At 41.7% G+C, this 121,896-nt stretch overlaps 2 protein-coding genes across 3 annotated transcripts; both read left to right on the top strand.

The window, feature by feature from the left end:
• Positions 1-940: 940 nt before the first annotated feature.
• Positions 941-48,537, top strand: RBM25 (RNA binding motif protein 25). 2 transcript variants are annotated; one of them, XM_066631477.1, is made up of 19 exons: positions 941-1,089; positions 15,272-15,387; positions 15,576-15,625; positions 17,253-17,423; positions 19,052-19,109; positions 24,329-24,489; positions 28,739-28,921; positions 30,834-30,887; positions 31,146-31,229; positions 34,979-35,259; positions 35,752-35,962; positions 36,455-36,544; positions 38,197-38,270; positions 40,457-40,607; positions 41,330-41,654; positions 42,041-42,315; positions 44,654-44,752; positions 45,948-45,995; positions 46,452-48,537. In XM_066631477.1, exons 2-19 carry the CDS (start codon positions 15,282-15,284, stop codon positions 46,542-46,544), a joined length of 2,514 nt encoding a protein of 837 aa, XP_066487574.1. In that variant the 5' UTR covers positions 941-1,089; positions 15,272-15,281; the 3' UTR covers positions 46,545-48,537. The 2 variants fall into 2 exon arrangements, with proteins under 2 accessions (XP_066487574.1, XP_066487576.1); XM_066631479.1 differs by lacking the exon at positions 30,834-30,887 and having other exon boundaries at positions 46,452-48,536.
• A 3,273-nt stretch (positions 48,538-51,810) lies between these two features.
• On the top strand, positions 51,811-84,770 carry PSEN1 (presenilin 1). Its single transcript, XM_066639131.1, has 11 exons — positions 51,811-51,882; positions 62,543-62,671; positions 64,682-64,938; positions 65,943-66,084; positions 68,129-68,196; positions 68,386-68,606; positions 72,392-72,490; positions 75,197-75,283; positions 76,945-77,112; positions 79,167-79,285; positions 80,850-84,770. The coding sequence occupies exons 2-11, from the start codon at positions 62,588-62,590 to the stop codon at positions 81,003-81,005; spliced, it is 1,401 nt and encodes a 466-aa protein (XP_066495228.1). The 5' UTR covers positions 51,811-51,882; positions 62,543-62,587; the 3' UTR covers positions 81,006-84,770.
• Positions 84,771-121,896: the final 37,126 nt, after the last annotated feature.

Here is a 121,896-nt window from a genome sequence, read left to right as displayed (position 1 = left end):
CATGGTCCGGCATAGTTCCACCAAAGACAAGATAGCTGATATGATGTGGTGGCAGCGAGGCTTATGGCTGTGGTGCTGGTGATGGTAGGGCACCCACAAAGCTTATTGGGGCTGTTCTATGAGTTTGTCGGAGCCTAATTGCAAGTTAAGAGAAGAGTCTCTGGTAACTGGTGTTGGCCAGGAGCTGGGGATGTGTGTTGTGGTGGGGAGGCAGGTGAGACAGAGCCTCTCCACCGGAGCCCCTTGAAAATCGCCACCGCCGTGTGAGGTGCCCAAGCACCCACAACACATGCGCAAAGCACAGAGTGCCTGGGTTGTGGGTGCTTGGGCACCTCACAAGGTGGCGGTGCTTTTCAAAAGAATCAGGTGGAGAGGCTCTGCCTCAGGTGGGGAGGCTCTGCTGGTGCTTTTCAAAAGGCTCTGGTGGGGAAGCCCTGCCTCCCCAGCCACCGCACATCCCTGCTATGAGCAAAGACTCTGAGAACCCTGGTGTTGACCCCAAGAAGGCCACCCTTTGCCCACAACAAAGATGGTGCTGGAGCCTTCACACCCAGTTCCGACGCGCGCGCTCTCTCTCTCTATGGCAAGTGCGTCACTCTAGGATTGAACTCTATGGTTGGCACTAGAACGAGAGGAAAACAGAACTCCGGCGGACTATTCCCCTCCCCCCCTTTCAAAAGACACAGTGGAGAAAAGTCGTCGGAGGGGAGACAGCACCTCACGGTTCTTCGACCCGAGGCCTTATTTTGTGTGGAGAAACCGAGGCGCCATTTTAAAACACAACTTCCAGTGCACGCCGGAAGCGCGTGAGTAACCGCCTCAGAAGAAACCGCCATAAAGACGTGTAGAGAGGCTGTGCGTGGGCGGCGACGCTCTAGCCCGGCGTACTCTGTGGTGAGGCGCGCAGGCCGCCCGAGACGGCGCTGAGGGACGCGGTCACGTGGCCGGGAGCGTCACGCGGCGTCGGCGGCGACGGAGTCTTCTGTGTGGCGCGTTCGCGGCCTAGTGACTGTGCCGGCTCGGAGGCGTCGGAGGGACCAGGCCTCGCTTTCCGGCCTCTGCGCCGCTGCTCGGGAGGGGACGGGAGAGGTAGGAGCGGGGCGCCGGCCGGGTCTGCGCGGTGGGCGAGGCGGGGCCCCTCAGCGCTGTCGTGGGGCGGCGGTTGGCGGGGGGGGGGTCTCGGGGCCTGTGGCGGAGGAGGCGGCGCTGGGGCTGGTGGCTGCGTGGGGCGGCGAGGAGGAGCGTCCGCCCCCTGCGTGGGGGCTCCTGGCGCCTGTTCCGAGGGGTTCGGAGTCCTTGCTTCAACCTTTTCCTGCCACGACCCCAGGATTTACATGTGTGTGGGGGGTGTATCTATCCATCCACACGTGTGTATATCTATCTATCTATCTATCTATCTATCTATCTATCTATCTATCTGTGGATGTATATATATCTCTGTACGTGTGTATATATACACACAGATATATATATATATATATATATATACACACACACACACACACACACAGTGTACACGTACACACACTCAAAATACATGTTTGTTATAAATACTCATAAAGTACCTGTGTGTGTGTGTTTGTGTGTGTATACATACATATATATACACACACTCATAAAATACATGTTTGTGTGTGTATACACATATATACACACTTTTGCACTCATAAAATACATATGTGTGTGCACGCACATATATACATACACACACTCATAAAATGCATATGTGTTTGTGTCTGTATGTATACATACATACATACATATATACACACCCATAAAATACATAGGTGTCCACCCACCCCCATCAATCCCATACCTTCTTCCAGGCTCCTATCCACCTACTCATTGATACCACCCCCCTTCCCAGGACCAATTCACCCCACACCCATTGATCCTGCACCCCATCCCATACCCTTTCCATCCACCCCACCCTCATGAATCCCACACGCCTACCAGGACCCTATCGACCCCATCAATCTAGCACCCCCTCCCAGGGTCCTGTCTGCCCACCCCCATCACCTCATAATGCTCTGCTAGTACTGTTCCAGTACCCAAATATGCTTATTGGAGAAAGCAGAAACAACTATAATGAAGCCTGGCACTAGTGAAAGCTATTTTAGTGCAGTGCTAAGAACCTGAGCAGGCCTGGGACACAATCTCCTGGTACCTGAAGGGGTACAAGAGATGCCTCCCACTTTTCCTGGTGGTGCTGTGGTCCAGTGGTCTTCAGTCTATTTCGTTCATGTAAGTTGCCATAACTGAGGCTTCCCAACCCTTTTGGGGTCTTGACTCCAAGGTTGAAGAACACTGCATTATTGTATCATTAAGCAGTGATTGCTGATCACTTTTTGCTTTCAGTATTTCCAAAAGCAGTGGGTTCTGATCTTGTATTTAAGATATGTAAATAACATGTAACTACAGTAAATAGTAGTCCAGGTGTAGGGGGTCACTGGATTATGGGATGTTTGACACTTTCTCCCTATTCTTAGTAAATTATCCATTAAGTATTCTTTTATTTATTTTTCACATTTTTATACCACCCTTTCTCCAAAGAGCTCAGGGCAGTGTACACAGCTGCTCCCCTCCTTTTGTCCTCACAACAACCCTGTGAGGTAGGTGAGGCTGAGAGAAAGTGACTGGCCCAAGGTCACCCAGGAAGCTTTGTGGCTGAAGGGAGATTTGAACCTGGATCTTCAAGGTCTAAGTTTACCTCCCAAACCACTACACCACACTGGCTCTCTCTTTTAATGGATCTGTTTTAAATTCTAATAGCATTAACTTGAAATGAAGTCCCAAATGGAACTTCTTGTTGAGATTTGCTTTTACTGATGCTCAGTGTGAAATTTTAATTGGAATCATTCATGATAAATTGATATTGGAAATGTTTTGGGGGTGTGTGGGTATACCCTAAATTGACTGTACTGCAAAACATGACAGTTTCCCCTGTGAATCACATCCCTCTGATTTCAGCTCTCTGGGGCACCTAAGGCATTTTGTTCACTTGTACTTATAGACTAAGATTTTATAAGAAAGTGAAAGAAGAAATGAGATGTGTAGCATCTGAATTCTGAGGGTGCAATCCAATACATGCTTATTCAGAAGTAAGCCCAAGTTTGTTCAATAGAGCTTACTTCTAGGTAAATATCCATAGGATTGCAGTAAAAATGTGTTGCATCTGTTACTTGTGTCTCATTTCAGCAAAGGAGACATCAGTCACACATTCTCTTATACCAGTGATTTTCAACCTTTTTCAATCTCACGGCACACTGACAAGGCACTAAAATGGTCAAGGCAAACCACCAGGTTTTTGGCAATTGACAAGGCACTCCATGCTGCCAGTGGGGACTCACATCTTCCATTGGCCCTATTAATAAATGATTTTCCCATGAGCTTCCCCCAAATTCCTGTGGCACACCTGTGGACCACTCATGGCACACCAGTTGAAAATGGCTGTTTTATGCAAACTCACCAGATTCCAGGTATTTTGTAGAGGCATTTTGTAGAGGCAAAGATATTTATGATCAGATGAGGAGGGTACATTAGACATGGTGATGTTAAACAATAGTGATGCATATAGCAAAATTTATATTGTTACTTATTGTTACAAACAATAACAAAACTTATTGTTACTTAAATTAATATAACTTGCTGTTCTGTCTTGGCATTCTTTGCTATGGGTGATGCTATTGAAAATATTTTTAGTACAGCCTGTGTTCACTATTATGGGATTGCTGGTTGAAATGTACTATCCGATTGTGGTTTTCTGAATTCTGTTGATGTCTTAAAGTTGTTCTGATAAGGTCTGAAGATTATTATTTCAACTTGGCAAATAAGAAATAGAAAATATTACGGGTGTTTTTGGAATTTTCCAATGAGTTTTCCTGAATGCATCAATGCTTCTCTAGCCTTATCAGTTGCCTTCTCTTTTGCACCTTGTAGAAGCTCCACAAAATTTGTTTTTTACCTATTTTTTACACCTTTGAGCAGTCTCATTTTAATTAATTTACTTTTTGTGATGATGAATCCCACGTTTATTGTTTATACAACAAACCATGCACACGCTTGACCTTTTGTCTTCTGCTGGGTCAAGTATCTAGCTGTTTTGTTAACATCTAACCTGGACATGATGGCATTATATTGATCCATCTCTAACCTTCTCCTTTGGCCGCTTAACTCTGTCATGAAATCCAACAGAAACCGTTCCTTCTTTTTCAGGGCATCATTCTGGCTGCATTTCCCCTTCCATGTGCAGGTTTTTGCCAAATCTACAAAACCTTGTACTTCCAATATCTCCAGAATCATCCCTGTCCCCCATCTTTCTGCTGCTAAAGTGCATATACATGTTATTTCTGCAGCCTTCTCCTTGCTGACCTTTGCTACAGTCCTCTTTTTATTTATTTCAAAAGATATTTCTTACAATCTTCAGTCCCAGCATTGTGATCATGTTGTTCCTCAAGCGATTGGCTCTCTGTTGTTTTCTACTTCAACTGAAAACTATTTTCATGTAATGGTTCTTATCTTTGTCCTTGAATTTACTAAAAATCTTGACAATAATATGACACTGTTTTCATCACCAAGAACTAGTCCAAGAACTTGGAAACATAAATAGACTATTTTCAGGGTGACACAGTGGTTAGGGTTAAAGCTTGGTGGTGTCCCTTAGGCTTAGAAATTTAGATGTAAAATATATTTGTAGTGGTGATGCAGAAATTTTTAAGCTTCACATTTGTAAAGAAGCATTTAGGAAACACCTATATTTAGTTTTATTTATTTTTTTGCTACTGGGGAGAGAAAAGGAAGAGAAACCTATCTCACAAGCTCAGGGTTGTTTATAATACATCCCTTTGGAATCTTATCAAGATCTGAGGAGTTGAATTTTCTGGATAAACTCCATGATAAACTATTTATTTATTTATTCACATTTTTATACCGCTCTTCCTCCAAAGAGTTCAGAGCAGTTTACACAGCTGCTCCTCCCCTCCTTCTTGTCCTCACAACAACCCTGTGAGGTAGGTGAGACTGAGAGAAAGTGACTGGCCCAAGGTCACCCAGGAAGCCTTGTGGCTGAGGGGAGATTTGAACCTGGATCATCCAGGTCTAAGTCCACCTCCCAAACCACTACACCATCCTGGCTCTATAAAGTTCACTGGAGACTATAAACTATAAAGTTCACTGGATAGCCTTATAGCATAGTTGTATCCAGATTTACCTGAGAGTAAGCCCCATGGAACTGCATAGGCATGTTTATTGTTGCGCTGTAAATCAGTGAGCTTCATGAGTGAAGTATTTTGAATATTATTACTATATTATGGTAGTACTATAGTACCCTGAAGCTAAGTGCTACATGAAATAGTGGTAAATGAGATGCCATTAAAGGTAATGGGGCTGAGTAGCCCTGACCTCCCAGAATTAACTGCACCTATTGGCTATAATGGCTGTTAGTCAATCCAGGGTGGAGCACTATAATGAAACAGCACTAAAGAGGGAAGTGTAATGGGAGGTATTGCTGTATTTTATTCTTCATTGGTGGAAAAGTGTTTGGTTTTCTCCAGTGTTTCACTTTTCTTCCATGTAAAGATAGAGGAACGGCTCCCCTCCACACGTAAACATTCTGGATGCTGTCTTTCTTTCTCCCACCCTCAGAATATCCTACCTATGACTGTCTCTTTGCTCTTAGCCTTTTTTCCCCTCTCCACTTTGTTCATAATCATTTGCTGTTGAGTCAGGCTATTTGTCCATCCTACTCAGGATCTACTTTGAGTGATAGCAGCTCCTTAGCCTTGTCTACCGAGATGCTATGAGTTGCTTTCTGCATGGGAGTACCCTCTACAGCCAAACTAGCCTGTGGGGCCAGAAGCTAGTGTAGTGATAGGGAATCTTTTTATATTGGAAGACCACATGTTTTATTTATTTGGCTTTTGGGTATAGTTCACTATTTCCTTGACCAAAAAGGCATATTGTATGTTTTAATTAACATGTTCTTTCTGTAAGCAGATCTCAGGCCTATGACATAAATCATTGGCCAGTTTGTCGATTACTGAGTTGCTACTGGCAGGAAATAATAAATAGAGGTTAATAAAAAAATACCCTGAGTTGGACAAATATGCAAAAGGCTGCAACTGATAACCCCAAAGTCTGCATGCAGCCTTAAGGCCACAGGTGGGGAACCTGCCACAGGCTAGTTAGTGAGGCTAACAGTGAGCTAGTGCTCTGCATCAGTGGTTGTCAAACTTTTTACTCCCATGACCTACCTTGTCGGCCACAGTGGCTGTGTCGCACTCCAGAATGCTTTGTAGCTTCCGGGTGGTGACCTAGAATGCAACGCAGTGTGCAGTGTGACCCAGAATGCTTTGTGTTTACCAGAGCAGGCCATCCCTGCGACCCACCAAAAATTGGGTCATGACCCACAGTTTTACTACTCTACATTGTTCCTAGCATACCGGTGCCAAGTGTTATGGTAGTAGTGTCAGTTATTAATGAGCTAACCTGCATGAACAGGCAAACCTAGTTGCAGTTTTTAATACATCTGAATGTTATGAGTGATTCTAAATTGACAGAATTTATCCTAAGAAGTCCCTGACAGACACATGCTCCCATTCAGCTCAAAACAAAATACTTTTTGAATCATACAATTTCTGAAATTTTTAAAAAAAATTTACTGTATATAGCACCATCAACCTGCATGGTACTTTAGATAAACTAACAATGTACTTCTATGCAGGTTTATCTGGAAGTAAATTCCATTGTGCCCAAGGCTGCAATCCTATTCATACTTTACTAAGACTAAGCTCCATTGAATATAACTGAATTTACTTCTGAGTAAATGTGTAGGATTGCAGTGTAAAAAGAGAGGTCCCTGCCCTGAGGAGTTTAAAATCTAGATAGCAACACAGGGGAAATGATGGAGTTGGAAGCAGGGTAGACTAGGGAAGGATATGTGTCTATTTCCATCACATGAATATAGCTTAGTTACAGAGAGGAAGAACTTCCTACTCTTGGGTAGTGATGTGTGTATAGGTTGCAAGTAGTAGCCCTGTATGTATGAAGGACTGTTCTGGCAAGACCTTCTATTCTAGCTGTGCTGCTATGCCAAGTTATCAGAAAGCTTTCTAAAGGGTTCTGTAGATTCCATTTTTCCTTGTTATTTTGCTTACTTAAAATGGCACCTTTGTATTGTTGAGCGTTTGGTTGTTGATGGTTTTTGCACATTGGATTCAAATTCAGAAGGCAAATTCAGTGCTCAAATCATTAGAGATTGAAAATAAAACTTGCTAATTTGCTAATGCCCATATACAAATCTATGATGTGGCTGCATCTAGAATACTGCATACTGCTCTGGTTGCATCTCAAAAAGGATATTATAGAACTGGAAAAAGTGGTGAAGAGAGCAAACAAAATGATCAGGAACCTGAAGCTTATATTCCTTGCAAGGCAAGGCTGCAACATTTGGAACTTTTTTAATTTAGAAAAAAAGATTACTAAGCTGTATCATGGTTGAAGCTTGTAAAATTATGCATGGTGTGAACAGATAGACATTCTCCTTCCTCAGTGCTAGAACCTGAGGTCGCCCAGTAAAACTGGTTGGTGGGAGATTTAGAACACGCAAAGGGAAGTACTACTTAACACAATGCATTACCTACGGAATTCACTGCCATAAGACGTGACGGTGGCTTAAAAAAATTATTGGATGCATTCATGGAGGACAAGTCCACCATTAATTTACTAGTCATGATGGCTGTATGCTGCTTCCAGGATCAGTGTGCATCTCAGTACTATTGGCTAGGGAGCAAGAGTGAAAGAAGAATGTACAGGTCCAATGTTGACTCAACAGGAATGGCCACTGCAAATGAGAAGCAATGTGCTGATCCCTGGAGAAGGGGAAAAATGCACCCCTTTAAAATCACAGTTTAAAAAACTGCTTTTTACTGTTGTAGGGAGGCAGTCGTGCAAGGGATTGCATGTATAATTTAATCCTAATTATTATAAACTGCTCAGAACAATAAAGGGAACACTTAAACAACACATCCAAGATCTGAATGAACGAAATATGGCTATTAAATACTTTGTTCCTGACATAGTTGAATGTGCTGACAACAAAATCACACAACAATCATCAATGGAAATCACATTTATTAACCCATGGAGGTCTGGGTTTGGTGTCATACTCCAAATTGAAGTGGAAAAACACACAACAGGCTGATCCAACTTCGATGTAATGTCCATAAAGCAAGTCAAAATGAGGCTCAGTAGTGGCCTCCACGTGCCTGTATGACGTCTCTACAACGCCTGGGCATGCTCCTGATGAGGTGGCGGATAGTCTCCTGAGGGATCGCCTCCCAGACCTGGACTAAAGCATCTGCCAACTCCTGGACAGTCTGTGGTGCAACGTGGTGCTGGTGGATGGAGCGAGACATGATGTCCCAGATGTGCTCAATTGGATTCAGGTCTGGGGAACGGGCGGGCCAGTCCATAGCATCAATGCCTTCATCTTGCAGGAACTGCTGACACACTCCAGCCACATGAGGTCTAGCATTGTCCTGCATTAGGAGGAACCCAGGGCCAACCGCGCCAGCATATGGTCTCTCAAGGGGTCTGAGGATCTCCTCTCGGTACCTAATGGCAGTCAGGCTACCTCTGGCGAGCACATGGAGGGCTGTGCGGCCCCCCAAAGAAATGCCACCCCACACCATTACTGACCCACTGCCAAACCGGTCATGCTGGAGGATGTTGCAGGCAGCAGAACGTTCTCCCTGCCGTTTCCAGACTCTGTCACGTCTGTCACATGTGCTCAGTGTGAACCTGCTTTCATCTGTGAAGAGCACAGGGCGAGGTTGCCAATCTTGGTGTTCTCTGGCAAATGCCAAACGTCCTGCACGGTGTCGGGCTGTCAGCACAACCCCCACCTGTGGACGTCGGGCCCTCATACCACCCTCATGGAGTCTGTTTCTGACCGTTTGAGCAGACACATGCACATTTGTGGCCTGCTGGAGGTCATTTTGCAGGGCTCTGGCAGTGCTTCTCCTGGCACGAAGGCGGAGGTAGCGGTCCTGATGCTGGGTTGTTGCCCTCCTATGGCCTCCTCCACGTCTCCTGGTGTACTGGCCTGTCTCCTGGTAGCGCCTCCATGCTCTGGACACTACACTGACAGACACAGCAAACCTTCTTGCCACAGCTCACATTGATGTGCCATCCTGGATGAGCTGCACTACCTGAGCCACTTGTGTGGGTTGCAGACTCCACCTCATGCTGCCACTAGAGTGACAGCTCCGCCAGCATTCAAAGGTCACCCAAACATCAGCTAGAAAGCATAGGGACTGCGAAGTGGTCTGTGGTCACCACCTGCAGAACCACTCCTTTATTGGGGGTGTCTTGTTACTTGCCTATGATTTCCACCTGTTGTCTACTCCATTTGTACAACAGCATGTGAACTTGATTGTCAATCGGTGTGGCTTCCTAGGTGGACAGTTTGATTTCACAGAAGTGTGATTGACTTGGAGTGACATTGTGTTGTTTAAGTGTTCCCTTTATTGTTTTGAGCAGTGTATTTTTTAGGGGGGGACCCACAGATTTTTCTTTCTCAATGCTGATGAGAGATACCCTTTAAATTAAAGGAACACAGTCCTTCAACAGTAGCCTCCTTAATGGGAGAAAGGGCAGCAGGCTGACAATCCATCAAACATTCTCTCACTGCTCCCTTCCCCCTGAGCACATAAAAGAAGGCTAAATGGCAGTGATTCTTTCCCCCTTGCTGGGCTCCTGGTGAAGGGTGGGGTTCCTTGCCTCCTAGTGAAGCCTAAGCACCTGGGGAGAGAGACTTATTGCCTCTGTGTGCAATTCAAAACGTCAGCAAGGCTGTTTTTAAATCACCAGAGAAAAGGGACTTTGTTTTTTAAATTGATTTGCTTTAGTGTGGTTTTTTTGCCATCCATTTGAGTTCTGGAAATGGAACCCTCCCAAATAATGAGACTCAGCCTGTATCTTCACCTTCTGCCTGTGGGATATGCAGAGGCAGCTGCTGGGTCACTGTAAAAAATGGGTTGCTGGACTAGAGGATCCTTTAGCTACACTGCACCATATCTCAGTTTTCTAACATGTTCACTACCTCTTGAATGCCATCCTAATTTCATTTACTTGAGAGCCTTGCTGTCAGGAAAAACGTAGAGAATTGCAGCCTTAGGTCCCAATCCTGTCCAATTTTCCATTGCCAGTGCAGTCATGCCAATGGGGCATGCACTGCATCTTGTGGTGGGGAGTCAGTCATAGATGCTTCCTCAAGATATGCATAGATGCTTCCTCAAGATATGGGAAAGTTGGGTAGGATTGGGCCCTTAGGCTGCAATCCTGTGCATACTTACTTGGAAGCTCATTAGTAGAGCTTACTTCTGAGTAGTCATGGATAGGATAGTCATGGATAGGATTGTGCTGTTAGCCTGTCTGCTTAACTCATTCTCCCCCTCCGACTTGTGAAACTTCATTATTTTCAACCTGTTTTAAACCATCATAGTAGATTAAAATGCATACAATAGTGTGTTTTCCTTTTTCATTAATGAATTAAAAACAGAGAAAAGAGAGAAGAGAAAATATGTAATGCTAGTGAAATGCACAAAATCAATGAAGAATATTTATAAGCAGTCTATACATGAATGTCTAGAAAAGTCTTCCAGATGTCCAAATATGTACTCATACATAGTTGTTGTCTATAAGCCATATGTTCAAATGTTGATAGAGGGCTTCAATCCATTGAATAATGGGGGAGGGGCTTATTTTCTTTTATTTAAAGAATTTATACCCTGCCTTTCTCTTGCCAAAGGAAATGCCCAAGGCAGCTTACAAAACGTTCACAAAATACAACAGCAAAATTCTCAGGCCAGTGCTGGACACCATGGGAGCCGGTGTTGAAGGCTCCTTCTGGCCTGGACACCTCTTCTTTCCTCCCCCAGGGCACAATGTTTTAGTACAGAGGTCTCCAACTGGAAACCACTGTGTCACAAAAAAACCCTCCCAACCACAAGCCGCGCTTACCATTCTGCTATGGCGATGCATTTCTTTCAAGCTGATCTGGACACAAGGATGCAGAACAGTAAGTGCCATTCATGGGGGGGGGGGGGGAGGACTTTTTCCAAACCCTGGATCTGGGGTTTGGAGAGCCCTGTTTTAGTAGAAGCCTTTTAGCTATGGTAAGGACACAAGTGTTAATTGTGTTCAATATCTATGTTGCTTGGCTGATCAGGAGCATTATTTGAATCAGTTAAAAGGTTATTTAGTTGATGTACCAACTAAACCTTGTCACCCTGGGTTGCCTTGATAATAAATATTTTCCACATTTTTATACCACACTTCTTCCAAGGACCTCAGGGTGGTGTACATGGTTCTTTTCCTCATTTTATCTTTGCAACACCTCTGTGAGGTAGACCAGGCTGAGTGTGTGACTGGCCTAAGGTAACCCAGGAAGCTTCCTAGCTCAGTGGTATTTGAATCTGGATCTTCTAGGTCTTAGTCCATCTCCTAAACCAGGGGTGTCACAAGTTTTTGGCAGGAGGGCCACATCATCTCTCTGACACTGTGTCAGGGGCCAGAGGAAAAAAGAATTAATTTACATTTAAAATTTGAATAAATTTACATAAATGAATTTATTAGAGATGGAACTTATATGAATGAATGAAGGTCTTGTATTAGCTCAAGGTCTATAAAAGGCACAAAGCAAGGCTGGCCTTTCCTTTGCTGCTGCTGCTGCATCACAGATGTGAAACAGCAAGCAGTGGAGGAAGCCTTCATCCCACAGCTCACGCAAGAAGTCAAACAGTCGCCCTCACGCTGAGAGCAGTTGCATCGGGCCAGTGCCGGCTCCAGCAAGTCTCTAGAGGGCCAGAGGCTTATTGGAGACTGGGGGCTCCCTGAGGGCCGCATTGAGAGGCCTCGAGGGCTGCATGTGGCCGCAGGGCCGGGGTTTGGGCACCCCTGTCCTAAACGACTGTACTATCCTGGCTCTTAACAAGTGTGTATATAGATGTATGTTTCTGTTATTTTGGGAAAAGCTAATGTGGTTTACATAGTTGTTTGGTAGCCAAGGTTTGAGGAAAGCATCAAGTTACCTAAAGGAAAAAAAAATGCATCCATGAGCCATATAAGGAGTGCACTTGATGTTTTGGTCTGTGCTTTCACTGTGCACTGGTACCTACTCATATGGGATTTTTAAAAAATGCATTTACTGCATGTAGGGGCTATTGGTATAATCAGTGTTTGCCTGTGTTTGTCTTCCTCTAATAACCAGCACCACAGTATTTTGGAATAGTGTGCTGTAGAGATGAGTGATGTGATACAGTATATAGTCCCCCTAGAACAGGGGTCGGCAACCTTAAACACTCAGTGAGCCATTTGGACCCATTTTCCGGAGGAAAAAAAACCTCAGGAGCCACAAAACCCTTTTGACATCTAAAATGAAGATAATACTGCATATATAGTTTTTTCCCCCCACCTTTATGCTCTTATAGGTCCCATTTTTATAATGTAGCCCCCTCTTGTAGCTTTTAGTTAGTTTTGTCATACATTCTTGTCCTGTGTTTTCAGATGCCTGGTCCTCTATGGTGTTTTGCCTGATTCCAAGGCCATTCTCTGCCTGGAGAATTAGGCCCACTTTAAGCAAATTAGCTCCCCTTCTTTCCCACAACAAATGATCCTGGTTCTGCCCTGCAGTCCTGCTGGACCCCACCTCCAGGGTAGCTCGCCTGTTCAACCTGCAGAGGTCCTCTCTCCTGCTAGCAGCTTTTCACCACTACAGCAGACCCTGGGTCCTCAGCAGGTCTTGGGCACAGCAGCCACACACGAAACTCCAGTGTCTCCAGCAGTCCATTAGTCACAAAGTCAGTCAGAGCATCCAGGGCAGAGTCCAAAGTCAATAAGCCAAGTCACAGTCCAAGGTCAGATTCCAAAGTAAGTCAGTCAAATCAGTCAGAGTATCCAAGTCAAAGTCAATAAGGCCAGCCAGCCAGTCTCCTCTCCAACCTGCACTCCTTCTCCAACTCACATCCCCTTCCTCAGGTGCCTGTTGTATCCCTGAGGGCCCTATTGCCTTCAAGTGGCTGCAGCTGTGCAGCACACTCTGCTGGATGGCCAGGCCTTACCCTTAAAGGGGCCACTGCTGACACCACATCTACCACCTCACCAGATCTTCCAGGATTCCAATACATATGGCAGTTATGACATCTGCTTATCTTACATGGATACTAAAGAACTCCCCCCACCTTCCAGAAGCACCCTGCTGGAAGGAAAAAAGGACACAGACTCCAGAGGTGGGGAAGAGAAGAAGCCAGAGCTGGAGGGGGGGGAAGGTGGGGGGGCAACCACAGGCCAGCTTCTGCCCTGCCTGCCTGCCCTTCCTCACTCAGGCTGCAACCCTCTCCACACTATCCTGGGAGTAAGCCCCATTGGCTACGATGGGACTTATGAGCAGACAAGTTGGTTGGAGCTCTCAGGCTGCAGTCCTCTCCACACTTTCCTGGGAGGAAGCCTCACTAACTACTTGTGAGTAGACCTACATAGGAGGGGGCTGAGGCTGCAGCCCTCCACACCTTCCTGGGAGGAAGCCCCACTGACTACAGTGGGGCTTACTTGTGAGTAGACCTGCACAGGAGGAGGCTGAGGATACAGCCCTCCACACCTTCCTGGGAGTAGCCCAGGGACTACATCAGGGCTTATTCTGGAACAGGGGCTTATTCTGGAACAGACCTGCGCAGGCTCCCACTCACCCGTCCTTGCACTTGGCCTTGAGCAGGCTCCAAGGTTGCCATCCCAGGCACCCTTTCCTGGGAGTAAGCTTCATCCTCTGTAATGGGGCTTACAACTGAGTAGACACACAGGATGTCTCTCCTCTGCTGTGGAGGAAAAGCCTCTCCTTGCACTGAGTGGGGACCTACTCAGGGAAAGGCTGGCTGCAAGGGCTCACAATGGCTGAGGAGGAGGGCGGCTCAGGATTGGCTGGTGGTCAGCCAGTGAAGGGCCCTGAGCCATTCCAACAGAAAAAGTCAGGAGCCTGCTGGATGCTGATTGGCTGAGCCTGCTGGAGAGTTGGGGAAGGGAAAAACAGGGACCTTAAGTCTGCAGAGCGGGCAAAATTGAAAAGGGAAACCAATGTGGGGCAGGTGGGGGTGAAGGGAGAGGAGGGCAGTGAGCTCAGGGGGCGGAGGGAAGCAGCCTGCAATCCCAATACAGGTGCCTCCTGTCACACTCTTTGCCACTTTCACCTGGAGGAGCCACAGCAGACAGCTGAAAGAGCCACATGCGGCTCTAGAGCTGCAGGTTGCCGACCCCTGCCCTAGAAGGAAGCTAAGGACCATACAGGAAGACTTGAATAATTTTATTGGCATGTAAATACAAAACTGTGAAATATAGTAGAGTTTTCTTTTTATTCAAAATGGCAGTCTGAATTTGAATAAATATCTGATGATAATAAATATAAATAAATAGTTCCTAATATAAATAGTTTTAAAACCACTAAAATAAATAAATAAATGGAATTCTCTTGTATGGATTGCACTGCATGTGTGTGAAAAGTCATCTGGGCATGACTAGATAGGGGGATGCACATATTTATCTGCCTCTTGCATCGTCCAGAATGGATACAGTTCTGGCTCATTTATCAGCACCCCTCATGTTTGTTGATACTATACTTTTTGAATCAATTTTTGCATCAAAGTGCCTCTGGCATGTGCAAATGTACACCAGCATGTGGTACCTTATGACATTGCTGCCACTGTACCACAGAATTCCACATCTGTCTTCCTATTTGGATTATTTTATTTCTAGTTGTATTAAATGCACTGCTCCAATAGCAACTATCTTAAAGAATCATATTGTTGGTTTTAACCTCACATCCTGAATAACCTGTGGCTTTTAAATTTGATAGTTTTTGTGAAGTTTACAGAAATTGAATAAACCCTTCTGAAATGCCTTGTGATTATTGGGATCATACACTCCAGCTTTGCTGGATCTTAAAACTTGCTACCCAATAATAAGTTACAGAAACATCCTACACTAAAAGCCTCATCTAATCCACTTCTGAGTATTGAGGGATATTCTCTGTGCTTTGTGCATGGAGTTCTTTTCTCTTGAGGATTCACTAAAGTGAGTTGTTTAAGATATTTTGTCTAGGCTAGCATTTGGTACCCAAGATTAAGCTAACTAGTTTAACTTGTTACTTGTTTTAAGCAAAAGGGCATCATTTAAACAGACAGTACAAGTTTTAAAACTGAGTAGTTCTGTTTGTTTTTTCTAGGTACTAAAAAATGTCTTTTCCACCTCACTTGAATCGCCCTCCTATGGGTATCCCAACACTTCCTCCGGGAATTCCACCTCCACAATTCCCAGGTTTTCCTCCGCCTGTACCTCCTGGTAAGCTATATCAGAACCCAGTGGGGTCAACCAAATTATTGCTGAACTGATCAGTAATTCTTGTAATTCAGGGTTTAAATTCCCTTTTTGTGACATATCTTTCCTGCTTGCTTAATATTGGTTTTGAACAAAAATGTCATTTTTTCAAGTGTCTGAAACTGTTAATACAGCCTTTTTTTCCCCCTCAGGGACTCCCATGATTCCTGTGCCAATGGGTATTATGGCTCCTGCGCCAACTGTAAGTATAGCATAAGATAAAAGTGACTTTAAATGTAACTGTATCCCTTTCCTCCTTGTTGCATGTGTAATACTGACTCTGCAAATTTTGCTTTGCACACTGGGAGTTATCTTTGGGGAGCGGAGTTCCTCAGTCTGGCCTGGGCACCTGTGTTCCTTGTAGGCTTTAATAGTTACTTATTATAGCTGTGTAAGTGCTAACCATGGTTAACTACTGTCCTCAACTTTAGTAAGGTTTTGCAAATTAGTCCGTTTCAGATCCTGACTAATTTTGAAACCCTGGTTATCCCTAACCGTAAGTAGTAGTGGTGCATTTTCAGTGATGCACCGTGCTCAATCTCGTATGGGTAGGGAGGTGGAATTTTAGATCGAAGAGAAGGGCACACAGCAAGTATACTTCGGATACTTGCTCACAGATTACAAGGTATCATTTTCCAGAGCCAGGGTTACATTTGCACCAGATATCTGTGATCCCTTACATTAGTCAGTCTTCATTAATAAAAAGTTGCCTAAATTGGGGGAACCTGATAGTTCTCAGGATGGCCTCTTTGAAGGTGCTGAGAATGGATGTGAAGTTGCAGGCTGTAGTAATGTAGTGTGTTCAAATACAAGGTTTCTTTCTTGCATTTGAGTTTCATTTTAATAATCAAAATGAGGTTTTATGTAGGCATCTTATCTGATGAGGCTTCAGACATGCTTATGCAACAGCGCTCATTGTAAGTGGAATGGCCTTTTAAAACATTGTGTGTGTGTGTTCAAATACTTTTGCCTTCATAATTTTATTACTGCAGCGCTAGTGCATATGGTTCCTTAAACAGAATATAGCACAAATCCGTGCCCCGAGGATTTGCATAATTCTATACTATTTATATTGATTTAAAATCCTGACTTCCGCTGGCACTGTTTTGTAGCTGCATAGGGATGTGTGTACGTTTCATGGATTCCCCTTTCTTCTCCATTCCCTGCACCTGCAAAAATCTGCTCCTGATGGTTAAGAACATAAGAACAACCCCACTGGATCAGGCCATAGGCCCATCTGGTCCAGCTTCCTGTATCTCACAGCGGCCCACCAAATGCCTCAGGGAGCACACCAGATAACAAGAGACTTCATCCTGGTGCCCTGCCTTGCTAGGGTAACCCTCAGAAATAGGGATGATATGCGGCATGGGGGGCTGGAGAGGAAAGGAAAAATTTGCTTGAAAATCACTTTCCTGCCCTTGCACAAGCAAATGACAGCACAAACAAATGACAATTTGAATAATAAACCATTATTTCCTGTTTGAATTTCTTTTGAAAGCATCCATTTTTCAGTTTGTAATCTTTACATAAGGTACAGTCAGCTCAGGAAAGAATTGTGTAAAATTAACTTCCTTGTTGAGAAATTTGTCTAGAGAAAAAATATTTAGTAGTAAGTTATTGTAAATGAGCATATTACTTGGTGTCTAAGATATAGTTCTTTTAACTCAGAAAAGAATTGATGTGTTGAATATAATGTTCTGTTTCTGTTTTTTGACCACTGTAAGTATGTTGATTTGCTTGCATGTTTCCAGGTGATTTTCTTAAAGTGCTTCTAAAGCACTTTTTTTCTCCTGAAATGTCATAGTAGGTATCTTTTCCTCTGCTTTCAGGTGCTGGTTCCAACCACTGTATCAATGGTTGGAAAGCACATGGGAATTAGAAAGGAGCATCCAGGTCTAAAGAACAAGGAAAATGATGAAAATAGTGGTCCTACTACTACAGTTTTTGTCGGCAACATATCGGAGAAGGCTTCGGACATGCTTATACGACAGCTTCTTGCTGTGAGTAGAATGACTTTTTAGAACATTCTGTCAGTGTATGTGTGTTCAGATTTTTGTTGCTTCTTAATTATTTTATATTATATAAGCAGTGTACATGGTTCTTTACATATAGCATAGCACGGGTCCCTGCCCTGAGGGTTTACTGTGTTTCTCTTTATATATTTTATATTAATTTAAAATGTAAACTTGATCCAAGATCCAAAGTGCTAAAGAAAAAAAATCTTTGTCCATTATGGTAGATTTTTTAGCTCAGCAGTTGAAGCAAAAATTCCCCCCTAAGATTTTCCCCTGAGCAGCACTGTGCTGCTTAATCTTAGGAGCATAAAGGGCTGCTGCTGGAAGAAAATATCAATTTAACCTTGTATGTGCACAAAAACATGTGCAGACACCTATCTGGAACTGAGACTTTGGTTGCATATTGTAGGTTAACAGACTAGAACTGTTAATGGACAGTTTGATCCCAGTTTATTTTAGCAAACTGCCATTAAAATGAATGATTTCCATAGTTTGGACATGGAACTATGCTTTATTTTATTTAAAAGTGACGCTTTCACTTTTTCTGCTCTGTATGGAGGAAGTTGGAAGGAAGACCACACAACCCAAGGCACAGCTGGCTAGTTCAGTCATTACATTAGTGGTCTTCAGCTTGTCAAATGAAAAACTTGCAACATGGGGCCCACCTTCTAGAACCCAGTGGGTGAGAGATGAGCAGTTGTAGTTGATCTCTTTCCACCCAGTGGCTGCCAGTGAGCATGCATTGCATCATTTAACCCTTTCCTTCTAGGACAGTTGGAAGGAGAAAAGGGACAGAGAGTGGCATAGCAAGAGCATGCACTCCAGTTTCCAAGACATGAACAGAAAGGCAAGGCAATGTAGAGAGCACTGGGAGTGATGCAGCAAGGGAGAGCAGGTGGGCCCCTGAAAATAACCTGTTTGATCAAAACAACCTGTCCAAACTCAAATCTCTAGTGATATTTACCTTATTTAGGGACCCCAGCATTCACCTGCTATTTGCACTGTGCAGGCCTCAATTTCAAAATAAAATGGCAGTGGCAGCATTACCACAACCCACCTGAGGTCAGATCCTGACTTACTTGCTGAAGACCTGTGGTTTAGAACATTTTCTGAATCGCCTAATATAACTGAAATGTAAAAAGACAGAAATTTAAACTTGGAGTCTCAAGCTTTAAAAAAAAAAAAGACAAAGATAATTACAAAAATTTTTATTCATCTTCTGTTGGCAGAAAATGGAACACGAGCTTTAAATGAAATTTCTATATACGTAGACTAGTTAGAAAGTAGAAATGGGCAATGGAGGATATAGAGCAGATTAAGATTATATCAGTGGCAGAGTTGCAAAAAACCCCTACTTGCTAGAATGCCACAATAAATTAAATACTATCTCCTTTTTAACATGGAATACATTGGGTTATAGCCTAATTTAGCACAGAGTAGAGCTTTGTTTTAAAAAACCTCTTCTGTGAGTGGAATGAGCTTTGGCAGAGCTGTGCTTCATGATTCATTAGGATACAACCCACTAACAGCTTTCAGGAATAAGAGCTCATTTCATCTTCTCTCCTGATATGTATTCACATAAATATGAATTAACTTTGAAAACTATTTTACAGAAATGTGGTTTGGTTTTGAGTTGGAAGAGAGTTCAAGGAGCATCTGGAAAACTTCAAGGTACTATATATGCTTTTCTCTATAATGTATGTGGAGATACATATAAGCTTTATTTCTGAAAAGCTCGCACTTCAGCAATAAGGGTATAATTGTTTTAACCTTTGAATCAGCACACTTGCTGTCCAGTACTGCAAGCTACTCTGTCAGCCAGTAGGTGTTTTTGATGGAATGCACACTATGTTTGTTAGTGCAGTATGGTAATGTAGGAATTGGAATTGATCCTTAAAGTACTGTGTCAGTACAGTGTTGTATGTTGATGCTGCTGCCTTAACAGTACCATCCTAGTACCATCATCTGTGGGTAGCAGGATTCAGAAAGGCTTATTGCTATCCTGTGCTGCCAAACCATCTAGCACAGTGGTTCTCAACCAGTGGTATGGGTATCACCAGTACTTGAGGTGGTGTCTGGTGGTACTTGTGGGACCCCGAACACCTGCTGCCCAGCAGCGAGACCAGGAAAGTGATGCAACAAGCAACTGCAGGAGGCTTGTCTCAGTGGGCAGAGCTCTAAAGGTGGGTCTCCAAACTTCAGTTTGGGGGCCAAATTCAGCCTTCGGGAGACTTTATCTAGCCCCAAGATTCCCCAGCCTCTCAGGGCTAAAAATAACTCAAAAGATGTGCTCCTGGATGTATTCCTCGTTCAGCCACTGGAAGTACTGAATACAATGTAATGGAAAGTTGTTTCATTACATTACGTTCAGCACCTCTGGTGGCTGATTGAGGTATATACCAATGCTGGGAGACCTGGAATATAAATATAGTAGAACCTCTTTAAGTTGACCACCCAAGGGATTGGAGGAAATTGGTTGACATAGGGAGGTGGTCAACATATGTGGAAAAAGTGCATTTAAATATCGTGTTTAGCTCCCAGGACAACAAATGCAAGGCCAAGTTATTACTTAGATTAGATTTTTAAAAAGTTTTATTGCAAATATCAATGAGAATTGATCCCCTTGTGATGCTTACTATTTATATCATCTATATCAAGAGACAGAGAATAAACAGCCCACAGTGTTTAAAAAACCGCTAAAAATTCATAAGCTTGAAAAAAATTAAGTTTTAAAAAAATACTTGGTTTCATAGCAGACAGGCAGACCAATGTTATCCCTTGCCTGCCCATAGCATGTAGCATGTTACGTAGCCCCAACAGCTTAAAAAAAACACACCACTTTTTTATTTAGGCTGCCTGGCCTCCACTGGGTCTCCTCAGATTCACTAAATGCCAGAAGGTGTTTGATACGGTCCCTCACTAAAAGCTGTTGAGAGCTCCACAGTCAGGGAATAAGAAGACAGGTCCTCTCATGGATTGGGAACTGGTTGAGGACCAGGAAACAGAGAGTGGGTGTCAATGGGCAATTGACAAAAAACATGGAGAGAGGTGGAAAGTGGAGTGCCTCAAGGATCTGTCCTGGGACTGGTGCTTTTCAACATTTTCATAAATGACCTGGAAACAAGGATAAGCAGGGAGGTGGACAAGTTTGTGGATGACACTAAACTTTTCTGAGAGGTGAAGACCAGAAGGGATTGTGAAGTGCTCCAGAAGGATCTCTCTAAACCGGGAGAATAGACAGCAAAATAGCAGTTGTGTTTCAATATAAGTGTAAAGTAATGCACTGGTGATGGGAACCAAAGTGAAAGGACAGTGGCTTCACTATGCACAAGCAACCTCATGTCCCTCACAACTTGGTACTTGTCCAGGTACAATCGGCAGCTGGCACAGGCCTGTCGGCTATGTGCAGTGTGCCCACCTCTAAAAACCCTTTCGCACATGTGCTAGCATGTGTAGGGGAGGGATTGTCACATGGCTTCTTGCTTTTCCAAAATGGGACAAACCAGACAAAACACAGGCCCACAGTATCGCGTTCAGTGGGCAACTTACAAAGGGTAAATTAATACCCCGTGCAATGGTCGAAGTGGTCAAGATACAACTTATGGAGGTGGTCAATATAGAGAGGTTGGTCTTCCATAGTGTATATGCAGTGTCTGTTCATACTGTGAAAATTAGGTTAACTTAAGGAGGTGGTCAACTTTTGGAGGTTCTACTGTACAAATTAAAGTTCATTAAGCTTAAAGTGGAGCAGAAACTGAGACAAAAAAGTTTGTGATTTGCGTTGTAGGTTGCTTGATGGTTTTCAAAATCCATTACCACCTCTTACTGTGCAAGTTAATTTTGTCCTTTGCTCCTCCTTTCACCCCCACCCACATACTGTATTCAGTAACACAGGCCAACACACATTTTGCTTCCTTAAACATTAAACCAATTCCTGGGTATATTTGGAGACATACAAAATTATGCAGGGGATGGACAGAGTGGATAGGGAGATGCTCTTTACACTCTCACATAATACCAGAACCAGGGGACATCCACTCAAATTGAGTGTTGGGCGGGTTAGGACAGACAAAAGAAAATATTTCTTTACTCAGCGCGTGGTCGGTCTGTGGAACTCCCTGCCACAGGATGTGGTGCTGGCGTCTAGCCTAGACGCCTTTAAAAGGGGATTGGACGAGTTTCTGGAGGAAAAATCCATTATGGGGTACAAGCCATGATGTGTATGCGCAACCTCCTGATTTTAGGAATGGGTTAAGTCAGAATGCCAGATGTAGGGGAGAGCACCAGGATGAGGTCTCTTGTTATCTGGTGTGCTCCCTGGGGCATTTGGTGGGCCGCTGTGAGATACAGGAAGCTGGACTAGATGGGCCTATGGCCTGATCCAGTGGGGCTGTTCTTATGGAGTGCCGATTCCAAAAATGGCATCCGTTTTAAGAACATAAGAACATAAGAACAGCCCCACTGGATCAGGCCATAGGCCCATCTAGTCCAGCTTCCTGTATCTCACAGCGGCCCACCAAATGCCCCAGGGAGCACACCAGATAACAAGAGACCTCATCCTGGTGCTCTCCCCTACATCTGGCATTCTGACTTAACCCATTCCTAAAATCAGGAGGTTGCGCATACACATCATGGCTTGTACCCCATAATGGATTTTTCCTCCAGAAACTCGTCCAATCCCCTTTTAAAGGCGTCTAGGCTAGACGCCAGCACCACATCCTGTGGCAGGGAGTTCCACAGACCGACCACGCGCTGAGTAAAGAAATATTTTCTTTTGTCTGTCCTAACCCGCCCAACACTCAATTTGAGTGGATGTCCCCTGGTTCTGGTATTATGTGAGAGTGTAAAGAGCATCTCCCTATCCACTCTGTCCATCCCCTGCATAATTTTGTATGTCTCAATCATGTCCCCCCTCAAGCGTCTCTTTTCTAGGCTGAAGAGGCCCAAATGCCGTAGCCTTTCCTCATAAGGAAGGTGCCCCAGCCCCGTAATCATCTTAGTCGCTCTCTTTTGCACCTTTTCCATTTCCACTATGTCTTTTTTGAGATGCGGCGACCAGAACTGGACACAATACTCCAGGTGTGGCCTTACCATCGATTTGTACAACGGCATTATAATACTAACCGTTTTGTTCTCAATACCCTTCCTAATGATCCCAAGCATAGAATTGGCCTTCTTCACTGCTGCCGCACATTGGGTCGACACTTTCATCGACCTGTCCACCACCACCCCAAGATCTCTCTCCTGATCTGTCACAGACAGCTCAGAACCCATCAGCCTATATCTAAAGTTTTGATTTTTTGCCCCAATGTGCATGACTTTACACTTACTGACATTGAAGCGCATCTGCCATTTTGCTGCCCATTCTGCCAGTCTGGAGAGATCCTTCTGGAGCTCCTCACAATCACTTCTGGTCTTTACCACTCGGAAAAGTTTGGTGTCATCTGCAAACTTAGCCACTTCACTGCTCAACCCTGTCTCCAGGTCATTTATGAAGAGGTTGAAAAGCACCGGTCCCAGGACAGATCCCTGCGGCACACCGCTTTTCACCTCTCTCCATTGTGAAAATTGCCCATTGACACCCACTCTCTGCTTCCTGGCCTCCAACCAGTTCTCAATCCAGGAGAGGACCTGTCCTCTAATTCCCTGACTGTGGAGTTTTTTCAGTAGCCTTTGGTGAGGGACCGTGTCAAACGCCTTCTGAAAGTCCAGATATATAATGTCCACGGGTTCTCCCGCATCCACATGCCTGTTGACCTGTTTTGCCCTATCACGTCTAGTTTTGGAGACACACCATAGCCTCATTAGTGAATGGTTCAAGCAGCTTCCTCATGAGGAAGCCTACTCCATGGCTTCCTTGTGAGGAAGCTGCTTGAACCATTCACTAATGAGGCTATACTACAGGGGTGCTCAATAGGTGGATCGCGATCTACTGGTAGATCGTGAGGCAAAATGAGTAGATCGCGGAGCCCTGTCTCTCCAAACTGTTAATATGTCAGTTTGGTGACTAGACGAAACTGACATATTTAGCTGACACTAAACTGAAACTGACACTTTAGCTGCTCTTCAGGCATGCAGCAATAAAACTGACTAGACTCCAGCAGGGGCTCCATACATTAAAGGGGGTGTCTGTCAGATGCTTCCTTCCCCCCTGGTAGATCTCCGGGCCTTTCTGGGTTTCAAAGTAGCTCTCGAGCCAAAAAAGTATGAGCACCTCTGCTATACTATATCTCCAAAACTAGATATGATAGGGCAAAACGGATGTCATTTTTGGAATCGGCACCCCAAATACATATCAAACCACCATATAGTTTGGGAAAAACTTTTCTGACCCTCAATTTTGTAGGCCTGTGCAATCAGTTCTGAATGTATTTATTATTTATTTTCCGGCCGCCAACACCATGTCAGATACATGATGTGGCCCACATGCCGAAAAGTTTGGAGACCTCTGGTTCAAAGCATGCTTTTCCATGCTTGAAAAAACCCTACCATTCACCCTCAGCCTCTTACTGGTGTTTGTCACGTCGCATCTGGCCTCTAAACTCAAAAGTAACTGGTGATTGTGTCATTGAGAGTTATTTCCAGTGGTACTTCGAATAGGTAGACCATGTAAAGTGGTTTGGTGGAGGTCAAATGTTGAGAAACACTGAGCTAGCAGTAATGGAATTTCTGCTGAAAGGAAGCCTCACAAAATGGATGTGACCTACATATTCTGTAACAATTGATGGTATTCAATTGTAGCTACATAGACATACAAGATTGGGGTGAAGTTTTACAAATAGTTGGAAGTTCATAAAACTGCTGAGATGCCAGTCATTTAAGATGCACGTTTGTGTGTACTCTCTTGTATGCACATATAATTTTGAAAACCTCAATTTTTTTACTTCTAGCCTTTGGATTTTGTGAGTATAAAGAGCCAGAATCTACACTGCGTGCCCTCAGATTACTACATGATCTCCAAATTGGAGAGAAGAAACTCCTAGTAAAAGTTGATGCTAAGACAAAGGCTCAGCTAGATGAATGGAAGGCAAAAAAGAGAGCTTCTAATGGGGTATGTATGCTGCATGTGTACTAAAATGTAGAGGGATAACTGTTGAATTATAAATAAATTGGGCTACAGTTATGCATCGTTAAGCCTTGCATTTGTGGTGCTCATTCTCTGCTGCTGTTTTTTCTGCTGTGCTGACTATATGGTACTTCTGAAGATGAGCACCACATAGTTTCTTTGTTTCTGATTTTCATTATCAGCTTTGAATGAAAACATCTAAATTTCCCACTAGTCAGCAAACTGCATTTTCTACTTAAGTTCATAATAAACAAGGTTCTCTACTGATTTGACTGTTTGGCTGGGATTGGCATTTTGAGGTCTTTAGACTAATCTGACCATCTGCAAAAACAAAGGTGTTTGTCATCTCGGTTCCCAAAATATTCTGGCCCAGGTGCCAACTCTTGAAATACAAAATCCTGCCACCTAGTTGGAGTTGTAGAAAAAGTGTTGGAGGATGGAACCCACGGAAAATACTCTGTTCACTTAAGGAGTCCAGCTGTGAATAGGTTTACAAGTCCCCTGCCATCAAACAGTATATCCATATGTGATACCACGTCACAGGAGAACAATCTAAGCTGTAACAATGCCATAAGTGCAAAGCAAGAGAATGAATACAGAGTAAATTAACTAGTAAAGTGAGCCCAGCCACAGACTACATGACAAGTTAGGTGATTGCACATTAAGGAATTAAGTATTTAGAACAGGGGTGTCCAAAGGTTTTGGCAGGAGGGCCACAACATCTCTCAGACACTGTGTTGGGGGCCCGGGGGGGGGAAAGAATTAATTTTCATTTAAAATTTGAATAAATTTACATAAGTTTACATAAATGAATATGCTCAAGATGATCTTGTATGAATGAAGGCCTTGCAATAGCTCAAGGCCTATAAAAGGACTTGCACTTCGCTGCTGCTGCTGCATCACAGACATGAAACAGCAAGCAGTGTAAGGGGGCCCTCATCCCATAGCTCACACGAGAGGTCAAACAATTGCCCTCACGCCGAAAGCAGTTGCGTTGGGCCAATGTGGGCTCCAGCAAGTCTCCAGAGGGCCAGAGGCTCATTGGAGACTGGGAGCTCCCTAAGGGCCGCATTGAGAGTCCTCAAGGGCTGTAAGTCGCCCCAGGGCCAGGGTTTGGGCACCCCTGATTTAGAAGATATAGCCATTTACTGATGGGAATGCTGGCGCTGAAACTAGTTCCAAGGGCAATCGGTGACCTCTTGGTAGAGAACATGAAATCATACGAAGAGCAGCTCAATCAAGAGAATGTCCATATAAGTTTTGGCCAAAAACATCCACAGAAGTGCTTATTAGCCTGCCTGCAGGCACACCTGTGTTTTACAACCTATTTTTTCTAAATACTATATCAAAATATCATTTCTCAAGAAAAAAAGAACCAAAGTGAGAGGAAATACTTTGAGGACTTTCAGTTTTGCTATGTTATAACTCTAAGATATTTAAAAGAAGTACCCTGGGTAGACTTGAGTAGGAACTTTTAATTGCTGGTTTCCCTTAAGATTCTAACTTGCCAAAGGCAAAGCAGAAACTATATCTATCCAAAGTGGAACCTACTTAAAATAAAACAGCTATACAAGCACCTAGAATTCACTTCAAACTTTCTCAGGGCAAGGAAAAAGTAAAGATCATATTCCTGAAGGTAGACAATCCACTTACTAGAGACATCATAAATTTACTGGGTTTTAGTGATTTACAAAAGGAATACAAATTTGTTTTTCTGGCAAAATAAGCCAGTGGCTTCTGGTGCCAAAAGTAGTGAACTAATGGATTAGTCACCATTGGACTGCCTAATGTTTAATATTAGGCTAATTCATTTACTACAGTGAAAGGGCAGAGTTTGGGAGCTAAGCCTTTTGACTTAGGTATTGGTGAATCAAATGAACTGTGAAGGAGTATTGTTTATAGTATTTTTATGTGAGTCCAGAAGAAAGTCTACATGAAGTATTTGTTGTCTTTCTGCAAGAAAGAATAATTTCATCCAGCCCCAAACAGATGGCAAGTTCTAATGTTGGAGCCAGGATTTGAAAACCTTCATGTTATTATGAAGTACAAAATGCAACTTTGTAGTAATGTTAACTTATGGAGTGGATAAACCAGGCAAACATTTGGACTGAGTTAACTCACCTGTGTGACTAGCACTTCTGCTTCCCTAATCCTTCTAATATTACCTAGTCACCACCACCACCTTCTAGGTCTTTTCAGCCTGTTCCTCCTTGATATGACAGCTTCTGCTCCAGCTGAAATCCCCTCCCTCCTTCTGCCCCTCCTCCTTAACTGCTACTGCTGCTGCTCAATGAGTTCCTTTCCCTTTCCTGTACTTCTGCCTGGCATTCAATGGGACACCCTGCTTTGATCCTCAGGTGAGATCCATTTTTAAACAAGAATTTAAATTTAGCAAAAATTTAATTTGTCTTTTAAAAGGTGAAGTAAATAAACCACCCTACCTCTTATGTTGCAGCTTTTTGAAGAAATAGAAGTAACTTTAACAATGAATATTATCTGATACAGTGATTTTTTAAAAAAGTTATATTATAGGCATTCTTGCTTTTGTATTAATTCAGGTTTTTCTTGCAGCCCAATCATGGACTGAGAATGGCCTTGAACAAGTTGGCCAACTGTGCAGAAGAACCAGAAAAGAAATTATTGCTTTTTCAAGAGTTGCTTCCTATATTATTGTATTCTTGTGTGTTTGTGTGTTCTATGATTTTTAGTTTTATAGTTGTAAACTACCTTGAGGATGTGGGGAAGCAAGCTAAAAATGTAAATAATTAATAATTCAACTAGCCTGCATTCTGGTGGATTTTTTCGTTTTTCAATAATTACCTAAAAGCTGCTTCAAATACCACATACTGCCATGGAAATCTTTTGGAATATCAAAATTAAGTGTCTCTTATCTGTGGATCATAATGTAAAATGGTTTGTAGCAGTGCTTGTCAGCCCCTGGTACTTTAATCTGTGGCAGAAGGTACCTGACCCTGCTGCCATGGTAACTGTGTAGCACTGTTCAGTGTAGCCTGGTCCAATCAGAAGTAGAGATGGCTGGAGTACCAGTAGCAAGGCATAGCTGTGCACCAGCCTGATTCTTGAAAAGAAGTGGAAGTTGAGCTCAGAGTGCAGAGTTCAAAAGGCAGCACAAACTGGAAAAGTCTTTTCCTCTTCAAGGATAACTTTGCAACTAATCACTCAGGCCAATGCACAGCAGCCTTCTCTGGTTGCAGCGGTATCCACAAAAGTGATACTTGCCAAAAAGCATGGAAACGTCTTGGTCTATAAACATGTACAGAGCAGTCGTTTGCATTCATGTGGGGTCACTGTACAGCATGACCTACATGCTGAAATTCATTTTCTACATTTGATCATCTGTGGAGAGGAGCTGTGGTAGAGCAATGCTGTGAATGCAGAAAGCCATAAATTCAGTCTTCCATCTCCAGTTTAAAAGAATTTGATAGCATGTGATGGGAAATACCTCAACCTGAGAATCCTGGAGAGTCAATTGGAGAAGAGAAAAAAAGCCCTGAGCTAAGTTGTCTGACTTGGTATTGGGCAGCTTCATATTGTAGAAACTTGTTAACGTGTGAAGTGGCTAATAGTGTGTTTGTACAGTGTGGCCACATGTGCTTTTCTCACTGAAGAATACTGCTTGACCATACTGCATAGACACTTCCATGATTGCTGACTCACAGTAGAATTGTCAAATTGCTTCACTATCTTTGTGCATTTACTGCATTTAAAAATGCACTTTGAATCCACCGTAAGTTATTTATATTTCTAAAGAGATTGTATGTTATAGGACAGGTATTCTTTAGCTAGGAATTTATATTGTATGAAATGTTTTCTGTTTTAGTCTTATGGCTTAAGACTTCTATACTTAGTTTCGTTGCTTGTTAGGTTTGTGAGCTTCCAATGACAAAGTCTGAAGTGAGCTGCTGGAATTAACTTACTGAATTAACATCTTCTTCTAGTCTTAACCAGTCTCTCCTGCCCTACTATAACTTCAACTTCTGTTCACTAATGAAGTTTGTAAAATTTCTACCTCAATTCCAGTGTATCATCCCCGTGTGAAAGAACAAAATTTGCCGTTACAAATTAGTTGAGAGGGCATTAAGTACGCAACATTTTCAGGATCTATTCGTTTATAACCAATAACCAGTGAATGTAGATTTTGGATACTATTCTAGATACTGTTACATATACCATGTGCTGACTTCAAAAATTTGTTGTTGTTGTTGATTCCTAGAACTCCAGGCCAGAACCTACAACAGATGATGATGAAGCCCTTGATGAAGAAGCTAAGAGAAGGGACCAGCTAATTAAAGGGGCCATTGAAGTATTAATACGGGAATATTCCAGCGAGCTCAATGCCCCCTCCCAAGAATCTGACTCTCATCCCAGGAAGAAGAAGAAGGAAAAGAAGGAGGACGTATGTGTTTTGATTTTGGACACAAACAGATTTACTTCATCTCTCCCTACATAAGGGCCAAACCCTCTGCCAATACATTAGCTCAAAGCATCTGATGAGAATACAAATCAACAAGCCTTGATGTTAGCTGCAGTTTTCATGTTCCATACTGAAATTAAATCAGTTCTAGATGCCAAACCCTGTGGATGTTGTAGGTGTGTATACCAGGGTCGCAGTGCCTAGACTACTTGGAGCTACAGGTTTGAATCTCAGCAGGTTTGATTCAACCTTTCATCCCTTCTAAAACACATGTACTGAAGTTACTGCAGGTTGTTTTCTGAGATGGGTAGATGCTTTTGAGGCCCTAAAAATAGGGCATGTGATGTTTGACACTTTATTTGACCTGAGTCACCTGATCATAAGGGGTTTGCACTGATGTTATGGCCACAGTTTGACTCGTTGCTTGCACCTGGAACCTTCATCACTGTCCTATTTTAATGTTTGTGCAAGTAGCTAAGACGCATTGTTATCCTTGAGGGATGAAAGCCATGCTGTCTTTTAAAATGGTTTAATAATATTGGCTGTTAAACCAGTTATTGTCCATTTTTAAAAAATGTAATATTTTGCAGAAGATTCTGTAATCCATTTTTTTATGGATGACTCTGCTAATGATTGTGCTAAAGAAATATTTCTGCATGGGGGGAGAATCTAGTAATAACAATATGACTAAGATTTGGAAACAAATTGTGATTTCCGTTATTCAATTGCAGAGGTGAATTTTGGTTTGGGTTTTCAGTCATACTAAGCTGCCTTTTTGCCTCTATACTATATTGTTAACAGCAGTAAAGCAGCTGTGGCTGCAGGCGTAGTGCTGAAAGACTTGTGCAAGAAAAGCACACCTGTATATTTAGCCTCCAGCTACAATGAGGATTAAGTCTTGCACTGAAGTTTTTGCATTCCCTACCTCTTTTTAAACAAATTCTCTCTCTCTTAATTTTACCCATGCTACAGATTGTGTTTCTGTATATAAACAAGCAATGCAATGGTCTTGAGAGGCATGGGTGCTGGTAGGGTTTCTCTTTGCAAATCAAGTTTACAAGAACTGAATGTTCAACTTTCTCTTCTGATATTGTTAGTGTAGAGTGATCTACAATCAGACCTAACTCAGCTGAACTTTAAATTAGTGTGGTTTATCAGAACAGAGAACCATAGAACTGTGCCCTTATCTTTCCACTCCTTGGGAAAGGGGAAAGTGTACCTTTAATTTCTAGGGATACAGATGAGAGATGAGTGTGTTCTCGCCCCTTATCGTTGACTCTCAGCATGGTGCATGTTGGGGGAGAGTACCAAATTGGGGTGGGTGCTGTGAAACTCTGGGTTTGAGACACTGTTGCCCTATTTATTGAATGTTATAATTACAGTTGGTTCCCTTGCCCATTCTGTTGGTTGAAAAGATGAGGAATGGTGTGGGAGATTCAGGATTGTGGGGAAAGAAATGGCAAGTGGAATCTTCCCCTTGATTTTAGATGTAGGGGAACCTCGCTAATTTGCAGTAACTATTGGGAATCCCCTTTTGAGATTTGTTGAATTTTGCGAATTAGCGAGTAAGAAACAACCAGACTTAAAATACCACCAAAAGTACTGGCCACTTATTAACAAGCACAGTTTAGCTTGCAACATTTCTAGTACATTAATGTCCTGCAATTTAAATGAAGACTTGCCCATGTGAGGTGGCACCCATTAAACCTTTGCTGAGAAGCAGATCAGTAAAAGGAGAATTAGCGAGGTTCTTCTGTAATTTTGTTGAGTCAAAGACCAGTGGTCACAGCAATACAATATTGCTTATTCTACAAACATACAGAACATTGTTTTTTTTCAGAGTAGTGTGCAATCTATTTTTAAACAAAAAAAATCTCCGTGGATTTTTCCGCAGATTTTCCGCAGATTTCCAGTGGCCCCACTGATACCTTATCCACTCATCACCAAGGTTCGTTTACATTGTAGGCTTTAACAATGACTATGTTTACTGCTAGTTACCAGATTTGTGACTCGTGTCCATCTGATTTTTTTTTCATTCATTTAACATCAGACTGTGAGGTTTGGTACTGCAGAAGGCCTTTGTTTATCTCTTACAAGACTGGTACAAAACATCTAACCTTCAGCTTTTCTTTTGGTTCTCCTGTGTCTGTACAGATGGGTTTTAATATTTTATCTCCTGTTCCCCCTTCCCTCCTTTTTTTTGTAGGAAGATATAAATGCTATAGAGATGGAAGAAGACAAAAGGGACCTGATATCACGAGAGATCAGTAAATTCAGAGATACACACAAGGTAGTAGTCTTTTTTTTTTTGCAATTTGTACAGTATTAGCTTTACAAAGTCAAGTGTCCCTTCCCTTGCCCTCTTTAGAAAATTTACCAGCACATGGCCTTATCACTTAAACTTTTTTTATAATAGGCACAATGTGTATCTAAAACCAGCAGACAATTTCCCACTGAAGTGATCTAATAGTTTGTACTTTAAAAAAATTTATAACAATTACATTGCAGTCTACTGTTAACGTGGACACATTTTTTAAAAAGCAACAACTTTCTACCCTGTTTTTTGTAAAATTAATCCAAAGCAGTTAAAATCATTGCCGTAGGACCAAACAATTAAACTGGGCTATTTGTATAAAACAGTTGCTGCAATATCCAGGCAACTGTAAAACATAATTCAAAATCATTGCTTTACTGAGCTCTAATGCTTAACTGAGCTCTAGTGCTTAACTTAAATTTAAAGATTTCATGTAGCAGATCTGAGATGAGAATGGGGGTAAAATAAATTAGGTTAGTGGTTACCAGACTATACCACAATTTAGATGCATGGAAGAACTGTAAATTCCCATAAAGCTAATCTATTCATTGACCCCCACCATTATGATAGAGATCATATGGTGACTAATTCAAGATGAAACACACAGCTTGGAAAGTAACATGGAATAGGATGTAAGTATGAGCTTCTGTTTTTTTTTATTATTTATGGATGCCCCCTCAGAAAAATATGCAAAGGGGTAACTGGCTTGGAAATGTGTTTGCAAATTGTACCTCAGGGTTCCCACTTGCAGACGTTTCTGTAATGTGAATTTATGAATGCATTCTGGTTGGGATGGGTGGTAAGGGTGATGAAATACAAACAATGCATGCACTGTATCTTGGTGTTTAGCTTCTAAGGAAATAATTTAGCCCACAGAGGCCGGAGTACTTCATTCCCAGTGAAGTGTTCACCCCTGAAATGAGTGCTTTTTGTTTGTTTAATATTGATGCAATGGTTTGAAGGTACAAAATGGTGAAATGTACTCTGGTTACAGGGCCATGCTTATTTGCATATATAACTTTAAAACAAAAATGGATGTACATTGCTGGCAGTGCAAAATATTCCAGTATAACATGGGAATGAGAACCTGAGGATATCTGTTCCAGAAGATGTGTAGAACTGGTCAGTGGTGAAACATAATCTTATTTCCAAGCCCCATCAAGTCTAAAACATTTAAAAAAATAATGTGGTTTAAAAAACAAAAACAAAAAATGCTTCACTTTTTCAGAAGCAATTGGGCATTTTATTGCCTTTGATCTGTCTTATTGGGGGATATTTCGAATTAAAAAATAGATGGGACTAATTCTAATATAAAATGGCCATCATATATTGGGTGGGTTTTTAAAAAGGGGCTGGCTAGTGAGCGCAGTGAACCTTTGCATGTTTTTTGGTTAGAATTTACAAAACAATAATCAGACTGTTAGGGTACAGCATTGCAGGGGGCGTCCATTTACAGCACAGATGAGTCTGAAGAGAATCTCAGGTAAGAGTTTATGATTTTTCCATGTATCCTCTCTTCCCATTACATGAGCATATCTTTCATCCTTTTCCCATCTCATTTCCAACTTCATCTCCTTATTTACATTTAAGCAGCCTTTTACTTAAATTTTCAATTATTCCCGTGATTGGCTTTTAAAGAAGAGAAGCTTAAAACAAAGCCTTCAAGGCAATCCCAGCAAAGGAAAAAGATTATGATTTTTTTTTTACTTCAAAAGAAATTTTAAAGGGGGGGGGAATCTAGGAACTTAACCAAAGACCCTTTTATTGGAACAACTAATATAATTGTAAGTATCAACCATTTCAGGATATAAGCTTTTCTATAAAAGTATACAATTTGAGGTAAGTTCTGTTTGAAAGTTGAGATAGCATATAGTAATATGCCATGTTAGATGAAATTATACAATATTTAGATATTTATAGCATATTTATACAATACTCCATTTAGAATTGGGTTGCCATATTCCCGCATCTGTGTACTTCCACCTTTTCCTCAAAATAGCTGTATTCTTGAGTACCCCTTTTCTTTTGTGAGTTCAGTGTATCTAACACCATCTTGCCTATATTTCAGTACCATTTAATAAGGTGGTTAGATATATTGACCTCTTGTTTTTTGCTGTGACCCTGTTTTGGTTCTCTGGCCCATGAGTGCATACCAGAAGACTGTCAGACAGGTAAGATTTTTTAAACATTGTCTTAATTCTTTGCTTTAAGAGAAAAATATATGCACACTTTATTGTTCCAGTTTAATTTAGTGCAGTGATGGTAAAAATGGTGCCAAGTGGGGTGAACCTGTGTGGTTTGATTTTGTTCTTTTCCCCTTGCTCAACTGCATAAAATGGGGCATGAACTTTCCCTCATGCTGGTGCTGTGCCCATGCACAAAGATCTCCCTATAAGGCAAAGCAGAGCTGAGTTCCCTTCCTTCTAGTGCATGGGAACACTGCACCAGGCCATTGCAGGGAATGGGAGGTTCCTGTGTGCCTCCATGAGCCCTCCAGCCTGTACCTTCCACTCAATCAAGAAATGCAATCTGTTCACATTTCATGAGGGAGTGGGCTAGGCAGGGACTTGAGAGGCATGCGCAAGCCCCCTATTCCCTGTAACTTCTGATACACTGATTGCATGCACCAAGAAGGGAGAGAGGAGGAAAAACAAGGCTCTGATATGCATTATGTGGCTTTCTCTTGGCAGAGTACCTGCATGCAGAGGTATCATACCCATAGTATTTTGGCATCCATCAGGGTGATATTTGGCATATGTTTCCTTTTTTTTATTTGTGAACCATGTACTTGCTCTTCCTCCCAGAAATATAGCTTGTAGGCAAGGTTAATCCAGTGTTGGCGGTCCATGTCCTAGCACAGCATCTGTAAGTTAACACTCACCAATTGCTTCCAAGGATAGATTTATGTATCATTTTAGTAGTATTTTTCTATTGTCATTATAGGAACTTTGGTTATAGGGCATGTATTTTTCAATTAAAAGTGCACTCATACAAATTCCATAAAACTCTACTGGATAGTTTTTTAATCTGTCTCCTATATGTGATTTCCAACCTTTTCCCTTCTTTATGAAGAGTAAATTGAGGCTCCCATTCTTTGTGCCTGATACTTCAGCAATGTCTGTTTCAACAACAATAACAAACATCTGGGGAGAGGGGAAAGAAGTTATAGTGGTTGGGGAAAATGTACCCCTCTAAACAATTCTAGATATATATGCCACTGCAGCTGAGATAACTTACTTCCAATGCTTATATAAGATGAATTTGGTTTAGCTGCATTTTGTATGCAGTCTTTGGCTGTTTTGTCCCTGTTAGCGTGGTCCTAAATTATCTGCATAGATGAACAGGATAAACACTTGTCAGCTAAAATTTCAGCTTGCTTGTGCTGAAGTTTCCTTCTGTCTTTTAGGGGTCAGTAGTTCTGTGAACTGTTACAGGCAATGCTCTACGTTAAGTATATAAAAAGCAAGCATTGCTCTTAGGGCCGAGGTTGGAGGTTGCTGGTTTGTGTGAGAAACTATATATGCTTTTTGCACGAAATCTAGCCTTATTATTGAAATCAGAATTTTGCATTCTTATGAGATGAAAGCAAACTACTTAATATTTAAATGTTAAAGTATTGGTGACTTTGACATGCTCACTACCAGCCTTGGGTGTTGTGAATGGTGGTGGGGTGGGGCCTCCAACTATAACTTCCAATTAATTTTCAAAATCCTCTTGGTTTCTAGAAATTGGAGGAGGAAAAAGGCAAAAAAGAGAAAGAGAGACAAGAAATTGAAAAAGAACGGCGTGAAAGAGAGAGGGAACGGGAGCGTGAAAGAGAGAGAAGGGAGCGTGAACGAGAGAGGGAGAGGGAGCGTGAACGGGAGAAGGAGAAAGAACGGGAGCGTGAACGAGAACGGGATAGAGATCGGGACCGTACTAAAGACAGAGACCGGGACAGGGAAAGAGATCGGGACAGAGACCGTGAAAGAAGTTCGGATCGCAATAAAGATCGTAGCAGATCTAGGTAAATATTACTACACTATGATGAGTGCTTGTTAATAACTTTGCTATATTTGTTTTCCAAGGGATATAATCCTTGACTATAATCCGTCTTTCAAAAGATCAACATACAATGAATCATGGGTGTTGGTGTATCAGATATTATTTTGCACCAATGCCTTGTTCCACAGCCCGATTCATATGGATTGTCAGTCAGTAAAGTCACACTCATACTAATCGTTCTGTAGTAATGTGAAGCCAGCAGATGTATTGTGTACTGCCAGAAGGAAATTTGTCTACTGACAACACACACGCAAGAGTGTGGCTAACATGAAAAAATAACAGAAGTTTGAGCTTTACTCAGTGAGTTGGCTGTAAATCAGTTTTTTTTTTTAAAGTGTCATTTGATGTGAGAGCTTCTTGTAAGTTAAATTTAATTGGATATTATCATCGGCAGTACATTCTTAAATGTTGAAAATTATGTCTGTTAGTAATTTGTTGTGATATTTGTCCACAGAGAGAAAAGCAGAGACAGAGAGAGGGAACGGGAAAGAGAACGAGAGAGGGAACGGGAAAGAGAGCGGGAACGAGAGCGGGAAAGGGAAAGAGAACGAGAGCGGGAACGAGAAAAGGACAAGAAAAGGGATAGAGAAGAGGATGAAGAAGATGCCTATGAGCGGCGCAAACTGGAAAGGAAGCTGCGTGAAAAGGAAGCTGCTTATCAAGAGGTATCTGTGGAGGCATTTCTAATTTATGGGTTGGATTCAAAGGGACCCTAGCACCAAAGGAAGGTACTTCTACTCATGTGGGGGAGAGGTGCCTGCTGCTTCAATGAATTCCTGTTTCAGGTGTAGACCCACATGCCATGAGTTTCCAACAGTTACTCATACTTGAATGACTTCAGTGGAAGGATAGAGGGGGCAGAAAATCCCTGACTTGCTAAAAGAACTTTTTCAAGACCAATAGGATCAAACCCCTTAACTCTTTAATTAGAGTGAGTTTTAGGGTATGTATTTTATGATAGAAGTCTTGAGCGCTGTCTGCATTCTAATACTTTGTTAAATTTTTCAACAAGTTTCAAAACATTCTACAGAATTGGTGTTCAATGGAGCAGAATTCTACGTTGACATAATTAAAGGCTTTCGATTGTGAGTAAATTTGCTGTTCTCAAATGTAAAGCTAGACTTTACATGAAAAGTAAATAGATTATTTTGTTTCAGCGTCTTAAAAACTGGGAGATCAGAGAACGGAAGAAAGCTAGAGAATATGAAAAAGAAGCTGAGAGGGAAGAAGAAAGAAGAAGGGAAATGGTAAGGGTTTCAAGACACTTGCAGTTCTTTCATGAAATGCCTCAGTGGCAGAATCTCTGTGCAGGCAGACAATACCAGCATTGTGAAGTATGTTCTATTCCTATGTGTTAGTATCCTAAAATGGAATGTCAGCAAATAACACTGTCCACAAAATTAGTCATTCCTTATTGTTTTTAGAGGTGCTGGATATGAATATGACAGTGAAAATGCAAAATTGCCTACGGTTTGTGAGAAATTCACAGTAGACAGTTCCTGGTAAATGTCCTTGTTATTCCCACCACCTATGTATGCCATGCATTTAGTTTCTCCTAAACTATAGCCAATTGACAGATTTCATTGTCGTTTCTGTGTTCAGGATATTGAAATTACTAAAGATTAGCAATTTTCATTTCAGAGGCAAATTATGCATTGTCCAGTGTAATGATTAGGGCCAAAATCTATGCTTGAGAGTAAGCATATATCTGAGTAGTTATACAGCTGCAAGAAAATTGGAAAGTTGTAGTGCATACAAAAGTGCTCACCACTTTTATTGTATTGCTGCAATCTACCTACTTCTCAGCTGTTTGTTTTTAAAGTGAAAATTCAGAAATGCTTTGTATTGGAATCAAACTTTTGTGCATTATTTAAAGCCATATGTACTGCTTTTCAATAGAATAGTTTCCAAAGTGACTGGCATAGGAAAAGGAGTGCGTGAAGATGGTTCCTGTCCCCAAGGGAGCTCACAATTTTAAAATATACACAAGGGAGAAACTATGCTGGGATTAGGGAATAGGGTTAATTGCTCTCTCCATCCTAATATGAGAACCGCCGCTTTAAAAGATTCCCCTTTGCCCAGCTAGCAGGGGTACAATTAATCTCAAGCTTTGCTAATATGGCTGTTATGTTTTTGTTTTTTATCTGCTGTCTGCTTATATGGGCCCTGTGAGTTTTAACCTGCTCTAGAGACAGATTTAAATTATCACTGGTAGCTTATAGTTTCACAGGGAAACTGCCCATGGATTCTGAATCGCAGTATACTTATGTTTTTCATTGGCCAAAATTCAACTCAGTTTGTCTGCAAAGAGCTTCCTGAATCATCATCTTGAGACTTAACAGATTGCACACTTGGCTTTTGCCATCCTTTGCCACCAGCATTTTTCTTTTTTTGAACATACCGACACACACATCCACAAAAGCTATAAGACTGCTTCTCAGTTTCACAAATAGATTGCCATGTGGCCTGAGGAGCTGCTAAAACACATGCCCACATGCAGAATTATGTGATTCTTCAGATTCTAGCCTTAATTTTTAGTCTACTTGAGTCAACTCAATAGCAAGCATTTCACAAAAATAATCCCTTTGGCTCACTAAGAAATATTAACTTTCAATCACTGTCTTTCCAGTCCTGTGTGTTGGAGGGGGAGAGACCGAAAAAAGACTGGGAAGTTAATGTGTCAGGGTATTCAGTAGCTTATAAGAAAGCAGTACTACCCCAGTCAGTGGGAAAACAAACCAATACTGATACTTAAAACAAAGCAAGGGTGTGCTATCTTTCAAGTAGAGAAAACCTTCTGTTTAGTAGTTTCTGTTCAAGGATGGTGACCTGGAAAAATAGTATCAAAAAACCCCATTTTATTAAGATGAAAGATATTAAATGTTTTTGATTTTTATAGGCAAAAGAAGCTAAACGTCTAAAAGAATTTTTAGAAGATTACGATGATGACAGAGATGATCCAAAATATTACAGGTATGCTTTGTGTATCGCTGAAGCAGATCAGCTGTTTGTCTCTAGATTCATTAAATTTCTCTTGGGTGAAAAGGCTATACGTGTTAACAGGAAAGTGTGTGTTCTGCTATAGTGATGAAGGAAATAATTTACATACTCCAATGAGGCACACAATATAAGAAAAATTGATGATGGCTGAGTACCTCTGCATTTTCCCACGACCGATCTTACGTTTTGCCAGTCCCAACAGTGGAATACAGCAATGTAATGGTTCTTGTTTAGTTTAATGTTTAGTCAGTTCTGTCCAGGCTCATATGGTATCATAAGATGTCTTGGAGCACGGTCCATTGCTAGAAACCCCTTCCTCAAGCAAAAGGAAGGACTCTTTCCATTCCAGCAGAAGGACCCTTTGCATGAAAGGGCAATGTTCCATCCACTTTCCAAAGAAGCTTTTGATGACCAATCTGCACTCCATAAAATCATAGATTATAAAATCCATACATAATTCATCAATCATTGATCATTTGAGTTGAAAGGGACTTTGGTGGTAAATCACCTAGTCCAACCACCTGCTCAGTGCAGGCAACTACTACAGCATTAACAAATAGCTGTCCAACTTCTGCTTGAAAACTTCCAATGAAGGTGAGCCTGCTACAGCTCTTACAATTAGGAAATTCTTCCTCATGTTTAACCTGAATTTACTTTTCTGTAGTTTCAGTTTGTTGGTTCTAGCCCTTGGGAGGCATAGAGAGTAAGTCCTTCCTTTCTTTCACTTTACAGCCTTTCAGATAATTGAAGATAGCAGTCATATCTCCGCATAGTCTTCACTTCTCCAGTCTAGATTCTTGTAACTGTTTTTTCATATGAACTTATTTCCATGCCCCTCATCTCCTTTAAACCTGTTTCAGCTTATCAACATCCATGTTGAAAATGTGGTGCCCAGAACCAGATGATTGCTTCTCATGATTTGGATTCTAGGTTGTTAACACAGCCCAACATTACATCATTTTTTTATTTTTTTTTTGCACCTGCAGCACACTGCTGGTTCTTATTCAGCTTGTATCCCATTCTGGCACCTAGTTCTTTTTCACATATGCTGCTACTATGACAGGTGTTCCCCATCAAGTACTAGTACCTGTGATTTTTTTATTTGTACTTACATGCTGGACTTTACATCTGTTTCCATTGGATTGATGGAGTCTGTCAAAACAGATTTGAATTCTGTGGTGTTAGCTATCCCTTACTCTCCCCCTGCTTTGTATCATCTACACATTTGATGCCCTCAGCCAAATCATTTATAAAAACATCATACAAAAACAACACCAAGACAGAGCCCTGTGGCATGCTGAAAGGAAGCCATTGATTAGTACTTGTTGGAAAAGCAGTACTACCAGTTTATAGTAATACTACAATTTCAGATAGCAGTAGTCTGGGCACTTGAGATTGGAAGAGATTTGGAGTTGGGCAACTTAAGATGGTGAGGGGGCTGGAGTGCTATGAGGAAAGGTTTGAGGATTTGGGGCAAGTTTCCTTTGGAGAAGAGTTGGTTAAAAGGTGACATGGTAACTATGCAAATATCTGAGGTGCTGTCATGCGGAGGATGGAGTGGATTTGTTCATTTCTCTGGACAGCAAGAACTGTTTGGCAATAGAACAAGTCTGCCTCAGAAGGTAGTAGACTCTCCATTGTTAGAGGTTTTTAAGCAGAGGCTGGATAGCCATCCATCAGAGATGTTGCAGGTGTAGACTTCCTGGATTGGGGAGTTGGACTTGAACTTGTAGGTATTTTCCAGTTCTGTGATGTGTGTTTTGCTAAGCTGTGATGTATAATTTGGAAGCCTTTAGAAAATGTAATAAAGATAAGATTAATCAGTAAACAAATGCCAGTAAATATGAACCGCAGTGAAAAACACCCAGTAAATTCAAATAAGTTTCTATTGGAAGCATAAGGAAGTTTTTTGTCATTTGAAAGCTATGATAAATACAGAATATGGTAATTGATTTAAAGTTGGTATTCTTTCATGACATTTTCTGTTAACAATCAAGATTCTAAGAAGCAGGTGGACAACTACTGCTCAGTCCAGAAAGGTTCTCTCTGGAATTCAGAGAATGAAATATAAGACTTCATAGTGTGTTTTTCTTTTGGTGAATGTTAATAGGGAAACTTGTTGCAAGAATTTGTAAGCCAACTGTGAATGCATGTTACAGGGGAAGTGCTCTGCAGAAGAGATTGCGAGACAGAGAGAAAGAAATGGAAGCAGATGAACGGGATAGGAAAAGAGAGAAGGAAGAGTTGGAAGAAATTAGGCAACGCCTTCTGGCAGAAGGACACCCAGATCCAGATGCAGAGTTGCAGAGGGTAAGAGACTGCTGTTGTGGCAAAGGGAACATGCACTGGTTTTCTTAGTTGAAGGTTGGTAAACTAGAGATTTGTAATTTACCTTTCCATTGACATGTCCTGGATTTATTTTCATGCTCTTGTGGAGAGCTGTTTTAGGTTTACTGCAAGTGGGGAACCTTTTTATATTAGGCCACATTTTATTTATTTTTTATAAAATTCGTTATTTTTCTTAACTAGAAAAAACATACATTTTTATTTAACATGCTACATTTCTTTCCCTAAGAAGCTCTTAGGCCTGTGATGTGGGTCACTGGGTGGTTGCCAGTTCACCAATCACCAAGCATCCACTGACAGAAAAGAATAAAAGTTACCCCCCCCCCCCAAAAAAATATCCTGAATTTGGTGTTCTGTCATGAAACAAAAGGCACATTTAGTATTTGTGTACAAATACACAAAAGGCCACAACTGGTTCCCCAAAAGGCCACAGGTTCTCCACTCTCCACTTTTAGAATGTCTTTATATATCACAATATTGTTAATCTGAATTATTTCTTACAAATACAAATATAACTGGGCTTTTTAAAGGTGTGTTAATTAGGGTTATTCTTGTATGGGAACAACTTGACTTGTTAACCTATTTAATTTTTCAAAGGATCTGTTTTATGAAGGTAATTGTACAAGACCACAATTTTGGTTTCGTAACACTTTACTTATTCAATGAATTTTCCTCTTTTTCCACAGATGGAGCAAGAAGCTGAAAGACGTAGACAGCCGCAAACCAAACAGGAACCGGAATCTGAGGAAGAGGAGGAAGAAAAACAAGAAAAAGAAGAGAAGAGGGAAGAACCCGAAGAAGAGGAAGAAGAGCCAGAGCAAAAACCTTGCCTTAAACCAACCCTTCGACCCATCAGCTCTGCTCCATCTGTTTCTTCAGCAAGTGGCAATGCAACTCCCAACACCCCTGGAGATGAATCTCCCTGTGGCATCATTATCCCACATGAAAACTCACCTGATCAGCAGCAGCCAGAAGAATATAGGCCAAAAATAGGACTTAGTCTCAAATTGGGCAAGTGTGTTTTATTTTTGCTCTTTGTTTCCCCTTTGGAGTATTTGGACAGAAAAGATAGGAAGCTGCTCTACAGCCTTGCCACACTGAAAATTCGTAAGCAAATGTCTGTGTTTTTTGCCCTCCCCCTTCAAACCTTTCCAATATTTGACTGTTGATTAATTTGAGTGCAGGAGAAGTACAATAAATTAGTAAATTACAGAATAGGAAAAAAGTTTAACCCTGGTTTCTTTGCTTCACAACTGATCTTTCTTCTCTCATCTTTTTAATTTGTTCATATTATCTTCTAATTCTGAAAACTTACCTTTAATTCTGCAGAATTTCCAGGATAATTGGTGCTTAGGTGTATCAGAATGAAATAATTTTAGATGCCTTTTATATTGTAGGTGCCTGCAATAGTCCCAACCAACCCAATGCTGTGAAAAGAAAGAAGCTCACTGTGGACAGTGTGTTCAATAAGTTTGAAGATGAAGACAGTGATGACATGCCCCGAAAAAGGAAATTGGTGCCTTTGGATTATGGCGATGAAGACAAGGCCTCCTCCAAAGGCAATGTCAATACTGAAGAGAAGCGCAAACACATTAAGAGTCTAATTGAGAAAATACCCACAGCCAAACCAGAGCTCTTTGCTTATCCTCTTGACTGGTCTATTGTGGATTCAGTGAGTGTGAAATTTTACATAGTCTTTGAGTGTGATCTGTAAGTCATTAGGTTGTATCCTACGGAGAGTTTGTGCAGCTGTACGAGTGCAAAGTACCTTTCCCAACAGCTCCCCAAACCCCATGGAATACCATTCCAGAGAGTCGGGAGATCTTTGCGAACAGTATGGAGTGTGGTGCAGGAGACTGAGTTTGGAGGGAGAAGTCTCTGCAAACTGTTTCTGTGAACAGTGCTCCACTTATGGACCCTCCCTCAGCATGGTTTGGGGGGGGGGGTTCCACTTGTCTGTGACCCTTCCGTCCTGCATCTCACACCTTTCCTGAGAGTCCCACAACCCCCAGGAGTGATTTTTCAGGGAACTTGGGGAGCTCCTCTGGTGGGATAGCTCTTATTAATGCATGTTCAGTCAGCCCACATCTCACACATTGACTTGTGCAAGTTCAAGTATACTTGCTTGCCCCTACCCCCTAAAGAGAGAGAGAACCAGTAATTTAAATAGTCAAGGTGATTCAGCTTACACCAGCCATTCAACTTAAACTGTTTATGCCCCAGAGCAAGACTGAAATGAAAGAATGAAGCTGCTGTTCCTTCAGTTCCTGCATGTCTCTCATATGGTGAATTTCATTCTCAAAGAGACAGTATGTATTAGATTTAAGGGAGTGTCGTGAATATGTACATGATAGGCCTTGGTTAGCATGTGGAGCCTGAACCAAACTAAGTCAGTAACAGAGAAGTTGCTAGCAGTTCCTAGCTGCAAGAATGTGAGTAAACAAACACAAAGATTGTTGTCTCTCCTCTGCTGGCCAGAAAGGACAGACAACAAGAATTACAACCCATTGGAATGTAGCACTTTTGCAGACAGAATGGTGCCTTATCAAGCTGATGAAATGCAGCTGTGGATCTCAAGTTGGGAGGGGTAAGAACTAAGAGGGCTAGCAACCAGGCCCACTTCGAGAAGGTTCTGTCCTCAAAAGTTTCTGATTGGACATTCTAAATAAGTATGAAGTCACATCAGTACTATTAGCATAAGAAGTATAATAATGAGGCCCAAAGGGGTGTGTCCGGTTCCTTCTTGGACAGAGGTTTTGGGTGCAACATCCTGCACGCTGTGAGCTCCATTGTCCAACATGGGCATCTGGCCTCACAGGTAGCCTGGAGCTAAGAGATCTACAAGAGTAACTGACCCAGGTGAGAGATAGGTATTAATAGAGATAGCCAGCTAGCTTTATTATTTTATTGCTGATATGTTTCCTAGATGTTTATGCCTCTAGCATTTACCAACTTATGTAACCTTATGTACTTAATAAACTAAAATCTATTTTACTAAGTTGTTTCATTGTCTGTTGGGGACAAAGGTTCAGAATCCTGCTTAGCCATTCAGCAAGCTAACAAGTGCTCATTGAGGTCTAGTAACTTGAGGACTGAAGTTTTAATTGGAGAAAGCACTCAGTGCTTGCAAGGGATAGAATTAAGCCTAGAGGGTCTCAGTGTCCCTGGTCTGAGACACTGGCGCGTACAGGGTGGTGGCAGAACTACTGAACAGGGGGCCTTGAAGGCTTTAGGGTTCGAGAACCAAGAACTCTGAGCATCCCAAACCCCCCTTAAGTTTGCGACAGGGAGTTTCGACTAAGCAGTCTTATCTCTATACACTAATATCAGAACATAACCCTTGCATAAGATGCGGACCATTTGTACTTATTTCAAATATAATCTTAATAATAATTAGTAGTTTAATACAAGTTATGATTGTATAAACCCATTTTAATCCTTTTTCATTTTGTATTATAGTAATACAATACAATTCTATTTGGTAATAGAACCAAAATAGTTTCAAAAAGTAAAGAGGTCTGTCCACCTCTTTACTTTTGAAATTGAAATTGTCCAATTACAATTTCAAGGTTTTTACTTGTTTTATTTACTGATACAAAATCCTTATACACTTACAGTCCTAATTTGGATTATTGCTAAAAAGCAAATTTCTTCCACCAACAGGAGGCTCCATTTCCGCAGGGGGAGAGAGGATTATTTAAACCAATTAAATAACCAATTTTCTGTTACTTCTGCTCCTTCCTTGTACTCCCCAGAAATGTGTTCCTGAGGTTCCCAGAACCCTCCAGAACACATTTTTAGTGGTTACAAGGGCTGCAGAGGGAAGAAGAAAGTGATGAAAATTGTCCTTCTGCCTTTTGCACGAATGGTGCTTCTTCTGCGAATGAAAGAAAATGTTCAGATTGAACCCACTGGCTGGCACTGGACTCCACGCAAAGGATGAAAAAGTTGTATGGTGCAATAACTGAAAGGTGTAATTGTATCTGAAATTATTCTCCTTTTTTTCCTAGACTTTAATGGAACGTAGAATTAGACCATGGATCAACAAGAAAATAATAGAATATATTGGTGAAGAAGAAGCAACACTAGTAGACTTTGTTTGCTCAAAGGTGGATGTAGCTTTATCTTATAAACATGTTTTTGGGTGGAATGTACTATATTTTTCCCTGACTATATTTCCATTTTATGATGATTACTCACAGAAGCTATTGGAAAATACACATACATGTTGTGTGTTGTGTTCTGTGCCCTAATGTAGAGCATATTCTGGGTTTTTTAGTTTTTATTTGATGGTATCAGTAAAACTGCAGGGTCAAATGGTGATGGTAGTGTGCACCCCAATATCTGGGACAGTGGTTACCAAACTGAGTTAGGACCCAATGGTTGGTCGCGATCTGATTTTTGATGGGTCGCCAAAGGGTGATGGATCAGCTAACTAAGTTGCTCAAAAGGTTTGAGACTATTCAAAAATCAGATACTGTAGCTGCTAATTACCCTATAAAGAGCTCAGCTGCTGCAGTTTGCAGGCACCTGTAAATATAGGGAGATAAATGTTTAAGGATCTTTTTCTGATTATTAAAAAAAAAATTTCTTTCTAGACCTTTTTTAAAAATCTGGTTAACCTAGGTGGGCCCCGGTAGAGCATCCATTTTCAACCACTGTACCATGGCACACTGGTGCACCTCAAGTGGTCCACAAGTGCACCACAGCAATTTGAGGGAAGGTCATTTATTAGTAGGGCCATGTGAGTCCCCCACTGACAGCATCGCGTGCCTTGACAATTGTCCAAAACCTGATGGTGTGCCTTGACAATTTTAGTGCCTTATCAGTGTGTCATGAGATGAAAAAGACTGAAAATTGCTACAATAGTGTTGTTCAAAAAAGTGGGTCCTGATGCTAAAAAGTTTGGAAATCACTGAGCTAGAGCTTTGTGCATTTGTAATATGTTGGGAACGGTGGTCTGCTGCAACTATAGTGCCAAACAGTGTCCGAGCCTGAGACAGGGCAACACAGGTTGCATTTGTCCTCTCCTTAACCATCTCAGATTAACTGAACTGGGTTAAAATAATTCAAGGGTAATGTACTTACTGTTGGATTTGTAAAAGAAAAAGGTAACTTTTAAATAAAAAAGCAATTGTCTGGCTTTTGAGAGATTTGCTTGTCAGTTTGCTTTGTCAGTTTACTTCCTGCTACAGTTTTGTTAGCAAGTGCTATAATACCATTGTTGTTTAGCAAATGTGCGATATTTTTTTTTTAGAACCTTTCGAATGCTGCTTTCTCAACTTCTCTGCATCTCTCTTTCAGGTTATGGCTCACAGTTCACCACAAAGCATCTTGGATGATGTTGCTATGGTAAATAAAGGGGAAAATGCCAAATCCAGAATTTCTAATTTATGTAAACTTGGAAGCTTCTTACAAATACCTTTTTAAAAAAAAAAAAAAAAAAAAACTTCCTTTCAAATGCTTTCAAAGAGTCTTGTGGTACTGGGTTGTATCCTAAGTACTTCAGTTTTCAGAAGGAGCTCTGTTTTCTGTAGGGGGGGCAGAGAATTTTTACCAGTTTCAGGATGGAGGATTTTCTCCAGTTTCCTTCTGCAGTCCCTGAACAACTACTTCTGAGAGTTGGGGGACCTTCGAGAGCAGATATTTGGGGGTACAAGTGGGCTGTAGAGTGAAAGGGAGATTGGCAACAATTGTTCCTCCCCTCTTGCACAAATAGAGCTTTGTCTTTGAACAGAAGAAACACTTGGGATGCAACCTGCTTTTTAATGATAATACCAAACCTGATTCTCTTTCATCTCTTTGCAGGTACTTGATGAAGAAGCTGAAGTTTTTATAGTAAAAATGTGGAGATTATTGATATATGAAACAGAAGCGAAAAAGATTGGTCTAGTGAAATAAAGAATCCTCTTTTGGTTATTAGGGTACCATTTCAACTTTTTTTCCCCATCATTGAAGAACTTTGAAATTTCTCTGTCCTCAGACATTTGTGAGACGTGTTTTTTTCTTAAACATAGACAATGTGAATTTTTTTATCCTCTTACACTGAGACCCCCTCTCCCACTTCTTGGCTTCCTTGGTTGTAATTATCTAAATCCTGCATTGGTTGTTTTTTTCATTTGCCATGTACAGTTACAGGTATGGTTTATAAAGTGCAACTGCAGTATGCTGACATTGATGATCTTTTAAATCGTTTCTTGTAAATATTAAGAAGACCCATGTCCTAGAAAAATCTGCGCTTACTACATACCAAAATAACTGAATTTTGTGTACACGCATCAACCTCTTCTTTCCCTTCCCCATTTAAAAGATGGGAATAAACTTTGAAATTCTAAAAATGGATGGAAGTCATTTTGCTGGCACAGAGTTCTCATCTGCATGGATATGAACTTTCTCCCTTGTTGAACTTTGTGTTATTTCTAGATGAATCTGTAGGAAACATGGTGGAATTGCATTAACTTAAACATCCTTGTAAAGTTACTCCCTCCTGCTCATTCATTACAGGAAACCTTTTATTCTGTTCAGCTCATACCACAACTTCATACATAACATAGTTTGTTTTTTTAAAAAACAAAAACTAGTGCACAAAATTATTTGACTATAGCCCTCCTCCTAAGGCAGACCTGGTGTATTAAACATGTGCTGTTTTATTTAAAAGAAAATTCATATGCCAGTCTGGAATACTTGTGGAAAGAAAAGGTATAAAGATGTAACTTGAGCACAACAGTTTACAATGCTAAATCATATGTTTTTGAACGATGGAGAAATTTGTTCTTATGTAAGCCATCAAGTTGGCTGTGACTTTATTCTTTTTTGTACTGTAACCTGTCTGTTGGATTGATAAAGGGTGATATTTCCTGCCCTCTTACTCTATGGGTTTTATACATATGCTGATGTGGTATAAATAACAATGTACTGTAAACTTCATTTTTTAAATCTCATACATAAGTAAAAAGACTGTATGCTATGGGCCTTCTATTGCAGGATGAGTACTTTCCAGGAAGCAAAACTTGTCTCAGTTTTTTAGTACTGCTTCTCTGATATCTCTTTAATGGGAAGGATACAGGTTGACTTATTTAGAAGGCATAACTGTGACCCTGTGTTAATGATTTCTTGCATTATAAGAAGACATCCGAGAACTGTTCTTAACAAATGGGATCATATAAAGGTTCCACCATGTAAATATTTCAGATATTAAAAATGTATATATTTGATCTGGACTTGGATTATTTGAATTACCTCTCAGGGTGTATCGCTTCTCAGCATTTGTTTCATTTCAGGAAGTCACAAATAGTTGCAGCTTGATGTAATGGCATTCTCGATGTGCAAACAGGGTTCCATGAAATGAACTTTTCCTCCAGAAATGTGTCCAATCCCCTCTTAAAGGCATCTAGGCAAGATGCATCACTACTTCCTGTGGCAAGGAGTTCAACAGACTAGGCAAGGGTGGAAAGGAACAGGTCTTGCAAGCGCCAGCTCACAGGGTCGCTTTCCTGCTCTCATCTTCTCTAGAGTCCATGTGAAAGGGGAAGGAGTGCTGTAAAAGAGGGCAGGCAGGAACTGCTGCCTGTTAACAGAAGTGACAGGAAAAGTCTTCCTAGCAAGGAGAGGAGTATGGCTCTTCCTTCTCAGAGCAAGAATCAATAAAAACCAACTTTACTTGCAAGCACCTGCACAGCTTGCCCTATGCATGCTCAAATCCTGTTCTCTCTCAGTGCCTTGGGAGGGATCCTTTGAGGCTATCTTCATGAACAGCTGTGGATGCAGTTGAGTCATACTTATTTGAAAGCAAGTTCCTTAGCAAGTAGCTTGTATCACAAGCCTGCTCTTCCCAAAATAATTATTCTGCAAGCCCTGTTCCTATATGTTTTAATGCCAATATTGAGGGTTAAACTGCATGCACACAATGTTTTCACTGCCTCTCGTAGGAAGCCTGCTTTTCTCATGGTAGTAAACCAGACATTAAAGAACTTTGCAAAAATGTAAATAAAATAATGCCACTTTTCTCACTAAAAATAAAATGTGTTTTGGAAAAAATACAAAATTTTATTTTTATTTAGTTTTCAATTCTAAAGGTAGAAATTTATAAATAGGACCCAAGCTCTTTTGTTCTGCAATAATTTTCAGAAGTGTAAAGGGTTCCACAGATCAATGTTATAGCAATCTTATTACACAGGCCTACAAAATTGAGGGTCAGAAAAGTTTTTCCCAAACTTTATGGTGGTTGATATGAATTTGGGGTGCAGATTCCAAAAATGGCATCCGTTTTGCCCGATCATGTCTAATTCTAGAGACATGGCATAGCATTCCTCATGAGGAAGCTGCTTGAACCATTCACTAAAGAGGCTATGCCATGTCTCTAGACCTAGACATGATCGGGCAAAACGGATGCCATTTTTGGAATCTGCACCCCAAATATACCCAGGAATTGGTGTAATGTTTAAGGAAGCAAAATGTGTGTTAGCCTGTGTTATCAGAGAAGAAAGCAGAAGCCCATCCTACCGTGAGAGAATGGTCTGGTTGAAACAGGCTTCTTCTTTTACTTCAGTGTTTCAAGGTGGTTGTGATAAAGCCCCTGGTGAAGGCAACCATTAATTTGTTTGACTTATATGATTGGTTTTGAATTAACGTAGCAAGTTAAGGGTCCCCCCCTCCCCACCCCCATATATGCTGGGCTAGGATCTGGGCACCCTAGTTTTCATAAGAGCTATGCTGGATCAAACCAAAGGCCCATCTAGTCCAGCGTCTGCTGTTGCATGAACAGTTGCCCCCCTAGATGTCTCGGGGAGCACACACAAGACAGTAAGATAACTGCATCCTGTTGCCACTCCATTGCATCTCATTCAGGGATATAACATATTTCTAAAACCAGATGGTTGCATATACCCATTGTAGTTTGTGGACTTCTGTTGACTATGATGGACTTTTCCTCCAAACATCTCTCCAATCCCCTTTTAAAGGCATCTTAGCCAGACACCATCACCACATCCTGTGGCAAGGGGTTCTACAGACTAATTACATGCTGGGTGAATATTTTCTCTTGCCTGTTCTAACTCTCCCAATATTCAATTTTAGTGGATGTACTCTGGTTCTGGGTGTTGTGTGAGAGGGAAAAGAATTCTATCCACCTCATGCATAATTTTATAATTCTAAATCATGTTCCCCCAGTTGCCTTTTTTTCCAGCAGTAGCCACATGAAACCCACCTCCAAAATTAATACTAGATCAAATTTGTGGAAAACATGTAACATAATAACGTTTCAGATTTGATTACCCTTGTGCCAACACAAGCATACTGTACAAGTCTAGATCCATGGTTCCCCAAATTCTGGGTTGGGACCCAGTGGTGGGTCACCAAAGGGTGAAGGAAAGATCAGCTAATGAATTTAAAAGGGGATTGGACAAGTTTCTGGAGGAAAAATCCATTATAGGTTACAAGCCATGTTGTGTATGTGCAACCCCCTGATTTTAGAAATGGACTATGTCAGAATGCCAGATGCAAGGCAGGGCACCAGGATGCAGGCCTCTTGTTTTCTGGTGTGCTCTCTGGGGCATTTGGTGGGCTGCTGTGAGATACAGGAAGCTGGACTAGATGGGCCTATGGCCTGGTCCAGCAGGGCTCTTATGTTCTTATTAAAATGTTCTTATTAAAAAAAAAAACACTTATTCTCCTGGGGGCTGGGGGATAAGAATAGGCCCTCAGTTTGGCTGTACTTGTAAGAGGTGACTAAACAGCCACCAGATAGATGGGACTTGATAGCCTGGGAAGGCAGCTCATCTGAGAGAAGAAAAACTGATCCCAAACCTCCACTGCCTTGTGGCAACATCTAGTTATGGAAAAGGCTTCAGGAGTCAACCTCAAGGCAAAATCCAGAGCCGCAGTCCCTGAGGAAGTTCATGGCTGAACAACAGTCATGTTCTGGCAACTCCTGTGAACCAACCGTATTGGCTTCTTCCTTTCCGTTGGACCATTCCAGCAACATGGAGAGGGGGGATTTGCCACACGGGTAACAATCTATCCTCCATATCTACTTTATATACGTATATACAGGTATTTATACAGGTATTTTATAATACTTATAAAATACCCAGGCTCCACGCACTGGAGAGGACACTGTTCCAGAACCACCATTCAGAGCGCAGTACCATAGTCTTCTGAGACTGAAGGATGCCAACATGTCTTAATAATTTGCTCAATCCCTGAGGCCTTTCAAAAACCAGATACTGCAGATGCTAACCCTGCAAAGACCTCAGCACCTACAGTTTGCAAGGTAGTTGCTAAGTGCCCTGCAAGGAGCTGAGCTCCTGCAGTTTGCATGCATGTGTAAATATTGGGATAAATTTTTTTCTGGTTATTATTGCTTATTAATTAATTAAAAACAATTTTTGATTAAATAAAATTAAATGAAATTAATTTTTAGTTAAATAGAATGTTTGAGGGTCTTTTTCTGATTATTACTAATTAATTAAAATATTGATGAATTAGAATTAACTAAATAAAAACCAATTATGATTAAATAAAATCAAACAAATAAAATTATTAAATAAAATGTTTGAGGGTCTTTTTCAGGTTCTTATTACCTATTAATTAAATAATTAAAATATTAATTTAATTAAGTAAAAACCAATTAAAATTAATTTTAATTAATGAAATGAAAGTGAGGGTCTTTTTAGGTTCTTATCAATTTAGTGATTAATTAGAAATTAAACAAATAAAAATCAATTAAAATTGTAAAACAAAATTAAATACATAAAATTAATTTTAATTATATAAAAATTAATTAAATAAAATATTTTTTTCTAGTTCTCCTTTTCTTAAAGGCTGGTGAGCCCAGGTGGGTGCTGACAGCGTGTTGTGCTAGCAGGTGCTGCAGATTTTGGGAGCCCCTGGTCTGGAGGAATCTGAGCTCTCCCTTCTCTAGGAGGCAGCCTCGCCCTGCGCATGCGCAACAGTATGCAACCGTATGCGCAACTCTTCTGTGGCTGTAACTGTTGGGGGGAGGGCGGGGCTTGCCCTTGATGGACAGCAGCCGCCCGCCAGGGGGCGGAAGAGGCTCAGGTAGCAGGCTGAAGCGGGCTGCGCAGGCGCACAGGCGCGCGCCTGGAGGGCGAGGCGAGCGGAGATGGTGATTCCGAAGGGGGCGGGGCCTGGGCCGGAAGCGGCCGGGGTGGGGGAGGGGCGGGGGTTGCGCTCGGATCGGAAGGGAAACAAACCGGCGGGACGGGTCCTGAGGTGGCAGGTAAGGGGGCGGGGTGGAAGAGCCTGCGGGGGGAGGAGAGGCTCTCGAGGGCGTCCTCCCTGCCCCCCACGCTCGAGCGTCGTCCCTGGGGGCCTCCCTGGAAGCAGCCGCCGCCGCCGCCGCCCCTCGGTCTCTGCGCCTGCAGCGTGGAAGGAAGAGCGGCCCCTCCGCGGTCACCCGGGCAGAGCCACTGCTCGGCACTCCCTGAGCTCCAGAGCTCGGCTCAGCCCAGCCAGGCGGTAGGCCTGGGCTCCCAACTGGCTCCTGGCCGCCTGCTGGGCAGGTAGACCTGGGCTCCCCCTCTGGCCCTGCCCTCTGCAGCTGCTTCTTCCAGGCAGGTAGACCTGGGCCTCTGTGCTGGGTGGGTAGACCTGGGCTTCCACCCAGGCTTGGAGCCCAGGTCTCCCCGGCAGGGAGATCTGGGCTCCTCCTCTGACTCACCCTCTGGAGCAGCCTCCTCCAGGCAGGTAGACCTGGGCTCCCATCTGAACTTTGGCCTCCGTGGCTGAGGTTTGCTGGGCAGGTAGACTTGGCCTCCTGCCCAGGCTTTATAGCCCAGGTGTACCTGGCAGATACACCTGGGCTGACTCTGTCTTCTTGAGCCCCCTCTTCCATGCGGTTAGACCTGTGCTCCCAGTTGAACTTTGGCCTCTGTGTGACTTACTCTCCCACCCAGATTTAGAGCCCAGATCAATCTGCCAGGTAGACCTGAGTTTCCATTCCAGCCAGTCTTGTCAGCACCTCACAGTATTCTCCTAGCACCCAATTTTGCTTCTCATCCTGACAGGCGTCCTTTTCTACTGGCATGACATTGGGGGTGGTGGTCATGTACCCATGGCATCCCCCCAGATCCATCCCAGGTCTCACACATATGCCCTGTCTCTGACACAGTTTGGAATACTCATATGTGCCTGCAAAGATGGGGCAGAGGTTCGTGTGGGGAAAGGTTGTGTGCAAGGCAGTGGCACCAGAATGCCACTTAACAACTTAATGCCACTTAAACAACCTCAGAATTGGGGGCTCTTCAGTGTCTGCTCTTTAAAAAACCCTCTTGTCACTAAAGAGTTGGATGTTGGTTGGAATTGTGAAAACTCTTCACCTTTGTCCTGGTGAAAGTGCAGCAACTTTTTAACAACTCTCTGCAACCTGTGGAAATCCATCAGATGCAGCTTCTCCCCCAGCACAGACATGTAGCTATGGGGAAAGCTGTTATTTCAGTTTAAGAACAGTTTAAGAGCCCCATTGGATCAGATCAAAGGCCTATCTTGACCAGCTTCCTGTATCTCACAGCAGCCCACCAGATGTTTCAGGGAGCACACAAGATAATTGCATTCTGGTGCCACTGCCTTGCTACTATAAAACCAGGAGGTTGCATATACCCTTCACAGCTTGTTAGCTGTGGTAGATTTTTCCTCCAGAAATCTGCCCAGTCCCCTTTTAAAGACATCTAGGGCAGATGCCATCACCACATCCTATGGCAAAGAGTTCCACAGACTAATTACATGCTGGATAAAGAAATGTTTTCTTTCTAACTCTCCCAATTTTTCTCTCAGTTTGTGCCTGTTACATTTGGAGATTGGACGGATTTCTGGAGGAAAAGTTCCATCTCAGGTTACAAGCCATGATGAGTATGTGCAACCTCCTGGTTTTGGAAGTAGGCTACATCAGAATGCCAGATGCAACGGACAGTACCAGGATGCAGCTCTCTTGTTGTCTTGTGTACTCCCTGAGGCATCTGGTGGGCCACTGTGAGATACAGGAAGCTGGACATGATGGGCCTTTGGCCTGATCCAATGGGGCTCTTATGGTCTTCTGCCAGTTGGCCATGGCACAGAGCTATCCCTTTGTCAGGGAAACAGTAGTAGCCCAGCTACTGATTCTACTTTATAACAGGGTTGATAAAGAAATCTGATTCTGCTTCCATGTAAATTAAAGAGGGTATTGCTTCCGTTTTCATAATATTGTAGCACTGTTATAAAATACATTATTTTTTTAACATGAAGACAAGAGTTTTAAGTGCTGTTTTGAAGTTCTTCATCCAGTAATGTTTGGTTTTCTGCCTGAGATCTCAAAGAAGCTTCCAAACTGGGACATATTGATAAAATGGAGTTGCTGAATGACCATAGAGATTAAGTTTGAACTTAGAATTGTTTTACTTTTGTTTTTGGTTTTTGAAATAAGAGAGGATATTGTTTTGAGAGGGGAATAGTATTTTGTTCTTGCAAGATTTTAAAGGTATGCTTATCCCAAGGCATAATTTTATTTAAAAGGAAAAAAAAATCCCTTTGCTTCAATAAAAGTTAAAAACAGAGATGAGTTTAGAGTAGATGTCCAGCATGGATTAAGTTTCAGATTTATAGCCTAATTTCAAGTAAATTTATTTAGAACTAAACTGAGATAAATGGGATTTATTCCACAATAAGTGTTTAGGATTGTAGTTGTGCAGCCTGCTTCTGTGTACATTTCCTCAAAAGTAATTTCTCTTGAGTACACTAATACTTAAACTCAAGTAATTTTGCTTGAAGATGCATCCTTAGGTTGTAATCCGAGACACATTTACATGTGAGTAAGTTTGTGCGTCAAACTGCAAGTAGAGCTTATTTGCAAGTGTGTTTGAAATCAAACTGCAAAACATTTTTTAAAATGCAGCCAAGTTAATAAGTATTGTACTTGAATTCCCCCCCCCCCAATGCTTTGTAGATTCATTATCCTTCCAAGTGTGGGATTCCAGTCAGGGTTGCTGGTGTGATCATGGAACTTGAGTGGCTGGAAGAGTATGTCTGACCTAAATTAAACAAATTATATTCTGTAAGTGCTCTTAAAGAATGTATGTTTGGCGCAGAATGTGTGTCTGCTTGAACCCTGATCCGGGGGCCAGATCTGGGGTTCCAACGAATCTGTCTGCCCAGTGAGTGGACCTTACTGTTCTGCCCGGGTGCCATGTGTAGTCCCTCCATGATCCCTCCATGATCAGGGACAGGGACACTCTGGGCAATCACACCTGCCTGGACATCCTGTAGCATGGCCTTCTGGGACACCAGGCAGCAGACGCAAATGCCCAAAGCATCCCTGTCTCCCAATCATTCAAGGACTATATATGCTGCACCCAGGTGAAATGGAAAGATGTAGTCCGAACAGGGACCGCTTTTCCATTGTCCTTTAGTTACGCTATGGAAATCTGTTACAAAGCTAATATGTTCAGATTTCTTTCTGGTGGTCTTAAATTGACCACTGCCATTTAGCTGCACAAGTTTTGTATTTGCAGAGACCCCGTCTGGGAAAGATTCTAAACCATTTTGTGCAGTGTGTTCACTATTCCATCTGCTTTGATTTTATGGCTTTTACATTTAAAATATGCATTTGAGCTTAAGTTATAAGATAACTTTTATCATTATGAGAAAAGCGGGATATATTTTTTAAAATAATCAGATGACCCAAAGTTACCTGCTGAACTTGATTTATATTGCCAGTGAAACTATTTGCTTATTGTTCACCATTGGTGTTTTCTTGCATTCCAAAGAGATGTGTCATTGACTCAGTAGTTGCTCAGGCTTTAATATTTTTAAATATTAAAAGTGAGGAGTGCTGAATAGGAAATAATTGAAGAAAAAATGTGGTGATGGTGTTTGTTCTGAAGACTATTTATATATTCCATGACATTTGACCTAATTCCACTTGAATTGCTGTTGCTACTATTTCATTTTAAGAACCTGGGATGAGTTTTGGTCGTAATTCCAATAGGCTTCTAATGAATCAATAGACTGTGAAACAGTGAGTTTCCTTCCTGTCACTTTGTTTTAGTGATTTTCTATTAAACATTGTTTGCACAGGAACAAATTAATGTCACTGTCAGTGTAAGTTAACTCTGGCTTGGAGCTTGGTTCAGATCCTGTATTAAGCAGGATTCTTGGTTAGCTCTAACTGCTCTTACTGTCACTGTCAATGTAGCAGTTACACATATTTAGACCCATGAGGTTTAATTTGTGCTTCAGAAGGGAGTGAATGTGTAATCTTGTGGTCTGCTCGATTACTTAATCATGAGTAAGGATTTGGCAACCTTATGTCTTTATTGGTCTTCAGTTGTAAAGCATTACTCTGTTGAAAATGATTAACCCACATAAATGTTTATTACAAAAACATATCCTTTCTACATAAGAGAAAGCAGTATTGGACTGAACAGGATGGAAGAGGGTCTGCCATATACTCTATTACTGTGAACTTGTTTCTTGTCTCACTTCTTCAACTCAATCCAGCTTACATTCTTTATAGTTTTTAATTGTGCAGTGCAATTACCCCTAAAATATGCTTTCTCCAAATATTAGATGGCCCTTCGTATAAGCTTGGACTTACGGTAAAATGACATAAAAAGGGAAACTTTCCCTCAAAAGAAATAATGTAAATAGGAGTTTATGAGAACTGTATGTTTGTCCATGCCCTACATTGGACTCCCCCCTGCTCCAAATAGCTCATTTCAGCTATTGCAACCCACTTCTGAGTTGTGATAGGAAAACCAGGAAAACCACTTCTGAGTTGTGATAGGAAAACCAAAAGTGAGTCGTGATAACCGAAATGAGCTATTTGAAACAGCAAAGAGGCTCGCAGAGGGGGCTGCCCCTCCATCCTGCCAGGGTCAGCACTACCCTTCTCCCCTGTAAGCATAAAACCACTTGATCGTGCCTTTGCCATGATTGTTGCGGCACCATTGCAGCTGTCTTTTCTTGGTCACTCCCCCTAAGGGGGAATGTATTCAATCCAGTTCCCCTGGTGGGTTGTGACCCAGTAGTTTGGGAACCACTTGCTGATGCCATTTTGAACTATTAATGATTTTAAATTATCCTCCCATGTCTCACTGTTCCAAACCTATTTGATTTGTATCCAGATAGAAACCCTTCCTTAATATTTGTCATAGTACTATGAATAAAGTTAAGCCTCGTCCCCAAAGTATCCCAATTTTGTCCATTTCTTTTCATGCGTTTAAGAGCTTGGAGGGTAGAGGGAGAGGGAAAAAGAATATTCTGGTCTGGTGATGGCTTGTTGGATGTAAAGTATATAAATGAGGTGATTCTAGTAAGTTGGTCAGAGTTGAGGACTTAAATGTGGAGAGACCTATAATGGGGATTCCCTGTATTCCTCATCCCTCTCCTTCACCCTTAATTCTTTCTAATAACTTTTCCCAAAGTATTTACAAAACTCATTACAATAAGTCTGCAAGAACAGGAACAAAAAAGGTGAGCAGGAACAGTTAACTGTCACCAGTAGCTGGTGCCCATCTATCCCATTCCTGTTTTAGAACATAGATTCTCTGTTGTACCTATATATAGCATTCAAGTAAGCAATTTGTTAGAGTGCTTTGGGGAACAAACGTGGAAAAAATAGATATCTGGTTTTTCCCATTTACGTTTTTGGGCAGCCCAGTCCTAACTAACTCCGCATGATGGTGATACAGTGGCACAAATGTGACTTCTGCTGTGTCCCGTGGGGGAATTTTGGCATGTTGAGGCCTCCTCAGGTAAGGGAATATTTGTTCCCTTGTGCTGGGGTAAGCCCCAGCAGCTGCCATTGGTCAACTTGGACCTGTGCCAGCTATTGAGATGGTGCAAGTTCACATTGACCTATGAAGGCAGATCAGGCCTGGGAAGGGGGTTAGAACTTTTTGGGTGCTGCTGCTGAACCTACCTCTTTCCTGGGCCTGATTTACCCTCCCCATTCCGCCCACCCCCTGCCCCATTCTTTCCCCTCCCAGCCTGTCTCCAAACCCCTGTGCTGCTTTACATGCTCCAGCGGGCATCTGCCATTCACATGGACCCTGTTCCTCACTGCTCGTGGCAACCTGGCCACGTATACTGGTACTGTTGCATTTGAACAGCTGTAAAGCTGTTTACACCTGTGGAATGTATGTCCTATAGCCAATAGGATTGGTCTGTTAGGCTATTCTATGGCTATGGCTATTCTATGGCCTATCAACTTATAAAATGATGTTCAGAAAACCACAGGAAGGAAACTTTAGCATGATTATATGCAGAGTAGGAACTGTAGCTCAGCAATAAAGCATGTGCTTTGCTTGCAGAAGGTCTGAGGTTTTGCATCTTTAGGAAGAATTGGAAAAGAATTCTAAAACCCTAGATAGACCAATACTTAATGTAAAGCATTTTTTTAATGTATCCTCAGAAATATGCCCCATGGAGTACAATGGGACCTGCAGCCAAGTAATTGTGTATTGGACTGTGGCTTTAAAGTGCTACAGTAAAAGCTGTGCTAGCACCTGGTTAAATGGCAAACGCAGTTAACTAGAATCTGTCTGCATTTCAGGCAGGCAGAGATACCAATTAACTGAGTGTACTGCTTGGCAAAGCCCCCAACCCCCTCCCTAACTTACCTAACAGGACTCCCTGTGCTGTGCCATTCCACCCTCTTTTCTTCTTCTTAGGGGTCCTCTTGGAGTGGAGACATTTCACTCCCCACAAGGCGCTCATGAGGAAGAAGTGGAATGTCTCCATTCCTAGACAACCCTCGTGAAGAAGAAAGGAGGGTGATGTCAAAGAAAAGAAGGCTTGATGGCACTACAGAGGGATGATGTGTCAATTATGAGAGGTGGCTAGCAGTCTCATAATCTGGCATATTTGGGGAAAGCACAACTTTTAATGTACTCTTTAATGTAATGTTTGTAATTTTTTCAGGATGGCTTTTAGTGACAATGCATAAATAGGAAGTCGTTTTTGGGATGGGTTTTTCCCCCCTTGTCTTTGGGATAGAGTTTTTTGGTTATCTTTTATTGTCTCTTCCAAAGAGTGGGTCATGAGCCTAAGCACAGTGAATCAAAATTTGGGCCCTCTACTACCCACTCTTGTGCTGGTTTGGCTCCAAATAGAAGCCATTACAGAAGCCCCATTGTCATGGATATGTACAGTTCAGGCCTAGTAGCATTGCAAGGCCTGAACCCCCAGCTAAAACAGTAACACAGAAGTGGCTTGCATTTCCTAGCTGCTAGGATTTACAACTCAATGGAAGGTGATTATGTAGCACCTAGGCAGCCAGAAAGAGGCCTATCAAGGATGGAATGCAGCTGCAGTTCTCCAGGGGGGAGGGAAGAGCTGAGAGGGCGAGCTTCCAGCCCCACTTCCAGAGGACAGGGTCTTTGTTCCTTGTCTCTGGATGAGAGAGGTGGTGGGTGCACATCCTGCCCCACCAGGACCATGTGGCCTCTTAGGTAACTGAGGATCTACAAAAGAAGCTGACCCAGGTGAGAGTCGGAGATTAATAGAGTTAGCCAGTTAGCTTTGTTGTTTTATGCTGATATGTTTCCTAGAAGTTTTTATGCCTCTAGCATTTGCTGCCTTTTGTAACCTTTTTGTAACCCTTTGTATTTAATAAAGTAGAAAATCTTTTTACCATGTTGGTTCATTGTCTGTTGGGGACAAAGGTTCAGAATCCTGCCTAGCCGTTCAGCAAGCTACCAAAATCCTCATTGTGGACTAGAAACTTGAGGACTGAGACTTTAAGTAAAGAAAGTGCTCAGTGCCTACAAGGGATATAGTTAAGCCTAAAGCGTCTCGGTTTCCCTGGACTGAGGCACTGGCTCCTACAGAGTGGTGGCAGTACTACCGAACAGGGATCTTTGAGGGCTCTAGGGTTCAGAACCAACAACTCTGAGCACCCAAAACCCTGGGAGTGTGAGACCAAGCGTATGACACCTATTACTTAGCCTCTACAGGCCTCAGAAGCCTCCATAAACCACTTGCAGTTTGCTTCCAAAAACCAGAAGTTGCTTACAGAGGCATCTGAGGCCTACAGAATGGGTCGCCAGGCCATGAGAGGCCTCCAGCACCTCCAGGAGCATCGTGACCCGTCGCAAGGGATGAGGCGCTGCAAAGTTTGGGAACCCCTAGTTTAGGTTATTAAAGGCTAAGAAATTACTTTTCAGACACTGATCCAGTGAGATTACACAGTAAAAATATATCAAGCAATAAAAATTTTATTAATCCATACTTCTGAAATCTTTATTACAATATTCATCTCCAGTTCTGAGATTTTTATTGTACTGATCTGTATCGCAGAATAGACTGTGAGTTAGTTTCAATACTTAGTATTCCACATCACTCTTTATATGCAAATACAAAAAAAACAAAGAACATTACCTATAAATACCAGTGAGAAAAAACAGATTTAGCAAAACTCAGCACAAAACAGCGAATTATAATTAAATCAATACACATAAAAATACACTCCCTCTTCTTTATCACTCCTTTAATCCTTTCTTTCTCAGTTGAAAATAGTATAGTAAAAACAAGATTCAGTGACATTTACTGTTGCTTCCTGTTCCAGTACTTCCTGAAGTCTTCCCAAACCAAAAAGAAATTATTGCTTGCTATACTTGGCTAAGATAATCCTAGCCACTATAATTAGGCAAAATAAGAGTTCCTTTGGCCTAGGACGTTTATCACCAACTTTGGTGGGAAGAAATGGAGCTGGATCTAGATTTAATTTAATATTAAGAATTTATTTAATATTACTATCTTCTTTCAAAGCAATTATATTGTTTTCTTAATATAGTGTTATTACTTCTTAAAACATCAGTGCCCTGGGCTCAATGTCTGCAGTAACATATAAATAAATAGATGTTATAGATTAGATAAGCATTTTCATTTTTCTTCATGTTTGTTTAATTCCATCCCCTAAACAGTTAAGATTCTGTTTGTGTCATATGGAGTGAATTGAAAATAGAGGAAATATTTAACTACTCAGCAGACTTCACTGAACTGCAAAACAAAGGCCAACTGTCTTGGTTCTGTGCAGTTCTTTATTTTTGACCTTTGGGCGGAGCTTAGCTAAATCTGAGTGGGAGCAAGAAGAACATTGGCTGTGTCAGCCAGCCTACTGATCTTACCACTAGGTGAAAATTTTAGGAAGTGTCATTGTTGATTGCATCTCTAAAGCCTTGTCAGAGTCATGTGTTCATGATGATGATTTCTGCTAGTGAGTTCTAAGATCTTTAATTATCTATTTAAAAACCTAATTGTTTACAACATTATTTTTGGTAAATGGGATATAAATATAACATAAGTCTAAAAGATAGAAAATTATTTTGGTGCCACTGCTTAGCTGGTTCAAGCGTCAAAATGCCGTTTCTTGTGGTCCTATGCTCTCTCTTAAGTGGGCTCCTCCAACAGCAGAAGATTGGAGATATAGAGTAGCTTATGTTCCAGTGGTTGGAGAGACCCAGATGGTTGGTTCCTACTAATTTGAGTGTTATCCAGCTCTTAATTAGATAATTACATTGGCTGTAGCTTTTAGGTACAGTAAGCTAGTAGTTCAGTAACATCTAACTGAAAATTTTAGCACTGGTTCTTCTCACTTCCGGTCCTGAAAAACATATTTTTATGAAATACAATTCTGTATTGTATCAAACTAATCTCACTGGCTTGATTTCATGCTGTATGTCTTTCTTTCCAGCTCTATAGAGGTTACTGTCTTGCTTTGTGGGTTGCTTTCTGTCACATTTAAGTATTAGATCTGGATGTGAGGGCAAAGATATGCAGTACGCACACAGTATTTTAACTTATTTTTGGTTTTGCTATTGACATGCATGGTGATGATAGTCAAAACTCTTGAATGACTGTTTCACTTGCTACATTTCAAATATAAACATACACTGGATTGCTTGTAAATATTGCCCCCATGCGTACTGTCATGCTGCTCACTTTGCCTAGAACAATCTTTCTTCATTAAGCCATTTCTTTCTCCTCCTTCCTGTCTTTCTTCAGAAACAGTATCTTAGCAATGTCTTTCCCGAGTCGGCCTTTTCTCAGTCTTTCCTACGCATTGGTTTCCTTTTATCCCCCCTTCCCTGTCTAATGTAGCTTGCAAACTATGTTCTTCTAAATCCTGTACAGTTGAAGATAGTGGTGGTAATAGTAGTGGTTTAGATGGATGTTTTAGTGCTCAAGAAAACCATCAAGGCAACATATGTACCAGATGCTGCAGATTGGGAAATCTTAGATTAATGCCCCTGTTTTTGGTCTGGCCAAATTTTATGGGAAGAATTTGAAAAAGTCAGGCAACGCACTTTGTCCTTAGCACTATCCCCATTCACTTTTCAGAGACATATTAGCCAAGCGCAGCTTAATGCTGCCCAACTGTCTAATTATGATTTAGGCAATCAAGAGAACCATGTGGCTTCCTCTCTTGCGTGGGCATCCTTCCCCCTTCAGTTTTGCAACCAGCTGTTAGCATTGTGTCTGACCAGTGTTTACAGCTGACCATAGTTAATGCCAAATCACAGCTTGCAATCATAGTGAGAAGTGACTTTGTAAATGCTGATCTGTCCCAACTTTCTTTCATGTAAGCAGTTGTGATGCTGACCATAATTTGGCTCTAAAACTGAGAGGAGGGAATGTCCATGCAAGAGCAGAAGAGCACATGAGATCATTTAACTATTGTCACAGCACAATTCTTGGCATGTCTGTTCAGAAGTAATCCCACTGAATTCAGTGGATCTTATTATCAGATAAGTATGTTTAGGATTTCAGTTTTTGGCAGTCAGACAGTGTTATCTCTGTCCTTCTTCATTTGTTCTTCACTCTGGTGTAGAAAGTCAGCAACCCAGAAAGGATCTTCAGTTCAGCATAAGACAAAGAACAACTCATTTTAATTTTTTTAACAGTTGCAGTACCTGAAGAAGGAAAGTTTTGTGGAGTAAAAAGTTCCAATGGCAGAACTATCTGCACATTTATCACAGATCCAGCATGGGCAGCTGACAGAAAACTTCCCGGACAACCATCTCACCAATACCGTACGTAACAATTTTATTACCTGCTAGAATATACATTGACTTCCTTATGCATGGATTATGATGTGGAATGTCAGTGAGGAGTTGTACAAAGTCCCTTATGTTTGTCAAACAGCACTTTTAACTGCCTTCAGTTTGATAACGAGAGCAATTGCAGAATTGCATTTGAAATGCAAACTCCAGTATCATTTTTGCTAACTAAATGAATTCCATGCAATATTCTACTTTTATCTTCTTGTTACAAAAATTGAAAGGCAATTCCCTTTAGTTTTGATTATTTAGTTACCTGACTGCTGACTACCTAACTGCGGATTTTCTGAATGCTTTAGCATGAAGCAATTTTTATTTGCTCATGAAACTTTCACAATTGCAACCCAAAAGTGGGTCACGATCACTATTTTCACTTTTTACAAGCTGTGAGGAGCCCTGCAGAGTGCACTGCGAGGCTCCCTGCACACCAGCAGAAGGTAAGACGTGTTTTTAAAAAGCCCCCCTGCCCCCACAGCGGTGTGATCCTGGGGATCCCATTGCTACCTTTTCCCCCACCACCTGCAAAGACTTGTCTTGGGAGGTTTACTCCCAAGAAGCTTGAGAACCCCTGCTGTAGCCTGATCTGCATTCATTTGCCAAGCGTCCTCATCTAGAATAGCTACCCAGTCTGGGCACTATACCTTTGTATTAATTTCAATCAAAAATACCTTCATTTCAGTTTTTGTGGCAAAGATATTACTGTTTAGATTTCATAAACAATTTAAAACTAAAATTTTAAAAGTTCTCTATATGTCAAATCTTGTTTTCTCCTCATTAAACAGTGCAATAGACATTACTGTAAAATTTATTCCAATTAGATACTGTGCAACACCTTTAGGTGTTGCAGACATTTAAAAAAAACATGACATTTGCTGCATAGTGAGTCACAGAATTATCAGTAAGACGAACAAGGAAATTGCTGTGGAACCTCAGATTTAGCATGAAATGTTCCTTGTGGATCAGCTCAAGGAGATAAGGTCCAATGTTAATCTGAAAAAAAGAATTATCAGAATGCATTTTTAATTATTGACTAAATGAAAGATTAAGAGCATCAGGCTTTTCATTTTCACACATTTACTAGATGACCAGCAGTGTATGGATGTGTATGTTTCCACTGTCGCAAGGGGTTTGAAGTGTTCCATGGCCAATTGCTAACACCCCAGTGATCTCTGTTGTGCAGTGAATGTCAGAGGAGTTTGATAGAGATACATATATTGTCCTCACAACCTCTATATCCCATCCCCAAGGCAGTCCACTTTGACCAGTGGATTGGACCAGTAACATAGCAGCAACTTCTGTACCAGACTTGACAGAACATCCTGGTCTAGGACTTCTGAGTAAGCCGCATGATCAGAGGAGACAACACCTGTGTGTCTCAGATGTGGTAGCCTTTTCCTGCTCCCTTGATAACAGGTTCTGGTATACTCTCAAGCCTCCTGGACCTGAGCCCAGGAACAATCTAGAGCCAGCTACACTGCATTAGCTTTCAAAAATTAAATAAGATCTAGGTTGAATAAGATCTAGGTTAACAGGTCTTTAAATAAAACACACTAAACTATAAAAGTATTTGAATTTGAAAACAGTTTAGCATCTATCACCACATACCAGTTCATGCTTTGATCATGTTGTTGATTATTGTGTTATGGTTGTTGATTCCCCCCTTTTGTCTTTCAATAGCTATAGTGTACAGTGCGCTGACTCTTCATCTTTAGATCCTGCTGCTGAAGTTTTGCATTATTTCTCTGATCTTTCTTTGTTTTATACTTGTCTCCCTTCAAGAGACAGTAGATATTTCATTATCCATATATCCTGTTGGTCTTCCAGCAGTTTCTGATTTACACGTTACTTGGGCCCATACCTACTTAACTTTAGTAGCGCTACAACGTCAAGTGTTCCCTGACTTCACTGGGCTCTTCTCTTTGTAATTTAGAATGCATGGCATTTAGGTGCTTATGGATATATGTTTTTTTAAAAAAATTGTAGAATGACAACAGTGAAAGACGACGTCATGAGAGCAGTGATCGAAGACGCAATGCTAATCCTGCCTCAGAGTCTAATGGGCAACCACAGAACAGAACTGTGCAAGTGGTGGAACAAGATGACGAGGAGGAGGAGGAGCTGACACTGAAATACGGGGCAAAGCATGTGATTATGCTCTTTGTGCCGGTCACACTCTGTATGGTGGTGGTGGTTGCAACCATCAAGTCTGTCAGCTTTTATACACGCAACGATGGACAGCTGTATGTACCGAATTTTCTCTTGCTTTTTTCTTTTTTTGCTGTGATATCCTGTGCTTGTTTGCTTTGTTCTCTGATATAACACTGATTTTCCAAGCTTTAATTAGACATGACAGCAGGTGACTCACCAAACAAGAGTGAAATAAAGTGGGGTGGGGATAATTTCGTATGGAAAGAGTTGGACATAAAGGAAGTACTGAACTGATACATACACATTCTCTGCTACTAATGTTTCAGAATGGTAGTATTTAAATAATAACCATTTGAGACCAGATTTATTTGCTTTCGCTTTGTTCGTAGCATTGCAGAAATAGCAAGTCACTTGTTCTGTAATTCAGTCCATACCCACCAGATGGCGTGTGTATAAAGGTACTGTTTAGCACAGGGGTGCTCACACTTTTTTGTCTCGAGAGCTACTTTGAAACCCAGCAAGGCCCGGAGATCTACCAGAGTTTTTTTTACAATGTTCGCGCCATCATAACTTATAACATTTATGTGTACAATGTATGTTGGTGTACCTTGAGCCCCACTGAGTATAACAGGACTTACTCCTGAGTAGACATGCCTAGGATTAGGCTGTGAGGCTGCAATCCTAGCCACACTTACCTGGGAGTAAGCCCCATTGAGTACAATGGGCCTTACTCCCGGCGTTTCCTCCCAGAGGCACCTGAAGGGGGGGTCGGCACTCCGCGATCTACTCATTTTGCCTCGCGATCTACCAGTAGATTGCGATCCACCTATTAAGCACCCCTGGTTTAGCAGAAGTATTGCGTCCTAGGTGTGTGTGTGTATATATGTATTTTTAAATAGGCTACAATCCTGTCCACACTTCCTTGGGAGCAAGTCTCATTGAATGCAATGGAACTTACTCCTGAGTAGACTTGCATAGGATTGGGCTCTTATTTGCTGAACTCCCCATCAGTGTTATAATTAGAAGATTTTACTGGATTTAAGTGCATGTTTTATATGCCACAGATTTCATTTTTTCTTTTTGTTCTACATTATAGTATCTACACTCCATTCACCGAAGATACTGAAACAGTTGGACAAAGAGCTCTGAATTCTATTCTTAATGCTGCCATCATGATCAGTGTCATCATAGTCATGACCATACTTCTAGTTGTACTTTATAAATACAGGTGCTATAAGGTGAGCCTGACTTTACTGAACTGTGATATCCCATTCAGTACAGAGGAAAATGATGAAACCTCTCCCCTTTTTGTTCAGAACCTTTCCATTGTTTGGAAATTAACTACTGTTCCACATTACATCCAAAACTTGAACTGTGGTTTATTTCCAGCCACAGGGAGAAAAATGGGGAAAAACAGACCAGAATCAAAGCATGGTCTCAGATCCTAACTGTGATTTGAAGTAAACCAAAGTTTCTGAATCTGGAACATATTGCAGGACTGTGGTTAACATCAAAATGAGTTGGAAAGGTTGGCTTATCACTGTTTTTTGTCTTGGAACTTGGTGTGTAATTTCACAATAGTGCCTTACTATGAAATTCTGTCTGCCTCACTGTAGAATATTATGTCTTTCATTTTAAGTGAGTGAATTTTGTCTAATTAGGAATAACTATGAGATTAGGAGGGGAAGCCAACAGTGCTTTAGTTCTTTTCTTTTTGGAGAGCAGGGGAGATGCTATCTGTTTATATTACCCTAGGGTTTGCCTACCCAGTAGTAAGTCCCATTGTGTTGAGTAAGGCTTATGCCCAGGAAAGTGTGTATAGGATGGCAGCTTAGAGAGAGTGCAGTAGTGACAACAGCACCGTTCCTGCCCCTTCTCCATTTGCTCTTAGCTGCCACCCCTCCCTTATCTCTCATCTCCTCTCCTCCCCCCCACCCGTTCCAACCAAGAGAGAATCGTTCTCATCGGTAGTAGGATTCTATCATGATAATCCAGTGTATGCTTACTCAGAAGTATGTCCCATTTTAGTTAGGTTTTAACCTGCAAACTGACAAATCAATTAGTGTGGGTGCAATTGTCAAGTGAAATAGCAGAATGCTTAATCAGAATTCTAAATACCTGTCCTGACGTGCTGTTATGAAACTTATTGATGAATTTGTTTCTTTGTGTGGAACACACTTGGAAAACAAATGTTGGATGTCCAAAATATGTATACATCGTAATAACATGATCAGAGGGCACATGATATAGCCATTTTGCTAAGTCATCTCAGCCTGAGTGACCATTTGGGAACCCCAGGTAAACCTTTCAATTACATGGTGAAAGAAAGGGAATCTATGAATGTAATATTTAAATAAGTATACGTAGTGGACGTAGGCCTCCCTTCTTCAAGAAAATGTTTGTTGCTGGAATGCCTTGCAAATATTCAATATTATACTTGAATTATCAGATAAAGATTGCCTATTTTTAAGAAGGTGAAAAAAGTGTAGCTGTGAGCCAAGATCCTTACACTAATTAGTGCAGTTTGGGTTACATTAGTGTATTTTAAATACCACCACCCATTCCCCCAATCAGCAGATATTATTAGTCCTCAGCTTCTGTGAGGGTGTGTTTGGCACGCTCTAAAGAAAGCAGCTGATTGGGTAAGAGCACTGAGCATCAGGAAAATTATTATCTATTTATATATCACTTTTCAGCAAAAATATTCACAGTGTTTTGCACTGCAAAATGTAAGAAAGCCGTTGCATGCATACACAGTATGCCAGTTGGTTCCCAAACTTCATGAGCAACAGGCTGCAGCAGAAAGAGATGCAGAAACTCCTTGTGCCTAAATGGAATGCTGCATGCAGCCTTTTGGATACTAGCCAGTAAGCATGATCCTGAAGTGAAAAGTTTTTTTCAGGATTTTTGACCACATTCAGCAGGTTTAAATTCTCCTAACGTTTCACCCTCACATGGGTAGGGCATTATCAAAGGACTAAAAACTCCTGAAAAGTTAAGAATTGTTTAAAAAAAAAAAAAGTTAAAGACTTTTACCAGTAGATCAATTTTTAACTTTTCACCCTACCCATGTGAGGGTGAAATGTTAGGAGAACTTAAATCTGCTGAATGTGGTCAGAAATCCCCCCAAAACTTTTCAAGACCACCAAAACCTCAGTTCCTATAATAAGTATGATAACTTCTTAGGAAATCCAATCTCTTTCAAATATTCATTTTTGAAACTTGTTAATTTTTAATGTCTGGTCTAACAAGGAAATCAGCATTGGTGTGTTTGTGTTTCAGGTGATCCACGGGTGGCTCATCGTTTCATCTCTCTTTCTGCTTTTCTTTTTCTCATTCATTTATTTAGGGTAAGTTCACAAAATACTTGATCTTTAGAGCTTCCGTTGTTGGCTTGTTTGCTGCCCTTGTGAAAACCTCAAAGTGCATTAGAAATAAAGATTCCAGAGGGGAACATGGTTTGTACAGCCATTTTAGAATAAAAGAGATGATGATGTTGACTGAATAGCAGATTTCTCATCTATATTTGTGTTTCATAGGGAGGTTTTTAAGACCTACAACGTTGCCATGGACTATGTTACTGTAGCCCTCATGATCTGGAACTTTGGTGTGGTGGGAATGATCTGCATTCACTGGAAAGGCCCTCTCCGACTCCAGCAAGCATATCTCATTATGATCAGTGCTCTGATGGCTCTGGTGTTCATCAAATACCTTCCTGAATGGACCGCCTGGCTTATCTTGGCAGTGATTTCGGTGTATGGTAAGATACTGCAGCCAAATACTATTCTAGAAACTATGGTTGCTTATTTTACTCTTGTGTTGGAGCAAAAGTATTAGAAAACAAGAATCAAGAGGAGGACTGTTTAACTTATGACCTCTTCAAGACAGAAAACTTATTCTGAGAGTCTTTACCCTGATGGGTTGTTGTGTCTCCATGTATGGATCTTTCCTTGATTTGTAGTTTCAAGCTGAGTATTTGTTACTCTTTTAAAAATGAAAAATATATTGCAAACTCCCAGTTTTTTCAGTAGCTGCCTTCTCCTTTTTTAAACATTTAGGGAAAATGTCCATTTTGGGACATAAGAAGAGCCTATCTAGATCAGGCCAAGGGCCCATCTACTCCAGCTTCGTGTATCTCACAGTGGCCCACCAGATGCCTTTGGGAGCACACAAGACAAAAAGATTCTGTTGCCACTCCCTTGCATCTGGCATTCAGAGATAGGCTACATCTAAAACGCAGAGGTTATGTGCAGTCCTGACTTGTAAACATTAAAGCATGCACCTTTGTGCCCTTAAAAAAAAGAACTAGGTTTTACCTGGCTGCGAGGCTCTCCAATCCCACCAGCCCTCCTGCCTATTGTTTCTATGGTCACTGTAGCCCTATGTAAACTGAAAGTGTACGCTATACAGTGTGCACCAATATTCCCTCTGAGGGGTTCATGCTGCTGTGTGGCAGCCCAGCACTGTTTTTGGATGCGCAGTGATGATGCCATACATTATCATCAGTCTTTTAGAAATGCCCAGGTCTTCGAGCTGTGCAGCTGAAAGGGAACAACACTATACACCCAGTGCTGCTCTCTGGCTGCACTTTGCAGGAGGAAGTCTGTACTAGTAGAAAAATGTGCTCTTGGGGAAATTTTGTCCACAATTATTAATCTTGCTGATGCATCCCAGTAAACTTTTGAGAAACCTTTATACTCTCTGAAAACACAATTTGAAAATCACTGCTGTGCTCTTACAGTATTGGAGCTTGCTGTGCTTTGGGAACAGGCTACACTTTGGGAAAGGCTGGTACAAGTCCTTCCAGACTTGGTTGGAACAATGATGCCTTAACTGTACTGGTCTGTAGATGGAGGACATTGGTACGGCTAAGCTCTAAGGTCACTGTCAGCACCAGTTCATGCTAGGCTCTCAGGTACTTTGCTCTGAGGGATCCCAGTGTATGGATATGGCAGGGTCCCCCAAGACGTCCCCCTTTCCCCATACAGCTGGGGGTGGAAGACAGAGGTGTATTCTCTTTTCCCTCCTCCGTGCCTCTGTGGCTTCCCTCAACCCACCTGCTTACCTCTGGTGACATCATGGGAGAGCAAGTGAGTAAGCCACTTATCCAGAGGGGACAATGTGGGGAGGAAGAATTGCTGATGAGAGTCTCACATGGGCAGCTTCTCCTTTTGTGAGATGTACACATAACAGGTTTGTGAATGTGACTTACTTTTTCCCTAAAATAGTGACTGTTTGGAGAATCCAAATGACTTTATAAACACTCTTATTTTTCTATACTTCTATAATGATCAGGAACATCTACAATGTTCCATTATGCAATACAATCATGTATCCTAATTTAAACTTTGTACCCAAAAGCCACTTGTTACAAACAAAAGGCTTAGGAAATGCATTCAGCTAGTATTAGCATCTAGGCTGAATTTGAGAATTGCCAAGTCACATGGAAATGTGCGTTTGCCTCTGTATAACAGATATAGTGAAGAAGCTTTGTTCAGCAGCAGTTGGTGGTTTTCAGGCTATTGAATTTCAGTGACTCCTGATATAGTGTTTAAGAAATAGCTGCTAGCATTTAGCCCTGGTGATACAGGGAGGTACCTGTGAGTAATAATCCTCATGTGACTCTGGAAATTGTTGAGTAATGCTTAATAAAAAAAAATCCCTGGAAAATATACTGTGGCCTGTACATGTTGCCAGGGTGATTTAATCTTTGATATGTGAGCCAATCCTAATGAATGCCCAGGTGTTCATATGTTTTGAAGACTGCCAGAAACAGCAGCAGGGGCAGGACCATATCAGCCCCAAAGGCCACAGTGGGAACAACTTATTATGAAATGGATTACACCATTATTTGCAAAGTCTGTTCTGGGAGAAATCTTGTCTTGCCAGTTAAGTCAGTGAGCAGGGATACTCAGGCCTTCTGGTACTTATGAAACCCCATAAACTGAGTTTAGAAAGGGGGAAGCTGAAAACATGTTACTATTCCTTGCTAAAAATCTTTTATCTTCACAGCTATAAGAACTTATAGGCATGAACAATTAAAGTAGCTGCTGCGTACATGGTATTCGCCCTTGAGGTGGTGCCAAATCTGTACCGAATCCCCAAGCTTGCCTTTTAAGCTCGGAGGAGTATTTTGCTCATCCACTGCTTAGGAAGAAATATCTCCAAAACATTTTAAGCATTTGTTGTTCAAGTATCTCTCTAAACCTTTTGCAATACTTCCTTGCAACTACACCTAGGTATGTCTGAGGAGAGGGAGCTGCAAAGTAGAGAGTGTTTCTTTCAGGCTACTGAAGACTGACCTGGGTGCAGCTCACTGTTCTGTGGTGTCCTGCTTAGTGCATTGTGGGCAAGGCTTACTGTTGAAAGCTGGCAGGATATTACAAAATTCTACATGATTTTGCTCACTTTGACTGGAATTCAAAAAACCCTGCTTATTTGCCTAAATTATTTTGGTGTTCTCATATGATTTTGTCAGTTTCTGATTCCAGCCATAGTTCCATAGGCTGTGCTGGATGCTAGGCTTGGTTCCATGCTGCTCATAGGTAACTTTTGAAGATAGTGGGGCTTGCTGTAGGGATCCTAAAGAAGGCATATAAGCCATGTTGCCTTTTTGGGATGCCAGCCTTTATCAGCAAGACCTGCTCCACACACTGCATATTGTCTTTCCATTTGCATGGTTAGGGTTTGCTGCAAACTGTAGGCTTAAACAAGACGTAAGCAGGCTTCAGTCTTCTGGTATCTACTTTGTTAATATAGAGTCCTAATGGTTATTCTACATAGGAACCCTACTAAAAATTATGGGTTTTTAAAAATCTATCTTGGTATGTTATTGTTAAACAAAGGACTGGATTGTAGCCATATTGATCCTGCAAAACAAAAAGAATCCAGTAAATGGTGCCTCACAAATTGTTTCAAAAAATTATATATACATTTTATTAATTTCTAATTCATACATAATTGTAGAAATCCTGCAACAAACTTTAAGGGAAGCAATTGAAGAGCTGTGTGGATCCATCTCAGCACACACATTGGGGGATGTCTGCAGATTCCTTAGTCAACGATGCTTAGATGCCAATGGGGAACATTTCAAACGCTTGGACTAATTCATTAACTAATTGACTGGGGGATCAATCCTATCCAACTTTCCAGCACCGGTGCAGCTGCAGTGCAGCCCCGAGGTAAGGGAACTAATATTTCCATACCTTGAGGAGGTCTCTGTGACAGTCCCTCAACTGCAGGATGGAGCTCATGCCCCATTGGCATGGCTGCACTGGCACTGGAAATTTGGATAGGATTGGGCTCTGGGTCAAGCAACTGCTTCTGTGTGCACCACATGAGATATACATGTGAATTATGTAGTATCATATATGTGTAAATTATAGCATAATAAATGTGACACTGAAAAGCCTGTGTACATTTTCTTGAGACATCTTGTGTTGATTAGAACTATAACTGTTCAAAAATACATGAGATCCCCCAGTTTAAGAAACCATACTGCCGAAGTACAACTTTTATTTTTTAACAACCATGTCTGTCTTTCAGATCTGGTTGCTGTGTTATGTCCCAAAGGCCCTCTTCGTATGCTAGTTGAAACGGCTCAAGAAAGAAATGAAACTTTGTTCCCAGCACTGATTTACTCATGTAAGTATATGAAGTTGAGATTTGTCATCTCATGCCTGTTCCTGAACTGAGAAACATTTTTAGATGATCCACCTGATTTTCTGCTGAAGTACGTGAAGCTAGATGTGTAGCTAAGTATCATGTTTTTATTTCCTGGAACTCAAGTCTTTGTTTGCTTGAACAAAGCTTGAAATATTAGCTATACAAGACGTTCCATGATAAAAAGAACATTTTATGCTCTCTTAAAAGGGGCTGGAAGGCAAGGAAAAGGTTTTGATCTGGTCAGAACCTCTTGGTTTTGAAAACACTTGCTCAGTTTACAACATTTCTCACTGAAAACAAAACATGTCTGAGTGAATAACAAGACCTATACCTTTTGAAGCTCAGGTACTGCTTGAAGCTGCCCAGTGGCACTGCCACCTCCTTGCTGGGTGTGGGTGAGGGGAGCTCCCAGCATGCTATACTCTTCCTATTTGTTTGAAACAGGATGGGTGTGGAGGAAGGAGGTGGTGCCAGCTCCACATAGGAGGGACCAGGCTCCAGTTTGTTGCACTCCCTTTCCTTGTCCATACCCTGAGCAGGTGGCAGCTTCTTTTTTTACTCCTCTGTGAGTGGCACTGGGAGAAGAGGTAGGCTACCACTGACCCAATCCTCTTCCCACTTGCTCTCATTGGAGAGCCATTCGAAGTGGTTTGCTGGATGGCATGCAGGAGGGGGGCAGAGGTAGTCATGGGGCAGGGCATCCCTTGTAAGTTCACCACTTTTCCCCAGTGTGACACAAGCCTTCACGCAGCATCATGGGCAAGTTGGCCCTGATCTGTTGACTCCAGTATAACTTTCAGAGATATATTGAGATTTGAATATATTGAGACTCCAATATATTGGCTATTGAGACTCCAATATATTGGATATTGAGACTCCAATATATTTCAGAGACAGAGCATACCATTTTCTTCATCAGTGCAGGATCACACTTTCAGAGATATATTGAGATTTGAATATATTGAGACTCCAATATATTGGATATTGAGACTCCAATATATTTCAGAGACAGAGCATACCATTTTCTTCATCAGTGCAGGATCACATTCTGCTACTTCATGCAGATATAGATGCCAAAATTATTTTAGGATTGATTACAAATAAGTTAAAGCATACCATTTTCTTTGGATTTTGCATACAGCTTATACGGTAGATATTTGTCTATAAGGTAAGAAATTTCTGCCAATAAATCAATCTTAGATCATCTCCTTGCCTTATCTGTGGGTCACTCAGGGGTCAGGCATGTCCCAGCAGCCAGGAAAAACCCAGACAAGAGCAAGAGGACATGGAGGAGGACAGAGTGTCCGTCTCTAATTTCTCTCCTCCTTCCGTCTGTGCTGTTCCATTACACAGAAGGGGGGAATGGCACACAGTACTGCATAAGCACCTTGTTAATCTCTTCAGAATCGGTGGCAAGGCTCAGATTCTTTCTCCCGTCTCAATCAGGCTACAGGGCAATTTGTCTCCAGGGCAACCAGGCTCCAGGCAAGCTGCAGCCAAAGTTAATATTTTCGTTCCTCCTGAGAAAAAAGTAAGCCAGGATTTGAAGCTTCTGTTTAAATCAAGCGTGCTTTGTTCTCTTTGGCAAGATCACACCTGATCCTTCTGCACCCTCGTCCCATTTTGCAAATGTTTGGCAGAGGTCTGGTTTTTTTAAACATCAGGATGTAATCCTCATTTTCATCTGAAACAAAGTCCAAGGCTACAATACTTTAGAATAACACCCATGGAAAGCAATGGGTCTACTTCTGAGTAAATCAGGTTGCAACTATGTGTAGCTGCGCTTGCTAATGCTCAGTCCTTGTTGCATCTCTCTGCTGCGAATTGAATTGCAGACTCCCAGTTATTTGTTATATGTTGTATGTTATATGTAGAGTATCTGGCTTGACACACCAGGCACCTTAGATTTGATTAATGGTTCTACTGGTATGTTGTTTACAGTACATTTACTCTGATAGTGTTTGCAAAAAGGTTGTGAAGAATAGAATTTTCAAAAGTTAATGAATAAAAATGTATGATCTTTTACTATATTTTAAATAGAGACTGTACAGTTCTTAGGTAACAATTACTGGTAGATTATTTTTCAGTATCTAGCCTTGGGTAAAATCAGACAAAATTATAATCAGTCACCACCCCTAAGCTTTTTTTTAAAAAAACACCCAGTACTGACTTATCTGAGGGTCACAGAAAATTCCATGATTTTTGACTCAGAACCTGCCCTCGACTTATCTGAGATCAACTGTTGCTCAAGTATCTATGATAAATTGACCAGATTGGTTTACTAATGAATCTACCATTCCTCTCTCCTTCACACTTGCACTACTAAATAAAAAAATAAACTTCATCAAAGTAAACACTTTTTCTGATTTGTAAGTTTTCCTTTCAAATTAGGACAACATGACAATGTTTTGCTTTTTAGCTGGTGTGTCAATTTCAGCCAAATTGCCTTCTGATTTAATTATAGCTGGGCAGCTGACATGGGAAGAAAACAGCAGTCCTCTTGCATCTTTACATAATACCCTGTAATCAGTTTGTGCATCCTTCTGTCCATGTACAGTGTTTCCAACACAAAGGAGATCTGCAAAAAATATCAAAATTTTGCTTCTTTGTAATTGGCCAGTGGCAGAAAAATAACATGATTATGACATGTTGCAGTTAACCAGGAATCTCTTGTTTTTCTAATAGCAACAATGATATGGCTGGTGAACATGGCTGAGGAAGATCCTGAATCCCAAAAGACAGCTTCCAGAAGTTCTACTTATGATAAACAATGTGAGGATTTATCTTTCCTTCTAATAAAAAAAATCAACAGTCCCATGCTGATTAGTTCAGAAGCAAAACAGGGCCACTGGCAAACTTAAATTTATCCATTCCTGGGGAAATTGCAAGATATGCAGAAGATGTGGAGAAAGCTGCTTTGAATCTCTGTTAAGGAGATAAAACAGAGTAAAAAGTTGTAAATAAATTCTTTCAACATCAACACCCCCCACAACTTGCCCCAACTTGCACTGGATGCAGCGCAGACCCACTGGCCTGATTGCTTCCAGTGCATGTTAGGATTGTGCCCTGAATTACCTTCATGGTTTGATTTGGTTTTGTTCTCAGATGCTTTTACAAAGATACACAGGCAGCATTCAGGATAACTCTCATATGTTTATAAAAAAAATTAATCATATACTGGGATCAATACACTGTAATTTTATTAAAAATAACAATGAGATGTACAAAGCCTAGTTTTGTAGGGAGTTGATCTCTTGAAGGCTCTTCCCATTCTGGTTCTGTGAGGCTTCTTTCTAATGTTACTTTCAGATTACTGATGAATTCCACTTAAGGGTGTAAACTTGCAAAAAAGACAATGTAATTGTTTTTCTTAAATTTTACCTTAGATCAGTGGTTCCCAAACTCCTGGCAGGAACAGAAGGGGTTTTTTCCTACCTTCTATGAGCAGCACCAGCCTCTGAGGGGAGAGGTACAGGAAACTCCACAGGCTTCCTCCACAGGGTTCCTCCACAGCCCCACAGGGTTCCTCCACAGGGCTCCCAAAGCCTCCAGAACGGTAAAAAAAAGCTATTGGAACCCACTTCCAGTTTATCACAAACCTAGAAGTGGATTCCGATCGCTTTTTTACAGTTACTAAGGCTTGGGGAGCCCTGTGGAGGTGTTTCATCAAGTTGTGACCCACCAGTTTGGGAAGCACTGCCTTGGATTGATCAAGCATGTGTGTTTTCACTGAAACACAAATCTATTTATTTAATCAATTGTTACCTCAACTTTTTCTTGGTGAGAGCACACAAGGCAGCTTACAGCATGTAAAACAGTAACACAATGATAGATAAAAACGGTAAAACGTTAAAAACAGACATCACCAAAGCATGGGTAACCATAGCCAGGTCTGGACTATCATGTATGTTTGTAGCTGTCAGATCAGCTGAATCACTAGTATGTCATATAATTCTTCATTAGTGTGTATCATAGTATGTTAGCACAATTCTCAAATGCATACAATGCAATATGTATTTATTATTTATTTACTTAAAAGATTTGTATTCCACCTTTCCTTTGCTGGAGCAAATGCTCAAGGCGGCTCACAATTTAAGATTTAAAATGTATAATGTATAAAACAAATTTTTAAAAAATTGGAAGGGAGGCAACTTGGAAGGGGGCAACCATAAACCAAAGCACCACTAAGAGACATAGGAGACAGACAACAACACATCACACAAACTCAAGATGGAACAAAAACATCTTGAGCCCTTACTGAAAGCCCATGTTACCAACTACAATGGATCACAAAAACCAGAAGGGCAGCATATATTTGTGTTTTTACACATTCAAAAGTCTTTCATTGGTGTATTGATGGTAGTATTGTCCTGTGATCATATTATGTTTGAATGTTAAGAACCATTCTGAGTTTCTGTATCTTTCAATCACAGCAAAGCAGACCCAGAATCAAGGTGCAGAGACTGATGATGGAGGCTTCAATCAGGAATGGGAGCAACAGAGAGATAATAGGATCGGGCCTCTGGAGTCAACTGCTGAAACACGAGCTGCTGTTCAGGCCCTCCCCAGTCATTCTCTAGCAAGTGAGGACCCAGAGGAGAGTAAGTAACATTTCCAGATAAACATGCATTAACTTTCCAGACAGCTAAAAGAGTGTGCTGGGCTTCTGTTTCAGATTGTTCTTGTCTGCAAACTGAGGGCTGCTGCAAAAGGAGCAGCTGTTGATCTTTATGTAGACTTTCAGAGACACATCTTTGCAGTAAGAAATTGAAGAATGATGTTTCATATAAGGAAATGCCAGTTCAAAATTCCATTTGGTTGTCGTTCTTCAAAATGATCTTAGTAACTGAGAGTGAAGCATAGATGCTTCAGTCATTGCTAGTTTGTAATCAAAGACTATGAGGAGGCTGTAACAGTACAGGTTGTGCCCCATTGTCCATTGGGGTTCCACTGTGGATAAAAAAATCAGTGGATACCAAATCAGTGGAAAAATAGCTTTATAGACACACTTCCAGGTTTCTTGCCCCTCCATTGTCGCCTCAAAATGCATTGGTATAGAAGCTATACCTCATTTGGCCACTAGATGGGGTGAATAATAGAATCTAGGGTAATGAAGAAATTTAACAGCAGGAAGGTGGGAAATTGGATTTTTGTGCTTTTTCCCTTGTTACAAGGTATTTAAAGGTGGACCTCAGTATCAGTGGTGAGTAAAATCAGTGGATACCAAGGTCCCACCTGCATTTGCAGGCTGTTTGTGTCCTCTCTTCAGTTCCATGTGTGGATACAAGATCTGTACAAACGAGATAGCAGTTGATACTCCCTTCAGCCCAACACAGTGTTTGGGGCTATCTAGAAAAACAGGGTTGCTTGACAGTAAGAACTGTTATGAATGTCTAATAAGGACAATTGGGTTTAGGAATGAGAATAAAAACTATTACTGTACCTCAAAAGTATTGAAAGGGCATAAAGGCACTGCTTAAGTCTTATTTAATGGGATGAAAATATAGATACCCTCCTGTTTTCTGTTAATTGAATGCTATACTTCTGAAAGGCCTGCCAAGCCAATCATTATCATAAAAATAAATCTAACTGCTTTTACGGTAGAACCATAAACTTAAGTTTAATCACGATGATGCACCATAATTAGACACATGTGCCTTTAGAAAAAGAAATCATAATAAGAAGTTGTAAGAGACAAGAGACCCTGGGTGTAGATTTAAATGCTGATAAACTATCATTTTAAGTAAAAACTGCAAACTCCAAGCAAATTATCTGCTCTCAAGACAGAAAAAACAGAAGCTGTCTTTTACTAGGAAAGTTGTAATCAAATAAAATACATGTTGAATGTGGCTTATGTTTCATTTCTTTGGATTTCTCAAAGTGATATATTTGATAACATTCTCAAGGCAGAAAAAAATTACTAGGAAGCATAGTAGCAGCCTAAAATCATACTTGTGGCAGTTGTAAGCGTCTGGCTAAGCAGTAAACCATCATTCTTGGCCACACTGTTGGGCCCAGTACTACTAGCCCTCCATTTCATGATGCAGGGGTGATAACATTGATCTTGACACATGGTCTGAGACTACTGTCTGCCTCTCCAAATGGTTATAGTCAGCACCAGCTGTCAAGAGTCTACCAGTGGATCTCCAGCCTTCCATTTCCACTCTGTTTTGAAGTCATGCACCTATTTTAATTGGCATTCCCTTCATCTCTTACTTCCTGGTATCCTTGTTGGGAGAGTGTTTTATAGATTTTGAATTTGGGTAGCTGCATTTTCCTGTCTTCTTGGATCAGCTTCAGAAGAATAATTTTCAGGGCTTTTTCAGTTTCTAATCTTTTAGTTCTGAATGGAGTTCAGTTGAAATCCCACAAATTCAGAATGTTTGCTTCAGACTTTTTCTGTTGCGTCTATTTGATATGGAAATTCTGTTTGTATTACTTTGTATAAAATTCTGTTTGCCAAACATAGTACAGAGCCACTGAGTCAAATGATTGTAGTAACCTCATGGATGGATGCTTTTATGTGTCTTGTTGGCTCCTTGGGTTTAACAAGTCGATAAGAGCAGAACAAAAGGTGCATTGCATGTGGTGGTTTTAATTTCAAGGTTGAGTGACAGGTGTAATTTTCAGTCTTTGTGCTTCTTTTCTTTTCCAGGAGGAGTTAAGCTTGGCTTAGGAGATTTCATTTTCTACAGTGTTCTAGTTGGCAAAGCTTCCGCAACAGCCAGTGGAGACTGGAACACAACTTTAGCCTGTTTTGTAGCCATTTTAATTGTGAGTATGCCATAATTGTAGTCTTCCACTCAGTTTCTTAGTAGCAAAGCAAAGTGATTACAGAATTCAAAATGAATTGCAAATTCAATACAAAATGAATTGCAGAATTCTAGAGAAAACCTGGCTTCAGAACTTTGTTAGTTCATTTTGATCTGTATTGCATCTTCATTACCTCTGCCTTATAGTTTTGTTTTCTGCATATGCAGCACTTGATTCATGATGTGAATGTGTGTTGCCCCTTTTCCAGAAACAGATGGGTGGATTGTGATGGTTTTGAATGTGAAATGTAGACTTGGGTAATGAATTTACATACTCCGTTTCATTCGGATATCTTCATGATCTCTAGATATTCTAATACAGTATTTCCCAGTAAAGAGAGAGACTAGGCAAATGAAAGCAGATGAATGGACTAGACAGAATCATTAAATATAGACATGTGGCATGAATATGCAAACCAAGTGTCATGCCCTTATCTTTATTTGCATGAGAGAAACTGTCTTATAAAGATGAAGTATAATCCATCTGGCTTAAATCAAAAGCCATTTCCATTGGTTAATAATGTTATAATTCTTTTTGTTTACATTTTTCTGTAAGGTATCTGTTTTGATCTCTTTTCCCAAGAAAGATCTGTTGGAGCACTTTCTCTTTTTTTCCACCTGCCGAGTCCAACATCCTTTCCGGTTTTGGCAGGCTCTAGCTAGGACTTTGGACATGAGAGTTCCAGTCTTTCAGAATATATTTTTCAGAAAGTTCTCAAACTTTGTTATTGAAAATGGACCCAGAAGTCATAAGTTTTCAGGTTGACCGCAAGGGTTCACTGGATGGGAGGACTGTACAAGTCAGTAAGGAGCAGTAGAACCCCAACCCAAGTAGTTCAGTGTCTGACTAAACTTCCAGAGGGTTAGCCAAAGTAGTATGTGGTAGCAAAAACAACATTTATTTCAGCATAAGCTCTAGTCCTCAAAAACTTATCTGGACATAAATTTCTCAAGCTTTAAGGGGCTAAAATAGATTTCTTTCTAGTGTCTGAAATTTAATAAGAAAAATCTAATTTAAATTTTTAAAAAAGCACCAAATGAAAACCAGTTATGTACTGAAGCCAGGCACTTGCTAGGCATCCAACCAATCAGGAAAAAGGAATGAAACAGCATTTGTCAAGAAAAGCAGTGCTTACTGTGCTAGCCAAGAAAATAATACTGCTATTATTTAACCAAAACCTCTCAAGCTCTGAGGCTGTTAATTAGGGCTGCCTCATTATAAGAAATGGATTGAGTTTTTTTCAAAATACATACATAAATAAATACTTGTAAATAAAAGTATTCTTTCTATAACACCTTTTTTTAAAGTCTCGTAAAGTTGCATGGGTCCCAATAGAGTCTCATTTTAAAAAATGGGTCCCATTGCTAAAAAGTTTGAGAATCTCTGTATAGGGAAAAAGGTAATTTACTGAAGAATATCTAATGCAAGTAGTCTTTCATTAAAAAAAACAGTCTGTAATATTTTGTGAGTTGGAATTCCATGATCTAACTTGTGCATGCCTATTTGTCTTTTTTTTCCCCCACAGGGCCTGTGCCTTACCCTTCTGCTTCTGGCCATTTTTAAAAAAGCCTTACCAGCTCTTCCAATCTCTATAACCTTTGGGCTTGTTTTCTATTTTGCCACAGATAACTTAGTTCAACCCTTTATGGACCAGCTAGCATTCCATCAGTTTTATATCTAGCACACCTCAAATTGATTTTCTGTGGACATTTGTGTTGACTGTAGCAAATATGGGAAGGAGAAATTGGTTCTCCCCATTTCTTAAAAGAGCCACTGTGTTGGGTACTACTGGATTCTTGTCTGCAAAACAGTCTTTTGACGGATGGGTTATGGGGCATTGTCTTCAGCAATAGGAGCGATACATCTTTGAAAGGACCATATGTACTAAAGAGACCTATGCTTCCACCAGCAACTAACTGCTAAGGATAGTGATTCCCCCAGCGCCGCCCACCACTGCTGAAGAGTGCTGTTGAGAATTTCTGTGAAGTTAAACAAAGGGGACTGGTAAACCAGATCAAACAAAGCTGCCTGAACCATTTGAAGAGTCAGCCTGGCTCTGGAATATCAACTATCAGTACTTGCATTCTGATTCCACTATCAATTACTTGGACAGCAACAGTTGGACTATGGATGAGAGGATTTATGCCAGTTGTTCTCTGTGCCTATATGTGCTTCATGTTATTTTTTAAAACTCTAGCACAATAGTCTGCGTGCAAAATGTGCAAGGTCCTAGCATTCTTCAGCACAGGACATACATGCTGATTCTGCTGCCAAAATATTTCTTGGATTCAGTTTGTAGCAGAAAAGTAATAAGATCATTGAGTCTAAATTTTTTTTTGATGCTAGCTAAAATGGTATTACCCATTTCTAGAACTCTCCCACATACACAAAATATAGAGAATGCTTATTGTTCTTTTTCAGCATTATAATGAGCTCTAATTTATTTAAATATTAAGAGTTAAGAAAACATGAGGTACTGAAAGATGCAGAATAACAATGAGATACTTAAGAGTTGCTTACCATGACCAAAAACATGTTTCTAATTTTTCTTTTTTAAGCAAATTAAGGAATGTTCAGGTTTCATCTTGACCTTTTGTTTTCAAAATTGTAATTGTTTGGTATGGGGGGGGGGAAATCACAATATAAAAAGGGTGTGTGTGGTGTACTGTAAAAGTTAAGAGAAAATGTTATATTGTCTGCAGAGCCCGTGTTTTGTACAATTACCATTGTTGCCAATTGAGGTAACTCTTAGAAGAGGGTTGGAAGAGCTTGACCCTGGCTGTTTTATATTTTGCTTTTGATGTTGAACTTCTTTTTAAGAAATGACACAATACCAAGAGGCTCAGTCTCCATTCCCAAAATACTACTTTCAAAAATGGATGTGGGCTTGGTGAAGGTTTAATTTTTGATTGAAGGCTGATTCCAACATAATGTTTACCTCCACAGGACAGCTATGGTGCAGTTTTTGTAGAAGCATTCATAAGAGAAACATTACATTTGAGCTGGTCTTCCACATGGATTTTTTAGGCAAGTTCTATAAACAAATACTGTTTATCTGATTGACCTTGCTCATATGAGCTGTGCAGAAAAATTCATGTGGATCACCATTTCTTGGATAAGATTTTTTAAATTCTCTATTGAGAATCATTCCAGAAGTACTCCCATGGAGGTGTATATTTTGTCAGAATAAGGCCTAAAACTTAACACACAATCTCATATGACCATGCAAGCTCTGTTGCCTTTTTGACTGTTTCATCTTGAGTGCCTTGGGAATGTTGGCTGCACTATGCTTCCATGTAAAAATTGGAACATTTCTGTTGTAATAAGATGTTCTTGCCCAACTAGTCCTGTAGCATTGAGTGATTGTCAATTGCCCATTAAATTCAATTTGGATAAGCATTAATAAAATGAAAAACATATAATGTTAGTCAGAAATAACTGTGTAAATAACCGTTCATGTTCCCTAAATTATTTGAGGTATACTATTTAAAATTAGTTCTTGTGTATCAGCTGCTTAAGATATTGGTATTTTGTTCATATGTTACACTGTTCCTTGCATCAGCATTCAAATTTGAGAGAGTAGTGTCAGTGTATTTAACTATAGAAAACACGGTCAGAATCTGATACAGCGTAGTCGCTTTCATCCAATAACTAAATCTCAGCACTACAGAAAAAAACATTGTATGTGCGATGTTAGCTGCAGAATCTAGTACTTCAGTCAGCTCTCACAGAATCTAATAAAAGTTGTTCCAAGAATTTGAACTGGCTATTAGATAATTGCTTTAAACACAATTGATTTGTCTTCCACAGTCTAACATTGCACTAAGTCTGTAAGGTCTATTTTCAGTGAGGTGGTAAAGTCCTGTGGACTCTACCACTTCAGCCTGCAAATGGGACTTGCATGTTCCTCCACACAATTCTCCCATCCCTCTCCACATAGAAAACAAGAGTGTTGGGAAGGAAGGATTACTTTTCCTAACATGCTAGTTTTTCTGCATGGAGAGAATCATTCTTCCCGACATCTGCATTTCAGTATGAAGGAGATGTTTGGAGATATGCCACGTGTGAGTCCCCACCTGCAGTCTGGAGTGGTATACCCCAGGCCCAGGTGTAATATTTTGCAGCGAAACTCTCTTTATTGCACAGGAATAGTTATGGTGCAGATTATAGAAAAACAAAATTGGCCTATGGTATCCAAGCTTTATTTAATTCTCAAGTTAGTAGATTCAAGAGGGCAAGTTGCTTTTGCATCAGTGGAAATAAAGTCCAACAAGCTATATAATTTATTCTTGAGCATACATCTGAGAAGTAGAAGATGCAAAAGAGATTAAAACTTAAGACCACCAGCAATATCATGTAAGATGTTAGACTACTGTCTCTTATCCGTTGCCTGCTGAGTAGCACTGAGGTAGTTTGTGGATAGTATCCAGAAGTGAAACTTGGGCACAAGAGGTTATATCAATAGAACCCTCATCACAAAAGTCCTGGATAGTATAACTCAGAAGAAGATAGTTTGAGAACTCTTGAAGATATTCTGTACTCTTCTCAAGGGGCAACATTTCTTTGGCCTTGTCAGTTATGCCCATCAAATTTGAACAGACTACAGAGATTGCTTTTTAAACTTGTATTAAGCTGATAAACTTCTTAAAATTTACATAGATTGTTTAAAGAACTGTTCACTAGCAGAATTTCAAAAAACCCCAAAATTGAGAGTTATAGGAGTGTTTCAAGACCATAAAGATTGGGTTTTTCCTCCGTTTTGTAATATTGGAACTTACTACTATACTGGCAGACGAATAATACAAATGGGAAAGATCTGTGCTAATAATCTATAGTAAACTGTATTATAAAATTTAGAATGAGGCATATCTAAATTTCAGTGTCACTAATAGCCCAAGTGGCTCTTAAGATATTGGGCTGATACAGCTTATTCAAAACCCTTGTAAATTACCAAACTTTTAAGAGCTATAGCAAGCTGAAGATACCTGAACTTTCTTGAAGTACAAGGCATAGTCTTATCGTAGGCTGATAAGATCTTGCTTGGATGTTGAAGCTGGAATTTTACCTCCATATATAAGTGAGAGAAACATATATTGGGAATCTGATAGGGAATTCCAGGATGGATTAAAAAAATGTCTCCAATTTATTGGAGATTTATTTTGGCAGCTATGCGTAGACCATTATCAAGAAATCTACAATACTTTATCTGTACAGTGGTGTGATCTTGTCTATATTGGTCTGCTAGTGGGAATACTGGAACTGGACTAGAATTGGATTCTTTTACATGTTAGCATTTTTTTTACAGACACTGGTTTGTACTTAATCTGAACTGAATGTGAATAAGCCTTTTAAAAACACCTTTCCAATTAAGATATAATTTTGATAGGTTATTGCAATTTTCCCTGTATTTATCAAATTATTAAAAATAAAGAATGCATGGATCCTATGATTTTTTCATTTGTGCTTCACATCCTAGAATGTTAGGGCTGATGTAATCTTGAACAGCTTTTAGTCTAATATTTGTGTATCTATCAACTATATAAACTCCTCAGCTATTTAAATTGTTATCTATGTTGTGATACACCACTCCATGGTTGACAATAAGCATAATTTTTTTTACTCCAGATGGCTCAAGCAAGTTGTTTTTGCTTTACTTGGAGTGAGTTAGAGTCTGCTGACTTGTCAGACAATCTTTCCCACTCTCCTAGCATAAAAATCTTGAGTACAAAAGCATAACTAAATTAGAAAAGGCTACAGTGTTAGTTTAGGAAAAGAACTGACTAATGGGGGGGGGCAAGAGAAGATAGAAGTTTATAAAACTCTGCATTGTGTGGAGAAATTGGATGGAAGAGAGGGAGAGGGCTGATACTAGAAGCTGCGGGTCAGCCAATGAATGATTCCAGATGGACAAAAGGAGACACTGTACTACTTCACATATAAAATTAATTTATGCAATTGTGCTGTAACAAGCTGTAGTGACACTAGTGTAGATGTCAAAAACTAGCCAATTCATGGAAGATGAATCTCAGTGGCTACCACTCATGGCTATACATCTCCCCAGCTGTCACACATGCAACTTTCCTTTTGGTAAGCAAACAGATCATCTCTTGCTATTTGAAACTTTCTGGTATTTGTATAGGCTTTTCACACCTACATAACCTTCTGTTTGCATTTTTTACACTTATTCTAGTTTGAATTTGGCATTCATGAACATGAATTACAGAAACCAGGCTTCTCAGTGCAAAACAGCCAAGGTTAGTTGAGACTAACTGCCCAATCTTAGGCATTTTTACTTACGAGGCCCATTGATTTTAAGCCATTTCTGCCCAATGTTGCATGTATACAACGGGGATCAAATGTGCACACCTGTGGGCTGGGCAGAAATGGTTAATGTGGCTTACTTCCAGGTAGTCTGCAGCTTACAGTTAAAATTTTACTCATGCTTCCTTTAAGATCAACTTAGAACTTTCCAAGTGAACTTGCATAATGTTGGACGGAAAGGTTGCTTTTCTGCATGTTTCTGTCCAACAGTGGGATGGACTTACAAGAGTGTCCATAGGCTCAGGCTTCAAAGTCACCAGTTTAAATTATTGTGGTCCATGAAGCTTTGTCATAACTAACTTTGCTGGATTATCTTTAGCAATGTGTAAGGATCTTATTCACAGGTGTTTAAAAGTCTCATGTGTCAAAGGAATAATTTCTCAAATGTATTGGTTACAAAATCTCTTTATAAAAGCTTCCCATTACATAAATTTACAAACCCTGTCAAAGCTTTATTCTGAAGCCACAGGAGACATAATTAAGGCATGAAGAAGGCTATACAGAAATTCTGAAAGGCAATCTGTCTTGAATTGCAAAAATAACCTTATTTGGATAAAATGTGTATAGATCACTTGATGGGAGGGGGGAAACTGCTTCACAAGCAGTATCTTAATAAAATGTTTGTTTACAATTTTACAGCAACAAAATATGGGAAAGTTCTTCAGGCAATTATACACTGTTGGGTGATTTCAAACTGGAATAAATTAATTCCTTTTGTGTAGGTGGTGATCACCAAAATAAAGGATGGAATAAAAACAGCTTCAGCACATTATCTTGCAGGACTGCTGAGACTGGGGACTTGCTACTAATGGAAGCTTGTAATTAACATTGCCTAATACACTAAACCTGTTGGCAGATTGAATCTTTGTTCGTCTTCAAAATAGGCCCTACTGAATTTCAGTAAATCTCCTGGAATGTGATGCGCTACCTCTGGGCTGCTCTGTTGCTATGGCATATCTTGTAGAAGGCACAACAGAAGACAACTCCCAGGTACAATCAGCTCAACCAAACTGCCCTGGAGCACCTCTGGAGGGTCTCAATCAGGTTTTTATGGGTCTCTGTGATGAATGCTGTGTTCTCTCACCCTGCTACCTATTTTTCCTTGTTTTTGGACACTTCTAACCCACCCATCCCCCAGAAGCTCTGTGTTGGCTCAGCAGACTAAAAAGTGGTTGGAACATATTCTTGCAATATCCTTTGCCCTTGAAGATGAAAGATCATTTTCAACCAGTTGTGTATTTAAGTCATTATGTCTGCAATAACTAACCCTCCTACTGAGATTGGCATTCGCCAACCAATTGAGCAGCCAAACCTGTCTGCCTAGGTAAAGGGGTGGGATGGAGTGACATCACCTAGGTTACTTGAGTTCAAGCACAGGGGTGTGTTTGTTTCTGCCAGGTTGTATATGATATCTACAGTTAGTTTGTGGAAGGCGCATTCATATACTCTCCAGTGAGTGCAGGGTTCTTGGGACAATGTAGGAAGATAACACTAGATGTGTTCAGGAATTAATTTTGTTTGCTTTTTTTTCATTTGAAGCTAGTCTGCAAACTTCACTGGTTTTGCAGTACATTTAAATTTTGTGTGCTTTGCTCTTGAGTAGCCTACCAGATTCATCTGCTGGGAATTATCTGATTGGTCAAGCTTTTTCTTTTCATCCATCCAGCCAATTTCAGGAGTTTTTCATCAACCTGCTTTTACTTCTCCTACTCACTCTTCCCCATTTGTTTTAATTCTTTTTCCTCTGGACTTTTAATAAACTAGTTAATCTTTTGACTCTTGTCTGCCTAGTCCATGTGGACAAGTAATGCTGTCAATTGTCACATCTGATCACTCTGATGTTACTATGGTCTTGATTTTAAATAAGAACCACTTGGGTTCTGCTGTCCTGGGAGGGAGTTTTTCCTAGATGGCCCTTTTCTGCCTGGTCTCTCTAGCCTGGGATGGTGGCAGCAGATAGAATGACCAGTCCGTCTGTCCCCCCCATTCAACAGCTGGTTCCATAAAAGGGAGAGTAGGAAGAGGTGTGTGCTTGCTAACCACAAGATGTTATTCCTCTCAGTCAGCCTTGCTTCTCCCAGTACTTTACCTGGCAGCCTCAGGTAAAAGACCTGAAGTCATCTTGCCTACCACAGTAGCGCCCCCACCCAGCACCACAGACAGCTTGCAGAGGAAGGGTGCTGGGTGGGGGCACTACTGTGGTAGGTACGCTTTCCCCCTTCACTAACCAATAGAAAAAGAAGAGAGATGTAAAAGGAAGGCATTGGAGAGGTGATCTTAATAGAAAAAAGGGAAAGGGAGAGACAAGAGGGGAGCTATTTGACGTATAGCTTGCAATCCTATACAGACTTCCTTAAGAGTAAGCCCCATTAAACTCAGTGAGGTGTACTTCTGAGTAGACATGCATAGGCTTGCACTGTTAGCTATTTTTCATACTGCTTTTCCACGTGAAAATGGTTGCTAACTATGTAAAAGGAGCACACGCTTGGCAACTTGCTGCGTTTGCAAAATCTTCATGTCGGGATCTGATGTGTTGCACACACAAATTGGTCCAGTCACTAGCTTTCTCCGCTTTCTAATCTAAGCATTCCATTCCAAATTAAAAAAATTATAGAATGAGATTTATTATACTTATAAAGACAATAGCAGAAGAAGCTAAGGTGGAGTGGCCTGCTTTGTTTTGATGTGAACCACAGAGCTCCAGGTCATTGGTAGTGAATCCCCTAAATGAGTCATATGTAAGCTAGCAGTCATCAGTTACCGTTTCCAAACTATTTTAAGAGTAGAACTTGGCTGTTGCCATAGCAGCAGTAAACCCTTTTAATCTCACTTCCTGCAGAGCTGAAGCTGTGTTGATTATCCACTTTGGAATCATCAAAGGCAGGTTGTCTGAGAGGCTGAGAAGCAAACAGCATGAACCAATTGCTCTTGTAACTTCAAGCTCTTATCTACATGTCTATCCTACCCTTCTTCCGAGGAGCTCAGACCAACATTCAAGGTTCTCTGTCCCTCCCAACAATCCTGTGAATTAGATTAAACCACAAAGTCACACAATGAGCTTCATTGCCAAATGGAGATTTGAATCCAGCTCTCCCTAGTTGCAGTCCAGCACTAACTACTACTCCACACTGACTCACTAGTAATTCTAGAAGAAAGTATTTTTCTATGACACTGATTAATAGAACATCAGAGATAACATGTCAGAATGGTATAGCACAAAGGTTCCCAAATGTTTTCGACTGTGGGCTCCTTTGACCTGCTGGGCCATTTGTCCACAGCTGTCCATTAGGGCGACAATCTATACACTGTCAGGGCAGCAGGTTTTTTGTGAGGATTCCGTGGCTCCCCAGGGAGCCATGGCTCACAGTTCAGGAGCCACTAGATGCAGTTTGAGTGTTTAGCTTGGACTGGGGAGATCTGATTCAGCCATAAACTGAGGCTGCAATTCTATCCACACTTACCTGGGAGTATGTCCCACTGACTATAATGGGACTTACTTATGAGTAAGTAAGTAACCCATTATTTATGAGTACTTACTTATGCAAAGGAGTGAGCTGCAATTCTCTCCCAACACAACCTATCCCACAGGCTTGTTGTTTTGAGGATAAAACATTGTTACAGCAAGTTCTGCCAAACACATGTTTATAATTTAAGCCTTCTGACATAGGCATTTTTACAGTCCCAGACTGTGTATGCCATGCTGTGCTCCTTGGACGAAGGCTGGGATGCAAAATGTGATAAACTAGTACAATTCAGTCAGTTTTGATGCTGCACACTTATAGGCAGTGGCTTGTCTTCCTGCAATGCTATTTTTCTTTCTGTTTTCCATTTATCTGTTAGCCATAGGCACTGAGCAATAGAATGAGGTTAGGATCAATAGTGCCTAAACTCTCCATGTGATTGCTGCGTCAAATGATTTGAACTTGCCATGAGCAGTGGCATAGCTAGAGGAGGTGGAAAGCACTAGGTTTTGCAGGGAGCCTCACTGCAGCATGCAAGCAGCCCCTCCCCTTCTGAGCCATTCCAGACAATTAGAGCAATTGCTCCAAAGGGGAAAGGGAGAAGCCACTTGTACACTGCAAAACTTAACGCTTTGCACCTCCTCTAGCTATGCCACTGGCCATGAGACATGGGAGATCTGTGATCAGGATCTTCCACTTAAAAAATAAAATAAAATGTCACATTGTGTCCTTGCCTTTGTATTGGGCTTGCATTCCTGGGGGAGGGGCAGTTATCCTTTTCTCCTGTGTAATTTCTCAAATTTAAATGCCTCCCAAAGCTGCTATGTGCCACGCTGTGGAAAATGTACAGCTGCTCATGGGTAACTGTATGTTTACTCTCACAAGGCAAATAGCAGCTTTGGGTAGGGATTAAGGGCACAATCCTAGGCATGTCTACTCAGAAGCAAGTCCTGTTGTGTTCAGTGAGGCTTACTCCCAGGAGAGTGTGTATAGGAGTGCAGCCTAAGAAAACAGTGCAGAGAAAATATTAACCTTCACTTCCCTAGTGCTGCAGGCCAAGTCTGTTTGAGGAGGGGGAATGCAGCAGCTGCTATAACATCAATATCTTGGGAGATCATAACCATGGCTGTCCTGTGTGATGTCTGTTTGCACCTGTGTGATGAGCCCCTCTGTACATAATGACTGTAGTGTGTAACAATTGGCACTTGGATGCTGTTTCTAGCACCTTGTGCATTCTTTGCTTGACTAGGACCTCTCTGGGCCGGGCCCTGATGGCATCCACCATAGAGATATTAAGGAATTGAAGAATGAAGTTGCTGATCTCTTGACTAAAATATGCAACTTGTCCCTCAAAACGGCCACGGTGCCAGAAGATTGGAGGATAGCAAATGTCACACCTATCTTTAAAAAGGGAAAGAGGGGGGACCCGGGAAACTGTAGGCCGGTCAGCCTAACATCTATACCGGGTAAGATGGTGGAATGCTCATCAAAGATAGAATCTCAAAACACACAGACGAACAGGCCTTGGTGAAGGAGAATCAGCATGGCTTCTGTAAGGGTAAGTCTTGCCGCACAAACCTTTTAGAACTTTTTGAAAAGGTCAACAGGCAAGTGGATGTGGGAGAACCTGTGGACTTTATATATGTGGACTTTCAGAAGGCATTCGACACAGTCCCTCACCAAAGGCTACTGAAAAAACTCTGCAGGCAGGGAATTAGCGGGCAGGTCCTCTCCTAGATGGAGACCTGGTTGAAGAGCAGGAAACAGAGAGTGGGTGTCAATGGGCAATTTTCACAATGGAGTAAAGAAGTAAAGAAGGCCAATTCTATGCTTGGGATCATTAGAAAAGGTATTGAGAACAAAACAGCTAATATTATAATGCTGTTGTACAAATTTATGGTAAGGCCACACCTGGAGCATTGTGTCCAGTTCTGGTCACTGCATCTCAAAAAGGATATAGTGGAAATGGAAAAGGTGCAAAAGAGAGCAACTAAGATGATTGCTGGACTGGGGCACCTTCCTTATGAGGAAAGACTATGGCATTTGGGCCTCTTCAGCCTAGAAAAGAGACGCCTGAGGGGGGACATGATTGAGACATACAAAATTATGCATGGGAAGGATAAAACGGATAGAGAGATGCTCTTTACACTCTCACATAACACCAGAACCAGGGGACATCCACTAAAATTGAGTGTTGGGAGAGTTAGGACAGACAAAAGAAAGTATTTAAGTATTTCTTTTCTCAGCGTGTGGTTGGTTTGTGGAACTCCTTGCCACAGGATGTGGTGACGGCATCTGGCCTGGACGCCTTTAAAAGGGGATTGGACAAGTTTCTGGAGGAAAAATCCATTATGGGGTACAAGCCATGATGTGTATGTGCAACCTCCTGATTTTAGAAATGGGCTATGTCAGAATGCCAATGCAAGGGAGGGCACCAGGATGCAGGTCTCTTGTTATCTGCTCCCTGGGGCATTTGGTGGGCCGCTGTGAAATACAGGAAGCTGTACTAGATGGACCTATGGCCTGATCTAGTGGGGCTGTTCTTATGTGCTAGACAGCAAACACACAAACTCACACAAACATGTCCCCAGTGCCAACAATTTTAATCTGTAAAATGTATTTGGCATTGCTTTCTGCACAACTGTTTTGAGATGTCAAGATGTGGCTGCTCTGGAGCAGCAAGAGATGATTTTATGCCTGATTATGCAGACCAACTTCCGACTGGGGGCTGGCCAAAACATCAGCATCTCATAGAAGCATTGCAAGAGCTTTGGGATGCAGCTGATGTTTACTGGCAGAGGAGCCAAGGCAGTTTAACTCGGTATCTTAACTGTTCAAAACATGTTTACTTGCTATGATGCTGCAAGCTGGCATAGACTTCACATCAACATTTAAAGGACAGCACAGTTACCCAACACCATGCTGCACAATGCATTGTAATCATGCAAACAGTAGCACCCATGCAGTAAAAAGTTTTTGCCTATAGAACTAATCCCTTACTATAGCTGTAATAATGCAACCAGCATATTGTTTTCATGAACACAGCAGGTGTCAACCTATAATTTGTGGACACACTTTTGTGGGCACGCTGCACGTAGTCTGCTATATGCTTAGGGGCTGATCCTATAACTTACCTATAACATGTAGGAGTGAGTACAGGGATTCTTCCATTACAACTGATGTTAGTACTGTTCTGCTAGCTGTTGCTCTCTGACTCTAATGCTAAAAAGCTTATTCAGTGAAATGTATTCTTACTGTGCTTTGCTGGGCACTCACTGTGCTTCATTGAGAAGCAAGGTAGTGTCCTTTATTCTGTGACCTTAAGACCCATAGACACTGAATACTGGGATTGTAAAAAGTGAGAGTAAAGGAGTTGAGGTAAGATTTCCCTGTCCAGAAGCCTTGCTGGTTTATAAAGCAACTAAAGTCATTTTTTTTTTAGTTTAGTTGCTGGTGCAGAATTGTCCATTGTTGTCTCTTATTGGGAACTAATCACTTGGAGATGGGTCTCTGTCAGGGATGGGGACTTGAGTCAGGTGACTTGAGTCCAAGTTGCAACAACTAGTGTTTTTTGGCATGTCAATGACTCCAACACTGACTTGAGACTGAGGCCACTGACATGGAAATAAGTCCTCACACATGCAGACTGGAGTCTGTCTGTGTCTGGGTGAGCTTCCTTACTTTTTTTGCAGCGTGAACGACCTCGTGGGGCCATCATTCAGACCGGGCGAGCAGCAGGGAAGTTCCAGCCAGGAGTCAGGGAAGGGTTAATGTGTTGGTTTTGCATCGAGCAGGAGGAAGGGGGAGGGAGCAGACTCTCTTGTTCTTTTCTGAAGAAACCAATGGTCATTGGATGAAGGTTTTGTCCGTGGACAAGTGAGGTGAGAAGGCGGGTGCAGGGAGGTGGTTCCTAGTCATCCAGGAGAAACACATGGCATGGCTCCAGCAGGCTCACTGAATGACCAGCCACAATGAGACTACTTCTGACTAGAACTGCAAAGGATTGGGTCATACTGGTAAGCCTCCTAGCTGCTGCACGCGACCCTCCTCACTCTTGCCGCTTCTGTTCCCGGTCTCACACAGTCCATCCTACTCCCCCACGCCTTGTTTACAGCTGGGATGAGGACACCAGGGAAGTATTAAATGAGAACTCTGACACGCATGCACAGACACACACACTGGCAGCAGCCCCATTTTTTTCCACAGCTGACTTTTTTATGGAAAAGACTCAGGACTTTTAGAATCCTCCAAACACTCTGGGAGACTCAGACTCTGGGACACTCTGGGAGACACTCTGGGAGACTCAGGACTCGTTTCAAGTCAAGTTAAAGGAGGCAGAGACTTGTGACTTGACTCGAGTCAGCCATGCTGGATTTGCCCATCTCTAGTCTATGTACATCCATTGGCAGTACTGGACCATTGGTCAATCCAACTCAGTATTGTCTACACTGGCTGGCAGAAGCTCTCCAGGATTTCAGTCTGACATCTTTCTCATCCTTACCTAGAAATGCCAGGGATTGAACATGGAACCTTCTGCATGCAAAACAGGTACACTAAATACTGAGCTATGACCCCTCTCTCCAGCTTGATGGCATTCTCCATTCAAAGGATGGGACCTCATTTTGCTACATGGCTACCTTGCCAAGTGCTGATTGACCAAAAACAACCTACATTCCTTTCTTCTTTCTGGTTAACTGGAAGAGGCAGAGGGTGAGCCAGAGTATGCAGAGTAAGGCAGCCTTCCAAAACTTGAGCCCCAGGCCCAAAAACCTGAGGCCTGGCAACCTGATGGCCAGAGAACTGATTTGAATGTCCTGAAGGAGATTACCATTAGGGCTCAGGGATCAACCTGACTCAGCTAAGAGATGTGTGTGTATTTAGGACTTCAGTTTGCAGTTTGGAAGAGACAGACTGAGAGAGAACTGTGAGTGGGGTGAAGGCACTTCGAGGATGAAAAACTTATCTTTGAGGATCTGATGTTGGTAGGAAACCTGCCACTTTGTAGGAATGTTTGCTGTCCAGCTCCACTACTTGAATAAAAATAATATATTTTTAAGGCTACCATCCTATCCATGCTTACCTGGGAGTAAGCCCCATCGACTATAATGGGACTTACGTCTGCGTAGATATGCATAGGATTGGGCTCTAAAACTCTTAGCATTTGTATAGCATTTTCAAGCTTTCAGAGCGCACCACATGCACTATCTTGTTGTAATCCTTAAAAATCATTCTGAAAATTAGAGGAGTGTTGTAATTCCCCCTTTGAAGATGGGAGCACCCATGCTGAGAGGGAGTAGCTTGCCAAAGGCCATTTGATGAGTTAATTAGTAGAGTCAAAATTCAGATTAGGAACTTTCAGATCCATAGCACATTTATATACGAAGTGAATATTACATGAACACCCTAAGCCTCCAATGTTCTCTCATCAATAGGAAACTAAACCCAGGTACCCCTCTCCTGAAACCTATATTCCTTCTATGGGATCTACACTGGTCCTTCTTCTTCTGTGCAGAATTGTGATGTCACAACGCTCTCTCTGGACACTCGGTGAAGACATCATGCATCATCACCGAACTTCCAGGTTGCCGAGGTCCGTGCTGCAGAGGGCCAGGCTCAGAGATGTGCAGTGGTGCGGCAGTTCAGCTTACAAGGAATGCTGCCTGGAACTTCTTGCCACTTGGGAAGTGTCCAGTGCTGCAGCTTCTGTGGCTGCAGGTGCAGTGCCAGAGGTCCCGTAGATGCCATAGCTCAGTGGCATAGCTAGAGGGGATGCAAAGCACTAAGTTTTGCAGGGAGCACCACCACAGCATGCAAAGAGCCCCTCTCCTTCAGAGCCATTCCAGGTGGGCTGAGCAAAATGGAAGCAAATGCTTAGAATGGCTCCAAAAATGAGTGGGGACACCCCTTGCATACTGTGGTGATGCTCCCTGCAAGACTAAGGGCACAATCCTGACCCCTTATGTCAGTGTCTCTGCAAGTACCTGGAGCCTCTTTAGTGCAACTCGGGCAAACAACTTTCCTACAACACTAAGGAGAGAGATGCCACGATAGTTGATGCAGTCACCCCTGTCGCCTTTGTTCTTGTACAGCGTGATGATGTTTGCATCCCTCATGTCTTGAGGTACTTCACCTTCTCTCCAGCAGAGACAGAGGATTTCATGCAGCTCAGTGACGATGATCTCTTTGCAGCACTTTAGGACTGCACATGAACTGGAGGTTGTCCATGAATTTGTGTACCTTGGCTCAACGATCTCTGACACTCTTTCTCTCGATAACGAGCTAAACAAACGCATCGGTAAAGCAGCTACCACGTTTTCCAGGCTCACAAAGAGAGTCTAGTCCAACAAGAAGCTGATGGAACATACCAAGATCCAGGTCTACAGAGCTTGCGTCCTGAGTACACTTCTGTACTGCAGCGAGTCATGGACTCTTCGCTCACAACAGGAGAGGAAACTGAACGCTTTCCACATGCGCTGCCTCCGACGCATCCTCGGCATCACCTGGCAGGACAAAGTTCCAAACAACACAGTCCTGGAACAAGCTGGAATCCCTAGCATGTATGCACTGCTGAAACAGAGATGCCTGCGTTGGCTCGGTCATGTCATGAGAATGGATGATGGCCGGATCCCAAAGGATCTCCTCTATGGAGAACTCGTGCAAGGAAAGCGCCCTACAGGTAGACCACAGCTGCGATACAAGGACATCTGCAAGAGGGATCTGAAGGCCTTAGGAGTGGACCTCAACAGGTGGGAAACCCTGGGCTTTGAGCGGCCTGCTTGGAGGCAGGCTGTGCAGCATGGCCTTTCCCAGTTTGAAGAGACACTTGGCCAACAGACTGAGGCAAAGAGGCAAAGAAGGAAGGCCCATAGCCAGGGAGACAGACCAGGGACAGACTGCACTTGCTCCCGGTGTGGAAGAGATTGTCACTCCCGAATCGGCCTTTTCAGCTACACTAGATGCTGTTCCAGAACCACCTTTCAGAGCGCGATACCATAGTCTTTCGAGACTGAAGGTTGCCAACAACAATGCCAGTGTTTTCCAGCAATGGGACCTGCATCCTGCAGTTGGGTGTCACTCATGGAGGCCTCCTCAAAGTAAGGGAATGTCTGTTCCCTTACTTCAGAGCTGCATTGCCCTTATGTCAATGGAAAGCTGGAAAGCACTGACAAAAGGAGTTAGGATTGCGCCCTTAGTGCTTTGCACCCCCTCTAGCTACACCACTGGGCCCATCAGCAGAAGAATGGCAAACCTACCCTTGTCCTGTTACGTTGAGGTGCCTTTGCCAAATAGGCTCTTGATGGCTTATATAATAATAATAATAATAATAATAATAATAATAATAATAATAATAATAATACAGGTGTTTATATACCGCCTTTCTTGGTCTTTATTCAAGACTTTATTCAAGGCAGTTTACATAGGCAGGCTGATTAAATCCCCGTAGGGATTTTACAGTTGAAAGAAGGTTCTATCTTTCAAGAACCACAACAGTCCAGATGTTTCACTCTGATCTGGTTTCACATTCTGGCCTCTATCCTCCCATGCTCAGAGCATGCTCAGAGCATATGGAATAGCTCAGCTTCAGCTTGTCAGCTGTTTGTCAGCTGCTTCAAGGTCGCACGGTGCCGGTGGTCTCAAACCGGCGACCTTGTGGATGTTATCTTCAGGCAAATGGAGGCTCTACCCTCCAGACCAGACCTCCTGTTATATCACCTAACAGTGTTCAGTTGGATGTTTGTATAAGAAGTAATCACGACATTTTCAAGCACTAACTATATAGCTGGTTTCTCCCGCCCCATACCATATTAGGTCTTTTTGATAATATATCTCTGTTTTTAATTTTATTACTTGTTAAATCTCTTTCTCCCACTTGGGATTTTGGAGTTATCATGCACACGTTTCCCCATATTTTCAAGTTAACGGACTTTAGGACAGGCCCTGCAGATGCTTTTTCTCTCCTTTTTGTGCTCTGAGCAGCAGCTTCTAATCTGTGGAGGGCATTAAATCTTCTGTATCACCAACACCAAACCTTTCCCTCTTGGATAGACAACTTCGGCGTACTCCATTTGACAAGCCAGAAAACAACATCTTTCAGCCAAGTGCCTGCTCCTAACATGGAGTGTGCATTCAAACCAGATTCATACACGGTGTGAAGCACTGTATCAAATTGAAAGATGTAATCAAACAAGCTCTGCGCCAATGTTCTCTTCATGCAGTGCCATCGCTCTATCTTAATGAAAAGATGTCAGGGAGAGCTCCCTACCTACCAACCTTTTATCATGCTGCAGCGTGTTCTAACCTATTCCATCACTTGGCGTGTCACACGGTCTGGGCTTGGAGCCAGCATAAACAATTCTACAAGGGCATTGAGGACATATATTTTCATTATGTTTTTCCTCCCCTTCCCCACCCCCTTCCTTTCCGTTTAAAGGCACCCTGCCTGCCAACATTTGCAAAGCATTGGGATTCAATTGGCAAAAACTAGAGCCATCAATCATGAGGCCAAAAGTGGCAGGGGCAACTTCCCTCCGGGGCTCCGCTCTGGTGGGGCCACTAAGTGCACCCAGAGCACTGATTTATCCCACTTAAGAATTATAACACAAGTCCTCCACCAAGATTTCCCTGGCTCAGCAATAAGCGAGCAATTTAAGGAAATGGTTTCTGCAAGGAAATATTTTATTAATATAGAAAACCATCTACTGTAAATATGTGGTGGCTCCTTTGACATGCTTTTAATCTAGATATGAGCACAAACCAGATACTAGAGGAAGGGAAATGGAGACAAGGGGAAATGGGAATAATATGTTATTTCAGTTATAACAATTTAAACTTCATTGAAAGGTATGGGGGCTAAAAAGATTGTGCCAAAGGCTTCTTGGATCAGGGCAGGGTCTAAAGAAGGGATTTGAAAGCACAGGGTGGCCACACAGTCCCCATGTAGGCTCAAATAGTTTCAATGCCAAATCCACACAATGTCATGCACCTTGTAGAAAGGCAGCATCAACGCAGGGGTTCCAGGAAGCACTTGCAATCATAGAAGGAGAAAGAACGGAGTCATTTGAGGAGCAGGAAATAAATCATCATGCAGTTGAGGATGATAATGCTGGGAAAGGAATGGGCAGAGGGTAGCAAGATATGAGGGCTGAGAGATGGGGAGGGATGGTCTCTGAAGGTTAGGGCAAGTAGCTTGTGCTGGGATCTAGGAAGAGTCACATTGTGGTTGATGCAGTGGGAAGGGTGAATTGTTTTGAAAACACTGTGTTGGATGGAGGTGAGAGAACCCAGATGAAGCAGTGCAAGACCAGGGAGCAATCAAGGCAAGAGATAACCAGTACATGAAGAGACAGTTCACAATCATGTCTAAAGCTATTAACTCTTATTTGAAATATATCAGAGATCATCACTGTGTGACTCTATATAAACTTAATTCCCATGCAGTCAAAACTCTGATTTGAGCATGCAGGAGAGACTCATCTTCACATTACTCTGGGCTAGCTAAATAGTTCTTTAATCAAACTTTTTCAAGCATGGAAGCATTTCAAAATTGTTTAGATATTGACGTAAGGTTGAAAGATGAGGTTGAAGGTGCCTGTTGCAGTTTAATCTCTGAGGCTAAGAAAGACTGCCTGCAACTCTTCTGTGTATACTATGAATACCATGAAGGCAGATAGGATACACATGTTTTTGGTTTTTTTTTAATCTGGCAAATCAACAAAAGAAATGCTAACAGCCACAAGAGTAAGTTTTTGGTGTTTGTTTTTAAGTTCTAAATTATTAATAATATTCAAACATCAACATACCATATTGAAAAGCTAGCTCATGTTTTTTTCAAGCATATTTTTCCTTCCATGCTCTTTCCTTATCCATTGATAGCACCATCCAGCCTGTTGAACAAACATTAAGGGCCCAATCCTATCCAACTGTCCAGTGCCAGTGCAGCTGCAAGTTAAGGGAACAAATGCTTCCTTAACTTGAGGAGGCCTCCATGACTGTCTCTCCCCACTGCAGGATGCAGCACACACCCCATTGGCACAGCTGGAAAGTTGGACAGGATTGGGCCCCAAGCCTCTTCTCTCTACTTTATTCTCCATATTCACTCTGTCACCAAATCATGTTGCTTCTCCTTTCACAATATTGCAGAAATACCTCTCTTCCTCTCTGTCCCCATGGCAAAACACATGGCAAAACATTTAGCACTGGGACCCACTTTTTAGAATGAGAATCTGTCAGGACCCATTGGAAGTGATGTCATGACCGGAAGTGACATCATCAAGCAGGGGCTTGAACAATCCTAGGCTGCAATCATACTCACACTTACCCAGGAGTAAGTCCCATTGACTATCATTGTTAAAAGATTATACATAGTAGCCTGTTAAAAGTACAGCTCTGTAACATTTTCCCAAATGCAGTCACATACCAGGGTAGAATCAAGTCTAGTATATTAAAAATAAAATATTGAAATGAATGGGGACCCACCTGAAATTGGCTCACAACCTACCTAGTGGGTTCCAATCCACAGTTTGAGAAACACTGCTGTAGATGGTCTGGTACAGGGGTGTCCAAACTTTTTGGCAGGAGGGCCACATCACCTCTCTGACACTGTGTCGGGGACCGGGAGGAAAAAGAATTAATTTACATTTCAAATTTGAACACATTTACATGAATATTAGAATATTAGAGATGGAACTTATATGAATGAATGAAGGTCTTGTAACAGCTCAAGCCCTATAAAAGGCCTTTCACAAAGCAAGGCCGTTCTTTCCTTCACTACTGCTGCTGCATCACAGACATGACACAGACACAGCAAGCAGAGGAGGAAGCCTTTAGCCCGCAGCTCATGCAAGAGGTCAAACAGTCACCCTCACACTGAGAGCAGTTGCGTGGGGCCAGCATAGGCTCCAGCAAGTCTCCGGAGGGCCAGAGGCTCATTGGAGACTGGGGCTCCCTGCGGGCCGGATTGGGAGTCCCTGAGGGCCGCAAATGGCCCCCGGGCTGGGGTTTGGCCACCCCTGGTCTGGTAGATAGTCAGTCAGTGGTGTAGATTCAGGCAGTCAAGTTAATTTTCTTCTGTGAGATTCCTGATATCAGAATTTGAGGGAGCTAGGCTGGATGCATTCACGCCCCCTAAACCTGGAAGAAAATAGAAGGCAATCATATAAATAAAGATAGGAAGACACTATTATGTCTGGAAGCTCAAATAAGAGAGGCTCTGTGGCATCAGGTGTGTGTTCACCATGGCATCACTCCGTTTTCAAAGCTTGCCTTTGCAAGCATGAGGGCTAGAACAAACTTTCTGAGATAATATATGAAAAGCACTTTAAATGGGCTATAATGAGAGTACTTTAAATAGGCTATACACACACCCAAAGCACAGTACAAGTAATTCTAAATATCTGTAGAAAACAGGGGAGCTTACTTTTAACATGCATTTCTATAGGAACACCGGTATAAGGCATTTGATTGGACATCCCAGGCACACAGCGGGACAGGAATGTGGATGAGAATGTGGTTCTGGCTGGCACTGCGGGAAAAACTGTAAGAGAGGTAATGGGCGAAGAGATGCAAACTCAGCAAGAAACTTGGCAGGAATTTTAATGTCAGTGTTAAAACTTTAGACTTAATTATGTGGGTAGCGATGAGCCAGTTTTGACAAGATTGGGATCTGCTGCTCTCACCCAGACCAGTCCTATCCCATTATAGCTACATTTATGGCAAAGAAGGAAATGTGTAGTGTATAGGAGAAGAAACAGACTATGATGTCAATACTGGTGTCCTTAGCGCATGCTCAGAATAGACACTGCGGCCGACTTCTTCTCAGTTTTCTCTACTACTCAATAGTAAGTGCAGTGCATCTACTGAAGTTCTTGGCACACTTGGTTTGGGTCTCCTGGGCGAAACTCAAAATATTAGTTTTGCCTATATCAAGCCCCTGGAAGCTAGGCAAGATTATCTCCATTTCTATATTTTATCTCAGTCATTAAAAGCATCTTCTTGAGTTAACCCTCAGGAAATGAGCCACATTCGCACAGAACACAGCCCATTTCCTTTGACACCACCACATGCCAAGTGGGGTCACAAACACATCTAGACTCAGCTTGGTTGGAAAGTTTTGTAAGTCCTCACTCCAATCTATTCTTAAGGTGAACTCCTTTTGCCCTTCTCTCTGCTGTGATTAACCCACAAAACAGTGAGGGCAGCTGGCTTATTTCTGATTGCCATACAGTACCTGTTTTATCGTAGTGTCATTTGAGAATTATGCAGCTACTTCATAGAGATAGCGGTGTCCACCACAGCCTTCTGACACTACCACTGTGTGTGTGTTGATCTATGAATTATTATTAATTAGTTCTCTGAGGCAGAGTTGTACTGCTACAGAAAATGACAGGAGGTGGTGGATAATGGAATGGCCTCCATTGAAATTAGGTTATAACTAACTAAGGGTGCAATCCAGAGGCGCTCTTTGGCCGACATAAGTCCCTTGTGCCGGCCCAGGAGTGTCGCAAATGTGCCATAAGGCACATTTGCGCCTCCTTGAGAGGAAGCTGGGCCATTGCTCCAAGAAGTGCTGGCCTGCGGAGGCTGATGCAAGCTTCCATGCCGGCTTCCTCTCTCGGACTTGTGTCAGCCTGGCTGGGCCAATGGAAGAAGAAAAGGTAGGCAGGGAGGAGGTGGGAGGGAGCCTTCCTGGGCGGGAGGAAGGCAGGCAGTGGGTGGCTCCGGGAGTGGGTGGGCAGGCGGGCAGAGGGAGGTGGGGCCCAGGGAGAACAGAACAGTTCCAAGCCACTCCGCTCTCTTCAAACTTGTGCCACCTCAGGAGGTGGTGCAAATTCAAGGAGACCCATAGGGGCCAGCGACCCTTATCCAGGGGTTAGGGGAAAAGTTTCCCCTTGCCTCTGGCTGAGCCGCTTCTGGCTCCTATCCTGTGCTGGATACAGTGCAAGCCTGGTGTGCCAGGCACAAGACCAGGGGTACCAGGGCTGCCTGGATTTCAGGCCCAGGCAAACCTCATGCTACCATTATAATTAATTGGAAGGCTGTATGGCAAGAACAACATGAATAAGCTTAATAGCTACACAGCCATTTTCAACCACTGCTGCGACACATTGGTGTGCTGTGAATGGTCCCCAGGTGTACTGTGGGAATTTGGGAGAGGGTCATTTATTAGTAGGGCCATTGAGGGATGTGAGCCCCCCACTGGCTGCATCGTGTGCCTTGTCAATTGTCAAAAAAACTGATAGTGTGTTTTGACCAATTTCGTGCCTTGCCAGTGTGCCATGAGATGAAAGGTTGAAAATCACTGAGTTAGAGAATAACAGTGTCCCATGGAAGATCAATCTATTAGTACCTGCCCTAAGTACTACACAGGAGAAGTCAAGGTTAAAAAAAATCACACAGGAGAAGTCAAGGTTAAAAAAACACAGCCAACTAGATATACAGTGTAATATAAATAAAATACATTGAAATCTACTTTATTTTGGGACAAGATTGTGCCAGGAAATGGGATCATTAGCCATGGTGAAGAAAAAGTTTAACCCTAGTGATGCATGTAAGCGACAGCCAAAGTTGAGAAGTTCTGAGTTTCACTGATTTAACCTTAATTGATTAAACTGAAACTTTCAGGCTGCAATCCTAACCACACTTTCCTGAGAGTAAGCCCCATTGAACAAAATAGGACTTACTTCTGAGGAGACCTGGTTAGGTTTGTGCCCTAAGTTTCATTGCTTTAACTTCACTTTAATGAGACTTCATGCTTAACTTTCTTGTAGTGAAATCAAGGGGATTTTAAAATACATAATTGTGTCTTGAATGTATTTCATGCGCCCCATTCTTAACATGTTCAGTTAATAGATGGAGAATCCAATGTGTGGTTCTCATACAGACACACACACACTCACAGAGCCCTTGCAGCAGATTTCTGCATTGCAGTATAAATAAGTAGATTATCTAGGCAAAGCAGATTAGAAACTCTTTGGTGAAGAGAAGGGAGGAGGAGGAACAGGGCAGAAGACAGAGTGTATAAAACAGACAGCAAGAGTGGGAGCTCCCAGTTTTCTGGTGTGATATCGCACAAAGTGGCTTTTTAAATCCCCTTTGGGTTTGGGCTTGGGCGAGTGAACGGGAACGAACCAGACACCATGTCCAGAGAGAAATTGGAAGCCCTGGTGAAAAACATGGAGATTATGCTCTCCGAAGTGGAGCAACTCAAAATTCACTGCACCAAGCAAACTGAAGAGGTCAACCAGGTGGTTCAGGAGCTGCGCCGTGAAAACAAGGAGTTGACGCAGAAATATGAACGCATCTGCCAGGATCTGAAGGAAGCAAAAGAGGCCATTTCTCAGCTGCAGGACACCAAAGTTGCCTTTGAGGCCAAGGAACGGCAAGCGCAAAAACTGAACCGACAGCTGTGAATCAGGAGGGGAAAATGTGTCTGTGCGTGTGTTTGTGCGTGCACTGAGAGATAACGGTGTTTCCCCAGCAAACCTATGAGCAAATTAAAGTCTTTTAAACAGAATAGTGGACTGGCACTTCTGAACCAGCATTTGCCATCTCGTCTTCATATCCATGAATGGGCTGGAGGTTAATGTCCACCTGTGGAGATACACTTAAGGCAAAAAAAGCGCAGCTGAATATATACATCACAAGCCTGTCAGTGCCAAGAAATGTCTCTGAATTCCATCACTGCAAGAAACTTTTCTGCTCTTAGACGGGATCTCGCTGTTGGAGAACAAAAACCTGTGAATGTAAATCAACAATTCACCACAGAAAATGTACTGAGGACGGCAGGAGAACAGCAAACCAATTCAACGTCTTTGCTGAGAGGAACAGGATTTGTGGCTGTGTGATTTTCAAATAGGAAGGAGAGGCCATTTTCTCAGTCTAGAATCAAGCACTGTTTGAGCATGGAAGATGCTTTCTACGCTATCGTGGGGCTGTGGTGTCATCAGGTCGCACCTTGTGGTGGACTTATATCCTGATGGAAAGAGACATGCAAGGAGTGGTGTCATATCTGCCTCAAGGTGACATCTTCTTGCTGCCAAGGTCATGTCAGGCCAGGAATAGGACTTATACTACACTACAAGCTCAACAGTCATTCAAAGTGCTGTATGTGGTGTTGCAACCAAATCTCTGATGTGTTCGGCACATTTAACCATGATTATATTCTGACACAATTATATCAAGGTAACTGTATATTAATGGTCTACAAATTAACAGAGACATCATATACTGTAGAGTTATCAAGAGGAGAATCTATGGAAAGTAGCAGACAGATTGGAATTTAGGATAGGATGGTCTTCTTTCATAGGTTATTGCATTTATCTGATTATCTTCAGATAACTCAAAAGTAATTTGCAATGGGATGTAAGTCTTTATTATCAGTGGCACTGCAATTTGTAAATTGGAATGGTTAAATCTGACCCCTTCTGCTTGTAGTACTTTCTGTGTTTGGTTGCTTTGCTTTCTTAAAGATGTGCAGGGTTCAAAAAATGTACAATATTTTTTCTTTGAAGGGTGCTTATGTCTGTCTGATCTGCAGCACATGCTCATTGAGGCAGCAGGGAGACAGACATTACCATTATTGTTGGATGAAAATAAAGATGGAGTTGTTCACTTGACTGTTTTCACTGGCCTGCTAAAGGACCAGCTTCCAGTTGGCAACAGATTAAAAAGAATCATTTTCTTTGTGATGAGTTCAACCTTGCTACTGGGTTTTATAGGGAACATACCTAGGCTTAGAGGAAATGTATTATTAATAATGAATGTATGGCAGGGCTTCCCAAACAGTGGGTCATGATCTGATGCTTGTTGTCGCACTGCAAAGCATTACTGGGAGCCACTGGAGGCCACTTCTGGGTTATACCGGGCCCCAGACCCACTCCATTAGCCTCTGTGGGTCCTAGAATGCCCTGTGAAAGCAACTTCTGGTTTGCTTCCTTGGTTTCCAGTTTGCTTCTACAAGGAGTTCTGGGGTCCATGGTGGCGAATGGAGTAGGGTCAGAGGCCTGGCACAACCGGAAGCAACCCCTGAGGGCTCACAGCAATGCTTTGCAGCATGACAGCGAGCATCAGGTCATAACTCGGCGCAGAGAATGAGGTGGGTGGCAGCAGTACAAAGTCTGGGAACTGCTATTTATGGCATCTCAGTGCTTTACAGTTCTTCCCATTCATTCTCAAAACAATCATAGGACCAGGATAAGCAGATGCAAAAGAGGCCAGAGGTTTTGAACCCTCAACAATCTTGACAATGAGGGATTTTAAGTGGGTGCGGTTTGTCAGGTAAGAGTGACAAACACTTATCTGCTGAAATTCTCTCTACTACACATCTGTTAAGGGTACAGGAGTCCACTTCTGTACCTGTTTGGTAACCCTAACTTTGAGATCCATTAACTTGAGACAAAGTTTGGAGACGGGCAGACCAATCCTATCTCAATTAACTGCAGGATCTTTTTTCTGGTTGTTATTACTTATTTTATTTATTTATATTATTTATTTCTAGATCTCTTTTTAAAAGTCTGGCAAACCTAGGTGGGTCCTGATAGAATGTCATTTTTAAAAAGTGGATCCTGGTGCTACAAAGTTTGGGAACCACTGATCTAGATAATGGCAGCCAGCCACTCAGCTTCAGATTCAGAACTCAATAGAGATGGGTACCTTTATCTGCTGTACTGCACTGGTCTTTGTTCCCAAGTGCATTGCAACCTTTTTTCATCTGATTCTAAACCAATATATTATAAGTCATTCTACAGTCAGCTTGGTCTTTCCATTCTGCTTCTGAACAGATACCTTTTGTTTTGTGTTCACTCTGTGTTGTGCAACCCTTAAGCTGGTTCCCAAGTTAATTACTAAATTAGATTAGCCCTGTAGTTGCCAGATTCACCTTGTGTTGCATTTCAATCTACTGTACAACAATCAAGATGGGGAGGGAATGGAAGTCTTTAATCCCACACAGACTGCTTTCTATTGGGCACTACTTTAATATGCCTGTTCTTTTCTCTTACATTACATCTCGTAGATTGTAAGCCAGTGAGCAGAAATGTTATTCTAATCAGCTTTGTAAATGATAATTAGACTTACTTTGGGCCAAATTTTGTATTATCTTGATGGAAACAGAGACAGTTTTATTTTTTTAAAAATCTAGTAGGATATCTTTTTTGAACATCAAACAGTGGCCCTCTCAAAGGGCATAGGTACCCTTCAAAGCTAAACTGGGTTAGTAGTAACTGTAGTTCCAGGGGTTACTTGGTTGGCAACCTTCAGTCTCGAAAGACTATGGTATAAGCCTACAGCATCCGGTATTCCCAGGTGGTCTCCCATCCAAGTACTAACCAGGCCTGACTCTGCTTAGCTTCTGAGATCAGACGAGATCAGGCATGTGCAGGGTAACAGTGGTTAGGTACCCTGCAGGTGCCCAATCTTGTCTGATCTCAGAAGCTAAGCAGGGTCAGGCCTGGTTAGTACTTGGATGGGAGACCGCCTGGGAATACTGGGTGCTGTAGGCTTATACCTTATACCAGTCTTTCGAGACTGAAGGTTGCCAACCAGGGGTTACTTGACATCCCTAATGGAGAATTCTAAGCACCTAATTAAAGTATAATTCCCAGGGTTCTTTGAGAAAGACTATGACAGTTTAACCATAGTGGAGATACACTCAAGTTGAAACATTACCTGAAAAACGCCCTATAGACTTGGTTTTTTATCCCTTGAAATTTAGAGGACTGTTGGTGCAGAAGAAATGCAAAAAGGTAGTCCCAAGTTTGTTCTGGAATTGTAAATATTTTTAACTTACTGCAACGCAAGTCTGCTTTCATCATATTTTTTTTTTCCTACTTAAAAATTAATTATATTACTGTTACTATTAAAATGTACCTCTAATGAAGGACAAAGGATGTGGTAGGCGTCTAATGTCAATAAAGCAATTTCTCAGGACATTTGTGACTGTATATATATTTTTTCCATGTTTATGTTAGCATAGTTATTTTCCGTTCTCCATAATAATCAGACTAATTGAGAGACTGCACAGATCACACTGTGTTACCAGGTTAATCACTCTAAATTAGATTGGTGCTGTAGCTGTCAGATTCACTGTGTGTCGCATTTAAATCCACAACTCCAACAGTGGGGAGGAGAGAAGGTTTCTGTTGCTATACTGTCAATTCTTTAGCATTTCAGACAATGCCCCATCATGTACTTTAAGAAATCAGAGATCATAAATTCCCTGAAATGGAATGTAGAAGGAAGAATGGAAGCTAGACAAGGTCAACACAGTGGCTATGCATTCAGCCACTCTTATTTTTTAAAAGACATTCTTCTTTTTATTAGTACAGTCCAGTTTTGTCCTTTTCTACCTGCAAAAGTATACATCTATCAAGACTGGGCTTGGTAGTGAGGTGAAAATGTGAGGCCCAGTAGGTAGGTAGCTAGATACGTAAAGCCCAAACCAAAAGTGCAATACATTTGTGGGAAATCACATCTGTGAGTGCGAACCCATGTGGGATTTGCAAGCACACATTCACTCCAGTCAGGGGGCTTATTTTTGGAAAAAGCTGTGTTTGTTCCTCCTCTAGAGCTGTCAATCATCCTTCAACTACCCTCCTGTGTCTGCAATCCCAGCAGTACAATCCCAAGAACTGTATCCCAGCAGCATCTGCCTGCTGAAAGGGGCAAGAGAACCCTCCCCCTGAGGCTTGCCCTTCTGAGGCAGTAAAACTCCTAGTCTTGCAAACCCACCCTAGAAGACAGTCTAGGTCACTGTCTCACCTCCTCTGAGGATTCAAATCCCATGGATGTCAGACAACCATGAGTTTCCAACCATATGTTCAAAACCCACATGGAATATTTTTAACCGGTGATTTTCAATCTTTTTCATCTTCATGGCACACTGACAAGGCACTAAAATTGTCAAGGCACATCATCAGGTTTTTGATAATTGACAAGGCACACCATGCTGCCAATAGCGGCTCACATCCCCCATTGGCCCTACTAATAACCAAGCTTCCCCCAAATTTCTGTGGCACATCTGTGGGCCACTCACACCCAGGGCCTATGAGAGGAATTTTAGCAGGGGGTACAGTTTCTTCTGGGCCCCTTCCCAAAGAGGAAGGGGGTCAATGGGGGCAGGCAGAATGGGGGGGGGAGAATAGGGCAGGGGAGGGTGGTGACAGCCACAAAAGACTTTGGAGCTCAGGTCTACTAGGCTTCTTGATGCAGAGTCCAGGTCTACCTGACCATGCGGCATTAGCAGCTAGATAAAGTAATATGGAAAACCAAACACACCTAAGTCTCTCTAAAAATTTTGAAATGCCAAAGAGCTCCTGTAGTAGGCCAGTTTCCTTCAGATTTGACACTAAGGAGGGTCATGGATGCATTCCTGGGCCTGGTGTGTATGGCTTGCAGCAGAAGTTAACACTGCACGCACATGGTTGTGCCCCAGCATTATGCGCTTGCAGTTAATTCAGGTAAGATAGGAAAATGTCAGGTTCCAGGAACTTTCTGCGCCCCCTCCTTTGGCTCCTGGGCCCCCTTTTTGACCCTGGGCCTGGGTACAAATTACCCCCTTTACCCCCCCTCTCCTAGGCCCTGCTCACGGCACACCAATGTGCCAAGGCATAGTGGTTGAAAAATGGCTATTAGACACTCACAGATTAAGAAATGGAAAAAGGTACTCACAGATAAGGATACCCTCATCGGTTTTGCATCCAAACATACTACCTGCTTGGGAAACACTGATTTTCACATAGGTTTTTGCACACTTGGTCTGGGCCTAAGATTCCAGGCAGTTGACATAACCATTTGGAATTCTGCATTTCTAAAGTTTAAACCACCTTTAGTGCCATTTTAAAATCTAGGTTGAACTGGTTTGGACATACACTTGTTGGACATACAACAACTCTCGTCTAGTCAAACAACCACGTATAATGCCAAAAGTACAAGAAAAAGACCGAGAAGAAGACCAAAGAAAAGATGCCTTAATAACATCCTAGAGCAGTGGTTTTCAAACTGTGGGTTTGGGACCCACCAGTGGGTCATGACCCAGTTTTTGGTTCTTTGTCATACTGGTTCCAAAAGCATATACTGCTTTTGAAGCTTATCTTTCAGGATAGTAAAACTATTCTCTGTATCAATATTTTGCCTTCAGTTCACTCTGTTTGGCCTCCAGCAACCTTAGACAGTCAGTGTAGCCTGACCACCCTACAGTAAATTTTTCCTAAGTCATGCAGATAGAGAAAATATGGTTTATTTCAGTATTCTGGCATACCCTTTCAAACCAAAACTTGAATGAAGATGTTGAAGTATACCAACTAGAACAGTATGTTGATGTACAAGATCATGTATTCAAATATTCAAACATTTGGGAATGAAAAAACAAAAGAAAATATATTTTCTTCTCATAATGGACTCTGTTCATATGGTATCTGGAGTATACCTTGAGGGAAATGTTCATCTTGTAAAATTGGCTATAGCTTGAGATTAACCCAGATGAATTGAAAATATTTTGTGTGTGAGTGAGTGTGTGCAAGATCAAACAGGAACACACAAGATTTTCTTTTTCTCTGCCTTATTGATGGTAGGACCTTCACTAATAACTCCAAATCTCCACGAGACAGTGCAATCATGCTGGTTGCAATCCTATTGTGAGTGTTGCTTTTTGTCAGATTTTATCTGCTTTGATGAAGAACATCACTCTCTTTTAAAGCTAATTCCCAAATGGTGTTATTAGTCCATACATCAAATTCTTCAAAAAACCCTGGAGGGACAGCAAAGTTGATACTTGATATACAATGTTCTTCTTCCACATACACATTTCAGGACTCTTCTCGGTTGATTGAAATGAGCTTGATCTCTAACTGTAGAGTAGTAATTATATGACTCTGCAAGTAACAGACAGAGGCAGAAGGGAAATTTCTCATTTTCAGACTGTAAAGGATGGGACCAATCTAGGTATTAGGTTAAGCTTGCCATCAGCACTGATTGGATTGACTTTTATTTTTAAAACAGTTGTATCAATCTCACCATGCACAGGGCGTATGGTGGATTGGGGGCCCTTGTGGCTGCTGTTTACCAAGGGGGAAAAATCACATTGGCATGAAGAGAGAACACAATCCCTCTCATAGAAGTTAGAACCAGATATGCAGAAAGAGGTTGGAGAAAGGAATGGAAATGAGGTGCAAAGAGGAAAGATCATAGTGTGCTCACCTTAGTGTCCTTTCTGTCAGCAATTATGGGCCAGAGTAAGAGGCAGCTGTACTGCACAATAAACCATCTTTAGATCTGACTGAATGGGTTTGGTGTGTGCTTACTTCAGCTGACATCTTTGTGATCTCCAACTGTTGTCAGTCAACCATTAGCATTACTAGGTCTAGACAGCATAGACTTTCATCCAGGCACAGCAATATGGGAAGTGCAGATAAGGTGAAATGGCAAGGTGGATATAACAAGAAAGACCAGTGCTGGTCCTGAGAGAAAACAGCTTACCAGAACGAAGGCAGTAAGAGAATGATGGGCTTGGCTAAGCATGTCACTGCACTGCAGTCATATGAATGTGAGTTCTGGCGGGGAGCTTCAGGGGTTTGCTGGATAGGCACTCAGGGGTCAGTGCCTGATGTGGCTGACTTGTGATGCTTGCTGTTCATATACCCTTTACTACATGGGGCTGGTTGGGCAATTGGAGTATCCCATAACCAGTTCCTTGAAGGTCCCTGCAAGACAGGGGGAAAGAGGAAACTATAGCTGCATATGTTCAATGTTTTGTCTGATTATTTGGTAGAGAAATGCCAATTTCCTCAGAAAATAAAACTATAATACTTTGGGATTATGAGGCTTGGCTTAGGTTGGTAAACAAAGCAAAGAAAGGCTTCAAAGAAAAATTGCTTTAGTGTGTTATGTTGTGTAATTTTCTTTTGTTTCAGGGTACAACTGGAGGCCTTAGAAGAACTGGATTTGAATTTTTCTCATTCTGTAGAAGAAAGCCAATATATTACTGGAATGATTTGGGCTGGGACTGAAGAGTCGAATATTGCTAATGTGGAATTTTAGTGCAAGTTCTGTTCTTTGTACGAGAATTTATCACAATTCATGCGATATGGTTACAGAAACTGGTGAACAAAGAAGTTTCTGAATGGCTATACAGTGCAGTATAGGTGTATGCATATACACGTGGAAATATATAAAGCAATCATTGCAGACACAAAATTATCTAAGAAACCAATAGAAATAAACTTTCGATTGAGATAACTTACATTTGACATGACAATTTTAAACAAAACAATTGATGTTGGGCAGCTTGCACTGAAAGAGGCAGGCTGAATGATCAGCACAAGGTCAGTGCCAGCTGGAGAGCAACTCAGGGTAAGGAGATCTTTTTCCTCATACCCTGAGTAATGCCTCCGCCATCCCTTTGGGACTACTTGGACCTACCCAAGCAAAATCTCTGGTGCACATCCAAGCAGTTTCTGTAAGGCTGCAAGGCCCAGGAGCAAGGGGTAGGATAAGGTGCTGGCTGTGGCTACTGGTCCCACCCCCTTCCTGGGCCTGATCCACCTCCTGTCCTGCCTTCCCTTGCCCCCAAACGCCCCTCCCTGCCTCGGTTCTGCCCTCCCACCACCCTCTCCCATCCCCTGTGCCAGCCTGCCTGGGCCAGTGCAAACTCACCCAGCAGTGTGAAGGCTGGATCTGGCCTCTTCGGGCTGGTGAAGGCCTTTGCACCAATCCTAGCCAAATCCAGAATAGTTGCAAAGTACTTCATGGCACATTCATGGCACACAGCGGGCCTACACCAGCCTAGTGCAACATTATGATCGCATTCTCAATTATATAATCTCTTACTGGAATTTTATTGAGAAATGGTTTGAGCATTATATCATTGTATGGGCCTTGCATGTGTTTTAGAGACAGTTCAAAACAAAGTATTTAGTCTAAGAGTGTTACAACTTGTTCAATCACTCTTTGTTGGGGTTGACAAGATGTTTTTGCTGAGGGAGTCATGCTAGAACACATGAGCATCCTTGGACTTGACCTTAAGAAATCTAGGGTTGATGATGCCACTAGGGCTGATGATGTCATTAGGGTTGATTATCTCACTAATCCCTCAGTTGAATGTTTATGGCTGCATTCGTTTTTCAGGTTCCAGTGCTGTTCCAGAGAGCTTTTTTTCTCCCTCCCTCTAGAATGCTAGGGTCATGTTCATTTTTCACCTTCCAGCACACTTGTCCTGCGAGTTCAGGGATAGAAAACATGCCACCTTCATGAATATTGTTATCATATTGCTCTGTTCCAAGGAAACAACTGGGCACAGTCATCTTGTATAGCAAATAGGGGAGGAAGGGTTTTTGAGCTTGGACAAAAGGAGACATCAATTCTCAAGATTTTAAAACCATAATACAGTAGTTAGAAACTTTAAGATAATTTTAATAACTATAAGGCAATGATGAAACATCAAGAAAATACCCTGAAGTATGGTGGACACAAATTTTCCTTCCATTTTTTAATTAGTATCATTTCTAGCATCCTAATGACCATGATAAGCATATGCTGCCTGTTTTCTAGCCTAAAAAATGAATGCAGCCTATGACTACCTGGATATCCCTACCAGCCTTCTGATCTGGTCAGGTGGGTTTCAATGCCCAATTGGCTGGCACATGCAATCCCAACAGGTGGACTCAGTAAGACATATTGTCCTTGGGGAAACCAGATGAAGAGGGCACAGATTATACAAAACAACCTGTCTTCCTGGCCAGACAGTCTTCCTGCAATGGTGCTGATTTCAAAGAGTCTCCAGGAAGCCTTCCTTTTGAACCTTATGCTGAAGTTTTCCGTAAGGAAAACATATGGGGAGGGGAAGAATGAAGTAAGGGGAACTCAATCATCATAGGTTTGGGAAGGAAAATTAAATAGAAACCAGAAAAATAGAAAAATAGAAATAGTATCTTGAAGTCTTTTACATGCAAACATTTGCTAATAAGATTGTACCTAAAGTTATTTTTAAATCTTGTGTGTTTTTTTTAAAGAGGATCTCAGTCTTTTTAGAGGAAGGTAATTCTTGTTTAGTTGTGTGTAATCTCCTATTTTTTTGACCTTCAACTATTACAGTTTGATCATCTTTTGAGATATATTGAACCTGCTTCCTGGTACTGAATGAGCCGGGGCTGCCTTCAAATCTCACATGAATAACCTTGCATATCATAGTAGCCCATCCGGAAACAGGATAAGAAACAGGGACAAAACTTTTGTTTAAAATATCTTAAGAAGTTCAAAGTTCTCACTTTGACTTGATGTTTCTTGTCAGTTTATATTCAAGGTTTGCCTCCCAAGGGAGTGCTTCTTAACTCACCAAGACATTGTCTTCAGGTAGTGCCCCAACATATCAGCAGGCCCAGCTGTTTTCCAGATGCATCTTGGTTAGATTCCTGCATGGGTAAACTCAAATTTGTATCCCTAAATTCCCTAGATAGTTTAATCCTCCAGTGTCTCTTGATAAATCATTATCAAAGGAAAATTTAGGGCAGAACATGTGAAAGAGAACAGTTTTTTATTGGGGTACTTGCTTTATATCATCAGTGAACTGTAAGTTCAAACCACCTGCTACCGTTGCTCTGAACTTTACAGTGTTTGGTGTTATGCTGTTTGAGCACATGGTTGCTTGAGCACAACAGAGAGGTGCTTTGGATGCTAGTGGATTCTATATCCTTGCAGAAAGGCTCAGGTTCGATCCCAGTAGAGCTGGAAAAGAAAACCACGATTGCTACTGCCAATTAGAGAATAATGACCTAGATGGACTGATAGAACATAGTCTAACTCAGGATAAAGCAGTTTCTTTTTTTTTCTTTAGTTGTTACTGTTACTTAAGATCCTTTTAAGCTGCAATCCTATGCACACTTACTTGGAAATAATCCCAATGGAACACAATTGGACTTATTTCTGAATAAATGTGCATAGGATCACACTGTATGGCTAAAGAGGCTTTATACTGGCATCTGGGTAGCTATCACCACTACTATATACAGGTTGGGCATCCCTTAACTGGAATTCCGAAATATGGAGTAGTTCAAAATATGGAACCATTTGCCTAAAGAAATAAAATCACATACTGTTTCATGCATAAACTTTGTTTTATGCACAAAATTATTAAAATACTGTATTAAATTAACTTCAGGCTATGTGTATAAGAGGCACATGAAACATTTTGTGTTTAGACTTGGACCCCATCCTTGAGATTATGTATATGCACGAATTCCAAAATACAGAAAAATCCGATATCCAAAACGCTTCTGGTCCCAAGCACTTCAGATAAGGAATGCCCAACCTGTATTTATATCCAGGGACACATAAAGGGGAATTGAACTTCCTTATGCACTTTTATTTAATATTAATATTAAATAATTCCTGGCTTATTGTTCCTAGCTTACTGTTCACAATCCTAAATACTATCCAACGGGCAGCCCAATCCTGACTAGCGTGGGCACAGTGTGGCCGCACAGCCTCATCTGTATCCAGTGTTCATCAGGAGCTTACTGGAGGTCTCCTCGGGGTAAGGGGATCTCTTTCTCCATATACTGGGCAAGACCCCAGCCTGCCCTATGCGGCTACTCAGATTTGCACCTGCTAAATAGTGGGCGCAAGTCTGGGCAACCCCATGTAGAGCATTCAGGCCCAGGACAGGAATTAGGATATGGGAGGTGTGGTCCGTCAATCCCACCCCCTCCCAGGCCTGATCCACCCCCCCTATTCCACACTTCTCCTGCCCTGAAATGCCCCTTTCCCTGCCTCCATTCCACCCTCCCGCTATCCCTCTACTGCCCGGTGCAACTCTTACTTCCAGTGGGGGCTGTCCATCTGTATGCTGCATTGGAGGGCAGTGCAGGCCTCCCTGCCAGCGCTACTTACTCTCTACGTGCTTTACAGTACTTTTGTGACACCCTCAGCCTTGCAGGGACCCCTGCGCCATCTTAAAGCCAAGTTAGGATTGTGCTCTGAATTACATAAACCCCAATACTTGTTAGAGGTACTTTGGATTATTTTTCTTGTTCCTGATTATGTTTCCTCTTCTGTATTACACATTATTTTCTTAAAATGTAAAATCATTTAAGCGACATTGGACTAAACAGAGGCATATATGTGTCCAAAGGAGAGTTTTGGATCTTCAAATCAAAACTCAAGAATACAGTACTGTATTCCTAAACATGATGGCAGTTGTTTCAAAAGAAGCAGGTGATAAAAATTTAGGCAGGTAAGAAAATAAAAGAAACATAAATTATATTATCATATAAAGTATAATATGCTATCCCAGTTCATGTTGAAGGTCAACAAGGACAAGACCTGCAGTTCCCCTCTCAGCCAGAACAAGCACTCTTCTCTGTCACGGCATCTGTCTTGCAGAATTCTAAGGCGGTATCACCCAAGCAATGATGATCTCAGGGAATGGACCAGAATGTATGGAAGAAAGCAATCCCTCAAATGCCCTCTGCTAAGTTTTTTTTTTTGCATTGCTAACATTCTTTATAGTCTCTGCTCCTTACCTATTTAAAACTTCAAGCTGAGTTTTTTTACTATAACATTTGATAGAATAGAGATATTTTAACATGGTTTGTTTCATTGCATTCTGCACGACATTATGCATCTATTTATATATAACGTGATGGTATTATTTGAAAATACCAAGATTAAAAAAATGTTTGCATATAGTGGTGTCACCCCCCTGTGCACGTCATCCGGGGCAATACCGCTGCATCCACAGCTTTCAGGTGCTAATTGCCACATTGATCTGGCAGGAGTCTTTGTGATGTGGGAGTAGCCCAATAAATAGTCTGACACCGGCCCAACCCCTATGGTGGAGCAGCACAATTCTATGCATACCTACTCAGAAATCAAGTCCTATTGAGTTCAGTGGAATTTACTCCCTGGTAAGTGTTACAGAACTGAAGCCAAAGTTATGCGGAGGGAGTGTCTGCAAAAATACAGACCAACTATCTGTTGTTTGTTCATTCTATCTATCTATCTATGTGGCATTAATTTCCTCAGACAAACCAAGGGACTTACCACAAAACACACTATTTACCAGTAATTCTGCCTGGTTCCAATGGAATCAACTGTGAGTCATTGTTTTTTACCAGAGCACAAAGAAAAAATATGCCTCTTTTAGATCAGGCCAGTAATAAAGGCAATGATGACTTCAATGGTATCTGTGAATTGTAGTCCCATCAGTTTTTGGTACGTTTAGTAGCCTTTACTACCATAGTTACTCTCTGCTTGGCTTTTCACCAGGATTGTTCCTGCAAAACTTGGATTGAAACAGAAATAAATTCTCCAGGAACAAACAGATTGGGATCTTGCTGCTTAAGGCTTGTCTCTGTGTATTCTCCAAACTTCTATGAGGTTCAGTCTTAAGATTTGAGTTACCTCATTGCACAGATGGATCTAGCCCTGGACAGAGTTTGGGATTGTTTACATTCCCAGCTTCAAAGAGTGGGAGGAGAGGGGAGAGTTTGAATGCGGATTTTGCTATAGACTTTTACAAGTCTTGTTATTTAGACTTGGGGACTTTAATGGAAATGAGAAAGAATTGTTGCAATTACAGATTGTTTTGTCTGCTTCTCTTTTGATGTACTGCCTCTGGCTAAAATAAAACTTAGTTAGGGCAGGCCCCACCCTGGCAATGATTTGCAACAACGGATTATGTTTTTTAAATGACGCTCACGTTGAAGAACTGGAAATCATTCAAAATCGGGTTGTCCTGTACATGCATGGCTACCACTTTAGCTCCTGTGAATGCGAAACAGGAAAAACGTGGAGGAACTTTTGTGGCAGAAGGGGTTAAATGAAATCTAACTCTCCTTTTCCTGTGCAGTTCGGATTAGTAACTAAACAGGAGCTGGAGGAGAGAGGAGGGTGTTAGAGTTACTGGCTGAACAAGAAGACAGGGGACTGGAGACTTGAGTGTGCTCCAGGTTGGTGTGACTGCCTCTTGCCATCATCACCAGACAGAGGCATGCAGCAGGTAAGTCTTAGCTTTGAGTTATGGGCTGTTTGATTCTTTACTCTTCTTGTCCATCTATCTGCTGCTATTTCTTACTACTTGTTGATTGTTAATCCATCTCATTAAAGTTAAAAAAGTAAGAGGGGCATTGTGCTAAATGGAACTTGTAGCTGTAAACATAACCAGTTTTGGCCAGGAAACAAAGAGACTTCACAAATTAAATAGATGTTAGCCCGTTAATGGCCCCAGTTATTAAAATATAATTAAACACCTATGATGATATTCCCAATGGGAGGCAGGGAAAGAGTGATCAGTTTCATACATATTTTGTCTCTCTTTGAGAAAATCCTCCCAGGTTTGATCTTGGTATAGGTTTAAATAAGCATTTATTTTACAGTATACATTTAGCATGTATGAGAAGGGAGTTCTTATTTGTACATGATAAAAATAAACCTAAGTTTTGGGTCTTTTCTACTTTTATGTCAGTTTTTTAAATTTGCTATACCTATTTCTACAGAACTGTCAACTCTTATGCTCACACTTTCTCTTTCAATGTACATATATGCTTGGATGCTTTGCAGAAGCAGCAGTGGTTCTCTTTAGTTCGTATTTGCAGTAACTGTATGCTAGCAGCTGAACAGGCTCAACTCAATGTCAGGCAGCAGTGGGTGATATCATACAGTCAGCCCATAGCTGCTTGGCAAGGAGTGATTTAAAATCATGCTGCCACAGGTTGTGTTGCAAACCATTCCATAGATTCTTTTCAGCTGTCCCAAGTACATGCTTGATCCTGTTGACTGGATCACATGGAAATTTTGAAAAGAAATTAATTTGTGCAGGGAAGAGTTGGCAGGATCAGCCCCTAACTGCTTTTTACTGTTTGGTTTCATCTGTTGCTTAAAAAAAAAAAAAGTTAACATACCAGCTGGCAGTCATCTTTGCAGAGTTACCAAGAGTCTACTTCAGGCTTTAGCCAGATAGCCAAACTCAGATTTGTCTTGTTTTTGAGGGGAAAAAAAGCCTGAAAGCAGCTCTGGGCTTTCAGCAAGTGCACAAGAAGATGAAATTCAACATGAGTAGCTTTTTCCATCCAAGAGATGCTATGCTGGGGAAACTGTACCTGCTGAATTTCTTCCTGTTGGGGAGGAAGGATGTTAACCCAGGAGGATGAGACAAACAGTATGAAAACATTTAAATGTGTGTATTTCCAGAGCAAGAGACAAAGTAAGAAAGGGAGCAAAGTTTAAAAATTGCTCTGATTTAAATTATATAGTGTAGTGATCATTTTCTACAATCTATAAAACTAGGTTAGACAGTTTTCCATATTAATAACTCGAAGAGGAACAGGCATATTAGTCTGTTGCAGCAAAAACAACAAAGAATCTTGCAGCACCTTAAAGATGAAACAAGACTTTATTCCGAGTAGGAAGATCTACAATTAAAGTACCATCACACTGAAGAGGCTGTTTTGTAAAGATGTTTCAGTCTCCTTGAAGGCTGTAGTCAGGGTGGTGATGGTGGTGGAGTTTCAGGAGTTCTTCTACAGCAGGAAAAGTGATGTCATCAGAAGGAGTGGTCAAGTGCTATCCTTTGTCAAAGGACCTGAGTTGAGAAGAAGCACCAGGCTGAGTAGGACGCAAACTGAGACTTTTGCCTTGGGGTACTGGTTAATTTTCAGTTTTTTTCACTGAAAAAATGCTAAAGGTGCTAAAATTATCAATGCGCACCATTTGTTTTTTGACAAGGCACACAGATGCTGTTGGTGCGCCTTGTCCCCCAATGCCCCTACTATTAAATGACTCTCACTGTAACTCTCACAGCACACCTGCAGACCACTTGTAGCACACCAGTGTGCCACAGCACAGTGGTTGAAAATCAACTGGGTTAATATCCAGGGCACTATCCTTCTCCAAGACTACTTGAGAGACAGTCTATGGCCCATATTACATTATGTTACAATTGTAGGCAAGTTCCCCATGCAACTAGCAGAGATGAGGTTGAGCCCCTCTAGCATGATGTAGAATGGCTGCCAGGATCGGCCTTTTCCATATCCTCTCTCCAGACACCTACTTTATTTCAGGTGCCAGCTGAAAACGGTTCTCTTTTTCCAAATCAAATTGTGTGGAAGTGTTTTTAATCTATATTTTAATCTACTGTTTTATGAAACATATGATGTGTACTGTTTTGTAGATGGTTTATTCTAGTTCAGCGTTTCTCAGTGTTTGTCCCCCGCCATACCACTCCGCACGGTCCACTTATTGGAAGTACTACCAGAAGTAATTGGCAATGGTGTCATCGCCAATTGCAGATTGGGAGGCCAGATGCAATGCCACAAATGCTGCTAAGAGGCTCAGGGCAGGCAGGAGAGCTTTTTGAGTGCACAGAAAGCACATGCTGGTGCTCTGCCCACTGAGAGCCCAATCCTGAGCTCGGCGCAGGGGCTTTGTGCCGCCGTGCACTGTCACAAACGTGCCAAAAGGCACATCTGGGAGTCCTACTGCTGGGTTACCGTCCGTGCTAACCCGGCGCTGGACTAGCGCCAGACAGGTGCCTGGCCTCCACTGCTCAGTGGTCTCAAGTTCTCTCAAGTGAGGGCGGGGAGGGGTCTGGGAAAGAGACTTCCAGAGAGGGAGGGGCTGGCAGAGGGTGGAAAGAGGGTGGGCAGGAGGCATGCTGGCAGGAGGGAGCGGGGAGGCAGAGAGGTGGGTCAGAGCTCCACTCCACCAGATCCTGTCCATTCGTGTAGGGCTCAGCGCCCTACACAAACGGCTTTATGGGGCTGCTTCCCTTACCCAGAAGGGGACGAAAGTTCCCTTCTCCTGAGGTGCTGCCCGCGGCAGGCTGAGGTGTGCAGGATGCGGCGGCAGCCGTTCTTGGCGCCGCTGCAGCTGCGCGCCCAGGGCAGCTCAGGATTGGGCTGTGAGCCTCCTACTGCTGCTTGTCATGTTGCATTGCTGGTCTGGCTGCCAGGTGGTAGTGGCCTGGGGGTCTTGCACATACCACTGGTGATACAAGTACCACTGATTGAGAAACGCTGTTCTAGTGGGCTAACCATTTGGTATTTAAAAATATTTGTTTGGTGGACATTTCAGGTTATAATTTTTAAAATAAATAAAATTTGGGATATTTTGTTCATGAATATGCAAGATAGTGTGTGGCTACAGAATCGTGGTTCAGTGTTGCACATACATAAAGCAAAAATTAACTACTCTGCAATTCAAAAAACTTTACTGGACAAAATAATACTAAATCATGGATCCAGGATGGTAAGAAAGGAGATCTTGAGAGTGCCTGAAGAAAACAGACTTGTGACTGTTGCGAAAGATGAATTAAAACAGAATTCTCTACTGCAGAAAAAAAGATTGTTCTCAGTATGTGAGTTCCATTTCATCACAGAAATGTTCTGTACACTGAGGCTTTAGCTTAAGTATTCTTTTTATAAAGAATTCTTTTACACCCATATACATGTGCCTGTGCTAAATTGTGCAAGCCACAGGTATACACCTCTTGCTGAGATGAATGATCTCAGTACATAGAGATTTTGTACATAGAGAAATTCTACCACTTCACTGCTTGTTTGTTTCTGCATGTATCCTGAAGAGAAATTAGTCCTGAATTTAGGATACTGCTGTGAAAACTCAGTTGTTGTTCTTTGCAGAACAAACAAACAGCAGGCTTTATTTTTTAATAACGCAGAGGTTTTTGTTCTGATCACATAGTCCTTTCCCCACCTGCTTCTGTTCATATCACACTGCAGTGCCAAGAGAGATCACAGAAATGCACGCTCCCGAAACTGTTGGAAGTGTTGGTGACTAAGGGATGGTGCCTGGGCTTGTAAGCTGGACAAACTGGAGTTCTGTTTTCCCTTTGGATTAGCCTTCCCTCTGGAATATAAAAAAAAAGTATAATCTTTATAGATTAATGTTCGTCTGTTAAACACCCAGCAGTGCAAAACAGGTATTAGTCTGTCACAGTGTGGTCCTGTACATGTGAAATTTACCACATGTTGGAAACAATTCCTGCAGTCCCAGAATGTACTCTTTGTTAGTGTCTCTCTCTTATATCCCCATTTCCAAAAAGAGTGAGACTATGGTCTGCTTTGTCCATCTGTTGAGGTGGATAAGACGCTTGCCCAGAGGTGCACCAAGAAGCCCCAGCACTCAGGGCACTGATATCACATGACATGCTGACATCACTTCTGGGTTCTCCCTGGAGGAGGAGGTGCTACCCCCCCCCAATTCCTTTTCCTGTGGAGGCTCCCCCTTGAAGTTGTACCACTGAGCAGAAGGAATGGGGGGCCTGAAGCTGCAGCAGCAAAGTAACCCCTGCTCGGGGATAAGTAGCACAAGGCAGTCATGTGTCGTCGTCCCCCTGATTTGTAGTGCGTGGTGCTCCCTCAGACTCTACGCTTGTTACACCTCTGTGTTTGCCTCTGGTCCTTAGTCTCCAGCAGATTATTGAATAGCCAAGTACTAGAAGGGAGAGGAATTTATGATGGGTGAAGGTGATACTACTAGACCCAAACATTCCTGGGCATGAAAGGAAAGTCCTTCTACTCCTGGGAGGAGGCATTGCTGGTTTCCTTTTCTCCTTCGTTTTCATTGCATTGAATCATTTTCCAAGACATCGCCTGACCTTTGGAAACATCTTCTGTGTATGTGAACATAAGAAGCTGCAGTGCAAAGAGGGGGGAATGGGAAAAAACCCTGTGCATGTGCAGAAGTCAACACATGGTCCTTTCAATCCCAACTAGACATTATTATTTATTCAGTGCCATTTGAATCCATGGTGCTGTACTGTATTTATTTCATTTACGTCCCACT

Source organism: Tiliqua scincoides, chromosome 1 (genome assembly GCF_035046505.1).
Source record: "Tiliqua scincoides isolate rTilSci1 chromosome 1, rTilSci1.hap2, whole genome shotgun sequence".
Taxonomy (NCBI): domain Eukaryota; kingdom Metazoa; phylum Chordata; class Lepidosauria; order Squamata; family Scincidae; genus Tiliqua; species Tiliqua scincoides.
The sequence above is the reverse complement of the archived record's forward strand: the minus strand, read 5'-3'. Positions and strand labels throughout refer to the sequence as shown.

Bases quoted from the DNA above. Each gene is read 5' to 3' on its own strand.
- PSEN1 (XM_066639131.1), top strand. From the start codon at position 62,588: ATGGCAGAACTATCTGCACATTTATCACAGATCCAGCATGGGCAGCTG. The intron at 62,672-64,681 runs GTACGTAACAAT...AAAAAATTGTAG, and splicing joins ACAACCATCTCACCAATACC to AATGACAACAGTGAAAGACG. The intron at 77,113-79,166 runs GTAAGTAACATT...TTTCTTTTCCAG, and splicing joins AAGTGAGGACCCAGAGGAGA to GAGGAGTTAAGCTTGGCTTA.
- RBM25 (XM_066631477.1), top strand. From the start codon at position 15,282: ATGTCTTTTCCACCTCACTTGAATCGCCCTCCTATGGGTATCCCAACA. The intron at 17,424-19,051 runs GTGAGTAGAATG...ACTATTTTACAG, and splicing joins TTATACGACAGCTTCTTGCT to AAATGTGGTTTGGTTTTGAG. The intron at 36,545-38,196 runs GTAAGGGTTTCA...TGATTTTTATAG, and splicing joins AAGAAAGAAGAAGGGAAATG to GCAAAAGAAGCTAAACGTCT.